Source organism: Ranitomeya variabilis, chromosome 4 (genome assembly GCF_051348905.1).
Source record: "Ranitomeya variabilis isolate aRanVar5 chromosome 4, aRanVar5.hap1, whole genome shotgun sequence".
NCBI lineage: Eukaryota > Metazoa > Chordata > Amphibia > Anura > Dendrobatidae > Ranitomeya > Ranitomeya variabilis.
The window spans coordinates 203,904,913-204,025,085 of record NC_135235.1 but is presented as its reverse complement, the minus strand read 5'-3'; the positions used below and the strand labels follow the sequence as shown (position 1 = coordinate 204,025,085).

The 120,173-nt window shown below is 43.9% G+C and overlaps 1 protein-coding gene across 1 annotated transcript; it reads left to right on the top strand.

Moving 5' to 3' along the window:
• The first annotated feature begins 37,601 nt into the window (after positions 1-37,601).
• LOC143770250 (potassium voltage-gated channel subfamily A member 7-like) lies at positions 37,602-76,042 on the top strand. Its single transcript, XM_077259703.1, has 2 exons — positions 37,602-38,655; positions 74,487-76,042. Exons 1-2 carry the CDS (start codon positions 38,068-38,070, stop codon positions 75,354-75,356), a joined length of 1,458 nt encoding a protein of 485 aa, XP_077115818.1. The 5' UTR covers positions 37,602-38,067; the 3' UTR covers positions 75,357-76,042.
• The last annotated feature ends 44,131 nt before the right edge of the window (positions 76,043-120,173 follow it).

The window sequence follows — 120,173 nt, the reverse complement described above, 5'->3', positions numbered from 1 at the left end:
AAACGTAATTCTGGCGTTTCGAATTTTTTTCTCGTTACGCCATTTAGCGATCAGGTTTAATGCTTTTTTTTATTGATAGATCGGGCGATTCTGAACGCGGCGATACCAAATATGTATAGGTTTGATTATTTTTTTTATTGATTTATTTTGAATGGGGCGAAAGGGGGGTGATTTAAACTTTTATATATTTTTTATTTTTTTCACATTTTTTTTTACTTTTTTTTTTTTACTTTTGCCATGCTTCAATAGCCTCCATGGGAGGCTAGAAGCTGGCACAACACGATCGGCTCTGCTACATAGCAGTGATCTGATGTTCGCTGCTATGTAGCAGAAATGCAGGAGTGCTGTGAGCGCCGAACACAGGGTGGCGCTCACAGCTGCCGGGGATCAGTAACCATAGAGGTCTCAAGGACCTCTATGTTTACTATTCAGAAGCATCGCCGACCTCCGATCATGTGACGGGGGTCGGCGATGTGATCATTTCCGTCCGGAAGCGCCGGTTAAATGCCGCTGTCTGCGTTTGACAGCAGCCTTTAACTAGTTCATAGCGGCGGGTAAATCGTGATTTCACCCGCCGCTATTGCCGGCACATGTCAGCTGTTCAAAACAGCTGACATGTCCCGGCTTTGATGCGGGCTCACCACGGAGCCCTGCATCAAAGCAGGGGATCTGACCTCGGACTTACTATCCCGTCCGAGGTCAGAAAGGGGTTAAAGATAATCTTCATGATTCTCCAAATGTTTAAATATAAAGTAAATGGTTGTTCCACTTTTTGTTCTGTTTAAAAATAGGTTATTACTTTGTACAGTAGTTGTAATATTAATCGTTGAAGTTTGTACTTACTTAAACTTCCATTTACCCATTTCTGACCTTGGATGGGATAGTACGTCCCAGGTTAGATCCCCTGCTTTGATGCGGGCTCCGATCGAGTTGTGCCAGCTTCTAGTCTCCCATGGAGGCTATTGAAGCATGACAAAAGTAAAAAAAGAAAATGTTTTAAAAAATATGAAAAAAAAAAATAGAAGTTTAATCACCCCCCCTTTCACCCCATTCAAAATAAAACAATAAAAAAAAAATCAAATATACACATGTTTGGTATCGCCGCGTTCAGAATCGCCTGATCTATCAATAAAAAAAAGGATTAACCTGATCGCTAAACGGCGTAGCGAGAAAAAAATTTGAAACGCCAGAATTATGTTTTTTTGGTTGCTGCGACATTGCATTAAAATGCAATAATGGGCAATCAAAAGATCATAGCTGCACCAAAATGGTATAATTAAAAACATCAGCAAAAAATAAGCCCTCACTTGACCCCAGATCATGAAAAATGGAGACGCTACGGGTATCGGAAAATGGCTGTTTTTTTGTTGTTTTTTTTAGCAAATTTTGGAATTTTTTTTCACCACTTAGATTAAAAAAAAACTATACATGTTTGGTATCTATGAACTCGTAATGACCTGGAGAATCAAAATAGCAGGTCGGTTTTAGCATTTAGTGAACCTAGATAAAAAGCCACACAAAAAAACAGTGTGGGATTGCACTTTTTTTTGCAATTTCACTGCACTTGGAATTTTTTTCCCCATTTTCTAGTGCATGACATGCTAAAACCAATGATGTTGTTCAAAGGTGCAGCTCATCCCGCAAAAAATAAGCCCTCATATGGCCATATTGACGGAAAAATAAAAAAGTTATGGCTCTGGGAAGGAGGGGAGCGAAAAACGAAAATACCCAGGGTCACGAAGGGGTTAAAATGTAAAATGAATGGTGTCATCCAAAACTACAACTCATTCTACAAAAAAAAACAAGCCCTCGTATGAATATGTCGACATGAGAATAAAAAAGTTGTGGCTCTAGGAAAACGAGGAGAAAAAATAAAAGCTCAAAAATGAAAAATTGCTTGGTACTGAAATGTTTTATTGAGCTAAAACGGGGAAAAAAATCTGCAAATTTGCAAATTTTTGTTGCGTTCACCAAGAGGCATAAATGGTAACTTTTATTCTGAAGGTTGATACTAGTAAAAAGGTGTATGTGGAGGGGTGAAAACCAGGGACCAGGTAAAAATCACTGTGAAGGGAAAGAAAAAAGAGGTGAAAGAAAAAGATAGCAAAAAAATGGGGAAGGAAAGCAGGAGTTGTGGATGTACAATATATATAGGAGATCACCTTATGACCCAGTAAGAAGATTGCAGTGATCCTCACTGCAATGCAAAATGGAAACCAGAAGTACCAGCTTTTAAGCAGAGCATGTTCCGTATAGAAGAAAATATATGCTCCGTGAGCAGAGTAATATTTTTGAGAGAGAAGGGTTCTGTTGTTTCCATAGAAGAGTGATGCAAGCATGTCCAGCCATAACTGTCAAAGAAGAGACTTCTTGTATATTCGCACTGGAATCATGCAATGATGGAAAAAAGGAAAAGAGCAACGTTCAAGGACATTGAGGCCAGTGACCCATCTAATAACAGACGCCACAAAGTCCCAAAATTGTGAGAGGATCCAAAGAGTGTGGACAAGGGTACCTTCTGCTTTGTCACAATGCCAGCACATATTTGGAATGGAGAGATGTAATATGGAAGGAACTTTATACCAGTAAGATAAATTTGTTTCTAGTCTCTTGGTAATGAAAACTAATTGAGGATTTGTGTGCTAGAAGGAGCACATGATGTCTCTGGTCAGGAGTGAGAGTTAAGTTAAGGTCAAACTCCAATTGAAGAAGTGGGGGGTTGATCTGGAGGGACAGTCAACATCTACGCCGGAGTGGGCAAGGATGGTCACCGGAGAGTCTAGACAAAGTTCTTCAAAATATAGTATTAGAGATATTGGATTTTGCAGATTCAGATTAAATCATATTGAAAAAGATCAGGTTTGGGGAGAGAAACACATGTAATGTTTCAGATGAAGCTAAAATGATTTGAAGTTGAAGAAGACGACACATTATGACGGTAGATTTGGAAGGATAGTCCCCTAAGTGGCAAGAATTTTGTGAGCCATAGTTTGAATCCTCTAACTTGTTGGGTTTCTTCATAATGTTCTTAGAAAAGCCTTCAATGGGGAAAAAAAGAAAGGTAGAAGTAGGCTATTGATCTACATGCAGGACAAAGTTTTACATCAAGGACGGTGATTCAAGACTAGAGCTGATGGCCTATCCCTAATTGATGAAGAGTCTAAGAAATGTTCGGTGATCCTGTTCATCATCCATCAAGAGTGACATCAGGGGGGTCAGATTTAGAAGATCTTGTGTTAATTCTGGAAGTGTCAATCTTATAGCTCGGCATTAACCCATCTTGAGTTGGATGTATAAGCTCTTGCAATAGTATGATATGTCGGGTAGCCACATTTGTAGTTGTGGAGTTGGCAAAGGATGTCACACTAGTAACAGAGCAACTTGGTCAATGCAATCCATTAAAATATCTGCTCCTAAAGGGGCAGTCTAAGACTATGTTGAACATTTTTAAAAATCACCGAGAGTGAATCATCTGGGATAACTGGAATGCCTATGAGTTCAATATTGTTGCGATAGCCTTTATTCTCCTGGTCATCCAAAAGCAAGGCAAAATATTGTATCTGTGTATGGAAGGGAGCAAGTGTAGCTTCCAAGGTCATAATTCTGTTTTAAAGGTACCGTCACACTAAACGATATCGCTAGCGATCCGTGACGTTGCAGCGTCCTGGCTAGCGATATCGTTTAGTTTGACACGCAGCAGCGATCAGGATCCTGCTGTGATGTCGCTGGTCGCTGAATAAAGTCCAGAACTTTATTTGGTCGTCCGATCGCTGTGTATCGTTGTGTTTGACACCAAAAGCAACGATACCAGCGATGTTTTACACTGGTAACCAGGGTAAACATCGGGTTACTAAGCGCAGGGCCGCGCTTAGTAACCCGATGTTTACCAGCGTAAAAGTAAAAAAAACAAACAGTACATGCTCACCTGCGCGTCCCCCAGCGTCTGCTTCCTGCTCTGACTGAGATCCGGCCCTAAAGTGAAAGTGAAAGCACAGCGGTGACGTCACCGCTGTGCTGTTAGGGCCGGAGCTCAGTCAGTGTCAGGAAGCAGACGCTGGGGGACGCGCAGGTGAGCATGTACTGTTTGTTTTTTTTACTTTTACGCTGGTAACCAGGGTAAACATCGGGTTACTAAGCGCGGCCCTGCGCTTAACAACCCGATGTTTACCCTGGTTACCCGGGGACCTCGTCATCGTTGGTCGCTGGAGAGCGGTCTGTATGACAGCTCTCCAGCGATCAAACAGCGACGCTGCAGCGATCGGCATCGTTGTCGCTATCGCTGCAGCGTCGCTTAATGTGACGGTACCTTAAGGGAGAAAAGGTATCATGAATGCAAATGACATGCATATCTAGGTGGTCTAAGTCACCCATTAGCTGGAATGTCTTTTACTTGTGGCCTTGTAGTCAGAACTGATAAAGAGAGCCAGGACTAGGTATCTAGGAGACTGGAGCTCTTTGTGGGCCCATAGTCACCACTACTTATTAGACTCTGACCTTTGCAAAGAAGCTTGAGAACAAAGGAGTTGTTGAATTTGCTTCTGTGGATGGTGGTGGAGATTTCATTTTACCTTGTCTGTTGCAAGATATCCTCGGTGTTCTTTAGTGGTAGCACTGGAGCAGCAGTGCAGTGGAGGAGGATGGCATGTGCCGCAGAAAAGCAGGTTGCTTAGTCTGTAGGCTGATGGGGAGTAGTATATGTGGTCTGGTTTAAGCATGATCCTCAACTTCTTAGGTTTCTGTTCATACCAAAGATCACTGGTGGAGAAGTAGGGGTTGTAACTGAATGGTGGAACCATAGTGCAAAGTTCTCGAGAGAAACATTCTCAACTGTAGCTAAGCCACTTTCTGTGCCGGCTACATAACAAGACATACTTATAGTTCAGGTCATTATGAATGCATCAAACAGTTTTGTGGTTGGAAGATTGGATTGTTTTCCTGTTTTTTCGATTTTTTGTTTTTAATCTTTTCCACTGCAACACTACTGTTTTCCAGTAAAACATAACTGAAAAAGGTAAAGCCGCTGCAACAAAGCAATTGTTACCGTTACTCTTTTTTTGTCCTGGGTCTGATGTTGTATGATATGTATCAGGGGACTCATAGGTTTATGTTCCTTGGTCTAGTTCCTGTCTCATTGTCTCTGTTTTTTGCTTTTACAGTCTAGTTATCCTTTTATTTGTTGCTAGTTATGACCCCGTTTCGTCTGCTCCTAAATACAGCCTTGTCTTGTACTTCAATAAATAGAATACTTACCTCACTCCCCTTCCATATCATATTCATTGGTGTAGTGACGGCCACAAGCTCCCTTTGGCTTGTTGGCTGCGCTGTCTGCAGCCTGGCATGGGCCAGCACAATGACATGATTAGGCTGCCCCACTTGGTAGGAAGGACTCTTCTCATAGACTACATCATAGATTTTATCCTGAAAAATAACGTCCAAGGGCAATTATTTCTGGAGCAGTAGTAAAGATCAGCACTATTCAGTTTGCACAGTATTTGTAGGTCTGGTTATTCACATAATACAGTCATTGGCACTTTTAAAAAATCCCATTAAATCTCCTTAACGGGAATGGAGAGAAAAGGTTGCTTTCCGTGTTTAGTATGTATAAACTGTCCTCTTATGCTAATAGGTGCATCTTTTAGCAGCCTCCCTTGTAGCCTAAAAACATACGAAATAACACAGTTTCTGACCTGACTATTATTATTATTATTATTATTTATTTATATAGCACCATTACTTCCATGGTGCTGTACATGAGAAGGGGTTACATACAAGTTACAGATATCATTTACAGTAAACAAACTAACAATGACAGACTGATACAGAGGGGCGAGGACCCTGCCCTTGCGGGCTTACATTCTACAGGATTATGGGGAAGGAGACAGTAGGTTGAGGGTTGCAGGAGCTCCGGTGTTGGTGAGGCGGTAGCTTCGGTAGTGATGAGGAGGCAACGGGGTCAGTGCAGACTGTAGGCTTTCCTGAAGAGATGGGTTTTCAGGTTCCATCTGAAGGATCCGAATGTGGTTGATAGTCGGACGTGTTGGGGCAAAGAATTCCAGAGGATGGGGGATATTCTGGAGAAGTCATGGAGGCGGTTGGGTGAGGAGCGAATAAGTGTGGAGGAGAGAAGGAGGTCTTGGGAGGACCGGAGATTACGTGAGGGAAGATATCGGGAGATTAGTTCAGAGATATATGGAGGAGACAGGTTATGGATGGCTTTGTAGGTCAGTATTAGTAATTTGAACTGGATACGCTGAGGGAATGGGAGCCAGTGAAGAGATTTGCAGAGGGGGGAAGCAGAAGAGTAGCGAGGAGAGAGATGAATTAGTCGGGAAGCAGAGTTAAGGATGGACTGGAGAGGTGCAAGGGTGTTAGCAGGAAGGCCGCAGAAAGGGATGTTGCAGTAGTCAAGGTGGGAGATGATGAGGGCATGCACAAGCATTTTAGTAGATTGACAGTTGAGAGAAGGACGGATTCTGGAGATATTTTTGAGCTGGAGGCGACAGGAGGTGGAGAGAGCTTGGATGTGCGGTTTGAAGGACAGGCAAAGTCGAAGGTTACTCTGAGGCAGCGGACTTCCGGTACAGGGGAAGCATGATGTCATTGATTGCGATAGATAGGTCAGGTAAGGAAGATCTATGGGATGGAGGAAAGACGATGAGTTCATATATGTCCACATTGAGTTTACGAAGCGAGAGGAGAAGAAGGAGGATATGGCTGATAGGCACTCTGGGATTCTGGACAGCAGAGCGGTGACGTCTGGGCCAGAGAAGTAGATCTGAGTGTCATCAGCATAGAGGTGGTACTGGAATCCATGGGACTTTATGAGTTGTCCCAAGCCAAGTGTATAGATTGAGAAGAGAACCTTGGGGGACTCCAACAGAGAGAGGGTGGGATGAGGAGGTAGTGTGGGAGTGGGAGACGCTGAATGTGCAGTTGGAAAGGTACAAGGAGATCCAGGATAGGGCGAGGTCTTTGATGCCAGAGGAGGAGAGGATCTGTAGTAGGAGGCAGTGGTCAACTGTGTCGAAAGCAGAGGACAGGTCTAGAAGGGGGAGTACAGAGTATTGTCCATTAGCTTTGGCGGTAAGTATGTCATTATCTTCTTCAATGCTCCTGTAATCTGTGGTATATCCGTGAGACGATGTGTGATTTTAAAACTCTGATAAATTACCACCGATATACCATCAGAAAAAAGAGATCGGACCTTCCGGTATCCAAACACTTCACTGAGTGTAAACACACGGAGAAACCGCTTCGGTTCAGAATAAAACATACATTTCCGCAGCAGAGGCGAGGAGGCGATAGCAATAAGATGCATGGATTATAAGAAGCACCACCATTTTATTAAAAACTTTTTTTTTTTACTGTTTTTCAGCTCAAATTTTGGTATGAGTCTTATAATCTGCAAAATACGGTATGTGAAAAAAGTGGAAACCTTGATATAATTATATAAAATACCTTGATGGTATTACAATAGATAGAGTGTATATTTGAGAATTGTGCATAGGCGCACTACAAAATCCTCAGTCTGTCACATTAAATATGGCAGCGCAGACGTGTCCTGATTGTGAAAATACGCATGCACATATTAAGAATATGCCACATGGACATTAGGGTAGGGTGGTTGTGTCTGATAGACCTATGATGCCCAAGGACATGCGCAGTAGGCTCTCCGTACTGTCAGCTTGTCTCATGAAACATAGTGCTGACGCGTCTGAATTGTGGAATCGTGCATGCGCGTACGGAAAACATGCCACACGGACGTTAGGATTGACTGGCTGTCTGTGACATGTATGACGCGCAGAAACATGCGCAGTAAGCTTCAAGGAAGGCTGAATATGGCGTTTTTGGCGTCCTCCATGTGTAATCTTGTAATCCACATTGGGTTAGTTAATCTAAAAGTATTTTGTACAGCTGTATCAATGAAATTAAGAGTGATTAATATGCATTAAACTGCACTGTTTACACTCACTTAGCACTTTGTAGCACTAGCACTTTTTAAGGATATATGAAGTCTATTGCTACTGCACTATGGTTTGAATTATGTAAACTGTGTCATTATGTAATTTTTGCACCTTTTATGAAAATTGTTATTAATTGATGATTGTAAACTATACATGTATACACCCACCTGTATGATGAATTCACTGCTTGAGAAAGGCTCCGTGTGAGCCGAAAGGTCAACGCGCCATGTAGGTCTGAATAAATCTGCTTTTTCACCTGAAGTATATGGAGTGCTGCCTTCCTTTTTTCTTCTTGGGCAAGTATTGGATGAACTGCTAAGAAGGCTTTTGCACCCGCCTATGTAGTGTTGTGCTGTTCCATTTTTTCAATACATAATCTAGGGCCTTTGAGATAAAGCCAACAGTGAGAGATGGCGCCATTTCGAATGTCTAGGGTACCAACCTCCGCTGCAAAGCAGGATGTCAGATATATAGGGACCAATTAGGGTTAGAATTCCTGCTATGTTGGAAAACCATCCATTTGTTACCCTATGCTCTTATAAGGGCTGTTGAAGGAAAGAGTGCAAATAGTGTTTTATCTGAGAAGGTTAAAAGGTTAATCCATAGGGTTGCACTCACCAGATGTAGCTGTGTTGAAGCATTGAAAGGATTCGCTGCAGCAGATCCACAAGTCCAGGAAGAACCAGCCGTTAGATACAGATTGGGATAATTGTGGTAAATTTCTGCGCTGCTGAATCACTAGAATTCCAGAATTATTAGTACAAGTGGCTTTATTATTCTACGCGTTTCAGAGTTCAAGACTCCTTCATCAGGAACAAAACAGGAACATGTTAGCACAGTTTACATCATTCTTTAAATAGACAAACAGTTCAAATAACAGCGTCAAAATGGTTCATTGACCAGACACATGATGAGCACGTGATGAATAAGTTACAATGAATAAACAATTAGAATTTATTAAAAAACATTATCATAGGTTAATATATCATTGCAAATAATTCAAATAGTTCATTCTTTAGTAATGATAGATTAACCTATGATAATGTGCCTGTTCTCTGCTTCCCTTCCTGTTCTCTGCTGGCCCTCGCCGGCTCTCTACTGCTACGTCTGCTCTCTGCTTACTCTACCTGCTCTCTGCAGCCCCCACCTGCTCTCTGCTTCCCTGCCTGATTTCTGCTGAACCGCCTTCTCTCTGCTGCCCCCTGCCTGATCTCTTCTTCTCCCACCTGTTCTCTGCTGCACTCGCCTGTTCTCTGCTTACTCTGCCTGCTCTCTGCAGCCCCCGCCTGCTCTATTCTTCCCTGCCTGATCTCTGCTTCTCCTGCCTGTTCTCTGCTTCCTCCGTTCTCTGCAACCACCACCTGCTCTCTGCTTCCCCCGCCTGATTTGTGCTGCCCGGCCTGCTCTCCGCTGCCCGTTTGTTCTCTGCAGCCCTCGCCTGATCTCTGCTACCCCTCCTGATTAATGTTAAGGCCCCGTCTCACATAGCGAGATCGCTAGCGAGATCGCTGCTGAGTCACAAGTTTTGTGACGCAACAGCGACCTCAGTAGCGATCTCGCTATGTGTGACACGTACCAGCGATCAGGCCCCTGCTGTGAGATCGCTGGTCGTGTCGGAATGGCCTGGACCTTTTTTTGGTCGTTGAGGTCCCGCTGACATCGCTGAATCGGTGTGTGTGACACCGATCCAGCGATGTCTTCACTGGTAACCAGGGTAAACATCGGGTTACTAAGCGCAGGGCCGCGCTTAGTAACCCGATGTTTACCCTGGTTACCAAAAAAAACAAACAGTACATACTCGCCTTTCGGTGTCCAGGTCCCTTGCCGTCTGCTTCCTGCTCTGACTGAGCCGTCGTACAGTGAGAGCGCAGCACAGCACCGCTGACGTCACCGCTGCGCTCTGCTCTCAGTGTACGGCGGCTCAGTCAGAGCAGGAAGCAGACGGCAAGGGACCTGGACACCGAAAGGCGAGTATGTAGTGTTTGTTTTTTTTGGTAACCAGGGTAAACATCGGGTTACTAAGCGCGGCCCTGCGCTTAGTAACCCGATGTTTACCCTGGTTACCGGGTGCTGCAGGGGGACTTCGGCATCGTTGAAGACAGTTTCAACGATGCCGAAGTCGTTCCCCTGATCGTTGGTCGCTGGGGAGAGCGGTCTGTGTGACAGCTCCCCAGCGACCACACAGCGACTTACCAACGATCACGGCCAGGTCGTATCGCTGGTCGTGATCGTTGGTAAATCGCTATGTGAGACGGGGCCTTTAGGTCATTCGCGAACAATCTGGTACAAAGAGCTGTCTCCCTGCTGTGACCGATGGGAGCCGCCACCCCAGTGAGAGTCACTAAATTCTCTTAATGGCTCTCATTGGGTGTATAATTCCAAAGTTTGGCAGATGTAACTTCGCCCACCTGAGATAAACCCCACCCATTCATCAATTTCATTGGCTGGCTGTACATGGCCGTGGTCTCGACCTCTGGTGGGCAGAGTTTAAGCCATATTGACGTCACCTTAAATATGGTAATGAGTCTTTTGCAACGCTTCGGAGGAATTTTGGCCACTCATATTTGCAGAATTCTTGTAATTCAGCCACATTGGAGTGTTTCTGAGCATAAAGCATCTTTTTAAGGTCATGCCATAGTATCTCAATCGAATTAAGGTCAGAACTTTGGCTAGGCCACTCCAAAGTCTTAATTTTGTTTTACTTAAAGTGAACCTGTCAGCAGGATTGTGCAAAGTAACCAACACACAGTGTCAGGTCGGCGCCGTTATACTGATTACAATGATACCTGGTGATGAATCCGTCTTGTGGTTATTGTTTAATCTTTATTTTCAGTTTTGAGTTAATGATATCCTCGTGCCCCAGGGCGGCCTGTGGGGGTCTTCATGTGATGCTCTGATTACTGTAGGTATTCATCAGTATGGGTTCAGTGACCTGCCCCCTTGTTTACATAATGAATATTATATATACCGTATTTATATAGCAAAGTTTATGTCAAAATTAAAAAATGTATGGTTGTTACATCTATGAATAACGGAAGGCCAAAGAAGCATATTCTTCTGGTCGTCTGAATAAAAGAGAAAAAACCCCCATAAAACTATATAGTTACATAGTTATTGAGGTTGAAGGAAGACTTTAAGTCCATCTAGTTCAACCCATAGCCTAACCTAACATGCCCTAACATGTTGATCCAGAGGAAGGCAAAAAAAACCCATGTGGCAAACAGTAAGCTCCACCATGGGGAAAAAAATTCCTTCCCGACTCCACATACGGCAATCAGACTAGTTCCCTGGATCAACGCCTTATCAAGGAATCTAGTGTATATACCCTGTAATATTATACTTTTCCAGAAAGGTATCTAGTCCCCTCTTAAATTTAATTAATGAATCACTCATTACAACATCATACGGCAGAGAGTTCCATAGTCTCACTGCTCTTACAGTAAAGAATCCGCGTCTGTTATTATGCTTAAACCTTCTTTCCTCCAGACGTAGAGGATGCCCCCTTGTCCCTGTCTCAGGTCTATGATTAAAAAGATCATCAGAAAGGTCTTTGTACTGTCCCCTCATATATTTATACATTAAAATAAGATCACCCCTTAGTCTTCGTTTTTCCAAACTAAATAGCCCCAAGTGTAATAACCTATCTTGGTATTGCAGACCCCCCAGTCCTCTAATAACCTTGGTCGCTCTTCTCTGCACCCGCTCTAGTTCAGCTATGTCTTTCTTATACACCGGAGACCAGAACTGTGCACAGTATTCTAAGTGTGGTCGAACTAGTGACTTGTATAGAGGTATGTCATGATTCTCAATGGCGAGAGAACATAGCCCAGCATATATGAGAACTAGCTCTTGGAAGATGGAAACTATACTGACCATGAACTAAACCTGCCGCACAACTAGAAGTGGCCGGGTAGCATGCCTACGTTTTTTATCCCTAGATGCCCAGCGCCAGCCGGAGAACTACCTAATCCTAGCAGAGGAAAAGACAGTCCTGGCTCACCTCTAGAGAAATTTTCCCAAAAGGCAGACAGAGGCCCCCACATATATTGGCGGTGATTTTAGATGAAATGACAAACGTAGTATGAAAATAGGTTTAGCAAAATCGAGGTCCGCTTACTAGATAGCATGAAGACAGAAAGGGCACTTTCATGGTCAGCAGAAAACCCTATCAAAACACCATCCAGAAATTACTTTAAGACTCTAGCATTAACTCATAACACCAGAGTGGCAATTTCCGCTCACAAGAGCTTTCCAGACACAGTAACGAAACAGCAGCTGTGAACAGGAACAAAATGCAAAAACACACAAGGACAAAAGTCCAACTAGCTAGGAGTTGTCTAGTAGCAGGAACATGCACAGAAGGCTTCTGATTACATTGTTGACCGGCATGAAACTGACAGAGGAGCAAGGTAAACAGAGGGGATGATGCACACAAGTACAATTCCACAAGTGGCCACCGGGGGAGCCCAGAATCCAATTTCACAACAGAGGTAAAATTATGTTCTCCTCATGAGCATCTATGCCTCTTTTAATACATCCCATTATTTTATTTGCCTTTGTAGCAGCTGCCTGACACTGGCCACTGAATATGAGTCTGTCATCCACCCATACACCCAGGTCTTTTTCATTGATGGTTTTGCCCAGAGTTTTAGAATTAAGCACATAGTTATACATCTTATTACTTCTACCCAAGTGCATGACCTTACATTTATCCCCATTAAAGCTCATTTGCCATTTATCAGCCCAAGCTTCTAGTTTACATAAATCATCCTGTAATATAAAATTGTCCTCCCCTGTATTGATTACCCTACAGAGTTTAGTGTCATCTGCAAATATTGAAATTCTACTCTGAATGCCCCCTACAAGGTCATTAATAAATATGTTAAAAAGAAGAGGGCCCAATACTGACCCCTGTGGTACCCCACTGCTAACCGCGACCCAGTCCGAGTGTGCTCCATTAATAACCACCCTTTGTTTCCTATCCCTGAGCCAGCTCTCAACCCACTTACACATATTTTCCCCTATCCCCATTATTCTCATTTTATGTATCAACCTTTTGTGTGGCACCGTATCAAAAGCTTTGGAAAAGTCCATATACACTACGTCCACTGGGTTCCCTTGGTCCAGTCCGGAACTTACCTCTTCATAGAAGCTGATCAAATTAGTCTGACATGAGCGGTCCCTAGTAAACCCGTGCTGATACTGGGTCATGAGGTTATTCCTCTTCAGATACTCCAGTATAGCATCCCTTAGAATGCCCTCCAGGATTTTACCCACAGTAGAGGTTAAACTTACTGGCCTATAATTACCGAGTTCAGTTTTTGCCCCTTTTTTGAATATTGGCACCACATTTGCTATACGCCAGTCCTGTGGTACAGACCCTGTTATTATGGACTCTTTAAAGATTAAAAATAATGGTCTATCAATGACTGTACTTAGTTCCTGCAGTACTCGGGGGTGTATCCCATCCGGGCCCGGAGATTTGTCAATTTTAGTGATTTTTAGACGCCGCTGTACTTCCTGCTGGGTTAAGCAGGTGACATTTAATGGGGAATTTTTATCACTAGTCATATTGGCTGCCATGGGATTTTCTTTTGTAAATACTGATGAAAAAAAGTCATTTAGCAGATTGGCTTTTTCCTCATCCTCATCCACCATTTCACCCAGACTATTTTTAAGGGGGCCAACACTGTCATTTTTTAGTTTCTTACTATTTATATAGTTAAAGAATATTTTGGGATTATTTTTACTCTCTCTGGCAATGAGTCTCTCTGTCTCAATCTTTGCTGCCTTGATTTGCTTTTTACAGAATTTATTTAATTTTCTGTATTTATTTAATGCCTCATCACTACCTTCTTCCTTTAATTCTCTAAATGCTTTCTTTTTGTTCCTTATTGCGCCCCTAACAGCTCTATTTAGCCATATTGGTTTCCTCCTATTTCTAGTATGTTTATTCCCATATGGTATATACTGTGCACAGGTCCTATCCAGGATGCTAATAAACGTCTCCCATTTTCTTTGTGTATTTTTGTGTCTCAGGATATCGTCCCAGTTAATTGCACCAAGATCCTCTCTCATCCGTTGGAAATTTGCCCTCCTGAAGTTTAGTGTCCTTGTCACCCCCCTACTACCCATCTTATTAAAGGTTACATGAAAACTTATTATTTTATGATCACTATTCCCCAAGTGACCCCCAACCCTTATATTTGATATGCGGTCTGGCCTGTTGGTTAATATTAGGTCTAGCAGTGCCCCCCTCCTTGTTGGGTCCTGAACCAGCTGTGAAAGGTAATTGTCTCTCATAGTTGTCAAAAACCGATTACCTTTGCTGGAACTGCAGGTTTCTGTTCCCCAATCTATTTCAGGGTAGTTGAAGTCCCCCATAATAATGACTTCTCCTTGAGTCGCAGCTTCATCTATTTGCTTTACGAGGATATTCTCCATTGCTTCCATTATTTTTGGAGATTTATAACAAACCCCTATCAGTAATTTATTATTTTTTCCCCCTCCCCTTATCTCCACCCACAGGGACTCCACATTTTCATTAAATTCACCTATATTATCACGCAGGATGGGTTTTAAGGAAGATTTTACATATAGACACACCCCTCCCCCTCGCTTATCTGTACGGTCATTTCTGAACAGGCTATAGCCCTGCAAGTTAACAGCCCAGTCATGGCTCTCATCCAGCCACGTCTCAGATATCCCCACCATGTCATAATTATGCTCCAACAACATTAGTTCTAATTCGTCCATTTTGTTGGCGAGGCTTCTGGCATTAGTATACATGCACTTGATGTTACTCTCTGTACCTCTATTCTTTCTTAAATTATTAACTGTTCTAACCCCACCCCCATGCCACCGCCACCCCCAACTTCCTTATTTGTGCCCAGCTCTCTATCTGCACTATCTTCCCCTCCTATAAAATGAATACCCTCCCCCCCAATCCCTAGTTTAAACACTCCTCCAACCTTCTAACCATTTTCTCCCCCAGCACAGCTGCCCCTTCCCCATTGAGGTGCAGCCCGTCCCTAGCGTAGAGCCTGTAGCCCACTGAGAAGTCGGCCCAGTTCTGCAGGAACCCAAACCCCTCCTTCCTACACCAATTCTTGAGCCACTTATTAACCTCCCTAATCTCCCGTTGCCTCTCTGGCGTGGCACGTGGTACAGGCAGTATTTCGGAAAATACCACGTTGGAGGTCCTTGCTTTCAGCTTGCAGCCTAATTCCCTGAAATCATCTTTAAGGACCTTCCACCTACCTCTAACTTTGTCATTTGTGCCAATGTGCACCATGACCGCTGGGTCCTCACCAGCCCCTCCCAGTAATCTGTCCACCCGATCAGCGATGTGTCGGACTCGAGCGCCAGGTAGGCAGCACACCCTCCGACGATCCCTGTCTTTGTGACAGATTGCCCTATCTGTTCCCCTAATAATTGAGTCCCCCACTATCAGCACCTGTCTGGCCTGCCCTGCTCTCCTATTTCCCTCCTTACTGGAGCAGTCACTCCTCCGGCTTTCAGAGGACATGCCTGGCTGCAGCAGTGCTACCCCTGCACTGGCACCCCCCTCATCTGCCAACTTAGCAAACTTATTGGGGTGTGCCAGATCAGGACTAGCCTCCCTGGCACTCTTCCCTCTACCCCGCCTTCTATCTGTCACCCAGCTAACTGCCTCACTGTCCTGCAGCTCCATCCTACCATCCCCCCCTCATCTATCCCATTGAGCGTCTGCTCTGTGAGCAGAAGACTCCTCTCCATATTGTCTATGGATCTCAGTGTTGCCAGCTGCACATTTAGATCCAAAATCTGGGCTTCCAAATGCACAATGTGCTCACATCTCGCACAGCAGTATGCACCCTCGACCAGCTGGTCAAGGACTGCATACATGTGGCAAGATGTGCACTGGATGGCATTAACAATTGTGGAGCACATTTCCTAATGGGGATTGCACCACACAGAAACTTTAATTAAAAATAAATACAAAGTATTAATTAAAAAAAAAAAAAAAAAAAACAGAAGCAATTCCTCCCTTGGAAACTCCCTGATTCCAAAGTCACTGAATCACAAGTCACACACTTACCGCCGTTCACACTTACGCTCAGGTCACACTCAGCTCGCTCACACTCGCTGTGCTGAAGATTTATAGATTTTTTTTTTTCTCTCTATCTCCCCTCAACAGCAATCCACCTTGCTGTTCAGATGCTATGATACTATGATACTATAAACTATGATACTTTATTAGATTTTAAAAAACAAAACCAATGAGTAACGCCCTATCTGATAAGTCAGCTAGAGTAAAGGGGGGTGAAATCCCCAAGTATCCCCTTACACATGTATAGATAAATACTAGATGGTATACACAATTTGAAAGTGATTAAACCTATGTGATACACAATCACTAACTCAAAGGGTGTCCAGATATATGTGAAGTATTCCTCTAGTCTGGAAAATTACCCTAGAGATCAACCTACCTAGATGCGGAGGTTGGCACCCTAATAAAGATCGAGAATGGCGCCCCCGCTCGTACGATGACTCTCCCTAGTCTCCTAACTACTCCCTATAAGGGATAGAGTGAGAAACAGAACGCCAGATGGCTGATCATAACTTGTATAAATATGTGATACCCCTTACACAGCGTCTCAGGCGCCCTCCCCTCAAATGTGCTGTAAGACCAAAGGATAGAAATAAATATCTTAAATATAATATATCCAACGGGGGGCAGTGATCATGGGAGAAGATTGTAGAGCAAAGGACACCAAACTAAAAACCACCTAGCCAAGCTGACCGATAATCTTACTCTAAGAAATGCATATACCACATAGACAACCAAACAACACCACATGTATCTGGAACAGATAATTACAGGTACTGGTAAGACATAATAGAATGGATACATTAATTCAAGATGGTATTGTACTCATCTGTTGTAGTATGTAGACTGTAACTAGTCCAGATATCGTGGCTCACAAGGATAGCTTAGAGGCAAGGAACACCTCACCACCACTCTCGACGCGTTTCCCCCACATAGCTGGGTTCATCAGGAGAGATTCGATAGAAATATGGCAGTTTAGATAGGTCAGAAAAGATAGGGCTGCGGTTATTACCTGTGGGTCCCTCCTTAATATACACGCTCACATTGAATTCATTTCCTGTTTAGCAATATACTATACCTATGCCTCCATTACCCATCCACAGGAACAAAGGACGCAATGCATAGCCGAGGTAGCCGCCATGTTGGTAGAGTCCAGTTGTGCCCCCATACAAAGATAAGGACACTCACATGCTCTAGCGGCTGCCAAGAGCGGAAATGTGAAAAAACAGCCGCCAGGTACGGCGCATGCGCTAAGCAGTGAAAGGCTGTTAAAGCCAAGAATGACCAAAGCGCAGGCGCAGCAGACTAGCCTATAGGAGAAACAGATGTAATATGACGCACCACGCTGAAGCGGTGCCGCTTTAATACACAGCGTGTGCGCCGAGACCAATGACATCACAGACACGATGTATAAATGTACGGCGCACATACAGAAGCTGGAAATAAAGAAATAATGCGCACGTATTACAAAATCATAATAGAAGTATACACATAGACATAGATGGCTGTATCAAACCCAATATTGCCATCCAAAGTAACAAAGGCTTGGCAATAGAGGCAAAGAGATAAGAGGTATAGTGAGGTAAGTATATCTATAGATGGAAACATAATATACCTGTAGGATGCCAATAAAACCTGTTGAATAGGAGCATTATCTCATATTACCAATACCCTACCCATGAGCAAGAAATGGAGACCCTATAAAAGGCACCGCAAAAACCTTAACCCAGCCAAACGCATCATACCTAGTTGTGGGTACGAAATTCAGGCCCTTAAAGGGAACCTGTCACCTCGTTTTTTCGGTATGAGATAAAAATACTGTTAAATAGGGCCTGAGCTGTGCATTACAATAGTGTAGTTTGTGGACCCCGATTCCCCACCTATGCTGCCGAAATACGTTACCAAAGTAGTCGTTTTCGCCTGTCAATCAGGCTGGTCAGGTCGGATGGGCGTGGTGTCTTCCCCCAGATCTTGCGTAGTTTTCCGTTGGTGGCGTAGTGGTGTGCGCATGTCCAAGGTCCCAAATCCTGCACAGGGGTGTGAAAATAGCAGCGATGTCCGTTATTCCATTGGTGGTCGGTGGGCGCGGCCATCTTGCTTTGGCCGCGCGTGCGCAGAAGCGGCGCTCTGCTGGCCGCGGCTTCAGGAAAATGGCCGCGGGCATCCGCGTGTGTGCAGATGGCTATCGCCGCGGCCATTTTCCTGAAGCCGCGGCCAGCAGAGCGCCGCTTCTGCGCACGCGCGGCCAAAGGAAGATGGCCGCGCCCACCGATCACCAATGAAATAACGAACAGCGCGCTCTTTTAAATCCCCTGGCAGAGGATTCGGGACCTTGGGCATGCGCACACCACTACGCCACCAACGGAAAACTACGCAAAATCTGGGGGAAGACAACACGCCCTTTTGACCAGACCAGCCTGATTGACAGGTGAAAACGGAGACTTTGCAAAGGTATTTCGGCAACTTAGGTGGGTAATAAACGCATAACAAACACACTAATGTAACGCCCACCTCTGCCCCTATTTAACGCTATTTTTATCCCATCTTCCAAAAACGTGGTGACAGGTTCCCTTTAAGTAATACACTGTATTCATCGTATGACAATTTATAGTTACTACTAGATGGCAGCCCGATTCTAAAGAATCGGGAGTCTAGAATCCATATATACTTTATTTATTCAAATGTAAGAATAATTTGGTGGGCGGGGACCCTCGGCCTCCGATTTGGTTGGCGGGGCCCCACGGCCTCCGATTTGGTGGGCGGGGTCCCTCTGCCTCCGCTTTGGTGGGCGGGGCCGCTCGGCCTTCGATTTGGTGGGCGGGGCTCCTCGGCCTCCGATTTGGTTGGTGGGGCCCCTCGGCCTCCGATTTGGTGGGCGGGGCCCCTTATCCTCCGATTTGGTGGGCGGGGACCCTCGGCCTCCGATTTGGTGGGCGGGGCCCCTCGGCCTCCGATTTGGTTGGCGGGGCCCCTTGGCCTCCGATTTGGTGGGCAGGGACCCTCGGCCTCCGATATGGTGGGCGGGGCCCCTCGGCCTCCGATTTGGTTGGTGGGGCCCCTCGGCCTCCGATTTGGTGGGCGGGGACCCTCGGCCTCCGATTTGGTGGGCGGGGACCCTCGGCCTCCAATTTGGTGGGCGGGGACCCTCGGCCTCCGATTTGGTGGGCGGGGACCCTCGGCCTCCGATTTGGTGGGTGGGGACCCTCGGCCTCTGATTTGGTGGGCGGGGCCCCTCGGCCTCCGATGTGGTGGGCGGGGCCCCTCGGCCTCCGCTTTGGTGGGCGGGGCCGGGCCCCTCGGCCTCCGCTTTGGTGGGCGGGGCCGCTCGGCCTTCCATTTGGTGGGCGGGGCTCCTCGGCCTCCGATTTGGTTGGCGGGGCCCCTCGGCCTCCGATTTGGTTGGCGGGGCCCCTCGGCCTCCGATTTGGTGGGCGGGGACCCTCGGCCTCCGATTTGGTGGGCGGGGACCCTCGGCCTCCGATTTGGTGGGCGGGGACCCTCGGCCTCCGATTTGGTGGTCGGGGACCCTCGGCCTCCGCTTTGGTGGGTGGGGCCCCTCGGCCTCCGATTTGGTGGGCGGGGTCCCTCTGCCTCCAATTTGGTGTGCGGGGACCCTCGGCCTCCGCTTTGGTGGGCGGGGCCCCTCGGCCTTCGATTTGGTGGGCGGGGCCCCTCGGCCTCCGATTTGGTTGGTGTGGACCCTCGGCCTCCGATTTGGTGGGCGGGGACCCTCGGCCTCCGATTTGGTGGGCGGGGACCCTCGGCCTCCGATTTGGTGGGCGGGGACCCTCGGCCTCCGATTTGGTGGGCGGGGACCCCCAGCCTCCGATTTGGTGGGCGGGGACCATCGGCCTCCGATGTGGTGGGCAGGGCCCCTCGGCCTCCGATTTGGTGGGCGGGGACCCCCGGCCTCCGATTTGGTGGGCGGGGCCCCTCGGCCTCCGATTTGGTGGGCGGGGACCCTCGGCCTCCGATTTGGTAGGCGGGGCCCCTCGGCCTCCGATTTGGTGGGCGGGGACCCTCGGCCTCCAATTTGGTGGGCGGGGACCCTCGGCCTCCGATTTGGTGGGCGGGGACCCTCGGCCTCCGATTTGGTGGGCGGGGACCCTCGGCCTCCGATTTGGTGGGCGGGGCCCCTCGGCCTCCGATGTGGTGGTCGGGGCCCCTCGGCCTCCGCTTTGGTGGGCGGGGCCGGGCCCCTCGGCCTCCGCTTTGGTGGGCGGGGCCGCTCGGCCTTCGATTTGTTGGGCGGGGCTCCTCGGCCTCCGATTTGGTTTGCGGGGCCCCTCGGCCTCCGATTTGGTTGGCGGGGCCCCTTATCCTCCGATTTGGTGGGCGGGGACTCTCGGCCTCCGATTTGGTGGGTGGGGACCCTCGGCCTCCGATTTGGTGGGCGGGGCCCCTCGGCCTCCGATTTGGTTGGCGGGGCCCCTCGGCCTCCGATTTGGTGGGCGGGGACCCTCGGCCTCCGATTTGGTGGGTGGGGCCCCTCGGCCTCCGATTTGGTTGGTGGGGCCCCTCGGCCTCCGATTTGGTGGGCGGGGACCCTCGGCCTCCGATTTGGTGGGCGGGGACCCTCGGCCTCCAATTTGGTGGGCGGGGACCCTCGGCCTCCGATTTGGTGGGCGGGGACCCTCGGCCTCCGATTTGGTGGGCGGGGCCCCTTTGGCCTCCGATGTGGTGGGCGGGGCCCCTCGGCCTCCGCTTTGGTGGGCGGGGCCAGGCCCCTCGGCCTCCGATTTGGTTGGCGAAGCCCCTCGGCCTCCGATTTGGTTGGCGGGGCCCCTCGGCCTCCGATTTGGTGGGCGGGGACTCTCGGCCTCCGATTTGGTGGGCGGGGACCCTCGGCCTCCGATTTGGTGGACGGGGACCCTCGGCCTCCGATTTGGTGGGCAGGGACCCTCGGCCTCCGATTTGGTGGTCGGGGACCCTCGGCCTCCGCTTTGGTGGGCGGGGCCCCTCGGCCTCCGATTTGGTGGGCGGGGGTCCCTCTGCCTCCGATTTGGTGTGCGGGGACCCTCGGCCTCCGCTTTCGTGGGCGGGGCCCCTCGACCTTCGATTTGGTGGGCGGGGCTCCTCGGCCTCCGATTTGGTTGGTGGGGCCCCTCGGCCTCCAATTTGGTGGGCGGGGACCCTGGGCCTCCGATTTGGTGGGCGGGGACCCTCGGCCTCCGATTTGGTGGGCGGGGACCCTCGGCCTCCGCTTTGGTGGCCGGGCTCCTCGGCCTCCGATTTGGTTGGCGAAGCCCCTCGGCCTCCGATTTGGTTGGCGGGGCCCCTCAGCCTCCGATTTGGTGGGCGGAGGTCTCGGCCTCCGATTTGGTGGGCGGGGACCCTCGGCCTCCGATTTGGTGGACGGGGACCCTCGGCCTCCGATTTGGTGGGCAGGGACCCTCGGCCTCCGATTTGGTGGTCGGGGACCCTCGGCCTCCGCTTTGGTGGGCGGGGCCCCTCGGCCTCCGATTTGGTGGGCGGGGTCCCTCTGCCTCCGATTTGGTGTGCGGGGACCCTCGGCCTCCGCTTTCGTGGGCGGGGCCCCTCGACCTTCGATTTGGTGGGCGGGGCTCCTCGGCCTCCGATTTGGTTGGTGGGGCCCCTCGGCCTCCAATTTGGTGGGCGGGGACCCTGGGCCTCCGATTTGGTGGGCGGGGACCCTCGGCCTCCGATTTGGTGGGCGGGGACCCTCGGCCTCCGTTTTGGTGGGTGGGGCCCGTCGGCCTCCGATTTGGTGGGCGGGGCCCCTCGGCCTCCGATTTGGATGGTGTGGACCCTCGGCCTCCGCTTTGGTGGGCGGGGCCGGGCCCCTCGGCCTCCGCTTTGGTGGGCGGGGCCGCTCGGCCTTCGATTTGTTGGGCGGGGCTCCTCGGCCTCCGATTTGGTTGGCGGGGCCCCTCGGCCTCCGATTTGGTTGGCGGGGCCCCTCGGCCTCCGATTTGGTGTGTGCTCTGCCTGGGGCCACTGTGCTCTGCCTGGAGCCCCATATGCTGCCTGGGGCCCCTGTGCTCTGCCTGGGGCCCCATATGCTGCCTGGGGCCCCTGTGCTCTGCCTGGGGCCCCTGTGCTCTGCCTGGGGCCCCATGTTCTGCCTGGGGCCCCTGTGCTCTGCCTGGGGCCACTGTGCTCTGCCTGGGGCCCCATGTTCTGCCTGGGGCCACTGTGCTCTGCCTGGGGCCCCATAAGCTGCCTGGGGCCCCTGTGCTCTGCCTGGTACCACTGTGCTCTGCCTGGGCCCCCATATGCTGCCTGGGGCCCCTGTGCTCTGCCTGGGGCCACTGTGCTCTGCCTGGGGCTCCATATGCTGCCTGGGGCCACTGTGCTCTGCCTGGGGCCCTATATGCTGCCTGGGGCCCCTGTGCTCTGCCTGGGGCCCCATATGCTGCCTGGGGCCTCTGTGCTCTGCCTGGGGCCCCTGTGCTCTGCCTGGGGCCCCATGCTCTGCCTGGGGCCCTTGTGCTCTGCCTGGGGCCACTGTGCTCTGCCTGGGGCCCCATATGCTGCCTGGGGCCCCTGTGCTCTGCCTGGGGCCCCATATGCTGCCTGGGGCCCCTGTGCTCTGCCTGGGGCCACTGTGCTCTGCCTGGGGCCCCATAGGCTGCCTGAGGCCCCTGTGCTCTGCCTGGGTCCACTGTGCTCTGCCTGGGGCCCCATATGCTGCCTGGGGCCCCTGTGCTCTGCCTGGGTGTAGGACACTGGTGACGTCACTTATCTCCGGACATTAGCTCCGGACATTAGCTCCGGACAAAGCCACGGAAGTTGGCACAAATTGCAGGAAGTAGTATTCTAGGCAATTATATATTAGAAGATTGATCATTTGTCCGGACCCCACAGGATTTAGGTCATTCTGTTTCTCAGTGGATATCCGAGTGGGGCCCTCTGCTCCAAAAAAGATGAGGAGGGTGAGGGGGGTGAGGGTATAAATCCTGGTGTCCCCAGTGATGGTTCGCCCGTTGTGATGGCAGAATTGTTTGTATGAGACCCTGTCTGTAGCCGCATATCCAATGTTGGTCCCATAGGGGCATTCGTATGAGCATTGTGATTCTGCCATCTGCGTCTTTGTCCTCTACCTCGTGTTCTCCCCCTCTGTCTCCACCTACCTCTTGAGTTGGATCTATCCCTGTCAGAATTGTCTGTTTCTGATGATGAAATGTCAGTACGATTCTCTCGTTGGGGATTCAGAAAATTGTATGCCCTATTTTCTTTGAACTCAGTGTAATCTCTCGTAAATTGGAAATGTTTTCTATCTTTGATGTTCGCCTGGAATTTCTCCACAGAGGTTTGTAACAAAGACTCCCTCCTCGTGAATTCAGGATCAGATTTAAACACCAGGGCTTTTTCTATGAGTTCCCCTAGTGCTTTCCTCGTGCGTTCAAAATTTATTTTCTCCTCTTCAATCAAGATTTTCATAAATCTACACGAAGACGCTATTGACTCTTTTTGCCAGACTTGCATAAGCTGAGGGTTGACCAGTCTTGGCGATGGGGAGAGATTAATTCTTAGACCACTAGGAACAATGTTATTCTTTAGATAGTTTTCAAGGGCCTTAATTTCCCAAAATGACTTAATGTTATTTTTATATCCCACAAACAATTCATTAAACAAATTCTTAATGGACAACGAGCTGCTAGTCCCTGACGGACCATGGTCTGTAGAAAAGGCTAAATTAGCATCCTCAACCCATTGGTCAGTGTTAATAGGTCCAGATAAAAAGCCAGCCATATGGAATGAGCAAATAAACAGCTAACAGCAAAATATATATATAAAGGGAAAATAAACAGTCTAACAGAAGAGAAAACCCCCCCATAAAACTATGATACTTTATTAGATTTTAGGAACAATGTTATTCTTTAGATAGTTTTCAAGGGCCTTAATTTCCCAAAATGACTTAATGTTATTTTTATATCCCACAAAATGTCAATGGATTTTCAGGCTGCGAACTCTTGTACCGGATGGTCTTAATGAACAGCAAAATTATTGCTGTTTTCTGTGAGTCAGTAATCCATTATCACTAGCCAGCCCTTTGAACTAGGGTGTATTGCCCGTTGTTTTTCATTATGTATTTTGTGCTTTGCATTATCTTTTATATTTATATATCCAATATAAGTTTTTTTGCGGTGCCTTTTATAGTGTCTCCATTTCTTGCTCATGGGTAGGGTATTGGTAATATGAGATAATGCTCCTATTCAACAGGTTTTATTGGCATCCTACAGGTATATTATGTTTCCATCTATAGATATACTTACCTCACTATACCTCTTATCTCTTTGCCTCTATTGCCAAGCCTTTGTTACTTTGGATGGCAATATTGGGTTTGATACAGCCATCTATGTCTATGTGTATACTTCTATTATGATTTTGTAATACGTGCGCATTATTTCTTTATTTCCAGCTTCTGTATGTGCGCCGTACATTTATACATCGTGTCTGTGATGTCATTGGTCTCGGCGCACACGCTGTGTATTAAAGCGGCACCGCTTCAGCGTGGTGCGTCATATTACATCTGTTTCTCCTATAGGCTAGTCTGCTGCGCCTGCGCTTTGGTCATTCTTGGCTTTAACAGCCTTTCACTGCTTAGCGCATGCGCCGTACCTGGCGGCTGTTTTTTCACATTTCCGCTCTTGGCAGCCGCTAGAGCATGTGAGTGTCCTTATCTTTGTATGGGGGCACAACTGGACTCTACCAACATGGCGGCTACCTCGGCTATGCATTGCGTCCTTTGTTCCTGTGGATGGGTAATGGAGGCATAGGTATAGTATATTGCTAAACAGGAAATGAATTCAATGTGAGCGTGTATATTAAGGAGGGACCCACAGGTAATAACCGCAGCCCTATCTTTTCTGACCTATCTAAACTGCCATATTTCTATCGAATCTCTCCTTATGAACCCAGCTATGTGGGGGAAACGCGTCGAGAGTGGTGGTGAGGTGTTCCTCGCCTCTAAGCTATCCTTGTGAGCCACGATATCTGGACTAGTTACAGTCTACATACTACAACAGATGAGTACAATACATCTTGAATTAATGTATCCATTCTATTATGTCTTACCAGTACCTGTAATTATCTGTTCCAGATACATGTGGTGTTGTTTGGTTGTCTATGTGGTATATGCATTTCTTAGAGTAAGATTATCGGTCAGCTTGGCTAGGTGGTTTTTAGTTTGGTGTCCTTTGCTCTACAATCTTCTCCCATGATCACTGCCCCCCGTTGGATATATTATATTTAAGATATTTATTTCTATCCTTTGGTCTTACAGCACATTTGAGGGGAGGGCGCCTGAGACGCTGTGTAAGGGGTATCACATATTTATACAAGTTATGATCAGCCATCTGGCGTTCTGTTTCTCACTCTATCCCTTATAGGGAGTAGTTAGGAGACTAGGGAGAGTCATCGTACGAGCGGGGGCGCCATTCTCGATCTCTATTAGGGTGCCAACCTCCGCATCTAGGTAGGTTGATCTCTAGGGTAATTTTCCAGACTAGAGGAATACTTCACATATATCTGGACACCCTTTGAGTTAGTGATTGTGTATCACATAGGTTTAATCACTTTCAAATTGTGTATACCATCTAGTATTTATCTATACATGTGTAAGGGGATACTTGGGGATTTCACCCCCCTTTACTCTAGCTGACTTATCAGATAGGGCGTTACTCATTGGTTTTGTTTTTTAAAATCTAATAAAGTATCATAGTTTTATGGGGGGTTTTTCTCTTCTGTTAGACTGTTTATTTTCCCTTTATATATATATTTTGCTGTTAGTCGTCTGAATAAAAACAAAATTTCCGTTAGTGAAGACTTTAGTAGTAGAGGAGGATGATAACACGTTGAACGGCTTCACTGCGGTAATTGAGAAGCCTTTTGTCTTCCAGAATGGTCCTTTATTGTTCCAACACTGTTCGGCGCCTTTCTCAAGGTTTAAAAAACCACAGATATTTGTTTTTTTTACATTGAAAATGGTCCGGCACCAAAACGCGTTGGAACAAGAAAGGGCCATTTTGTAACAGAGAAAGCTTCTCATTACCGCAGCCCGTTCAACGTGATATTGTTCTCCTCTGCTATTATTCATCTGGAAGACGTTTTTTCTTCTTTTACCACGGGGCAGCAGCAGCAGTTACACGCGTCTACTACATGTGTTGTGCCTTCACACAACATCTCCAAGTGAGCGCATACTAACGCCTTTCACTATAATGCATGTGCTCTTGTTCCCCCCAACAGTTCTTCAAAGCACCACTCCAGCATGTTTTATTGCACCACTGGAGTGGTGCTTTAAATGTAATTCCCCTGCCCCCTGTGTCATACTCACCTGACAACGCCTTCATCCTTTTCCAGTGTTGGAAAAGTGTTCCAGTGTTCCAGACCACTTCGGCCTCTGACAAAAAGTGACCTGCCCACATCTCCAGTCTTTCATAGAGTTTGCCAGAGGTCACATTTCAATACAAGTCTATGAGAGCCTCTCATGGAGCTACATTGAACTCCTGTGACCTAATTTCTAACTTCCGGCCACCCAGAAGTCCTGGGAATAAGATGGTGCCGTGGAACCAGAATGGCGTCGATAAACAGTGAAGGCTCCGGAAGGTGAATAACGAACGGGGGCTTACATTTAAAGCGCCACTCCAGTGCTGAAAAAAACAAAAATGCTGGAGTGGTGCTTTAGCCCTTTCCCAACATACGCAACATATGTATGGCGCCATATATATACTGCGCAATGCTGATGCTGAGCGCCACTTGACCAAATGTGGGTGTAAGCTGTATATGAGAGGTGACAACCTGCAGCAACATCCATAATCGATGGTGCTAGCACTGATCGCAAGCGTTTAACCCCTCTGATGCCGCTGTCAATGTTTACAGCGACATTGCAGGGCATCGCAGAGGGTTGGAGCTCAGTCTGTGCTCCCATCGGCACAACGCAACCTCGAGTCTCCATGCTGACCCCATGCCGAAAGATGGTAGCGAGGTCACCCAGGGACAGTGGCCTGTAAGCTCCTGCTCAAAGCATGAGCTGATACGCCTGCTCCCTACATGTAAGACACTGATCTAATGCTCTGCAATGCAGAACCATTGCAGAGCATTAGATCAGCGATCAGTCAGTGGAAAGTTGATGTCCCATCCTGGGACAATGTAAAAAAAATAGCTAAAAATATATTTTTTTAAAAAATCGCAAAAAAAAGAAAATATTGATCCAATAGATACATTTCTTTATGTAAAGGTAAAAATAAAGAAAAAAAGTACACATATTTGGTATTGCCGCGTCCAGACGACCTGCCCTATAAACTGTCCCACTAGTTAACCCCTTCAGTGGACACAAAAATAAAAAACTAGGCAAAAAACAATGCTTTATCATCATACCACTGAACGAAAAGTGGAATAAAACATGATCAAGAAGACAAATGTAAATAAAAATGGTATCTCTGAAAATGTCATCTTTTCCCACAAAAAAGCAAGCCATCAAACAGCTCTATCAGTGGAAAAATAAAAAAGTTATATTTCTCGGAATAAAGCGATGCAAAAATAATTATTTTTTCTATAAAATAGTTTTTATTGCGCAAAAGTGCCAAAACCTAAAAAAAATCTAAATGGAATATTGCTGTAATCATACTGACCCAAAGAATAAAGCTGTCGTATAATTTTTACCATATGTGGCATGATATAAAAAACGCCCAGAAAAATACAATTCCTGAATTTCTGGTTTTTGTTCATTCTGCCTCACAAAAATCGGAATAGAAAGCGATCAAAAATGTTATGTGCCCAAAAATAGTACCAATAAAAATAGCTCGTCCCGCAAAAAACAAGACATCACATGACTCTGTCAGCCGAAATATGGAAAAATTATAGCTACCTAAATAATAGGATGCAAAAACGCATCTTTTACTGTGTGATAGCAGCCAAACATAAAAACCTATTATATATCTGGTATAGTTGTAATCGCACCAACCTGAAGAATAAAGTTGTCTAATCACTTATACCAAATGAGGAATGGCATAAAAAATAAAACCAATTCTTCATATGATGTTGATTTTTTAAATTCTGTCTACCAAAGATCACAGTAAGGCTCAGCTCCCATTTATCCTGCGCTCTGCCCTGAGTGCTTACATTGGGGTTTCCGTGTAAATCTCTGAAATACTTGATTCAGACAGAACCCCTGGTGGAAAATTCCCTATAATGAGGCAGATGGAGGCACTGTAGATGCCGTTTGGCCTATGATCTGGCAGTGTCCGTCTTTTTAGGCGTGTTTAAAAGTTCTGTCGACCACAGTTTTGTGCACTTCTAAAAAGAAGGATGACGCTGAGCAGAGACCAGACGGAGTCCAGAGTAACTCTGCTGCCTCATTATAGCAAATGGATCCTTCATGGGATTCATCTGAATCACGTCACTTGGAGATTTAGGTGGAAATCCCGATATAAGTGCTCAGCGTAGAGCCCAGGATAAAGGTGATCCCAAATGTTATGTAAAATGTTCTTAACTAAAGCTTCAACTCAATCCACAAAAAAGCAAGTCTACTCAGGTCCATCATCTGTCAATGGAAATATAGGGGTCTTCCACATTACTGGTAGCATAAAGGCTCTGGAAAAGCGCTATTGCTCCTCTCCCCTCAAAAGAAATTCAGCAAATTCTGCACTACCAAATCCAAATGCCCTTTCACTTCTGAGCCCCAGTGTGTCTAAACCACATTTAGCGTCCACATGTTTAGCATTTCTGTAGCGATGAGAGCCCGCCTAACTTTTTTGTGCATGTCTCTAGAAGCATGAGCTGGACACAATGTACTGGGCACTGCAACGTACTGGGCACGGCAATGACAGTTAGCAATTTTCACTCAGCACCATTCACTGCTTATTTCTGGAAAACACCCATAAAGTAAAAATCATCACTATACCTGTAGATAAACTCCCAAAGGGGTATAATTTTCAAAATGGGGTCACTTGAGGGGGAGTTCTGTGCTTCTAACACATAGGGGCTCCGTATATGTAGTCCGCAAACTAGTCTAGGAAAATCTGTGTTCCAGAAGGCAAATAGCGCTCGGTGCCTCCCGAGTCTGCGCCGTGTGGCTTAGCAGTACTGTACAGCCACATATCGGGTATTTCCACATTCAGCAGAAATTGTGGGACAAATTTTGGTGCTATTTTTACCCATTTCCTAGTGTGAAAATATCTGGGGCTAAAACAAAATGGTGGAAAAATGTAATTATTTTTTCTTTACTGCCCAATGGTATCAAATTCTGTGATACACCCATGGTCAATATGATCACTGCACACTTATATGAATTCATTGAGAAGTATAGTTTGAAAAATGGGGTCACATATGGGGGGTTCTGCTATTACGGCACCTCAGGGGCTCTACTAATGTGACATGTCACCCTCACACCAGTCCAGCAATATCTGAACTCCAATATGGCGTTTCTTCACTTCTGAGCTTTGCACTGTGTCTTAAATGTAGTTTTCGGCCACATATGGGGCATTGGTGTACTTAGGAGAAATTGCACAACACTTTTTGGGGTCCATTTTCTTTTGTTACCCTTGTGAAAATAAAAAATTGGGGCTAAAAGAACATTTTTGTGGAAAAATTTAATTTTTTTTTTTCATTTTTTATTTTCATGGCTCAATGTTATAAACTTCAGTTAAGCACCTGGGTGTTCACGCTGCTCATCACACATCTATATAAATTCCTTTAGGGGTATAGTTTCCAAAATGGTTTCACTTGTGAGTGATTTCCACTGTTTAGGCACATCAGGGCCTCTCCAAATGCGACATGGTGTCCACTAATTATTCCAGGAAATTTTACATTCAAAAAGTGAAATGGCACTCCTTCCCTTCCGAAATCTGTTGTGTGCCCAAACAGTGGTTTTCCCACACATATAGGGTATCGGTATGCTTGGGAGAAATTGCACAATAAATTTCCTGAAACCCTTGCGAAAATAAAAAAAATTGGGGTCTAAAGTAATATTTTTGTGAAAAAAGTTAAATGTTATTTTTTTCCTTCCACATTCCATTAATTCCCGTGAAGCACCTGAAGGGTTAATAAACTTCTTGAATGTAGTTTTGAACACCTTGAGGGGTGCAGTTTTTAGATTGGTGTCACTTTGGGGTATTTTCTGTCACATAGATCCCTCAAAGTCACTTCAAATGTGAGGTGGTCCCTAAAAAATGGTTTTGTAAATTTTGTTGGAAAAATGAGAAATCGATGGTCAACTTTTAACCCTTTCTAGCTTGCTACCCCCAAAACATGATGTTTAAAAAGTTGTGCTGATGTAAAGTAGACATGTGGGAAATGTTATTTATGAACTATATTGAGTGACATACAGTATCTTTCTGATTTAAGGGCATAAAAATTAAGTTTGAAAGTTTACAAAATTTTTAAAATTTTAACCAAATTTCTGATATTTTCACAAATAAATGCAAGTCATATCGAAGAAATGTTACCACTACCATGAAGTACAATATGTCACAAGAAAACAATCTCGGAATCAGTGGGATCTGTTGAAGAGTTCCAGAGTTATTACCACAGAAAGTGACAGTGGTCAAAATTGTAAAATTTGGCCTCGTCAGGAGGGTGAAAAGAAGATACGGGGTGAAGGGGTGAAATTACAAACTTTGCAGCATAGATCTTTTTAGGGATTGTTCACACATGTTGAACTTTTTGACCACTTTTTTTCCTTGTATTATAGGAAAATATAACACGAGAATTAGGTGTGTATAATATGTACGTATTTACTATGTATGTGTGATTTTTTGAGCATTTTTTTTCAGGCATTACAGGAAAATATGACACAAGAGTAATGTGTGCATAATATGTAAGTATTTACTATGTATGTGTGACTTTTTGAGCATTTTTTTCCTGGCATTACAGGAAAATATGACATAAGAGTAATGTGTGCATAATATGTACGTGTTTACAATGTATGTGTGATTTTTTGAGCATTTTTTTTCAGGCATTACAGGAAAATATGACACGAGAGTAATGTGTGCATAATATGTATGTGTTTACTATGTATGTGTGACTTTTTGAGCATTTTTTTCCTGGCATTACAGGAAAATATGACATAAGAGTAATGTGTGCATAATATGTACGTGTTTACAATGTATGTGTGATTTTTTGAGCATTTTTTTTCAGGCATTACAGGAAAATATGACACGAGAGTAATGTGTGCATAATATGTATGTGTTTACTATGTATGTGTGACTTTTTGAGCATTTTTTTCCTGGCATTACAGGAAAATATGACACAAGAGTAATGTGTGCATAATATGTACGTGTTTACTATGTATGTGTGTAATAAGTATGTGTGTAACTTATACATTCTTGTGTGCATGTGTGTTCTCCAAATATGTGTGTACAATGTGGGTATGCTTATATAGTGTGTATATTTTATGCATATGTGTGTGTATTGGGGAGGTTATTGTGCATGTGTACATGATGGTGGGGCATTATGGAGGGGGACCCAGACACATGTCCTGCACAGGAGTCCTTAGCTGTCAGTGTCCGCCCCGGGTGCGGGCATCGAAGTAACTGACACAGCACCACGTCACTTTTCTTTGACTGTCCCAATGCTCGTATCGCCCTCCGACGTTCCTGCAGTCTGTTTGTTTCAGCTGAGATATGTCGGAAGCGTCATCTTTTGTTCTGCCAGACGGGATTATGTACATTCAGATCTGGTGGATTTATACATTGAAAAAGAAAATGAGTTTACTAGACGCGTAGATTGATCAGCTCCATTATAACGTATCTGTGAAGGAATTCTCTGTTAATACCTTGTATTGTTCGGTCTAATCGCTTCACAATTACTCAAGTGAGCTTCATTAGACCGGGGCTTGCAGAGGGTACATGATGTAAGGCTACGTTCACATTAGCGTTAAGCTAATGTGCGTCGGGTTTGCGTCGGCGACGCAGCGGCGACGCATGCGTCATGCGCCCCCTATACTTAACATGGGGGACGCATGCGTTTTTTTTTGTTGCGTTGTGCCACACATGCGTCTTTTTTGCCGCAAGCGTCGGACCAAGAAAACGCAACAAGTTGCATTTTTCTTGCGTCCGATTTTCGGCAAAAACCGACGCATGCGTCGCAAAACGCAGCGTTTTTGCGTGCGTTTTGCCGCGTTTTTGCGTGCGTTGTGCGTTGCGTCGCCGACGCAGCGGCGCACAACGCTAGTGTGAACTTAGCCTAACAGCTCTAAAATAAAGTTCTTACTGGGCATTGTACTCAACGGCAAGCAATACAGGCATTCTACATAGGTATATCTGCAGCATTAGGAGCCAACATATGACCCAGCACATTCTCCGCCGTGACAAAAGAAGCAGGAATGTAAAGCAAAAAAAAATCATAAAGTAACTTCTAATAAAAAATACACATAAATCAAAAAATAATAGCATAAATATCACACAAGATAAAAAAATAATCACTCATGACGGGATGGAGGCTATCACTTCATTTTAAATCAATAGAACATGTGAAAATAAGAAATTTTGTAATATATTTTATCAGAGAAATCTGCTTTTTTAACTTCCTGGACTGATCTTTCCTTTCCCCAAATTCTCAATTCATGGGTAAAATCGGTCAGATTTTCCCATTGCTGAGATAGGAGATGACAGTTGGTGCTCATAAAGTTCTATGGAGAAGGAGAAACCAGAGACAGACAAAAAAAAATATTCTACTGCAAGTTCTCCTGAAATGACAGTTACTATTTTAAAAACAAGTTTATTAAAGTGTAACTGTCATTTCAGGAGAACTTGCAGCAGAATGTCGGTCTTGTCCTCTAGCTCCTCCCTCCTCCATAGAATTTTAAAAGCACTAACTGTCATATGTTATCTAAATAATGAGAAAATCTGTTTTCACTGAACACGTTTTACCCATGAATTGAGAATGAATGATCAGTCTAGGAAGAGAAAGAAGCAGATTTCCCTGATAAGTTATACTAGCTGTTTCCGGCCAGCTAACGCTCGGCATGCTCATTGCTATCTAATTAATGCTGCTAGTGATTAAACTAAAGTAAATAATGACAACATTCAATAGCGCTTACGCAAGTGGTAAATTAACTTAAAATAAAGTTAATAGCAATAATAATAATTAAAAATCAGAATAATACTAATACATTTTATTCACAGTGTAAAATCAAAAGCAAACTGGATTCGTTTGGTAATGTGTGGGGACAGAGCCTCGTGTGGTAATGTGGAGGGACGGAGCCTTGTATGGTAATGTGTGGGGACAGAGCCTTGTGTGGTAATGTGTGGGGATGGAGCCTTGTTGTCAGGACTCTGAAAATTTTTTACCTTTTGTGCATTACTGCCCTTTTCCAAGATGGCGTCTTTGGTCTCATGTGCACTGTGTCTCCTGCTATAAAACTCCACCCCAGCCTTCAGTCTGTGCTAGAGTATTCTGCCTTGCATCCAGCTCCTGACCTCTGATTACTCCCCTGCTATATACCTGCTCCTGTGAACCTGTGTGGTGATCCTGCCACTCTGCTCTGAGTTCCTGCTGCATTCACCAGTTCCAGTAATCCTCCTTCATCTGCTGTTCGTGTTTACTTCCATCTGCATTTGCTGGTCATGTAAGCTGTTGCTGCTTTGCAATAACCTGAGACTATTAACCAGGCCTCCCTGGTTGAGCTAAGATATGATTTGAACTGCCTAATAAGCATATCTATCTGTGCCTGGACTAAGACAAGGATTTATTTGTGTCAAGTATCCTCAAGAATAACTGTGCTTCATAGACTTTCTGCTTGATTGCATTTTCCTCTGAAGCTTCCTATAGACTGCTAAGCTGCTTTTATTATTTGCACCAAGTGTTGTGGACTTGAGTTTCTCTCTGCACCTGTTTGAATCACCGTGTGATAATATAGACTTTACCACTTATAAAACTGTGTCCTGTAGTTGTCTTGTTCCACGCAAAGAGTCTCCTGAGTTATCCCCTATAATTATTACACGTGTGTGGTAATGTGTAAGGACGGAGCCTCGTATGGTAAGGTGGGGACAGAGCCTCGTGTGGTAATGTGTGAGGACGGAGCCTCGTGTGGTAATGTGGGGGGACCGAGCCTCATGTGGTAATGTGTGGTGACGGAGCCTTGTGTGGTAATGTGTGGGGACGGAGCCTCGTGTGGTAATGTGGGGGGGCGGGATTATGTGTGGTAATATGGTGGGGGGGCGGGATTATGTGTGGTAATGTGGTGGGGGCGGGATTATGTGTGGTAATGGGGTGGGGGGGCGGGATTATGTGTTAATGGGGTGGGGGGCGGGATTATGTGTGGTAATGTGGTGGGGGGGCGGGATTATGTGTGGTAATGTGGTTGGGGGGCGGGATTATGTGTGGTAATGTGGTGGGGGGCGGGATTATATGTGGTGGGGGGGCAGGATTATGCGTGGTAATGTGGTGGCGGGATTATGTGTGGTAATGTGGGGGGCGGGATTATGTGTGGTAATGTGGTGGGGGGAAGGATTATGTGTGGTAACGTGATGGGGGTGGGATTATGTGTGGTAATGTGGTGGGGGGCGGGATTATGTGTGGTAATGTGGTGGGGGGGCGGGATTATGTGTGGTAATGTGGTGGGGGGTGGGATTATGTGTGGTAATGTGGGGGGCGGGATTGTGTGTGGTAATGTGATGGGGTGCGGGATTGTGTGGTAATGTGGTGGGAGGCGGGATTATGTGTGGTAATGTGGTGGGGGGGCGAGATTATGTGTTGTAATGTGGTGGGGGGCGGGATTGTGTGTGGTAATGTGGTGGGGGCAGGATTGTGTGTGGTAATGTGGTGGGGGGGCGGGATTGTGTGTGGTAATGTGGTGGGGGTGGGATTGTGTGTGGTAATGTGGTGGGGGGAGGGATTGTGTGTGGTAATGTGGGGGTCGGGATTGTGTGTGGTAATGTGGTGGGGGATGGGATTGTGTGTGGTAATGTGCTGGGGGGCAGGATTGTGTGTGGTAATGTGCTGGGGGGCAGGATTGTGTGTGGTAATGTGGTGGGGGAGAGATTGTGTGTGGTAATGTGGGGGCGGGATTGTGTGTAATAATGTGGTGGGGGCGGGATTGTGTGTGGTGATGTGGTGGGGGGAGGGATTGTGTGTGGTAATGTGGTGGGGGGGCGGTATTGTGTGTGGTAATGTGGGGGGGCGGGATTGTGTGTGGTAATGTGGTGGGGGGCGGGATTATGTGTGGTAATGTGGTGGGGGGCAGGATTGTGTGTGGTAATGTGGTGGGGGGCGGGATTGTGTGTGGTAATTTGGTGGGGGCGGGATTGTGTGTGGTAATGTGGGGGGAGGGATTGTGTGTGGTAATGTGGGGGGCAGGATTGTGTGTGGTAATGTAGTGGGGGGCAGGATTGTGTGTGGTAATGTGGTGGGGGGGCGGGATTGTGTGTGGTGATGTGGGGAGAGGGATTGTGTGTGGTAATGTGGGGGGAGGGATTGTGTGTGGTAATGTGGGGGGCGGGATTGTGTGTGGTAATGTGGTGGGGGGCGGGATTGTGTGTGGTAATGTGGTGGGGGTGGGATTGTGTGTGGTAATGTGGTGGGGGGCGGGATTGTGTGTGGTAATGTGGTGGGGGTGGGATTGTGTGTGGTAATGTGGTGGTGGGGCGGGATTGTGTGTGGTGATGTGGTGGGGGAGGGATTGTGTGTGGTAATGTGGGGGGGCGGGATTATGTGTGGTAATGTGGTGGGGGTGGGATTGTGTGTGGTAATGTGGTGGGGGGGCGGTATTGTGTGTGGTAATGTGGTGGGGGTGGGATTGTGTGTGGTGATGTGGTGGGGGGAGGGATTGTGTGTGGTAATGTGGTGTCAGGCGGGATTGTTTGTGGTATTGTGGTGGGGGGCGGGATTGTGTGTGGTAATGTGGTGGGGGGCAGGATTGTGTGTGGTAATGTGGTGGGGGTGGGATTGTGTGTGGTAATGTGGTGGGGGGGCGGGATTGTGTGTGGTGATGTGGTGGGGGAAGGGATTGTGTGTGGTAATGTGGTGGGGGGGCGGGATTGTGTGTGGTAATGTGGTGGGGGCGGGATTGTGTGGTAATGTGGTGGGGGGCGGGATTGTGTGTGGTAATGTAGTGGGGGGCGGGATTGTGTATGGTAATGTGGTGGGGGCGGGATTGTGTGTGGTAATTTTTGTGTGTGGCAATGTGGTGGGGGGCGGAATTGTGTGTGGTAATGTGGTGGGGGTGGGATTGTGTGTTGTAATGTGGTGGGGGCGGGATTGTGCGTAATAATGTGGTGGGGGGCAGGATTATGTGTGGTGATGTGTGGGGGCGGAGCTACTGTGCAGGGGGCGGGATTAGCGAGTAATCACGATGCCTCTTATATATATAGATTACAAAGATTTTTCTTTCCACACGTACTATTTATTTAAGGAAAAAATTAAGTTTAAACAGAAGGTTATTATTTAGGAGGGCTATTCAGATGCTACAAATCAGATAAATAGGAATAAAGTTAAGTGGATTGGGATAAGAATTATTTAAATTTCCTGTTGGCGCAGATTTTTCTGAGAAATCCCATTCACAGAATGGTCAATCTCCACAGACTTAATATCCCTTGTTATGCTCTGGGGACTCTTTAGACCACAGAGCATAATAAATGTAATATAAAAAAATAAATCTCTATACTCACCTTACCACTTGCCTCTCCGGCCCCTCCGCTCCTCACTGTCACTTCTCCGATCCCTCTGCTCCTCACTGTCACCTCTCCAGTCCCTCCGCTCTTCACTGTTAACTCTCTGGTCCCTCCGCTCCTCATTCTCACCTCTCCGGTCCCTCCGCTTCTCACTGTCACCTCTCAGGTGCCTCCACTCCTGTCACCTGTCCTTTTTGCATCTTCTGATCACCTTCACTTGCACTGAAATCCCTAGGCATTTCACACTGAATCTGAAGTTCCTACTTTTATGAAGCCTGGGAGTGTTCTGCGCAAGCGCACAAAGCTTGTGTTCTTTGCCGTGAACTTGCACGCACGTGCAGAAACCATCTCTGGGATTTCAGCACTTGCGGCAGGGATAAGAAAATGCAAATCAGAACCATGGAATAAATGGCGCTATAACAATAAATAATAATAATAATAATGATTAGGTGACAAGGACGAGCAGAGGGGCTGGAATGGTGAGCAACAAGGTGATCATAAGCTTTTTCTTTTTACTTTTTGACTGTTCAGAAAAATAATGCACAGCGGTCACCACTTTGCTGAATCTGTATTTTTGTTTATCAAATATTTTTTATATTAGCGAAGATGGAGATTTAACATCAATGACTGTAAAAAAAAAGGTACATTTTTTGAAGACCGTTCACAGGTGGTTGCAATAGGTACATTTTACATTTCGATCTTTGCTTGCAGATAATTTTAGATTCCAAAATCTGTTGTAAGTTAAGTTTGTTAAAAACTTTTGTCTATTAAAAAATATTGATACAATTTAATTGGCTGTTCTAAGGAGATTAGTTCACAAGGTCTTATTTTTACGGTATGGTAGTGGACTTAAGGCTGGGCTGACCTACAGCCTTCAGTGGGTTCCCGGACATTAGCAGGAGAAGGGGAGTTTGGAGGGAGGAGCTGCAGATGTGTATTTTTATTTTGCATGGAACTCTTATGTAGTCGAGAGAACCCGATACCTAGAGCTCTGTGAATCTGTTTACAGCACAGAGCAAAGTGCAGCTATTGGTATGAAGGTCTGGAAAGAAGTATACAGGCAGCAAGAGCAAATGTGACATAATGTTAATCCCCTGAGCCAGGCAGGCAGGATCACAAAACAGAGAGACCAGGGTTGTGAGAGAAGACTGGTGCATCTCCTCACTTAATGGAAGAAAACTCCACTGGAAGTGAAGTTTATGAAAGACCTTTGGGATTTCTGGAACGTTACATGAACATTGAGTCAAACGGACATACTACGTAAACTTATCCCTCAAAACTCAGAAGTTTTTGAAACTAACTACCATGTAAAGAAAGGAATAGAAAATGTGAACTCTATAAAGAAAAGAAGAACAAGTAAATAAAAAGTGAAAACAGGCTATGGATATGACAATTCTACTGGGATTACCTTGAGGACACTTATAGGCTCTCAGTCATGGAGAACGGGGACGAAGTGATTGGGAATTCGAACCTCGTGGTGGTCTCCGATGAGAAGAAGTATGAAGTTTGCCGCCAGAAAGACTGTTGTGAACGAGTGGTTATTAATGTGTCTGGGTTGAGGTTTGAAACTCAGGTGAGGACACTGAGTCGGTTTCCCGACACCTTGTTGGGAGATCCAAGGAGACGAATGCGATTCTTTGATCCATTGAGGAACGAGTATTTTTTTGATCGGAACCGGCCATGTTTTGACTCGATACTATACTTTTATCAGTCTGGGGGTCGTCTACGACGACCTACTAATGTGCCCCTAGATGTCTTCATGGAGGAGTTGATGTTTTACCAGCTTGGGGATGAAGTGATCGGGAAATTTAGGCAAGATGAAGGATTTGCTAAAGAGGAGGAGAGACTTCTTCCTGAATGTGAATTTATGAAACAAGTTTGGCTATTGTTTGAACATCCAGACAGTTCATCCGCTGCTCGTATCATTGCCATTATCTCAGTCATGGTCATCCTGATTTCCATAGTCATCTTCTGCTTAGAAACGCTACCTGAATTCCGAGATGAGAGGGATCTGTCCTTACCGGTAAGAGTTGTATCTAAACTAATTCACAGTGATTGAGTTGTTTTTGTACTAGTGCATCTAAGTGAAAAATGACATTAAACTTGTGTTCATTTCCTTGGGAATGTACTCCGAATATTTCCAAAAGTGCCCTGGCTTAAAGCTGACTACACAGGATATATTGAGCTTTTTGCAGTTCTCCATAATCTCATAGCGTTTCAGAAAGTAGGTTATGAGTTTATAAAAAGTTCTAAATGTGCTGTTTCACATTATCTATCCTTGGCGTAAGTCTAATAGAATTGGGTTGACAGTATTAATATAATACAAAAACTAACTACAATATATAAGACAGTCATTGAGTTTTGACATTTGTTTACATCGTTGATCCGGGGCAAATTTTATGGTCATCTCAAGAAGAAAAGATAACTACAGCTTGTGGTTTGTCACTTTGTTAACCACAAACCAAAATATCAAGGGTTCAAATGAAAGGAGAGCTCTAAAACATCGGTGTCAAGGGATAAAAGAAAAAAGTCACTGTCCAGTTATAAAGTTTTCTTGGCTGGGCGCACCTCCCTCATTCCGAATTTATTTACTGGCAATCGCATTTTTATTAAGAGCCCTGTGGCAAAATATGTGCTGCAGCAGGGCTTTATTACGATGGTCTCTACTCCTCCTTGGCCCCTGTCTGACCGGAGAATTATTCACAAAGAAATGCTAGCTGTGATTAAAAAATATTGCCAATAATGCTTTAGCCTGAATCCACAAATGCAGTTTTCGAGTCAGTTTTAGTGCATTTTTTAGCCAAATCCCAAAGTGTATAGAGGGAATAAAAAGGTTAAATAGTTATTTTGTGTATGCATTTTCTTTTTCTTTAGGTATTAAAAAATGCACTAAAAATGCACAAAAAAAGCATTTTTTTTTTGTAAATAAGAAGCTGCTTTTTACAGAACCAGCATAATCAGATTTCAGAAATCTCATGCACATCCTTTTTTTTTCCAGTCTGAATTGGAAAACTAATTTTTTTAAATCTGCAGCATGTCAATTCTTTCAGATTGAAAGGAATGAGAAAGTGCAAAAATGCTGCAAAAAAATCAGCAAACAGGTTTTCTGCACTTTTGGTGAATAATGTTTATTAAACATGTACTGTGGACAAAACACATGTTAATATCCACACCAAAAAAGCAGCACCAAAACGCTGCAAAAATGCAGCAAAAACCTGCATTTGAATGCAGCATTTTTACTGCCAAGAAAGCAGGCTCTTGGCTACAGAAAAAAATGCTTTGTGTGAACATTGCTTAAGACTGTGTAACAAATTGGCAACCCTGTCTTAAGTTTTTGCTGATGCAACTGATAATGAAAAGTTCACACCAATAATCCGTGTGACTAATTTTAGTGGAAATTTCCATGTGGCCTTCTCATTTTCTTTGGCTTAAAGAGATGGTGAGATACGAGGCATGTAAAGCTGGTTATAGATGAAAAAAAATTATTATTTTTCCATTTTCTGATTAATGTTTGCTTTATTTTATGTCGAGGAAGATAAGTTGACAGACACCCATTGTCCATCTACAAGGTCCATTATGGAAGACTCTGCAAACCTCCTTATTCTTTAGCTTTTGTTATCAGTTATTCAAGCAGTAGACACTTCGGGAATTGCTTGTCTCTGGGGTTTTCTCAGTTCTTTGTAACCCTCAGCGTTTTATTTTTAGGGTTTGGTTATTTCCTGCACAGATTTTTTAGACATCTTTTATTTATGTTCTCCAGACTTTTTAAAATCCATTTCTGTGGCGAAAACGCATAGAAAATGCTTCTTTTTAACCTTCCCGTTGACTTCTGCTGTATAGTATGGTCCGTCTTCCTAGAAAAAGCGCCGAAAGAATGTTCCGCTCACTTCTAATAAACGCTCGAAAACCTGGAGCAGTTAAAAGACGCTCAAAAGCCTGAGCGTATGAACAGAAAGTTGTTTTTCCATTGAAGAAATGACATGATTCTTTTGAGCTTTTTCCAAGCTTTGTTTTTTCTGAAAAACCACCGGAAAAAGATTCAGCATGAACATACCCCTAGTGTATTACATATAAAAAGACGTCACCAATGATGGAAATTATTCTCGGGGGTCTCTCCAGAACATAATAAATACTCGTTTCTGGTCCAATGCATGTCCTCTTCAGCTTTTCCATTATCTTCTCTCAGAGCCAGGGCTTCCAACACCAAATAGCCCTCAGAAGTCATGACACACGTAAGATATGAGGTGAATTGTCCAAAGTCTAGTAGGCTTCTCGGACGATGCACAACACCATTGTTTGACATCTGAGGTCTACTTAATGCTGGAAGCCCTAGTGCTGAGGAAGATGATGGAAGAGCTGAAGAGGATGCGTGCAGGGCCAGATGAACAAAGGAACAGACAAGGGGTCTGCAGTGGTAAGATAGGTGTGCATTGGGGTATTTTTTTTTTGGTTTATGGCACTCTACAATCCAATCTGCTATTTTTCTCAATTTTCACAAACCCTCTGTTCCTCCTGCTTCTAAGATGGCCATCGCAGTGGCATTGGAAGTGCAGTGGTAAGTCTAAACCATGTCTCACCTGACTTTCCGATCAAGCAAGAGCGACGCCGTTTAGACATACCACTACACTCCCCGTGCCATTACAGCAGCCATCTTAAAAGCTTAAATAACAGAACAACACTTTTAGGAGGCAACAGGAGCCAAACAGAGGGCACCAGTTAGGAGGACTATACATGACTAAAAGTATCATCACTTTTCAGTTCCAGAATATAGGGGGACTAAAAATTCAACTATTAAAATAAATTAAAAAATGCAGGCACTAAAGCACATTTAATTAAACACACACACCAAAAATGTCTTTAGCAATGTTACAGTTTTACATTTTTTATTTTTTTTTGCCAAAAATGGGGTTGGCCCACAACCAATATTCATAGTTAATAGAATCAGTGATAACTGTATGAGAGGACAGTGACCTCATACTCTTCCACTAGTCCATGAGCCGGGCCAGATATCGGTACCACCCGGAGTGACTAATTTTCTTTGGTATTTTTAGGTAGATGCATGTCTGTAGTTTATTTTTTGATATGATAGCCCTTACATATACGTAGCTTATTAACCCCTTCAGCCCTAGGCCTATTTGTACCCAAGTGCCTAAGCCAATCTGACCTGTGCCACTTCATGGGCTAATAACTTTGGAACGCTTTCACCTATCCAAGCCATTCTGAGATTGTTTTCTCGTGACATATTGTACTTCACGTCAGTGCTAAATGGGAGTCAATATATTTTACCTTTCTATATAAAAAAATGCTAAATATTCGGAAATTTTGGAAAAATCGGCAATTTTTTAACTTTGAAATTCTCTGCTTTTTACAAAAATACTGATACCCCCCATAATAGTTATTAATTTACACTCCCCACATGTTTACTTCATATTGGCATCATTTTGAAAATGAAACCTTATTGTTTTACGACGTAATAGGGCTTATAGTTTTATGCGCAATTTTTCACATTTACAGCAAAACCCACTTTTCAAAGGACCAAGTCACTTCTGAAGTCACTTTAAGGGGCTTACATAACAGAAACCACCCATAAATTACCCCATTTTGCAAACTACACCCCTCAAGCTGTTCAAAACTCATTTTTAAAAACTGTTAACCCTTTAGGTGTTCCACAGGAATTTTAGCAGAATGAAGGCGAAATTTCAAAATTTCATTTTTTTTCCAGATATTACATTGTAATCCAATTTTACCTGCAACCTAGCAAGGGTTAACGGCAAACCCAAACTTGGTTACCCTAATTCTGCAGTTTATAGAAACACCCCACATGTACTCGTAAACTAAAGTATGGGCACACAGCACAGCTCAACACGGAAGGAGCGCTATGTGGTTTTTGGGTGGCGGATTCACTGGAAGAAATCTAGGGGGCCATGTCACATTTGAAGGCTGCCTGAGGTACCCCCACAGTGGAAACACCAAAAAGTGACCCTATTTTGGAAACTACACCCCCAAGGAATCTTTTAGGGGGTATAGTGACCACTTTGACCCAACCAGTGTTTCACAGTAGTTGGAAACACTTGGTTGAGAAAATGGAAAAAGTGCATTTTTTACATGAAGGTGTCATTTTAGGCTCATTTTTTTATTTTTAAGAGGTGTACCAGCAAAAAATGCACCCCACTATTTGTTCACCAATCTCTCCCGAACACAACAACACCCGATATGTTGTCGTACACTGCAGTATTGGGGAACGGCAGGCCTCGGAAGGGAAGGAGCGCCAAATGACTTTTGGAGTGCAAATTTTACTGGAAGAAATCTAGGGGGCTATGTCACATTTGAAGACACCCTGAGGTGCCCCAACACACGCACACACACTGACACATACACGTACACACTGACACATACATGGTCGAGACCATGCTGGCCCTGGTTCGAGCTTCAAGAGAAGGCAACTGGATGCTTCACCTAGGAGCAATCCGACAGATGATACCATGGTGTTTTGCCTATGACAAGGTCAACTATGCCCGATACCTAACCTATTACTATGCCACAATGTCTCGGCTGCCCATAGAACACCCAGAGGTCCATGAATACTTCATGCAAGGTGGCTTTTCGGTCCAGATCGGTAGCAAGAATCCTTTTGGACGAATTCCTGTGGACCAGACCATTGAAGAGACAATCAACAAAGACACCCAGACACCAGGGGGCACAAAAGGCTTCAGCCTCAAAGTTGGAGCTGTTTCCAGGTTCTACCTGACATCAGAGTACCGCAGTATGTACTTGAGGCAGCTGAGGGCCCTGGTAGGCCAACAATATACTGACTTCAGCCATTCAGACCTACAGGTGTCTAGGATTAGAAGAGATGAAGCCGATGTCCAATCTTTCGTTCAACTGCTGGAGACAGGTTGGGTGAACCCCTTCAACAAAGAGCATAATGGTGAACTTATCAGTTTGTCAACAGCGACTGTAGCACCACCAGATGTAGCCAAAGACCTTCAAGGGGCATACAGTATAGGAGAGGATGCATATCAAACATTCAAGGATGAGCGTTTGGGTACCGATAAGCCAACTACATTGTTTCATGACAAGATGACGAAGAACAAACTTAAAACGTTCTCTAACATCCAAATGAAGACACGCAGACAAGGTCTTGGCAAGGAGGTAATTTTGAAGGCTGACAGAAACCTATTTGGCCAGATGATACTTGTAGCTGAGAACAGAAAGCTACAAATGAGTGATGTCTTGACTCATCCCCTGGGTCCATTGCCATGGGCACTTGCCAATGGTGATGGGTCTATCCGCAAGACCAACAAGGCTGCCCTCGCAAGGGAGTTGGAGAGGAATGCTCGTCCTGCAGAAGTGATCCCCGAGCCCTCTGCAACCATCATTGATGGGATGAGCCTGGTTCAGAAACTGAAGGGAAACAATGCAACATTTGGCCAGCTAGCAGGCACAGCAATGAGTCGCGCTATCCATGAGGGTGCTAAGAGCAAGCGCATTGATATTGTCTTTGACGTCTACAAGGAGACATCCATCAAAGATACAGAAAGAGTCAACAGATATGAAGGCACAGGGATCCATTTCAAGAACATTCAACATGGGCACAACATCCAGCAGTGGAAAAAGCTTCTAAGTAGTTCCTCCAACAAGGCAAGTCTCATAAAGTTTCTGGTAGAAGAATGGAAGGCGAAACACCACAGGGAGAAGCTTGAGGAGAAGGAGCTGTATGTCACATGTGAGCAGCTCTGCTTTAAGATCACCAAAGAACAGTGGGAAGAGGCTGCTGACCTTAAGTCAAATCAAGAAGAAGCAGACACACGCCTCCTTCTCCATGCTCTTCATGCAGCAGAATCTGGTTACAAGTCGGTCATCATCACTTCGGAGGATACTGATGTCATGGTCCTGTGTCTGGGCATGTGCCACAAAATCCCATCCCACCTGTTCCAGAAATGCGGTACACAGAACCGGACAAGATTCCTGGATATCACCACTCTGAGCCGAACATTGGGAGGCAGCGTATGTGATTCATTGATTGGTATGCATGCATTTACAGGCTGTGACACCGTCAGTGCATTCGCTGGCCGTGGGAAGATGACGACACTCAAGCAGTTGAAGATGAACAAGACATACCAGGATGCCTTTCAGGAAGTTGGTCGTTCATGGGAAGTGTCTACCGAACTTTTTGAGAAGTTACAGGAAATCACCTGCCACATGTACCTGCCAACTACCCAAACAACTGAGGTAAACAGGCTCCGTTATCAGCTGTTCTGTGCCAGACGTGGAGTGGTAGAGTCAAGTCAACTCCCTCCTTGCCAGGACTGCCTTTTCATGCATGCACTGCGTGCAAACTACCAGGCTGCGATCTGGAGGAGAAGTCTGCAGAGCCAGCCATGGGTTGCAAACCCAACAGACTGCGGTTGGATGATAGATAACGACGGAAAGCTTGTTGTCAAGTGGATGCAAGGGGCACCAGCACCAGAAGCTATTATACAGCTACTGTCCTGCAAGTGTGTGCGGTCATGTGAACTTCCTCAGTGTACTTGCCTCAGCAATGGCCTGAAGTGCACAGACATGTGCAGATTACAGACATGCCAGAACAAGGGTACTGAAGACGAGCCAGTAGAACAACAGTCAGATTCAGAGTCCGATGTTGAAGATATTATGGAGTAACATATATATATATATATATATATATATATATATATATATATATATATATGCACATGACATGTTCAGTGTGTATTTACATAACTTGGATTAAATTTTGTTACAAATACTACATCTAGTCACTCCGGGTGGTACCGATATCGTCATATTTGGTTCTTGGCTCATGCTAAAATTCCTGTGGAACACCTAAAGGGTTAACAGTTTTTAAAAATGAGTTTTGAACAGCTTGAGGGGTGTAGTTTGCAAAATGGGGTAATTTATGGGTGGTTTCTGTTATGTAAGCCCCTTAAAGTGACTTCAGAAGTGACTTGGTCCTTTGAAAAGTGGGTTTTGCTGTAAATGTGAAAAATTGCGCATAAAACTATAAGCCCTATTACGTCGTAAAACAATAAGGTTTCATTTTCAAAATGATGCCAATATGAAGTAAACATGTGGGGAGTGTAAATTAATAACTATTATGGGGGGTATCAGTATTTTTGTAAAAAGCAGAGAATTTCAAAGTTAAAAAATTGCCGATTTTTCCAAAATTTCCGAATATTTAGCATTTTTTTATATAGAAAGGTAAAATATATTGACTCCCATTTAGCACTGACGTGAAGTACAATATGTCACGAGAAAACAATCTCAGAATGGCTTGGATAGGTGAAAGCGTTCCAAAGTTATTAGCCCATGAAGTGGCACAGGTCAGATTGGCTTAGGCACTTGGGTACAAATAGGCCTAGGGCTGAAGGGGTTAATAAGCTACGTATATGTAAGGGCTATCATATCAAAAAATAAACTACAGACATGCATCTACCTAAAAATACCAAAGAGAATTAGTCACTCCGCTTGGTACCGATATCGTCAAATTTGGTTCTTGGCTCATGGACTACACTGGGACTTCCTCTAGTGACCACTGGCACCACCAGTAACGTCCATCTCATACTTTTCCACTGAGAGTTTCTCCAGTGACCACTAGGGCCTCCTCCAGTGACCTTCTGCTGTTACTCTTCCACTGAAACTTCCTGCAGTGACCACTCCTCCAGTGACAACCTTCTCATACTGTTCCACTGAAATTTCCTCCAGTGACAACTAGGAACTTCTCCAGTGACCTCCTCATACACTTACACTGGGACTTCCTCTAGTGACCACTAAGACCACCTTCAGTGACCTCCTTCTCATACTCTTCCACTGAGACTTCCTCCAGTAGCCACTATGACCTCCTCCAGTGGCCCCCTTCTCATATTCTTTCACTGAGACTTCCTCCAGTGACCACTAGGACTGCCCCCAGTGACATCTTCATACTCTTCCACTGGAACCTCCTCCAGTGACCTATTCTTATACTCTTCCACTCAGACTTCCTCCAGTGACCACTAGGACCTCCTCTAGTGACCTACTTTTCACACTCTCCCACTGAGACTTCTTCTAGTGACCACTAGGACCTCCTCTAGTGACCACCTTATACTCTTCCACTGGGATTTCTTCCAGTGATCTCTTTCTCATACTCTTTCACTGAGACTTCCTCGAGTGACCACTGGGAACTCATCCAGTGACCTGCTTCTCATTCTCTTCCACTGAGACTTCCTCCGATGACTACTAGGACTTCCCCGGTGACCACTGGGACCGCTTCCAGTGACTTCCTCTTCATTTGGCACCTCCTTTAGTGACCTCCTTCTCGTCCTCTTCTACTGGGACCTCCTCGAGTGACCATTGGGACCTCCTTTTATCATGCAGGGGTCCTGTTCCTAGTTTCATAGGAGCATTCTACTGCTTCCTGCAATGTCTGCAATATAGATAGCTGAGAGTTGTACATCTTTATCGCCATCAGTCCCACAGGCTTTGAATGGAAACTTTGTGCGAATGTGTGCGCAAGGCTTCATTCCAACAGGGAAAATGGGACCTTCATTCCTGTGATAGGTATACCCCCACCCCAGGAGATAGATGATTAATGTCCATGTGCCAACCCCTAAACTATTCAATACATTCCAGATTTGGTTGTTATTTTGCCAAGACACTTTGAAGCTAATGTCAGAAATTGAAAAATGCGGAACAAAGTGTAAGTCTTTTTCTTAAATTTGCCCTGTAGTGTAAGTTTTTTCATTATATTTGCCCCGTGCACAAGATTCAACAGTGGTTTTGGCTCCCAAATACCACTGCAAAATACTGACCTGTTCTGCAATGTGTGAATAAGGCTTAACGATTAGGAACATTTCCAAGTATGATTGGCCAGGAAGATCACAATTCGTGTCCTCCATCTCCCGCACATCTGTTGCTACACATACAGTAGATGCTTATTGATGTGTTCCGTTGTCTGTAGTCAGTGCAGCTTCAATGACAGAAGATCAGTGATCATTTTAGCAGACAGCTTGCTAAATACATACTGATAATTTCATGAATGCCTGGCAATGAGGCCTATGCTGCAAAAGTTCCCGTCTGTCCTTTCATAACGTCTGCGAGAAAGACTTACTTAGACTGGCGTTTTATAAGCCAAGTCTAAATCCGGTATGAATCAATATGCCTTCAATTTATTAGAACACAAGGGCCCTAGAGGTAAAGGGGAACCCACTATCACCTCCAAACCAGGTGAAATTGTGCATTATTATGAGCCATTAGACTGCAAAGTGCCCATATATTGTTCTCGCACAGAGGCCCTCTCCTGATTGTGTTCTCTCCTCATGTATGCATTTTCTGAACAGTATATTGATTTTAATATCCACCATGTAAAGCCTCATTTCCACTGCGGAGGCGCTGCAGGAGAATTAAACACTTGCTATTAAGTTCCTCTTCTGATTGCCAGGACATCTTGTGGTGAGCCTATCCTTTGGGGAATCTTCCAACACTAGGAAATTATCCAAACCTTTACACCCCTTTACTTTACAATCCTTTTCTGGACATTTTTGTCACTTGTGAAAAAAAATTAAACTTCATTTTTTCACCTCCTCTTGCTGTTCTCAAATTTATTCTTTTGTATTCCAAAACTAACTGGATGTGGTGCAACTTGCTAATATACCTTTATCTAGGTCCCCAGGGGTGGACTAGGAGTTTTTGGACCCTCCAAATTATTACTCTGATGGTCCACTTCACATTTATACAGAGCATGTTCATGTCCACTTAAAGGGTAATTAAACTTTTATACTTTTTTTTTATATAATTTTGTCCAGCATGGAATGTTCTGAAAATTTGCAAATCACTTTCCATGCTGGACAAAATTCTATAAAAAAATGAAATTTTAGTAATTCTTTAATATTCTAATGTTAAATTAGTAATCCAGGACTATATTATTTTATTTTTTTTACTATGGGCCCAAGAACTAACAGATCTCGGCTTGCACAGAGTGGTCACAAATCACTACTGCCGGTGACATCCAAATAGAGCTATCTTCTCTTAAACCTTTGACACCCATTATTGCCCTGCTCACCAAACTTACTGGCACTGTGATTGGCCAAACCATCCTTGAAATTAATATTTATTTTACAATGCACTCACTTTCACACCCATGGATTCTTAGGAGAGTAAGTTCATTTGTGGAAGATTTAGGGTACTTTCACATTTGCGTTTCCCTGATCTGCGGACGGCTGCGGACTTCCTCCGTGAAGCCCCGCCCTCGGCCGCACCTCCGCCGCTAGCTCCGCCTACTTCTGCATGCCGCCCGCATGCGGCCTGCGTACCTATCTTTAACATTAGGTACGCAGGTCGTACGGCTGTATGCGGAGGCTGCCACATGCGTCGTTTTGACGCTGCGGCGACCAGCGTAGGACGCAGCCTGTAGCATTTTTTTTTTATCCGCAGCGTCAAAACGACGCATGCGGCAGCCTCCGTATACAGCCGCACGACCTGCGTACCTAATGTTAAAGATAGGTACGCAGGCCGCATGCGAGCGGCATGCAGAAGTAGGCGGAGCTAGCGGCGGAGGTGCGGCCGAGGGCGGGGCTTCACGGAGGAAGTCCACAGCCGTCCGCAGATCAGGGAAACGCAAATGTGAAAGTACCCTTAGGTACCCGAGGTCAGTTTCACAGAAGGGTAATATTGGCATATTTCTGCCACTGTATGACGTTGCAAGTCCTGGCCTGATCCCACGTCTATAGAACTGAATTGACAACATCAAAGCTGTCCAGGACATGGAATGGATTTTCAGGTGCAGAAATTTTTAGAATCTACTCCATGTGAGCACATCATTGTGGCTCCAATCCTCTTTTACCTGATTTGTAGTGGTAACACATTGCTTATTGGCCAGGCAATGTGTGTGCTGGTATTTATAGTCCAAATGCCAACATAGGAAATAATCAGTTACCCCAGTCTGGTGTAACTGATGATTGGTTTCCTTGGTTAGAGCCAGAACATACTATACTTACACACACTTAAAAAGTAACTATTTTTTTTTTATTAAATCATCCTCCAAGCACTGCAAACTTCTGAATGTTTATAACATAGTTTATTACCTTATTTTGCTTGCCCAAACACAATGCCGCAGCACTTTTTCAGTGCCTAGTTCATGCTCCTTTAGAAGCTGCCTTCAACTGCTGCTCAGCAAAGAGCTAAGATCAGCGAAGAAATAGTCTGTGTAGGGAATTCTCCAGTTTGAGTACCGGGGTTGTGAACAACGAGGCTAAGACAGGTTAAGTCCTGTCTATAGACTGCTTGGATATAGTGTAATGATCGTTGCTGAGCAGCAGTTGAAAGCAGCTTCTAAAGAAGCATCAAATGGATATTGAAACAGTACTGCAGCACATTGTTTGAAAGAGAAGGAATCAAAATAAGGCACTGAAGTATATTCCAAAATTTACAATTTTACAATGTCAGGAGAATAATTAAGAAATGTTTAATTACTCTTTAATGGTATTTTAAGTAAGATAAAGTATGTTACAGTAAGGCAAGTATGAATTACTCTTACACTAAGCATTTCAAAAAGATCGGCCCAATATGTATTATACATATATTTCCAGGTACTTGGAGGTAAGCATTAGGGCATTAGATATTATCGCATCCTGTGGTTGTGGTGCTAAACAGAACAAGGATCAAAGGGTTAGATGACACCGTAATTACCACATCAGGAATTATACTGGATACATGTAACCTGATAATAAGGGGGTTCTCCGGGAATATATAAATATAGCTCCAGTAACAGAGCACTAGATGTACTCACACTTCTTATTTATACTCTGCTAAAATCCAGTACTCGCAACAACGAAGAAAAACACCCAGTGATAAAATAAAAAATTTTATTTTAAGAAATACCAAAATAATAAAATAAGGGGGGATTGGTGGGAACAATACCAGAACTTAGAGGGGCACACCAAAGGGACTGACAAACTGCAGAATATTGAGTAGCATAAAATAAATACATAGATACAGTCATATGAAAAAGTTTGGGCACCCCTATTAATCTTAAGCTTAATGTTTTATAAAAAAAAATTTTTTTGCAACAGCTATTTCAGTTTCATATATCTAATAACTGTTGGACACAGTAATGTTTCTGCCTTGAAATGAGGTTTATTGTGCTAACAGAAAATGTGCAATCTGCATTCAAACAAAATTTGACAGGTGCATAAGTATGGGCACCCTTATCATTTTCTTGTTTAAAATACTCCTACCTACTTTTTACTGACTTACTAAAGCACTTTTTTTGGTTTTGTATCCTCATTGAGCTTTGAACTTCATAGCCAGGTGTATGCAATCATGAGAAAAGCTACTTAAAGTGGCCACTTGCAAGTTGTTCTCCTGTTTGAATCTCCTCTGACGAGTGGCATCATGGGCTCCTCAAAACAACTGTCAAATGATCTGAAAACAAAGATTATTCAACATAGTTGTTCAGGGGAAGGATACAAAAAGCTGTCTCAGAGATTTAACCTGTCAATTTCCACTGTGAGGAACATAGTAAGGAAATGGAAGAACACAGGTACAGTTCTTGTTAAGGCCAGAAGTGGCAGACCAAGAAAAACATCAGAAAGGCAGAGAAGAAGAATGGTGAGATCAGTCAAGGACAATCCTCAGACCACCTCCAGAGAGCTGCAGCATCAACTTGCTGCAGATGGTGTCACTGTGCATCGGTCAACTATACAACGCACTTTGCACAAGGAGAAGCTGTATGGGAGAGTGATGCGAAAGAAGCCGTTTCTGCAAGCACGCCACAAACAGAGTCGGCTGAGGTATGCAAAAGCACATTTGGAGAAGCCAATTTCTTTTTGGAAGAAGGTCCTGTGGACTGATGAAACCAAGATTGAGTTGTTTGGTCATACAAAAAGGTGTTATGCATGGCGGCAAAAAAACACAGTGCGTTGTATAGTTGACAGATGCACAGTGACACCATCTGCAGCAAGTTGATGCTGCAGATCTCTGGAGGTCGTCTGAGGATGGTCCTTGACTGATCTCACCATTCTTCTTCTCTGCCTTTCTGATGTTTTTCTTGGCCTGCCACTTCTGGCCTTAACAAGAACTGTACCTGTGTTCTTCCATTTCCTTACTATGTTCCTCACAGTGGAAATTGACAGGTTAAATCTCTGAGACAGCTTTTTGTATCCTTCCCCTGAACAACTATGTTGAATAATCTTTGTTTTCAGATCATTTGACAGTTGTTTTGAGGAGCCCATGATGCCACTCGTCAGAGGAGATTCAAACAGGAGAACAACTTGCAAGTGGCCACTTTAAGTAGCTTTTCTCATGATTGCATACACCTGGCTATGAGGTTCAAAGCTCAATGAGGTTACAAAAGCAAAAAAAGTGCTTTAGTAAGTCAGTAAAAAGTAGGTAGGAGTATTTTAAACAAGAAAATGATAAGGGTGCCCATAGTTATGCACCTGTCAAATTTTGTTTGAATGCAGATTGCACATTTTCTGTTAGTACAATAAACCTAATTTCAAGGCAGAAACATTACTGTGCCCAACAGTTATTAGATATATGAAACTGAAATAGCTGTTGCAAAAAAAACAATTTTTATAAAACATTAAGCTTAAGATTAATAGGGGTGCTCAAACTTTTTCATATGACTGTACATAAAGTAGGGAACGGCAGTGAACATATGCAACAATTAATTAACAAAAAGGGTTAATAAATATGCTGCCATTCCAAAAAAGTGAAAAAAGTGCATACAAAAAGTGGCATAGATAAGGTATGCAACAATAATACCATTAAAGTGCACATGCAAAGTGTAAAGAGGGATGGAGAAAGACCAGCACAATCGCTGGATAATACAATACCAAGTGATAGTATATGTATAGATATATACTGCCCAAATACAGTCTCCAATAAGACCCTCCAAAATAATTACCATAAAGTATACTGCAGAGTCCCCAGGATGCGCCCGACCCCGATGCGCGTTTCGGCATCTGCCTTCGTCAGTACTCGTCTTGGGGAGGTTACAGCAACAAGGAGGGAAATTCTTTTTTAATCGTCCGATCTGTGTAGACACCTATGAATAAGGCATAAGTAAATAAATAATTACGCCCCTTCCTGCATCCAAGATCAATGGTCGGGGGCAAATTGTTTGGAGAAACATTCATTAATTCAGAACACAACCAATAACAACGGGCTATAAACAGGGACAGATTGGCCCGACAGAATTCAGACATCCGATTTTCGTGTACGAGTCCTATCGAAGTTTTCCAAAGATAGAACACGTACCTGTGATAGTCCATGGAGCCATTCATGTGATTTTTCACAGACTGAGATGTCCATGGAATATCTCTGAGACCTGTCTATTTTTGATCCCTTTGGTCGGATCAAAATCGGCAATGCAAGTCAATGGGTCCGTGCAGTGTTAGACTGGGTTGCCAAGGGCCCGCCAGTAACCAACTCCAGGGCCCCACTTTCAACTATATGTGAATGTGACGTTATACTCAATCACAAATTTATGTAACAATGATCTGGGTAGATTGTTTAATTAATAATATGCTGCCTTTGTCTGTACATGTGATTCAAGTATATATTTCCAAGTACTGCTCATATAAGAGGGTGGTGGCCCACCGGAGGATTCCCCTGTTGGCCACTCCAAGCCTGGGTCCATGTGTGGGATATCCGAGTGTGCTCCAATTTCCATGGACTGTCAGAATGGAAAAGATGGGGAAACTTTTCATTTAAAAAAAAAAAAAAACTCCACGTATGAAAAAAAACGAGTGAAGTTCGGACCACACTGATCAAACTCTGATCAGCATAATCAGTCCGTTTTTTTTGTACATGGAAAAATCAGATGTGTGAATGTTAGAGGCTAATTCAGTGATCCCCGGAAGAAGGTGGTGGTGAAACGCGCGTCGGGGTGAGGGGACACTTGAGCTGACCTCCTACAGGTAAAAACTAATCATATGTTTGCAGAATAACTTGATACTTAGCTGAGTATGTAGCATTATTAATACAAGCACTTACCTCTTTATCCAGCCTTATGTTGTTCAAGTTAGGAAACGATATATCATGACAAACATCTTTTACTCCATGATTAGTATTGCCTGTACACATGCTGCTTTAATATATGTCTTTTTTTAGTGGATTTAGTTTATACATTGTGGACTTATTATTTATTGATCATTTCTTTACCTTTATCCCTTATTATTATTTTTCGATTTTTCCCTCATTTTTTGCTTGGCGTCCCCTATATGGCATTCTTGTTTTCTGTCTTCACTTTATGGCTTCTAAGTGGATCAAATCAAATTATTATTTTAATTAATTTGTTGGATCTCTTCTTGTATCCTCATATTTATTAATATGTGGGATTTGTTGTTCTACATTGGTTGAAGTGCCACCATTATTTAGGACATTGCTTTGAATTTCCAATGTGTATGTATGTTTTTATATATGGTATATTATTTTTACAACTTCGCAAAAATTATTAGCCTTATTGTGGGAGATAGGGGTACAAACCACCAAATTCCTAACTGTATGAACATATTAGAGCTCTTTGGACCTTTTTTTCTTATTAACCCACACAATTTAGGAGACAGCATGGATTTGACATCATCCATAAAACTTGGTAGAAGGTTCACGCAACCCGGTGTGTTGTGCCAGCTGACTAGTGAGTGGTACTAGTGAGTGATAAATACTCTTGAGAGTCCATAATTATCCCAATTTGTCCCCCATGATTAGAGTGTTATAGACATAACTATAAAGCAAGCTTATTTATTTCCATATACCGTATCTCACTTAGTAAGATCACGGGTGGCCACACATTGCAACTCTGGTTCACGTGTACACAGTGGATTTTACATAGGAGTACTAGCACAGCAAAATATCTAAATGCAGCACTGATCATATGTCATACAACCCTCGAGCTGGCTCTCAAGACAAAATCAGATACCTCATGCCACAAAGGAACTGGATCCGAGCTGCCCAAGTGACGAGGACTCTTCCACGACTCTACTGGTGATGAGAATGAAGCCTAGGTATAAACTACAAATACAGAGATGGGCAGTGGTGTAAATAGAGTCCTATGGGCCCATTGGCAACATTTGAACCAGGGCTTCCACAAGCACGTTGGTGAGAACTATGGGCCCCTGTAATAATGTCCTTTGTCCTGGCCCCATTCTGTAATAATGTCCTTTGTCCTGACCCCTAGTCTGTAATAATGTCCCCTATTCAGTAGTAATGTTCCTCATCCTGGCCTCATTCTTTAATAATTGCCCCTTCCTGTAATAATGTCCCCATCATGTAATAATGCTTCCCATCATGTAGTAATATCCCTGTAATAATGTCCTACACCCTGGACCTCATCCTGTAACAATTGCCTCTGTCCTTGCACCTATCTTGTAATAATGGTTACCATCCTAGCCTCATCCTGTAATAATTGTCCTCGTCCTGGACCCTTCCTGTAAAAATGTACCACGTTCTGTAATAATGTCCCCCTTCCTGTAATAATGTCCCCATGCTGTGATAATGTCTCCCATCCTTCCTCTTTATTTAATAATGTCCTCCATTCTGGGCCCCTTCCTGTAGTAATGTCCCAGTCCTCTTTTAATGTTCTACATCCTGGGCTCCTTCCTATAATAATGTCCCTCGTCCTGTATTAATGTCCCCCATGCTGTAATCCTGAGTCCTATATTATTGACGTCCCTTTCCTCAAACACATTTAAACATTTAAAAAATAAATGATTTTTCTTACCTTTCCTCGCTTCCAATGTGAGCAGTGTATTCTTCCTTCTTAGCCGACCTAGGATCCCTCCGGGATGGGTCCGGTTGCGGTCGCATTCTCTGCAACCACGATCGTTACGTCCCTGGAGATAGGCATAGAAGACATAGGTAGACAGTGCCAATAACCTGCCAGACCACTCAGCCCCATCAAAAAAAAAAAATGTCACTGATCTCTGAAAATGGCAACACAAAGCAAAATAAAATATTTTTGCAATATTCAGAATTTGTTTTTCATCACTTAAGTAGAGAAAAAAAATTGGTTGCATGTCTGTTATCGCTGTAATTGGACTCACGTGGACAACCATATTTCCAGGTCATTTTTGTGACACAATAAACTATATAAAAACAAACTGGACCGAAAAAACAAGGTCGAAATTGCATTTTGTTTCATCATGATTGGAATCTTTTTTTCCCTGTGTTTCTGTACACTACATGGTAAAACTAATCGTGCCATTCAAAACTACAACTCTTCCCGGGAAAAAAAAACCAAGGACTCTAAGGAACAATAATTAAAAAAAAAAAAGGTTATGTCTCTAGAAAGAAGGAGAGGGAAAAAAAGAACCAAAAAAAAATTCCCTGGTCTTTAAAGGGTTATTATTATTATTATTATTATAATTCTCGTGGTTGATGAATGCAGAGTAGATGGTATGAGAAATGTTGTGGTGGCGGTGGCCCGGGGTGCAGTCATTCATTGTCACTCTTCTTTGATGTACTGTGGAAAAACATGACATGTGCGTCCTGCCTGTGAGTCATATGTCTTGATGGGAGAAGCAGTGTAGGGAAGTAATGGAAAACAGTGTCTGAAAATTCTATCTCTTGACCTTTCTGACAGATGGAAATGCAATCTTCCATTTTAAACCCTAGTAAAACTGTTGGTTATGGGGGAAAAAAATCTTAAAGGGTTATCTGGTTCAGAAAACCAATTAACCCTTTCGGCGGCAGGATCAATGGGGGTTTCCATTAGAAGAATCCCCTTCAAAAAGGAATTGTCCGAAGTAGATACTCACAGGGAAACCCTCCAAACCCATGCATATGCTGTCCTTGGACCACATCAAAGCCAAACTGCTCACCAGTGCTTTAAGGGAATAGCTTATCAGGTTTGTGCTATTTAATCTAAGAACAGCATAGTATAGAGCAAGAGAGCCTGATTCCAGGGATATGTCACTTATTAGACTGAGTGTTGTAGTTTCAATACAATCAGTGTTTTATCAGAAGGAGATTATCACTACTGGACTAGTCATGTGCTTCCTAGTCCTACTACTGTGTAATCACGCCCCCACCACTGATTGGAAGTTTACTTACAGTGTACACAGGAAGTGGCCAATCAGTGACATGGGGGAGGTTATACACCGCTAAGCATTCCCTGATCTGCAGCAGATAAAAAAGGGATTCTATCAAAACTGCACCAAGCAACCCAGTAACTGACACATCACTGGATTCAGAGTCTCTGCCTCTACATCATACTGCTCTCAGATTCCATAGCAAAATCTGCTGACAGATCTCCTTTTAGTATTGCAATATATATTATGAGTTATCAAGTGATTTCAGTCTCTTAAGGGGACTAAGAAATAAAGTTAAAACAACAAATTTTACAAAGTTTAAATCACCCTTTTTTTCCCATTTTAAAAAAAGAAAAAAATTAGAAAAATATCTTTGGTATTGCCGCATCTGAAAAAGTCCAATCTATCAAAATCCAAAATAATTTTAATCTTACGTTAAATGACAAAAATTACCAAAAAGAGTCGAAACGCAAGAACAACTTTTTTTTTACTGTCACAGTACCCCCACAAAAAATGCAATTAATAATGATCAAAACATTACACGTACGCCAAAATGGAGTCAATAACAAGTAATCTAGGGGCACAAAAAAACAAAATCTCACGAAACTTTATTTACATAAATATTAAAAACTTGTACGTTTCATAAAATGCTGACACAGTCAAATTTCTTTTTTACAAAGTTTAGATTTTTTTTTTTATTTCTAAAATATATTTAAAAAAAAATTATAATTTGGTATTGCACTACTTATACTGACCTGCAGAATCATACTGCCTGGTCACTTTTTATGAATGTTGTAAAAACAAAACCCAAAAAACAACAGCGGAATTTTGTTTCTTTAGTTTTTAATTTTACCTTACTTGGAAGTCTTTTTACCATTTTTCTGAACATTACATGATAAAATGAATGGAGTGATTCAAAACGACAACTCATTCTGTAACAATAAAGCCCTCATAAGTTGATGGAAAAATGAAACAAAAAGTTATAGGTCTTGGAAGGGAGTGAAAAATCGAAAACACAAAAGTGAAACATTTTCCAAATATGGCACATCAAACCCATTCTTAGAACAAAGCAATTGGCGTGTCTATAGTAGTAGTTTGGAACATTCTTGGGGACTCTTTGTTAGTGGCTCTCCGAGAGTCCGGAGCAAAAATTGATCTTGTATGATGTTGATATGCCATAGTAGGGTTTATCAAAAAAAAAATTGTCCACTTTGAGCTAAGCCCACTTAGGGTATGTTCACACGTGGAATTTTTCCTGGTGCGTAAAATATGCAGTGTTTTACAGTACCAGCATAAGCAATAAGATTTCTGAAATCTCTAGCGCGCGTCGCGGGGTTTTTACCTTGCTGTTTTGTTACCAAGACGTCAATTATTTCAGCATCTTTGTAGCGCTTTTCACTCCTTTAAATGAATGGGTTAAGAACACATATTGGTGCGAAATAAAGCCACGTGTGAACATACCCTAAACCCAAAACTAATCCCTTTATTCTCAAAACTCAAATTTTGAGGTCCTCAGACGTTTGGATGTATTGGGAATTTTGACCGTTGGAAAGCTTAGCAGTATTACATTTTTTCCTTAAAAATTTTTTTTTAGGATCTTTATGCTTGGACTGGCCGACAGGAGAACCGGAGAATCCTCCGGTGGGCCACCACCCTCTTATATGAGCAGTACATGGCACTATATACGTGAATCAATATGTACAGACAAAGGTGGAATCTTATTCATCTAACAATCTACCCAGATCATTGTTATATATCAATTTGTGATTGAGGATAATGTCACGTTTGCATGTAGCTGAAGTGGGGTCTTGGAGTTGGTTACTGGTGGACCCTTGATATTGCAGAAACAGATGCCCGAAAGATGTAGCCGCGCTCTCAAAATAGATGCAGGTCCCACATCTGTTAGCCATTTATTGTTTTTCCTGTTTATTCAAGGTGAGAATAATAATAATTTTATTATAGCACTTGAATTCATAGAAGAAATTGAATAGAGAAGATGAACAATATCTCTGTGTGATTGGTCAATAATAAATTACAAGAGAAACAATAAAAGAGACAAGAAAATAACCAGGGACAAATCTTTAAAACCTGGGATTATCTCTGCAGATTAGGGACAGTTGGTGACTATGTAATACATGAACTTTGTAGAAAATTTACTTTTACATTATGGTTAACGAAAAACTAGGTCATGATTTTTAATATCTCACTAAAACGGTCTTTTTGCGACTATTTAGTGCACGTTTATGGCAAGATGTCACAAAAATTGTTGATTTGCATAGAATCATTCCTGGGGTAGGATTGGAGAACATTTGCGACAAATTTTGCTACCTTTTGAAAAGTCGCTAATTAGGAAACAGGTGAAAACATCTGGAAACTCCAAACTCTGACCACAATAGCAAATGTAAGAAAAACACACGTATAAAACTTTAAAAAAAAGGATTCAAAACGCAAAAAAATCAACAAAAAACTGGTGCAAATGCAATAATAAATTGGGCCCCAAATCTTCAATATTTAGTCTTGTTATATTCATTCAGGGGTTTTGTTTTTCTTTTACTGTAAGTGGATTTTGGAGCAGATTCTTTTTCAAAATCCACATGAAAAAAAGATCTGAAATACTCATTAAATAAGATTCCTATTAATTTTAGTGGGAAAACACGCTTAGGTGATGCTCCACACATCGCGCATAGTGCACGCTGTGAAAATTCTCCAGTGCAGGGGGCAGGAGCGGGCGGTTATGTAACTGTAAGTATGTGATTTTCATCCTTCTGGCCACATGCCATCTAGACGTGTCTGGCCTTCGATTGAACGAGAACGCGCACGTCTAGTCGGCATGTGACCACATGTATCTATATCGCAAACTTAAAGGGGTTGGCCGACCATGGGGTTCAAATCTGCAGTCACTCTATGTGACTGCAGATTTGTATTCCATGGTCGGCCAACCCCTTTAAGTCAATGCAATTGAAACCCTGGAACTAGCTTATTCCTTTTTTGCTTCCTAATACTCCTCCCAGCTACCAGGCTTGTCTAACTGTTAATGCCCCTCTGCTTTTTTCTTGTAACGTTACTTGAACTTCTCCCCAATTTGATACCTTTGCAAAGCATAGCAATGCAATAAATGGTTGCATGAACATCACATATTAAATCTACTCTACTGGGACAAGTGGTGTGTCCATATATTTAAGTTTGTGTTATACTACTGTAATATGGTGCAGGGTGGTAGCTGTGAGCGAGGCACTCGTCTCTTATGCCACGGCACGTTACCTGAAAGTGGGGGGGTCCTGGCTGGTGTGTGGACTTGTGCTGTGAGGTCACTACGCCCTTGCAGGTCGCATGTGATCGATGTTGCTGGTTTACAAGTACCAGATGTTTCACAGTTCAGTGAGGGAGACCACCATTCAAAAATAACCTTTATACTTTAACGGGAACTTGGTAAGGAATATATACAAAAGATAGAGGGTACACACATTCTTATGATAATTTCCTTTATATCTTAAAGCATTTTTCACACAGTTTCCGTCTTTCTTTTCCTTTTTGTTCTCTATCGTCTCCTTTCCTCTTTACTGTCTCTACTTGTCCTCTGTTTCCACTCTTTCTCGTTGCTTCAGCATAACCCAGCCTGACACTACAGTCCTGCTTAGCAAGAGTCATGTACTCGTCCCGCGATTCTCATCTTCTTTTTTTCCCTAAGGGTGCCAGTATGGCTGATACTTATCTCCTTTAATGTTGACGTTCTGGAACTCACGCCCAGGGCATTTACTCGTCTCACGCACTCAGTCCTGTTTAGACCCGTTACCTTCAAAAGTTTTAAACTCTGGACCTTGTGGCTAGTCATCCTCTGCCAGGACTCATCTCCAGTAAACCACTTTGTCTCTTAATCACTTCTGCTCTGGATCTCACTATCTCTATCCTTCGGTCTCCTCTCACCTCAGGGACACCCCAGAATGCAGCATTGCTCATGTTGGACCTTATGTCCTATTTCTATGCACGTTAGGCCCTATCTAACTCTCTGCCAGGAAATTGTCACTTTCCCTTCAATTTATCACCTCCCACTCTGGGCTAGTCCCATACATCAACTATCACTATCCCTACTGTCAAACTACATACATTATCAGTATTATCAACAACTTTAATGTACATCACAATTTGCAATATACATCACAGTTCACATTACATCACATAACATAATACTTGTTTCTTCATGGGTGAACTTTGGCAACATGTCCATCTCCATACTCTAATACACAATTAATTACTGAGAAGTTATTAACCCCTTAGTGACAGAGCCAATTTGGTACTTAATGACCAGGCCAATTTTTACAATTCTGACCACTGTCACTTTATGAGGTTATAACTCTGGAACGCTTCAACGGATCCTGCTGATTCTGAGATTGTTTTTTCGTGACATATTGTACTTCATGTTAATGGTAACATTTCTTCAATATTACTTGCGATTATTTATGAAAAAAACAGAAATATGGCAAAAAAAATTAAAATTTTGCAATTTTCAAACTTTGTATTTTTATGCCCTTAAATCAGAGAGATATACCACATGTCTACTTTACATCAGCACAATTTTGGAAACAAATTTTTTTTTTTGTTAGGGAGTTATAAATGTTAAAAGTTGACCAGCAATTTCTCATTTTTACAACACCATTTTTTTTTAGGGACCACATCACATTTGAAGTCATTTTGAGGGGTCTATATGATAGAAAATAACCAAGTGTGACACCATTCTAAAAACTGCACCCCTCAAGGTGCTCTAAACCACATTCAAGAAGTTTATTAACCCTTTACGTGCTTCACATGAACTGAAACAATGAGGAAGGCAAAAATGAACATTTAACTTTTTTTTGCAAACATTTTACTTCAGAACCATTTTTTTTTATTTTCACAAGTGTAAAAACAGAAATTTAACCATAAATGTTGTTGTGCAATTTCTCCTGAATACACCGATACCCCATATGTGGGAGTAAACCACTGTTTGGGCGCACCGCAGAGCTTGGAAGAGAAGGAGCGCCGTTTGACTTTTTCAATGCAGAATTGGCTGGAATTGAGATCGGATGCCATGTCACGTTTAGAGAGCCCCTGATGTGCCTAAACAGTGGAAACCCCCCACAAGTAACCCCATTTTGGAAACTAGACCCCTTAAGGAACTTAACTAGATGTGTGGTGAGCACTTTAGACCCCCAGGTGCTTCTCAGAAGTTTATAATGTAGAGCCGTGAAAATAAAAAATCTAATTTTTTCTACAAAAATGATCTTTTTGCCCCCAAATTTTTATTTTTACAAGGGTAACAGGAGAAATTAGACCACAAACGTTGTTGTGCAATTTCTCCTGAGTACGTCGATACCCCATATGTGGGGGTAAACCACTGTTTAGGCGCACCGCAGAGCTTGGAAGAGAAGGACTGCCGTTTTACTTTCTCGATGTAGAATTGGCTGGAATTGAGATCGGATGCCATGTCGCGTTTGGAGAGCCCCTGATGTGCCTAAACAGTGGAATCCCCCACAACTGACACCATTTTGGAAACTAGACCCCTTAGAAAACTTATCTAGATGTGTGGTGAGCACTTTAAACCCCCAAGTGCTTCACAGAAATTTATAAAGTAGAACCGCGAAAATAAAAAAATCCTTTTTTTTCATCAAAAATGATTTTTTAGCCTGCAATTTTTTATTTTCTCAAGGGTAACAGGAGACATTGGACCCCAAATTCTGTTGACCAGTTTGTCCTGAGTATGCTGATACCCCGTATGTGGGTGGGTCACTGTTCCATCGGGGCTCGGAAGGGAAGGAGCGCCGCTTGGAATGCATTCTTTGATGGGATGGTCTGCGGGCATGTTGCATTTGCAGAGCTCCTGATGTACCTAAACAGTAGAACCCCCCCACAAGTGACCCCATCTTGGAAACTAGAGCCCCCAAAGAGCTTATCTAGATGTGTGATGAGCACTATGAACCCCAAACTGCTTCACAGAAGTTTATAATGTAGAGCCATGAAAATAAAAAAAATCATATTTTTTCCTCAAAAATGATTTTTCACCCCCAAATTTTTGCTTTCACAATGGTAACAGGAGAAATTGGACCCCAAAATGTATTGTGCAATGTATGCTGAGTAGGCTGATACCCCATATGTTGGGGTAAACCACTGTTTGGGTGCATGGCAGAGCTCGGAAGGGAAGGAGCGCCGTTTTGAAATGCAGACTTTGATAGAATGGTCTGAGGGCATTATGTTGCGTTTGCAGAGCCCCCGATGTACCTAAACAATAGAAACCCCCCACAAGTGACCCCATTTTGGAAACTAGACACCCCAAGGAACTTATCTAGATGTGTGGTGAGAACTTTGGATGCCCAAGTGCTTCACAGAAGTTTATAATGCAGAGTCGTGAAAATAAAAATAAAAATTTTTTTCCACAAAAAAATATTTTTAAGCCCCCAAATTTTTATTTTGACAAGGGTAACAAGAGAAATTGGACCCCAAAAGTTGTTGTCCAATTTGTCCTGAGTACACTGATACCCCATGTGTGGGGGGGACCACTGTTTGAGCGCATGGCAGAGCTCGGAAGGGAAGGAACACCATTTTGGAATGCAGACTTTGATAGAATGGTCTGCGGGCATTATGTTGCGTTTGCAGAGACCCTGATGTACCTAAACAGTAGAAACCCCCCACAAGTGACCCCATTTTGGAAACTAGAGCCCCCAAGGAACTTATCTAGATGTGTGGTGAGAACTTTGAATGCCCAAGTGCTTAACAGAAGTTTTTAATGCAGAGTTGTGAAAATAAAAAATATTTTTTTTCCCACAAAAAAGATTTTTTAGCCCCCAAGTTTTTATTTTCACAAGGGTAACAGGAGAAATTGGACCCCAAAAGTTGTTGTCCAATTTATCCCGAGTACGCTGATGCCCCATATGTTGGGGTAAACAACTGTTTGGGTGCATGGCAGAGCTCGGAAGGGAGGGAACACCATTTGACTTTTTGAGCGCAAAATTGGCTGTGGCGTTTAGAGACCCCCTGATGTACCTAAACAGTGGAAACCCCCCAAATCTAACTCCAACCCTAACCCCAACACACCCCTAACCCTAATGCCAACCCGATCCATAATCCTAATCACAACCCTAAGGATAATCGCAACCCTAACCCCAAAACAGCCATAACCCTAATCAGAACCCTAAATCCAACACACCCCTAATCCTAATCTCAACCCTAACCTCAAACCTAACCCTAATCCCATTACACCCCTAATCCCAACCCTAACCTTAACCCTAATCCCAAACCTAACCCTAATCCCAAACGTAACCCTAATGCCAACCCTAATCCAAACCCTAATTCCAACTCTAACCCTAACTTTAGCCGCAACCCTAGTCCTAACTTTAGCCCCAACCCTAGTCCTAACTTTAGCCCCAACCCTAACCCTAACTTTAGCCCCAACTCTAACCCTAAATTTAGCCCCAAATCTAACTCTAGCCCTAACTTTAGCCCCAACCCTAACCCTAACCCTAAATTTAGCCCCAGCCCTAACCCTAAATTTAGCCCCAACCCTAACCCTATATTTAGCCCCAACCCTAACCCTAGCCCTAACCCTAGCCCTAACCCTAAACCTAGCCCTAACCCTAACCCTAACCCTAGCCCTAACCCTAACCCTAAATTTAGCCCCAACTCCTCTAGCTGCCGGCAGGCAGATCATGGCGGGCGCACTGCGCATGCGCCCGCCATTTTCTTACAGAAGGAAGAAGCCGGCGGCCAGAAGAGGACACAGGAGGACCCAGGGACACCGGTAAGTATGATAGGGTCCCCAAATCCCCCTATTTCTCTGTCCTCTGATGTGCGATCACATCAGAGGACAGAGAATTACACATTGCTTTTTTTTTTTTTTTTGCGGTCGCCGGTAAACAGTTAATTACCGGCGATCGCAAAACAGGGGTCGGTAAAAACCGACCCCGATCATGTTCTTTGGGGTCTCGGCTACCCCCGGCAGCCGAGACCCCAAAGATCTCCCGGGTGCCGGCCGGCGGGCGCACTGCGCATGCGCCCGCCATTTTTTTGCTGGAAGAAGATGGCGGCGCCCATCGGGAGCCACGAGGAGCACCGGGGGAGACAGGTGAGTATCGGGGGGCTATCGGGGGCGATCGGGGACCCCATTTCTCTGTCCTCTGATGTGCGATCACATCGGAGGACAAAGAAATTAAATGGGAAATCGTGTTAGGTTTTTTTGCGACCGCCGGTAAACGGTTGATTACCGGCGATCGCAACTCGAGGGCCGGTAAAAAAACCCCGAATCATGTTCTCTGGGGTCTCGGCTACCCCCGGTAACCTAGACCCCAGAGAAAATCCGACTCTGGGGGGCGCTATTCACTTTTTCCACAGCGCCGTTAATTAACGGCGCTGTGGTTTAAGTACCCTTAGCGGCCGCCGTTAAAAGGCGTATCGGCGGTCGTTAAGGGGTTAATGATGAAGTTTTGTGTTTATATTCTTGATCTGTTCCTCTTAAACACAGCCGTGTTTTTGGAACTCACATCATATCCAAGGCTTGGGAGGTCCGCCTGGCTCTGGGCATATGACACTTTACAAAATACCAGCTAGGAGTTATCGAGTTTTGTTGGATGACAAACTATTTTTATCTGTGTCTTGATCGAGCACTGATTTCGTCTTATACCTCTCACTTCTTTTTTTCTGCATTCCATGAGAGTCAACATGCCCAACTTGACACCGCCTATGTTTTAAGGGGCTAAGATGCAAAATGAGACACAAACCTTAAAGGGTTTAACCCAACTTCATGTAGGCTTCCCTTGATCTAGTCCTACTCATACAAACTGGAATAAGATTAGTATTAAATATTAGTTAAAAAAAAACAAAAAAAACAACCACAATTAGTAAATATTCAATTACACATGAAACATTTTGGAGCTTTTGAAGATTCTGCCCTGACCTCATTTGCCAAAATGGTATCACTGTCTTGTCATGATGTGTGTGGGGATCGGGTGACAGGTCATCATAGTTGCACATCTATTCTTGACAGGATTAACAACATTCTGAGGTGTACCGACATCTTGGTGTCACTTAATCCAGGACACGATAGGACAGTGTGTTGTTGAACTTGTGCTTGGTTACAGAGACGGAGAGAGAGAAAGAATTTTTAGAATTTTTGAAACCTTAGATTATCTCGTAAAAGTCATAAAATAGATGTTTTCTGTTGTACATCTGTCGGGACGGCTTTTGTATTCTGATATCTTGATATTGGCAAATTATAGTTTTCTATTTTGACGCTGTAGAAAAAAACAAGAAAAATGAAAAAAAAAACAAGATGGAAATAAAAAATGCTGGGGAATTAGGCAATTACAAAGTAGCAACCATACCAAGGTGACCATAGCTCTCAAGTACAGATTGCAAAATCTAAGATTATGTGATGCACAGTTCTCTGCGGACAAGCCACAGAATTTCTGGATTATTCAGTAATAGAGAATTGAGAAGAAATTGTAAAACATCTCATAAAAATATATTTTTTAAAAACCTACAGATACGATTCTTAGCCATTTAAAGTGTATCTGTTGTTTTTAATTTTTAATTCATAAATCAATAGTACGAGTGAAAATTAGCAACTTTCTAATATATCTTATGAAAGAAATGTGCTTCTTACTCCTCCAGGACTGATCTTTCACTGTTATTTCAGGGGTAAAATCTGATAAAAATCTGTGTTCAGTCAATACAGACTTTCCCATCACTGAGATAGGAGATGACAGTGGGTGCTTTTCTTTTAAAATTCTATGGAGGAGGGAGGAGCTGGAGGCCGACAAAGACATTAACTTCTTGAAATGACAATTACATTGTTAAAAAAAAAGTTTAAAGTGTAACTATTGATTAAGATGACAGTTGGTGTTTATAAGATTCTATGGAGAGAAAAGTGGTAGGAGGAGAGAGGGGCTACAGACAGACACTTACATTTTACTGCAAGTTTTCCTGAAATGACAGTTACACAGTTCTAAAAAAGTTTAAAATGTGTCTGTCGTTTCGGGAGACAGTTAGTGCTTACAACATTTTATGGAGAGGGTAGTGATAGGAGGAGCTGGAAGCTGATCCAGACATTCTACTGCAAGTAATCCTGAAATGACAGTTAAACGAAAGTTTAAAAATGTAACTATCCTTTCAGGAGAACTTGCAGCAGAATGTGCCTGCTCTAGCTCCTCCCTCCTCCTACCACTTCCCCTCTCCATAGAATCTTATAAGCACCAACTGTCATCTCCTATCTTGGTAGTGACAAAATCTGCTTTCCCTAAATACAGATTTTACCTCTGACTACAGTATTTACAGAGCGAAAGATCAGTCCTTAAGGAGAAAGAAGCAGATATCTCTGATAAGATATATTACAAACTACTTGTGTACCATTAATTTAGAGGGCCAAAAAATAAAAAGGAAGGAAAAGAATACCTGGCAAGCAGTGACCAGTGACATTAAGTTAGCAAATTAGTGAGTCCACATCATCACAGGTAGGTTTTGTTGTGTGATGATTATCACGTATGACCAAAAAAAAGAAAAATTGACAGCTTTACTTCTTAATTATTAGAAATCCATTCAAAAGGGTGTAAGAAATGTAATCACTATTGGCTACAGACTTTCACCTTAGAGTGATTTTGGAAAACTCCTAAATTAATTTATTATTGGGGATTAATCATTCCTTATTATATGCACCCATCAAAAACTCCCATGAAATGGACAAGAAGACGTAAAAGAGTAAATTATTTGCGGTCTCTGTTGTTTGTCTGCAGCTCTGATGTCACAGCACTGCAGACAATCAGTGAACTCAGTGGGTCTAAAAGAGAGGGAGAGTATTATCCAGGTTTTTTTTTCTAGCTTCCACAGCCTATTACAGAAGGTTTTCTGAAAGGGGATACCTCTTTATGGGGTGCTTATCTTATAAGTATTTAGCAGCATACACCTGTTGCTGCAGAACATCTTTTAATCGGTGGAGAAGTTTTATGTCAAATGCTGTTTGAATTACATAAAGCTCCTCAGGGGCGGTCCTCTCTATATACAAGGAGGTGGCATAAGAGAAAGGAGAGCCAAGATTGAGAAAACAGCCATGAAGAAGGGGAAACAACTAGGAATAGTGAGAGAAATCCAGAAAGTGCAGCTACATGGTGATATGTCCTTTTTCTTCAGTATCTGCAGGGCCATGCACCAGCTGCTGCAGAAAATCATTAAAGAGGGGAGATTTATGTAAAATACTGTTTGAATTACATAAAGCTCCTTGGGGGCGGTCCCCTTTATAAACAAGGATGTGGCAGAAGGGAAAGGAGAACCAAGAATGAGAAACATCCATGAAGAAAGGGAAAAAACTGGGAATAGTGAGAGCAATCCAGACAGTGCAGCTACATTGTGATATGTCCTTTTACTTCAGTATCTGCGGGGCCATGCACCAACTGCTGCAGAACATCTTTAAAAAGGGGAGGAGATTTATGTCAAATGCTGTTTGAATTACATAAAGTTCCTCGGCGGCGGTCCCCTCTATATACAAGAAGGTGGTAGAAGGGAAAGGAGAACCAAGAATGAGAAACATACAGGAAGAGTGGGATAAATGACATAAAGCTCCTTGGGGAGGCCCTCTCTACATCCAAGGAGGGGTCATAAAGGAAAGGAGAACCAAGATTGAGAAAACAGCCATGAAGAAGTGGTTCACAGCTAGGAAAAGTGAGAGCAATCCAGACAGTGCAGTTACATTGCGATATGTCCTTCTTCAGTATCTGAAGTGCCATGCACCTGCTGCTGCTGCAGATCATCTTTTAAAGGATTGAATTACATAAAGCTCCTCGGGGGCAGTCCTCGCTATATACAAATATGTGGCAGAAGGGAAAGGAGAACCAATAACGAGAAACATCCAGCAAGAAGGGAGAAACAACTAGGAATAGTGGGTGGAATCCAGAGAGTACAGTCATATGGTGATTTGTCCTGCATCTGCAGGATCTGAGGCCCAATTGCAAAATTTGGTTACAGTACCCCAACTTTAGTCTCCTTAAAGATTGGACATCCTCAGACTCCAAGACCCAGATGCAACCAGGGCATGTGCGCCCCATACAGTTGTGCCAGTGACTTTCCCATCGTAGGTTTGACATATATGTGAATAAATAGTGTTGGATGATATGTCACCAATATTTCACAGCAGAGGCTTTGCCTTAATACATGGGTCGTCTGACTACAATTTTTGACTTTAGTCCCTGCACCTTGAGTAATACTGTGACACCTACAGACAATTCACTTAAAAATGACCCCCCTGAGTTACAGATACAAGTGATGCCAAAAAATCTTACGCCAAGGTTTCAACAGCGTGAAATAGCAAATTACAGGACAAGCTGCCCTTATCTAAAATAGCTGTCACTAGTCTTGTAAGTCTGTCTCCACCCTGAAATGTCAGGAGGGTTTATCAAGGTAGTCATTGACAGAAGGATTTAGCACCAATAAACATTCCTGTTTTCGATAATTTCTTTGTAAATTCTTGTAAGGCAATTACCAATAACGCCTAATGACTCGTGACACAATCACAATACTTTTTATACAGTAGCTAAACTTTCATTTTTTTCAGAATTTTGTCCAGCATGGAAATTCATAAAACTCAGCCACTGCCACTACAGGGTAAAATTGACCATTACATGGTGCTCATTGAAATAAATGGGCAGTCTGTTCAATCAACTGTTGCGATGAGTCCTCCAGACAGAATGTTACAGCCTAATGGTGTATTTAACAATTAATTTTTTTTCAACCCCCGAAAGAAGCATTTTTTTTTTCCTGGAAAATCACTGAGCTGCAAAGTCCAAAACATACTATTGTAAATAGCCATTTTCCATTCTGTCCCTCTGTTAAAATTTTAAAGCAAAGAAAATACACATTTTGTGTACATTCTATAATTAATTAATTAAATTAATTAATTAAATTCATTAAAAAATATAATTAGATATTTCTATTTTACAGTTACTGGTATATAACTGTATCTGTAAATACATGAATTAATAAGTCTTATTATAGGTTCCTAATTTGTGGGCAACCTCTATAACATTATTTTGCCTTTGTAACAAGAAGGGATTGATATGGTCAGAGCCACCTTTTCCTTGGTTTAACTTTGAACTCAATGGGTCGGATTCCTTCATTGTTTTTATTTTTAAGTCACTCTACTTTTTTTGTTTCCCTGTGGTATTCATTGACATTTTTTGTGAATTTTGTGAAAAATAGAAAAAAATATTTCTAAGGAGTTCATCCTGGCAGAAATCAAAGTAGAAGGAACTTGGAAAGTGACAGGACTTTTGGATTTCAAGAAAAATAAATTCCTGGAAAAACGTCTTTTTCAGGCGGGTCCATTCCAAAAACCACTAACGAAACATTCAAAAGAATGAATATGTGCATTTCTATGTAAAAAAAACCCCACTCATTTGTTTGTTCAGTCTTTGGAGCATATCTTCAGGTTTCCAAAGACGCCAAGTTAAAAGAAGTGACCCAACCATTCTTTAGGTGTCTTTCACTCTGACGACGCTCTGTACTTCATAATAGAAGTCAAAGGGAAGGCTTAAAAGATGCACAGATGTGTTTTTTGCGTGTTTTTCCAACGTTTTTGCTTGAACGCTTTCTTCATTGATGAATGGAGTTAAAAAAAATTAGAAAAAAGAAATATAAGCCAGCTCACCCGTGATGCATAAACCAAACCTCGGGAGCACGGACCCGCTGTGTCCAGGCATACAAAGTCCAAAAAAGAAGAGAATGTCCAGCTTCACCGAATCCGTAAAAAAGAGTTTTCTTTATTCACAAACTTTAAACATAGAGGATACAGATTTCAGCACGAACCATATGGGTAAGAATCTCAACGCGTTTCTGGAGACTAAGCTCCCTTAATCATGTCATGATTCGGTGAAGATGGACATTCTCTTCTTTTTTTAAAAAATGACCAGAAACTGCACTAACATAAACTTCCACAAAATTGCTGGATTACTGCCTAAAAAAGTAAAAAAAAAAACCTTTAAAAAAATGCTCAGAAAATGACCAAAAAGATGCTAAAAAAATGCTGCAGGAAAAAAATCAATACTGTTTCCTGAAGCTTGTTTAAAAAAATTAGGCAAGTTCACCCGCCTTAAAAAAGAAATAGGAGCTGATCAACCGAAACTGGCGTACCGCACAATCTTGCTGAATTAGAAGGTGTCAAATTCATTAAGAGGTGCACCCCACTTGAATTTGGTTCCTTTTCTAAGTAGTGTGCACCTCCATGTGAAGCGCTAGAAATGCTACTTTAGTCATTGTCTGGAATAGCACTTCTGGAGTATGAAGAGCTGGCATTTTTAAAAAATATATGATGTTCAGAAGGTCCTGTCCCGCCCCATTTCATGAATCGAGAGCATCTAACTCCTTCAAAGATCCTCTAGAAAATCACTGGCATTGATAAATTTGGGGCCAAATCGGGGCAATATCCTTAGGTAGCTGGACGATGGAACATCAGAAGTCTCCAAATTGTAGGACACCAGATAGACATAGTTACAGTAAAGAATTCTGGACGTCAGAATTGACCAGTTAATATTACACATTTATTTCGTTAAGGATATCCAATTAAGATTTTTCAACAGTTAAATTATTTTTTGCCCACATCATAAATCAAAAACATTACTATGTATACAGGTTTAGTGACTCATTTGTTTGGAAGGAATACCCCATCTCTAAAGTTGTAAAGGTTATGTCCTTATGTGACCCATGTTAGTAACACGAGTGGTCAGAGCATTTGAGGTCAATGGTAGAACTGAATTATGAAGCCCTCTTAAGCTCGAAGATTTTTTTTAAGCCATAAAACTTCTCACTTCCAAATGTTCATGACCCCTAAAACACCAAATTGCGTGTGTGTTTGCCCAGCAGTATGAAGCTCGTGGCACCTTGCCTTCAAGAGTTACCAACTTGTGTTTCATTTCACGCTAGTCCTCATCACTCACATGGGGTTCGTTTTCATGTCTGAAGATAGTTCGGTAGGTTCTGAACTCCAAGTTCTAAGATACTTAACCTTTAATTAACAGTTGGTGCAGAACTTTTATCGTAATGGAATATTGTGCTAACTTGATCGATACAGTTTCGTTGCTATTCTTCTCGTTGATCTTTGTACATAGCCTAAACTCACCCTTTATTTTGTTTATCACATTATCTTGATTTCCCATTGTCTTAAGGTGTCGATAAGCGATAGATAGAAATAGGTTGATGGTTGAAAATCCATTGTATGAACGGTCGTCTGCTAAACCTACATGGAGCCACATACATTTAATACTAGATACATACTTAAGTGTGTAGGGGACCACGGTGAACTAACTGGCCATGTGTGTCTAGTCTCAAATTTAACAGCCTCATATGAGGCTATTAAGTATAGGTTGGGAGATCCTCATGACCTATTTGTGAATCATGGCTCATTCAGACATCAGTTTTTCATGTGGGAGTTCTATCTGTGTTTTTTTGCCAATAAAACTCGTACCTATCACATTCTATACAGCTGGTCACATATCCATGTATTTTTGCAGACTGAGAGGATCACTTAAAAGCATGAAGAGTTGTCCAATTGTGATCCGAGTGTTGGATCAAACTCACCAATGCAATTCTATGGGTCGGTGAAAAAATTGGACAGCATTCAGTTGCCATCTATGTTCTGTCCTTTTTTACTGACTGTTGATAGAAGTTTGAGAAACCTCCATCTTTTTTTTCATACAGGAAAAAGTGATGAAACACAGTGACCAAACTCTGATGGAAATCAGATAAAAAATGTTGATAACTTTTTTTGGTCAACCAAAATCACTGAGGTCTGAATGACTCCTTAGCTGTCACGGTTCTTCAACTTGGACGTACATGTTCAATAACCGGACAAAGGATGAACAATTCTACTGGGAATATTCTTTTAAAGAATGATCAAATGTCCGACTAGTGGACTAAAAAATTAAAACTCGTCCAACTTTGTTTGAGACAATAGTCGAATGTGACTAGTGACTAGTCAACTTTTTGTACACCCGACGAATGGACGAACACTCATAATGGTTTGAATCATCCATTTTGGCCACTTTTTTAATCTTTTTATAAAATGATATGCTGGTTTTCTAACATTTATTTGAAGGTACAATATACCATGAGTGCCTACACCTTCCAGGTCATGATGAATCTTGATTGTTCCTCTTTCACCACTTGGAGCTGATAGCCCTATTGGTGTTCAGTTTTGATGGGGAGAGCATGTTAGTTTTTCAGGTCCATCTTATAAGATTAGTTCTGCTATCATTTAGTTGTTTGTTTCTTTAGATCTTTTTTTTACATCAGTTTTAGTAAATTCTGGCATTACTCATGAAATAACAATTCTTCCTTAGAATTCTTAGAATTTCTTAGAACTTTTCCTCGCGAAGTTCATCTGTTCTTTCTTTTGGAACACATGTTTTAATGAAATGATAACTGGAAATTACCATTATCCTTGTCATTAGGATGCATCATTGTCATCATTTGTTGGACCGTGCATTGTAGGGGCATGGCCAATTATAAGGGAAAAGGTGCTCCCAGTTGTCCATTCATTAAAAGTGGTTTTACCATTTAGAACGTTGATAGAATATGCAATAAATGTGCAATAACTGCCACAGAGACCTACATTTATCCTGGACCCTGTCAAAAAATAAGAATTGACTGTGCACAAATTGGCTTAATTTTTCTGGATAATGTAGTGCAGAAAGAATCTAATACCACCATTAAACATAACCTTTATTGGTATACAGTAATAAAAACATATATAAAAAATGACATATAATCCCCACAATGTAAAGGAGAAAAAGGGTTGAGGTAGTAGGGCAAATCAGAAAACAGAGTTAGGAATGACTTACATTAATGTATAAGGCATTTATATGGTATAAAAAAAAACGGAAAAAAATATGGAATTGCATGTTTTTTAGGTATTTTGCCACATTTTAAATTGTTTTCCCACTTTCCATTACTTCACATAATAAAATAAATGATGTCATTCAAAAGTACAACTCGTCCCGCAAAAAATAAAAAAGTTATGGCTCTTGGAATAAAGGGCAGAAGAAACGAAAGCTCAAAAATGAAAAATTTCCCAGTCCTTGAGGGATTTATGGTCCATGTTGGCAGCCATATTAATGAAAACTAGTGATGAGCGAGTATACTCATTGCTCAGGTTTTCCAGAGCACACTGGGGTGGTCTCTGAGTATTTGTGACTGCTCAGAGATTTAGTTTTTGTTGATGCAACAGCATGATTTACAGCTACTAGCCTGTCTGAGTACATGTGGGGGTTGCCTGGTTGCTAAGGAATCCCCACATGTAATCAAGCTGTCTAGCAGCCGCAAATCATGCAGCTGAGTCAGCAAAAAACAAATCTCCAAGCTCTCACAAATACTCGGAGACCACCCGAGCGTGCTCAGAAAAACCTGAGCAACGAGTATACTCGCTCATCACTAATGAAAACACATATGTAGTGAAACCATAACCGTATATAGCACACTCAGATATAATAATACCAACCAGACGTTAGGGGGAAGTCAAGATGCCCAGAAAGCCCGACACGCGTTTCGCGCATCATACTTCATCAGGGGTGAAAGTTTTTCTCCTTTACATGTGGAATATAAATGTCATGTTTTTATATTTTGTTCTATGCTTTTTTTTTTACTGTGTACCACTACATTTCATTATGTTTTATGGTGATATTTGGTTATAGTAATGCTTTATTTAAGGGGTTATTTAGTTTTTATTTAAGACCTAAATGTCCCAGATGTGATAACCCCTTTACAATTTTTGACCTATATATTGTAAATGTCCTAAAAATGTTTTTTTTGTTTCCTTATGTTGCAGGTACAGCCGGCTCATAGGGGAAATTTCACACACAGCTTTAAAGAGAAAAGTCCATTTGAGGATCCCTTCTTTATTGTGGAAACCATATGCATCTGTTGGTTCTCCTTTGAGCTCTCTGTACGTTTCATAGCTTCTCCCAGCAAGGCGGCCTTCTTCAAGGATATCATGAATATTATTGACTTTGTGGCTATAATACCATACTTTGTTGCACTAGGCACAGAACTAGCTCGCAACAAAGGTGTGGGCCAACCAGCCATGTCATTGGCCATTCTCAGAGTAATCCGTTTGGTGAGAGTCTTCCGTATCTTTAAGCTGTCTCGGCACTCCAAGGGATTACAGATTTTGGGACAGACACTGAAAGCAAGTATGCGAGAACTTGGGCTTCTTATATTCTTTCTGTTTATCGGAGTTATTCTCTTCTCCAGTTCTGTATACTTTGCAGAAGCAGATCACGAAGACACCAAGTTTACCAGCATCCCGGAAGCCTTCTGGTGGGCTGTGGTCACAATGACAACTGTAGGCTACGGAGATATGTCTCCTGAGACTGTTGGTGGTAAACTGGTGGGCTCACTCTGTGCCATTGCCGGTGTGTTGACCATCTCTCTTCCTGTGCCAGTCATTGTATCCAACTTCAGTTATTTCTACCATCGCGAGACAGAGTGCTCAGATATGGGCCAGTATAATCACGTTGGTTCATGTCCTAATGGTCCACCCCATACTCCAAAGACGGTGGGGAAGGATAAGAGTCCTATATTGGATAAAATCAAGAATTTATATAGCAATTCTAAGCCAGAATACCTGGATGGACTGGGCCCCCTGGATGATAACAAAAGAAATTCTGGACAGTCACATACAATAACTGAAGTGTGATTTCTGCTATGGTGGCTTTTTCCCAACTAGCATCATATCATCTTCATCATTACCCTCATCATCATTTCATTTTGGAGTCTTAAATGAAGAGTATTGGTTTCCAATCAGTTTGAGAAATATGAATAGTACCATGCTGAATTTTTTTTAAAATACTTGGCTTATTTTAAATTAGGAAGAATTTTGAAAGTTTACTAATGGCTTTTTGGCGATCTGAAGGTAGACAAAGTTTCCACTGATTATGCTGATGAAGTGTCGCCACTATAAGACACACAGAATTGGGGTTGACATGCGATGAAATTTGTGAATGTTTGAGAAAAAACAAACACGTAACACAAGCATTCTTGTGAAGATTAATGAATTGCCAAATTTACCGCATACTCTTGGCCAATGGAAGGTCCTTCACCAAAGTCGAAGAGCGAAGAAGATGACAATTATGACTTACTGCACTATTATGAGCTCAGGGAAACAGATTGTGAGATCAGGCTTTAAAAAATGGCAAACGAATCAATTCACAAAAATGACAACAAAGGTCAAAGGTGAAAAATGTGCAACAAGATACTGAATATCACCTGCTATAACAACGTGACTCCCTAAAGACTGTAAAATGTGGGGCCCACCTAGAAGAGAACCGGAGAACGTATGTTTGTGAAATAATATATTTAATTCAGTTGAAGAGCCTTTGGGTTTACAAATATTCTTGTTATATATATATATATATATATATATATATATATATATATATATATATATATATATACTCTGTTTTTGAAGAACATTGGAGTAGACGAGGGTGATGTCTGGAGGAAGGTTCCCAAGGAGTAATTGGTTATACTCAGTTCACTGTCATTTCCTTGGTTGCTGACTAGATGGGGCAACTTTTGTGGGAAGCTTTTGAAAATACACAATGTACTTCTGCCATACAAACTTTAGTCAAAACTTTTGTCTTAATTTTTAACGTAATTATGAGGTTTAAATTTCCATCTCCCCAAATATTTAAGCTTTTCCTCATTGCTTCACTTCTTATGACCTCTTAGTTTCAATATGTAGCCTCTAAGTTTCCCTGAAGCCCAAAAAATTGAAAACGCAGTTGTCCATAATATTACATTGATCCCATGTTACTCACACAGAGTTTTAGATAGTTGACGAATATGGATTTGTTTCGGGCAGTCTTTGGAGGCGTAACTTAAAGCTCCTGGGATGACACAAGTGTCCCCAAAAGTGCTATTTATAATACAAAGGTGCCTTTGATCCCCTCTTCAGGTTTGGTGGCTTGCACAGTATTCCTCCTTGATCTGTCCCTGTCCTTTCCGGCAACATTGGGGAAATCTGTTCACATTCGCACTCCTGTGGCTCACATTGCACAAACAAATGGTTGACAGTCTGAAGGACCATTTCCACTCACCACCTTTGTATACACATAAGGATAAAAATTTCTCTAAAATGGAACAGTTCTGTTGGAATGATTGTCCACTAATACATGTAGTCTCCTAGCACAGGTTAACGAAAATCCAAATTTTGGTCTTGATACCCCTAGGGATATATAACGCATAACACCCTAGTGCAACAGACCTCAAGCTTGGATACTCAATAGGTTATTTATTATTAAATACTAACAGTGATAAAAAATGTGCGTTATATACTGTAAAAGTATAAAGTCCTAATGGAAAGCCAGATTTTTCCTGACACTGGGTTTCGCTTTCACAGCTTCTTCTGGGGCTTGTCCTAGTTATTTGGACTGTGCGCATTTGTTTGTGTGATGTGAGCTACAGGAGTACGAATGTGATCTGATTACACATTTAAGGAATTGTTGACTTTTTTCTCTTCTGGTTGCACTAGCCATTTTTTTTCTATGTTCAATAAACACAAAACTTTCAGCTCCTGCGCCCTATTGTAAAAAATGCTGAGGTCTGGTTGGGACAGAAATGCACAGTAGGGCAATACTACAAATGGAATAAGAGAGGGTGAGAGTGATAGTAATGCTCCCATTGGAAGGAAGGTTGTGTAAGGGCACAACATCTACAAGAACCTAAGTATCAGCAGCTGCAGCCCCATTGCTGGAGAAGAAATTCTTCTGGATAGAAATGAACTTTAATGGAGATATCAAAGTACCTGGGCTGCACGTGTGGGAATGAAGATACCTCAATGGTATACAATTAAGGTTTGTATTCACACTAACGCATTTTGGCGCCGGACTAACATTTGTTTTTTTAACCCAAAGAAGGTGCCAATGCGGCACTGACTTTTTTTTTTACCATGAAAAAGGCACTATTCCGGCACCGAAATGCGTTTGTGTGAATTGAAACCTTAATTGTATACCATTGAGGCTTCTTCTCCTTTCCTGCAAGCGCAGCCCAGGTACCATGATAACACCACTAAAGTATAATGCAAAAAATAAAGGACAATAGATATTTTGGGGACTGTTCTTTCAAGGAAAGATCATTCGTAGGTAAAAGATCTTTAGAAGAAAAAAAACATCTTTAGCCCCATTTTTTGAATATTTCAGGCAATAATGGAGCATTATTGGTTACTTTAAAACACTCATTCATTGTTTAATTTCCAAAATCCTTATTAATTTCTTGGAAAAATAACAACATGGGACTCTAGCGTACATCCCAGAAAAGGTCTAACCGGTAAAGTGACAAAAACAATCTTCACCCAACATATTAGCCACCAATCTGGCTTGTCTTCTTCTCGTAGACCAGACGTAACCCAGACCAGAGTATTCTGGACAAATATTGAACCTCCTCACTTCTGAGTTGTGATATAAGAGATGAACCAGAGGGGATGTTTCATTATTTCCATCACTACCTCTTTGAAAAGTTTCCGATGGCAGTCAGGTCATGGTCATTACAAACTCACGAGAGGACTATAATTGGTTCAATCATCCGACCTACCTAAAGACATGACAGTAGAAACAGCATACTTGTGTTTTAATGAGCCTTTCACTCCAACAAGACAGTAAATGAGGCTGAAGATTTCTTCTTGGTGGGGTGGAGGGTTGTGTGATGTGAAGCCTTGATGACACATAGGAAAATACAACATCTGTGCATTCAGAGCATTCAAAGAAGGTGGACAATGACTTCTGCTTAAGAGTGTGAACTATTAAAGCTGGCATTGCTTTTGAATTTCTTGTATCTCTTACAAACCGCATTAATTCTTTGTAAAGGAGCCAAGATGATGTTTTGAGTGCTTTTTTTGCATATATAAAATTTGTTATAATTCAATTAACAAAGATATGATACTATGCAATTTGTTTACACAGGACTACTTTATGAAAGTGCCAAAGATACACTGGCCAGTGCCACGGGCCACTTCTTAATACAGTACATGTAAGCACAATGTCATCTTGGAAAATGTATATTTATCTAATAATAAACCATTTATTTATTGCAAAGAGTTTTATTCCTTATTTGTGCATTTTGTCCTTACTTTTTTTATAATTAAAGGTTATTCTCATCACAATGAAAGGTTAAAATTGTAAAGCAACGTTGCCATTTACTTGTTATTAAAAATTCTCTCTGCTCCCCAGAACAAAGAGATTTTTACTTTTATTGTTTACAGCTAATTGTCGAAATTACTGACCTCCTCTGCAAGTCTATCAGTGGTAACCGGTTTCCTAGGCAAGGATTGCAGTGCTTACAAGCTCTTTTTTATAGAACTGGTAAGATCTGCACTGATGCCTTCTGAATTGCTTGATCCAGACTGCTTTGGTGTCACTGTGCTCTTCCGATGCTGCAGAGGCAAAGCTGTCTCTGCTTGTAGCATTGGAAAATGCATAGTTCAGAACTGCAGAACAAAGCTGCCACTGCTTGCAGCACTAGAGACTGCACAGTTTGGTGCTGCAGAACAAAGCTGCCTGTGTTTGCAGCATAGGAAAGCATACAGTTTGGTGCTACAAAGGTAAAGCTGCCTCTGCTTGCAGCAATGGAGAGTGCACAGTTCAGTACTCCAGAAAAAAGCTGCCTCTGCTTACAGCAATGGAGAGTGCACAGTTCAGTGCTCCAGAAGTAAAGCTGCCTCTGCTTGCAGCAATGGAGAGTGCACAGTTCAGTGCTCCTGAAGTAAAGCTGCCTCTGCTTGCAGCAATGGAAAGTTCGCAGTTCAGTGCCCCAGAAGTAAATCTGCCTCTGCTTGCAGCAAAGGAAAGTGTGCAGTTCAGTGCCCCAGAAGTGAAGTTGCCTCTGCTTGCAGCAATGGAGAATGCACAGTTCAGTGCTCCTGAAGTAAAGCTGCCTCTGCTTGCAGCAATGGAGAGTTCGCAGTTCAGTGCCCCAGAAGTAAATCTGCCTCTGCTTGCAGCAAAGGAAAGTGTGCAGTTCAGTGCCCCAGAAGTGAAGTTGCCTCTGCTTGCAGCAATGGAGAATGCACAGTTCAGTGCTCTAGAAGTAAAGCTGCCTCTGCTTGCAGCAATGGAGAGTGCACAGTTCAGTGCTCCTGAAGGAAAGCTGCCTCTGCTTGCAGCAATGGAAAGTGCACAGTTCAGTGCCCCAGAAGTAAATCTGCCTCTGCTTGCAGCAAAGGAAAGTGCGCAGTTCAGTGCCCCAGAAGTAAAGCTGCCTCTGCTTGCAGCAATGGAGAGTGCACACTACGTGGTCTTCAATATCTGGTTCTTTAATTGAGAATCAATAAACTAAAGAGATGGGCTTACCGTTTATTTGCAGAACCCCATCATTATAAGTCAAGGATTTCCAACACAGCCAGAGTAAGTACACAACAATCAGAGAAATTAAAGGGTAAGTATCATATGAAATAGATAAACATCTAAGCTGCGACATTACACTTACGGGTATCTGCCTGGAATTCTTCGAGAGGACATTTCTTTTTCTGGCAACATATAATCCCCATAGGATGCAGAAATCTAAGTGTGATGAATTGCCTCCTCATGTGTTTCCCAGGAATAATGATATAGGCTGAGCTCAGAGCTATTTTAGTTAGCAGTCCTGCTTAATTAGCCATGTTTGATTTTACATTCTTATCCCCCAATTTTTAACATACAGCTCAGTAACTATTTGTATCTGTATTTATGTTACATGTTACTTTACTATATACAGGTGCTTCTCACAAAATTAGAATATCATCAAAAAGTGAATTTATTTCAGATCTTCAATACAAAACTGATATATTACATAGAGTCATTACAAACAGAGTGATCTATTTCACGTGTTTATTTCTGTTAATGTTGATGATTATGGCTTACAGCTAATGAAAACCCAAAAAGTCATTATTTCAGCAAATTAGAACAATTAACAAAAATTCTCCAAAATCACGGGGAAGACTGCTGACTTAACAGATCTCCAGAAGGCAGTCATTGACACATTCCACAAGGAGGATAAGCCACAAAAGGTCATAGCTATAGAAGCTGGCTGTTCCCAGAGTGCTGTATCCAAGCATATTAATGGAAAGTGGAGTGGAAGGAAAAAGTGTGGTAGAAAAAGGTGCACAAGCAACCGGGATAACCGCAGCCTTGAAAGGATTGTTAAGAAAAGGCCATTCAAAAATTTGGGGGAGATTCACAAGGAGTGGACTGCTGCTGGAGTCATTGCTTCAAGAGCCACCACACACAGACGTATCCAGGACATGGGCTACAAGTGTCACATTCCTTGTGTCAGGCCGCTCATGACCAATAGACAACGCCAGAAGCATCTTACCTGGGCCAAGGAGAAAAAGAACTGGACTGTTGTCAGTGGTCAAAGGTGTTGTGTTCAGATGAAAGCAAATTTTGCATTTCATTTGGAAATCAAGGTCCCAGAGTCTGGAGGGAGAGTGGAAAGGCCACAATCCAAGCTGCTGGAGGTCTACTGTGAAGTTTCCACAATCAGTGATGGTTTGGGGAGCCATGTCAGCGCAGCCGTCTACCAGGAAATTTTAGAGCACTTCATGCTTCACTCTGCTGACAAGCTTTTTTGAGATGGAATTGTCATTCTCCAGCAGGACTTGGCACCTGCCCACACTGTCAAAAGTACCAATACAACAATATCACTGTGCTTGATTGGCAGCAAACTCGCCTGACCTTAACTCCATAGAGAATCTATGAAGTATTGTCAAGAGGAAGATTAGAGACACCAGACCCAACAATGCAGACGAGCTGAAGGCTGCTATCAAAGCAACCTGGACTTCCATTAGACCTCAGCAGTGCCACAGGCTGATCACCTCCATTTCACTCCACATTGATGCGGTAATTGATGCAAAAAGAGCCCCGACCAAATATTAAGTGCATTTTCTGAACATACCATATGTACTCGTGTATAAGCCAAGATTTTCAGCACTTTTTTTGTGCTTAAAACGCCCCCCCCTTGGCTTATACATGAGTCATTGTCCAGAAAGCCAGCGGGGGAGGGGGCGGCAGAGCAGCATCAGGAGCCGGAGGCTGTGACATCATACTCACCCTCCTCACGTGGTCGATGCATGTCCCTGCATCTCTTGTCCCAGAGACAGCAGCTCTCCTCCTGTGCTTAGCGGTCACGTGGTACCGCTCATTAAAGTTATGAATATGTACGCGTCTCCATTCCCATAGGCATGGAGCGCATATTTATTACCTTAATAAGCAGTACCATGTGAGCGCTCAACACAGGAAGAGCTGCCGCGCCGGACAACGGAGATGCAGAGACATGCAGCGACCACGCGAGGAGGGTGAGTATGATGGTGGAGGATGCGGAGCCATGCATAGAAGTGGGAGGACAGGGGAGGATGCGGAGCAATGCATAGAAGGAGGAGGATGGGGAGGATGCGGAACCATGCATAGAAGGGGGAGGATGGGGAAGGAGGCCGAGCCATGCATACAAGGGGGAGGACCGGGGAGGAAGCCGAGCCATGCATACAAGGGGGAGGACGCCGAGCCATGCATACAAGTGGGAGACCGGGGGAGGACGCTGAGCCATGCATACAAGTGGGAGACTGGGGGAGGACGCCGAGCCATGCATACAAGGGGGAGGACGGGGGAGGACGCTGAGCCATGAATACAAGGGGAGGACGCCGAGCCATGCATACAAGGGGGAGACTGGGGCAGGACGCCAAGCCATGCACACAAGGGGGAGGACGCCGAGCCATCCATACAACTAGGAGACCAGGGGAGCCACACATAGCAGGACAGGGATGAGGGGACAATGCATACCCGGCTTATACTCGAGTCAATAAGCTTATCCAGTTTTCCTTGGCAAGACTAGATGCCTTGGCTTATACTCGGGTCGGCTTATACTCAAGTATATACGATACATTTCAGTAGACCAACATTTCAGATTTTAAAATCATTTTTCCACCTGGTGTTATAAAGTATTCTAATTTACTGAGATAATGACTTTTGGGTTTTCATTGGCTGTAAGCCATATTCATTAACATTAACAGAAATAAACACTTTGAATAGATCACTCTGTTTGTAATGAGTTTCACTTTTTGTATTGAAGAACTGAAATAAATTAACTTTTTGATGATATTCTAATTTTGTGGGAAGTACCTGTATATGTCTTTTATCCAAGGCAATATTTTTCCTGCAAATACCCGTGGTCCAAGCTTACGACAACAGATTTACCTCCATGAAATCTTGGTGGTTGAGCTAAAACATCGATGGACTAAAAAACTATGAAACAAAACAAACACATTCAATAGCTCGTCAGTGCTTCAAGGATTTCTTATTGGAAAGGGTTCTAGACTCGAAAGCTTTCTAGAGGAAACTCTTTCACCTTGTGTTTGGCAGGAGACGTGGAGAAACACAGCCTAATCCTCTACATGTTTTCCATTGGATCCAACATTTTATCTACTTAATATCCCACCATTTCAACTAGAATTTAGAGTCCTAATTTACTTGTGACAGTACGAAGACTTTCCTCTGACACGTTGGTGGAAAAGTTCCTTCTCTAACAATGCCCAGTGGATCCCTCTATATAGTTACTGTCATATTGACAAATTTACATACTTTATTAGTACAAGAAAATAGCTGTAATATTTCTATGTCATATACCAAAGAAATAAGCTTCTTTCTCCACTGATGAGCCACTTTCTTTCTTCCCCTCATTCACTCGAAAAATAAGCTAAAAAAGCTAGATGGACTGCAAGTTCACTGAGGGAGAGCAGAGTGAGAGAAAAATGTTGAGATAGCAAGTGTCTTAGAGAGGTTATTCTCTTTCGTAAAAAGAATGTCTCCACCTGTTCTCATCTTCCCCAGGTCCAACGGTAAGTCTCCTATCTTCAAAGCTGCTGAGATCACTGATTAGCTGGATTCACATCTACTCTGCTCATTACGGGTCCAAACGAAAAAAGAAAAGAGTTTATTACTTTATTGGTAATACATATATAACGAATGGTAAATAATAAAATACATGTGAGACAACTACAAGCAGAGTGTTTAGCAACTAAACAGTAGACATGATGTAATGATATTAGGTATAAAGAATGGGTACATTAATATGAATGCACAAGATAAACAAATCCTCAGTTCAAGACACAGTAGTAAAAATATTAGAAGCACAAACATATAAGTACCTATACATGGATTCACTTTGTCAGGTATATGGAAAAGACCCATAGTAAATATGGATGGTTGTTGCTACCAAAATGCTTTACATGCATGTTACCCCAACGTACGTTTCGCGTACATAAATATCGCTTCCTCAGGGTAGCCCCTGTGATTATCACCTGGATAGTTACTCCTGTTTTTACCAGTTTGGGGATCTCCTGGGCAGGAAAAGAAAAGTGAGGTGGGAAGAAAAGAGGGGAGCGCTATCTAAGCACAGTAAATGTATTGTGGTATTGGGAGAAGAAAAAGGTTTTATATTGTGCTCACCTGAACCGGTTGTGCTGTACAGGCACAGCACTGGACATGATTTTCTAAAGGACCGGGATCCCTCCTGCAGCATGCTGCTTATCTGATAGCATGGTAGTGTGCTTACCAGCCCTGAAGACACTCCATGTGGATACAAAGGTAGGTAAGTCTCTGACGGCTCTTCTGTCTAATGAAGGATTCAAATGCGATTGGGTATAATTCAATGTACATTTATTAACTGCAATTACAACATGTTAAAAAAAAAATTCTTTAAATTTTTTTTTTAAAACTAGATAAAAAAAACTAAAAAACAAATTAACACAACGCGTTTCAAGTCATATGAGTCTTCAGTCTTGTATAGAGCTGTCTAAACCATGAAAGACTGAGATGAGAATAATCCTTTAATTCACAGGCTTTTTTTTGGGACCTAGTGATCTCATTTGCGATTTTTTTCTTAGCCGAAATCGGACTGAGAAAAACATTGCAGCATGCTGCGATTTGCTGTGTATCTCGGATGAGATTCGCCAATGTAAGTCAGTGGGTGCGAGAAAAAAATCGCACAGCACTCACACCATGTAGGCAGTGTAGGGTGGGAACTCCCGTTTGGCATAGCATCTGACTCCGGCCTTTCTAAGTCGCATGTGTCGTTAGAACAGCTGAGTGTCAGTGCGAGCACAACCACCAGCCTCAGAAAATGGAGTGAAAAGGCAAATTTTTTTTATTACTAATTTCTGTATTTTTTTCGCCACTTAAATAAAAAAAAAAACTATCCATGTTTGATATCTGCTTACTCGTACTGACCTGGAAAATCATATTGCCAGCTCAGTTTTACCATATAGTAAACATGGGAAATAAAGAATCAAAAAAACAATTGTGAAATTGCACTTTTTTTTTGCAATTTCAACTCACATGGAATTTTTTTTTCATGTTTTCCAGTAGACTTTGTGGTAGAATGGAATTCAAAAGTACAACTCGTCCCACAAAAAACAAGCTCTCATACAACTATATTGACAGAAAAAATAAACAAGTAATGTCTCTTGGAAAAAGCGAAGGGGTTAAGGGGAGGTAACTAACAATCAAAAAATGTATTTATTTTCATTTTTTTACAGCACCATTCACGTGTACCTAAAAATAAGTAGATTTTTTATTATTCTTACATATTCTATTATTTTATAATTAATTGTAACAATAAAAAACTTAATAAGGAAAAAAGACAATTTAACATTTTTTTCGATATATATTTTTCTTAAACATTCGACAGAATGTAAAGGCTGTTGCCGATCAGCACTGGCTGCAGCGGTCATGTGATGCCCCTCTCCAGAAACTGATGCCAGCAGATATACAGGGGGACACAATAGCGAGTGTACAGAATTGGCGCTGGACCGGGAGGCGAAGGATAGGCTTTTTTTTTTTAAAACCACCTTCGAGTATGATTTTGGGCGGGTTTATAGCAGATTATTACATCCGGCTGACATCTTATTTTTATGTAAACGGATCTGTAAAACTGTGATTATTTCTAAGACTTACAGTATTTACTCATAGACTGAAGACAGAACGGATTGGAAACTATGTATAGTTTTCACTGTCCCATAAAGGATTTTTTTTTAAACTTTATGACAACTCAAAGAATTTTCTCATAAAAATTCTCTTTGGGAATCACTTGTCAGGATTGTTGCCAAAAACAGCAGTAACTTTGCAAAATAAATAAATTGAAATGTTTCCATTGAGAATAATTACTGAATCAGTTACTAGCTTTGCTTGGAGAACTGATAGATGCCACAAGTTACTATATATTTATAGATATCGCCACATTATATAGAACATTTCTTCATACTGACAATAAATGTCAATGCTCCGGCTCCAGGCTTGTTTCTTTGAATAGCTGCCCATGAAAAGGCACCGGTGCCAACTCGCGTCAGCCATAAAGATGGCCACCTCCTATTTTAAGTGCAGATTAATAAAAAGCATATGTTTTGGAAATCACGATTGGAAATGTTAATGCCTTCACTTAATAAACTCTTTTCAATCAGCATCAATAAAAAATGAACAACATTGACATTCATCTACAATACATGCTATCTACAACATAACAAGTGACCATCTTGCTGAAGACCTTTAGGCCTCACTCACATCTGCGTAAAAAATTTGGTATAGATAGATGATAGATAGATAATACGTAGATGGATAGATAAAAGATAGATAATAGCTATATAGATAAAAGATAGATAATAGATATATAGATAATAGATAGATAGATAATAGATAGATAATATATAGATAGATAGATAATAGATAGATAATAGCTAGATAATAGATAGATAATAGATAATAGATAGATAGATGATAGATAGATAGATAGATAGACAGATAGATAATAGAAATATATAGATAACAAGATGGTGGCCCGATTCTAACGTATCGGGTATTCTAGAATATGCATGTGCAGCGCCCCAGAGTCCTGGTCGTTGCAGTACTGTGGCTCCGCCACTATGGGGAGCTATGGTGCGTCTGATGGCACTGAAGGAGTTCATCTGATCAGGTATCACAGACACCAATACATTTCACAGTCGGGCCTCCGGGGGGAGCTAAGGGTTCTATTCACTAGGCCACTCCCCACCATAGTGGGTAAACTGGGGGTCAGGCAGGAAGTTAGATCAGAAAGCTGACTGGGTTGGAACCAGGCAACACCTTGTGGCAGAGGGTGTTGTAGGGGAAGATACAGTAGGGTCTCTGTCAGGGGTGGGATCCTGACAGAGGCTTGGCAACTTGAACGAACGTAACGGGACCGTGCCTGCTCCGGGTAGCGGCGGTGCCCAAGGAAGGATTAGAAGCGAGATAGATTGTGCTGAGTGAGAAACGAGATCACGCAAAAGGAGAAATACCAGTAGGAGTCGTGCTGTAAGACCGAAGCAACATCCTACTGAGGCGCACTACCGGTGGCCGGAACGCCGAGGGAGTATCATAACATTCAGCTTCAAGCAATACTCCAAACAGCGGCAGGACAGTCAGTTTAAGGCGGGCTGTCTAACCTTAAATCACCTATGCAGTCTTGGGGGGCAACCTGTGGAGAGGGGCGACTCTAGGGTCCCAGAAGAGCTCCGAGCCTACCCGTCAAACGGGTGTCGTTCCAACCAGAACATCAGGGAGGGACGGAGGATTAGCAGAACATCATCTAATCGAGTTGTGAGGGAACTTAAGAAACAGACACAACAGTTGTGGGGGACTTTCTGTAAGCACAGCAGGGAAGGACCACAACACATAGCGCTAGAAGGAAGGCACCGATTTCCACCTGTGAAGAGAACTCTGGAGGTGCCATTGGACCGGCCGGACTTGCGAAGCCTGGTGAACCGTGTTCCGGACTGAGGACCCAGAGATCTTCAGTAAAGAGGTAAAGAGACTGCAACCTGGTGTCCTCGTTATTTACTGCACCGCACCACCACAGTGTTGTGAATTAGACTTTTTGGCTCCCTCTTGTGGTCACTAGTGATATGACTCTGGGATTTTCTTTCTTCAGTTTGGCACTCACCTGGGTCATTAGTCCAGGGGTGTCGCTATATAAGCTTCCTGGATCCTTAGTTCAGTGCCTGGCATTGTTGTAATCAGATCCTTCTGTTGCTCCTGTCTGCTGGTCCTGGCTCTTGCAAAATTAAGCTAAGTCCTGCTTCTTTGTTTTTTGAGTTATTTGCTTTGCTCCTATTTTTGTCCAGCTTGTACTAAATGTGATTTCTTACCTTGCTGGAAGCTCTAGGGGGCTGGTGTTCTCCCCCCGGCCATTAGTCGGTTCGGGGGTTCTTGAATATCCAGCGTGGATATTTAATAGGGTTTTTGCTGACCATATAAGTCATCTTACTATATTCTGCTATTAGCTAGTGGGCCTCTCTTTGCTAAATACCTAGCTCATTCTTATGTTTGTCTTTTCCTCTTACCTCACCGTTATTATTTGTTGGGGGCTTGTATCCAACTTTTGGGGTCTTTTCTCTGGAGGCAAGAAAGGTCTTTCTTTTCCCTTCTAGGGTTAGTTAGTTCTCCGGCTGGCGCGAGACGTCTAGAACCAACGTAGGCACGTTCCCCGGCTACTTCTATTTGTGGTGCTAGGATTAGATATATGGTCAGCCCAGTTACCACTGCCCTATGAGCTGGTTTTTTGTGTTTGCAGACTTGGTCTTTATTCCTGAGACCCTCTGCCATTGGGGTCATAACAGTATGCCAGGCCTACATTGAATGTTTAATGCATTGCAGAAGTGGGATAATAAGAAAGGAAATTCTGAGTTTTTTTTTTTTTTTTTTCTTTCCTCTCTTCCTCCCCTTTACCTCTGAGTGGCTTGAGCTTGCTGCAGACATGAATGTCCAGACCTTGATTACAAGTGTGGACCAGCTTGCTGCTCGTGTGCAAGGCATACAAAATTTTGTTACCAGTAGTCCTATGTCTGAACCTAAAATACCTATTCCTGAACTGTTTTCTGGAGACCGATTTAAGTTTAGGAATTTCAGGAATAATTGTAAATTGTTTCTATCTCTGAGACCCCGTTCATCTGGAGACTCAGCTCAGCAAGTTAAAATTGTTATCTCTTTTTTACGGGGCGACCCTCAGGATTGGGCTTTCTCGCTAGCGCCAGGAGATCCGGCATTGGCGAATATTGATGCGTTTTTTCTGGTGCTCGGATTGCTTTACGAGGAACCCAATGTTGAGGTTCAGGCAGAAAAAGCCTTGCTGGCTATTTCTCAGGGCCAGGATGAAGCTGAAGTGTATTGCCAAAAATTTCGGAAATGGTCCGTGCTGACTCAGTGGAATGAGTGTGCTCTGGCCGCAAATTTCAGAAATGGCCTTTCTGAAGCCATTAAGAATGTGATGGTGGGTTTCTCCATTCCCACAAGTCTGAATGATTCCATGGCGCTGGCTATTCAAATTGACCGGCGTTTGCGGGAGCGCAAAACCGCTAATCCTCTGGTGGTGTTGTCTAAACAAGCACCTGATTTGATGCAATGTGACAGAATTCAGACCAGAAATGAGCGGAAAAATCATAGACGTCAGAATGGGTTGTGTTTTTACTGTGGTGATTCTACACATGTTATATCAGCATGCTCTAAACGCCTAACAAGGGTTGTTAGTCCTGTCGCCATTGGTAATTTGCAACCTAAATTTATTTTGTCTGTGACTTTAATTTGCTCATTGTCCTCTTACCCTGTTATGGCGTTTGTGGATTCAGGAGCTGCCCTGAGTCTTATGGATCTGTCATTTGCCAAGCGCTGTGGTTTTGTCCTTGAGCCGTTGGTTAATCCTATTCCTCTGAGGGGTATTGATGCCACGCCATTGGCGGAAAATAAACCGCAGTTTTGGACACAGGTAACCATGTGCATGACTCCTGAACATCGGGAGGTGATTCGTTTTCTTGTTCTGCATAAAATGCATGATTTGGTTGTTTTGGGTTTGCCATGGTTACAGACTCATAATCCAGTCTTGGATTGGAAGGCAATGTCTGTGTCAAGTTGGGGCTGTCAGGGTATTCATGGTGATTCCCCGCCGGTGTCTATTGCTTCCTCTACTCCTTCGGAAGTTCCGGAGTATTTGTCTGATTATCAGGACGTGTTCAGCGAGTCCAGGTCCAGTGCTCTTCCTCCTCATAGGGACTGTGACTGTGCCATAGATTTGATTCCAGGTAGCAAATTTCCTACGGGAAGACTATTTAATCTGTCTGTGCCTGAGCATGCCGCAATGCGTTCGTATATCAGGGAATCTCTGGAGAAGGGGCATATTCGTCCATCATCTTCCCCTCTTGGTGCGGGATTCTTTTTTGTGGCCAAGAAGGACGGATCTTTGAGACCTTGTATTGACTATCGGCTTTTGAATAAAATCACTGTTAAATTTCAGTATCCTTTGCCTCTGTTGTCGGACTTGTTTGCCCGAATTAAAGGTGCCAAGTGGTTCACCAAGATAGATCTTCGTGGTGCGTACAACCTTGTGCGCATTAAGCGAGGAGATGAATGGAAAACCGCGTTTAATACGCCCGAAGGTCATTTTGAGTATTTGGTGATGCCTTTTGGGCTCTCTAATGCTCCTTCGGTGTTTCAGTCCTTTATGCATGATATTTTCCGGAAGTATCTGGATAAATTTATGATCGTTTATCTGGATGATATTCTGTTTTTTTCTGATGACTGGGACTCGCATGTAGAGCAGGTCAGGATGGTGTTTCAGGTTTTGCGTGAGAATGCTTTGTTTGTTAAGGGCTCAAAGTGTCTCTTTGGAGTACAGAAGGTTCCCTTTTTGGGGTTTATTTTTTCCCCTTCTGCGGTGGAGATGGACCCAGTCAAGGTCCGAGCTATTCATGATTGGACTCAACCCACGTCAGTTAAGAGTCTTCAGAAGTTCTTGGGTTTTGCTAACTTCTACCGTCGTTTTATTGCTAATTTTTCTAGCATTGTTAAACCTTTGACGGATATGACCAAGAAAGGTTCTGATGTTGCTAACTGGGCTCCTGCAGCCGTGGAGGCTTTCCAGGAGTTGAAGCGCCGGTTTACTTCGGCGCCTGTTTTGTGCTAGCCTGATGTCTCACTTCCCTTTCAGGTTGAAGTGGATGCTTCTGAGATTGGGGCAGGGGCCGTTTTGTCGCAGAGAGGTCCTGGTTGCTCTGTGATGAGACCTTGTGCCTTTTTCTCTAGGAAGTTTTCGCCTGCTGAGCGGAATTATGATGTTGGCAATCGGGAGTTGTTGGCCATGAAGTGGGCATTTGAGGAGTGGCGTCATTGGCTCGAGGGTGCTAAGCATCGTGTGGTGGTCTTGACTGATCACAAAAATTTGATGTATCTCGAGTCTGCTAAACGCATGAATCCTAGACAGGCCCGCTGGTCATTATTTTTCTCCTGTTTTGACTTTGTGGTCTCGTATTTACCAGGTTCAAAGAATGTGAAGGCTGATGCTCTTTCAAGGAGCTTTGTGCCTGACTCTCCGGGAGTCGCAGAACCAGTTGGTATTCTTAAAGAGGGAGTTATCTTGTCAGCCATTTCTCCGGATTTGCGACGTGTGTTGCAGAGATTTCAGGCTGGTAGACCTGACTCTTGTCCACCTGACAGACTGTTTGTTCCTGATAAGTGGACCAGCAGAGTCATTTCCGAGGTTCATTCCTCGGTGTCGGCAGGGCATCCGGGAATTTTTGGCACCAGAGATCTGGTGGCTAGGTCCTTTTGGTGGCCTTCCTTGTCACGGGATGTGCGGTCGTTTGTGCAGTCCTGTGGGACTTGTGCTCGAGCTAAGCCTTGCTGTTCTCGTGCCAGCGGGTTGCTCTTGCCCTTGCCTGTCCCGAAGAGGCCTTGGACGCACATTTCCATGGATTTCATTTCAGAACTCCCGGTGTCTCAGGGCATGTCTGTCATCTGGGTGGTATGTGATCGCTTTTCTAAGATGGTCCATTTGGTACCCTTGCCTAAGCTGCCTTCCTCTTCCGATCTGGTTCCTGTGTTCTTTCAGAATGTGGTTCGTTTACACGGCATTCCTGAGAATATTGTGTCTGACAGAGGATCCCAGTTTGTTTCCAGGTTCTGGCGATCTTTTTGTGCTAGGATGGGCATTGATTTGTCGTTTTCGTCTGCCTTTCATCCTCAGACTAATGGACAAACGGAGCGAACTAATCAGACTCTGGAGGCTTATTTGAGGTGTTTTGTTTCTGCGGATCAGGATGATTGGGTGACCTTCTTGCCGTTGGCTGAGTTTTCCCTTAATAATCGGGCTAGTTCCGCTACATTGGTTTCGCCATTTTTCTGCAACTCTGGTTTCCATCCTCGTTTTTCCTCGGGACATGTGGAGCCTTCTGACTGTCCTGGGGTAGATTCTGTGGTGGATAGGTTGCGGCAGATCTGGAATCATGTGGTGGACAACTTAAAGTTGTCACAGGAGAAGGCTCAGCGTTTTGCCAACCGCCGCCGCGGTGTGGGTCCCCGACTTCGTGTTGGGGATTTGGTGTGGCTGTCTTCCCGATTTGTTCCTATGAAGGTCTCTTCTCCTAAATTTAAGCCTCGCTTCATCGGTCCTTACAAGATATTGGAAATCCTTAATCCTGTGTCCTTTCGCTTGGATCTTCCGGTGTCGTTTGCCATTCACAACGTGTTCCATAGGTCTTTGTTGCGGCGGTACGTTGTACCTGTGGTTCCTTCTGTTGAGCCTCCTGCTCCGGTGTTGGTTGAGGGCGAGTTGGAGTACGTGGTGGAGAAGATCTTGGATTCTCGTCTCTCCAGGCGGAGGCTTCAGTATCTGGTCAAGTGGAAGGGCTATGGTCAGGAGGATAATTCCTGGGTGGTTGCCTCTGATGTGCATGCGGCCGATTTAGTTCGTGCCTTTCACGCTGCTCATCCTGATCGCCCTGGTGGTCTTGGTGAGGGTTCGGTGACCCCTCCTTAAGGGGGGGGTACTGTTGTGAATTAGACTTTTTGGCTCCCTCTTGTGGTCACTAGTGATATGACTCTGGGATTTTCTTTCTTCAGTTTGGCACTCACCTGGGTCATTAGTCCAGGGGTGTCGCTATATAAGCTTCCTGGATCCTTAGTCCAGTGCCTGGCATCGTTGTAATCAGATCCTTCTATTGCTCCTGTCTGCTGGTCCTGGCTCTTGCAAAATTAAGCTAAGTCCTGCTTCTTTGTTTTTTGAGTTATTTGCTTTGCTCCTATTTTTGTCCAGCTTGTACTAAATGTGATTTCTTACCTTGCTGGAAGCTCTAGGGGGCTGGTGTTCTCCCCCCGGCCGTTAGTCGGTTCGGGGGTTCTTGAATATCCAGCGTGGATATTTAATAGGGTTTTTGCTGACCATATAAGTCATCTTACTATATTCTGCTATTAGCTAGTGGGCCTCTCTTTGCTAAATACCTAGCTCATTCTTATGTTTGTCTTTTCCTCTTACCTCACCGTTATTATTTGTTGGGGGCTTGTATCCAACTTTTGGGGTCTTTTCTCTGGAGGCAAGAAAGGTCTTTCTTTTCCCTTCTAGGGTTAGTTAGTTCTCCGGCTGGCGCGAGACGTCTAGAACCAACGTAGGCACGTTCCCCGGCTACTTCTATTTGTGGTGCTAGGATTAGATATATGGTCAGCCCAGTTACCACTGCCCTATAAGCTGGTTTTTTGTGTTTGCAGACTTGGTATTTATTCCTGAGACCCTCTGCCATTGGGGTCATAACACACAGCCTCACTACTACAGCAACACCACCATCATCCATATCTATTATTTACTGTACGACCCACGGCAGGGTCACGGACCGGGGCCTAGCCACCGTGACAACCCCAGAGCAGAGGCTCATAGGCCCGGTACCGGGTACCCCTCGGCCCTGCGGCGGTGGGGGCGTTACAACTTGGCGTCACGAACAGGATCTACTTAAGCCTGAAGAATCAGGTCATGTGTGCCTTGGAACTGTGATTTGTTGTGCTTAGACTGTACTTTATTACAAAGACTGTGCTGCGCCATTTACCGCCAAAATCCGCCGCCATTATAGCGCTAAGGAGAGCGCAGGAGAAGGAGAGGGGCGTGGAATGGGCGTAGGCAAGCTGGAGAGCGCGAACAACAATGGCCGCCCAGTCTAAATATTTCTGTGTCCTGAGGACGTGTCCGTCAACAGCTGAGGTCCGCCTCCTGATCCTGTTTGGAGGGTGGAGACCATGGAGACGGGGCCGCCCACGAAAGAGACCGCGGGAAGAAGACATTGGAGAGGAGATAAAGATGGTGACGCCGAGAGCCCCGCGTGGGGATAACCTGACTCAGCATGGAGCCGCATCACCAGACACAGCCTCGGAGACGCCATCGTTGCGGGAACTGGCCCTTACGGAACCACCGATGGGTCGACCCAACTGGCAGATGTCCGAGGAGTGTGTGGCCGCGGCCGAGGCCCGACAAATAGCACGCCGCTTAGAGGCTGATGCCCGCGTGCTCGCTCGGCTGGGCCAGCCCACGGAGATCCGTCTGTCTCCAGTGTCCCCGACTCCTCCCAACCCGGCCACGGCTGAAGATACGCTGCAAACACAGGGCATGAGGATCCTGCCGGAGGCCGAACACCTGCGGCACCTGATGACGGCGTGGCGGAGCCGGCCCCAGCCTGCAGCTCAGATTGATCTGACCAGCGTTGCGGAGATCCCCTCGTCCCACTGGGGTGTAGTGGTCTCCTTTAACCCCCGATATGGGAGAGGGGTTATCCAGGAGATCGGGGAGCCGCTACAAGTCCGCGTGGACCGAGAGGAGGTGGAACCTTGCAGTGGAAGGTTCGATCGCGACCTGGAGCCAGGTGATGCCGTAACTTACACCAGGTGGAGGAGAGCAACCGGCGAAGCTGGCTGGATGGCGCGGGGCGTCCAGCGGTGCGTCGCGCTCCAGGCTGCCGCTGCAACCCCTGAAGATGAACCTCCCGCCGAAAAGACAACGGAACCTGACCCTGCGGAGCAGCGGGAGACCCGGACCCACCATGTACCTTGGGGGCGCGCCGGAGCCTCGGTGAAAAGAACATCCCGGCGAGGGATCCTGTCGTTGTTGGGGCGGGACCCGATCCTTGAACCAGCAGGACGACCCGTTGGTCTGGTGAGGCCCGGGAGGAAACCACCTTCTTCCCCGAAGAACGAGTAAGCATGCCTGCTTTAAATATGTACATAGTTCTTAACTGTTGGTTTGCTGATTCCTGATCTTTGCTAAAACCCGTCCAGGGTTAACTCTTAAGGGGATCCTTCTGTTGACCTGGGATCCCTATGGTTTGTTTTTGTTTGTTTTTCCAAAGTTTTGCACAAGTTTCTGGTTGAAAAGAACTGCTGAAATCATGAACAGTGCATGATCCGAACTTCTTGTACATAGTTTGCACCTTATTAAAGGCGCTCCCTACTGGTTTTACTTAAAGAAGGACTCTTTGTGAAGATACCACACTGGAACCTTTGCTGAGTATGGACTGGTAGCTTGAGAAGACACGCTACCTCATAGAAGACTTGGTCCTCTCTTAAAGGGGATGTTCATTTGTTGCACGTAAATGATGATATTGCTTTAAGACAGATAGCAATAATGTTTGACGAAAGAAAATGATGATAATGTTTACCTGAGTAAGTTATATGTGTTCAACTAGTTAATTGTGAAGAAATACTGATGATGTTCTCTAAAAAGGAAAAGTGAAAGATAGTAGAAGGATGCAGTGGGCCCGTAGGGGTAGACGTGGTGTCCAGCATGCATGATAGTGAGAAAGATAATGAGAAGGCTTAATGTTCAATAGAAAATGTTTTGATAATGATGATAGATAGTTAGGATAGAAGGTAAACCCTGAGTCCTCATAGGAGTCATGTAGAGATGGCTCAGCGCTCTTAAACTGAAAGTAATGTTATGTTCTATACCGTGTATAGTAGTGGAAAAGGCAGTAGGCCCGGGCTGAACGGGGCGGTCCTGCATAGAAAGGAGAGGCAGTAGGTCTGGTGCCGTTAGGACATGCGGTCCTGCAGATTTAAAGAAGGAGAATGAAAAAGTTAAATTACCTTATAATGTGATTATAGGAAGGTCTTTAGTGGATTCAGAGTGTATGTCCTTAGAGGCAATGTTAAATTATTGTTAAACAATTTTGCACTTAGTAGAATACCCGGTTGGGTAAAAGAAAGTTAATTGTGGCATGTTGCTATGATATTTAACTATGTTTGTAACGTTCAAGTGTCCTCACCTCCCATAAAGGGAAGCCTGTTCAAGTATACTTATTGTTATTGCACTCAACAAAACTGTATGTCTTTTTGCTAACTTGTATTGTTGTTTTCTTCCCAGTCCCGGAGTACTGTGTTTAACCAGGGGGGAGTGCAGCGCCCCAGAGTCCTGGTCGTTGCAGTACTGTGGCTCCGCCACTATGGGGAGCTATGGTGCGTCTGATGGCACTGAAGGAGTTCATCTGATCAGGTATCACAGACACCAATACATTTCACAGTCGGGCCTCCGGGGGGAGCTAAGGGTTCTATTCACTAGGCCACTCCCCACCATAGTGGGTAAACTGGGGGTCAGGCAGGAAGTTAGATCAGAAAGCTGACTGGGTTGGAACCAGACAACACCTTGTGGCAGAGGGTGTTGTAGGGGAAGATACAATAGGGTCTCTGTCAGGGGTGGGATCCTGACAGAGGCTTGGCAACTTGAACGAACGTAACGGGACCGTGCCTGCTCCGGGTAGCGGCGGTGCCCAAGGAAGGATTAGAAGCGAGATAGATTGTGCTGAGTGAGAAACGAGATCACTCAAAAGGAGAAATACCAGTAGGAGTCGTGCTGTAAGACCGAAGCAACATCCTACTGAGGCGCACTACCGGTGGCCGGAACGCCGAGGGAGTATCATAACATTCAGCTTCAAGCAATACTCCAAACAGCGGCACGACAGTCAGTTTAAGGCGGGCTGTCTAACCTTAAATCACCTATGCAGTCTTGGGGGGCAACCTGTGGAGAGGGGCGACTCTAGGGTCCCGGAAGAGCTCCGAGCCTACCCGTCAAACGGGTGCCGTTCCAACCAGAACATCAGGGAGGGACGGAGGATTAGCAGAACATCATCTAATCGAGTTGTGAGGGAACTTAAGAAACAGACACAACAGTTGTGGGGGACTTTCCGTAAGCACAGCAGGGAAGGACCACAACACATAGCGCTAGAAGGAAGGCACCGATTTCCACCTGTGAAGAGAACTCTGGAGGTGCCATTGGACCGGCCGGACTTGCGAAGCCTGGTGAACCGTGTTCCAGACTGAGGACCCAGAGATCTTCAGTAAAGAGGTAAAGAGACTGCAACCTGGTGTCCTCGTTATTTACTGCACCGCACCACCACAGCCTCACTACTACAGCAACACCACCATCATCCATATCTATTATTTAGTGTACGCCCCACGGCAGGGTCACGGACCGGGGCCTAGCCACCGTGACAACCCCAGAGCAGAGGCTCATAGGCCCGGTACCGGGTACCCCTCGGCTCTGCGGCGGTGGGGGCGTTACACATGTCCACGTAGTATATTGCACAGTCCACGTAGTATATTGCCCAGCCCACGTAGTATATTGCCCAGCCACGTAGTATATTGCCCAGCCACGTAGTATATTGCCCAGTTACGTAGTATATTGCCCAGTCACGTAGTATATTGCCCAGTTACGTAGTATATTGCCCAGTGACGTAGTATATTGCCCAGTGATGTAGTATATTGCCCAGTTACGTAGTATATTGCCCAGTGACGTAGTATATTGCCCAGCCACGTAGTATATTGCCCAGTTACGTAGTATATTGCCCAGTCACGTAGTATATTGCCCAGCCACGTAGTATATTGCCCAGTTACGTAGTATATTGCCCAGTGATGTAGTATATTGCCCAGCCATATAGTATATTGCACAGCGACGTAGTATACAGCACAGAGCCACGTAGTATATTGCCCAGCTACGTAGTATATTGCCCAGCCACTTATGTCACAGGTTAAAAAATAAAAAATAAACATATAATCACCTTCCGAGGGTACCCTTGTAGTTCTGTCATCTCCTCGCGCAGGCGCGCAGGACCTGTGATGATGTCGCGGTCACATGACCGTGTCGCGGTCACATGACCGTGATGTCATGGCAGGTCCTTCTCGCGCAGGCGCACAGGACCTGTGATGACGTCGCGGTCACATGACCGTGACGTCATGGCAGGTCCTTCTCGCAGACCATCCTTGCCACCGGAACCTGCCTGGAGCGTCGCGAGGAGCGGGAAAGGCGGCGGAAGGTGAGTATATAATGATTTTTTATTTTTTTTAATTATTTTTACCATTAGATGTTTTTACAATTGACGCTGCATAGGCAGCATCAATAGTAAAAACTTGGTCACACAGGGTTAATAGCGGCGGTAACGGAGTGAGTTACCCGCAGCATAACGCGGTCCGTTACCGCCGGCATTAACCCTGTGTGAGTGGTGACTGCGGGGAGTATGGAGCGGGCGCCGGGCACTGACTGCAGGGGACTAGGGAGGGACTAATCGGACTGTGGCCGTCGCTGATTGGTCGCGGCAGCCATGACAGGCAGCTGGCGAGACCAATCAGCGACTTGTACTCCATGATAGACAGAGGCCGCGACCAATGAATATCTGTGACAGAAAGACAGAAGGACAGACAGACGGAAGTGACCTTTAGACAATCATATAGTAGATAGATAGATAGATAATAGATAGATGAAAGATAGATGATAGATAGATAATAGATAGAGAGATAGATAGATACATAATAGATAGATAACAGATAGATAGATAGATAATAGATAGATGAAAGATACATGATAGATAGATAATAGATAGATAGATAATAGATAGAAAATAGATAAATAATAGATAATACATAGATAGATAGATAGATAGATAGATAGATAGATAATAGATAGATAATAGATAGAAAATAGATAGATAGATAGAGAATAGAAATATATAGATAATAGATAGATAATAGATACATAATACATAGATAGATAATAGATAGATAGATAATAGATAGATAAATGATAGATATATAGATGATAGATAGATAGATAGATAGATAGATAGATAGATAGATAGATAGATAGATAGATAGATAGATAGATAGATCAGAAAAAAACAGGCAGCATTCCAAAAATCAAATTGAAAAACCGTGGCTTTACTGATCCATTAGCAGCAACGTTTCGACAGATTTCTCCGCCTTTCTGAAGCACTGGACGGACATCAAGTGAACATGTAAATAGTGTTTCCACAGTATACCATCCATCAATTATGTAAAACAGTGTTAATACATCAGGTGCTCATACCAGCACATTCAGTGATACATGTGAACAGGTCACCCAGTTGATATACATTTGTTTCTAAAATACAGCAGTGTAATAAAGTGCCAATGAGCGCATATAAAGAAGGATAACATAATCATATGGGGGGACTGAAAACAGTCACATTATAGAAAAAAATCTTACTGTACATCTATGTTAAAGGCACCTCCATCACCCACGCTGCATTCAGCTTATTCACTGCCACACTGAGCATGTCTGTGATGTCTCCTCAGAACCAACCAATCGGAACAGTGTGCGTGAGCATGCACAGTGTTCATCTTCCATGGCCACCATTTTGTTGAAGGGCAGGTTTGCCCACAACAATACATGCATACTGAGGCTTAAATATAAATCAATTAGACAACGTAGGTCATATTAATAGTGCAACTAGCCCTTGCAGTGCAAGGATAGGACATTAAGGATGGATTATATCCACACTCCCTCCTCCGCATCTCCCAGCAGCCTTATGCACAGTATAATCATATGAGCAGAAGCCTCCAAAGCAAGTATACGTCACTCCATAGCCTTCCATACATCATGGCCCTTTAGAGAACAAAACTGCAACTGCATTAGGCAGCCCGGGAGTGTCCAAAAAATACTTTGTAGATAAAAAAAATACTTCATAGAGAATTTTTTTGCCCAATATCATTACATTATATACATAATAATAATACCCGCCATACTTCCATGGATATTTTCTTTTTCACATATCTGAAAAAATAACAAAATAAAAGCATGTGAATATATATCATAAAATACATCATAAAACATTTTACGTAAAATATTCCACAGCCTCATATACAGAGAATCAAAGCATCAAGTCCCAGAGTCTCCTATGTGATGTATATACAGCTGTCTCAGCGTCCTCTATGTGATATAGATACAGCAGTCTCAGCGTCTTCTATGTGATGTATATACAGCAGTCACAGTGTCTCGTATGTGGTGTATAAAGAGCAGTTCCATTGTCTCCTATGTGGTGTATATACAGCAGTCTCAGCGTCTCCTATGTGATATACACTATGTTCCAAATTATTATGCAAATTACATTTTTATAAGCACAACGCACCAGCCCATTTCCTCTATACACTGGATGGGCAATACTCCAATATAAATGACAACATACTGACTTCAGAGTTTTTTAAAACTCCTTTTAGTCAAGAAGCATTATTTAAATTTTGTAACAAGATTACTTTATTGACACATAAAACAAACACATTTAAAACCAATGCCTCACAATCAAAAAATAATAAACTAAGACAGAAATCAGCGAAATATAAATACAGTGTGCCCAGATAAACCATGCTCCAAAAAATATATGCACATATAATTTCACTTTCTGGGAAATTGATGCGGTGAGGAAGGGAAAAACATTTGATGTCAAGAAATACACTATATAACCCTGTTATCCTCCAATAAACGCATTGAGGAGTGAATTACTCCATAAAGCGATGGGACAAATCCCCACTTGAAGATTAGCAAGTAAAGTGCTTCAGGTCGCCCGCTGGCATAAAGATCATATAGCAAATATGCCCATGATGAGCTAGCCCGGGCCCCCAGGAAGAAGCGAGTGCGAAACGCGCGTCGGGGTGACGGAGATTCAGCGTGCCACGAGGCTGAGATTCTGTGCTTGCAGCGTTTGGCTCAGGTAATATGTTTTTGAACCGGGATTATACCTATGTTCTCCACGTTCAGCACAAACCATGAATCCTCAATATGGGAGGTGCAGTTTCAGATTAGTTGGGAACCTTGTTGTGTGGTTGTTCGCTGTGTGTGACGGGCTGTCAAACTGCCCGGGCTAGCTCATCATGGGCATATTTGCTATATGATCTTTATGCCAGCGGGCGACCTGAAGCACTTTACTTGCTAATCTTCAAGTGGGGATTTGTCCCATCGCTTTATGGAGTAATTCACTCCTCAATGCGTTTATTGGAGGATAACAGGGTTATATAGTGTATTTCTTGACATCAAATGTTTTTCCCTTCCTCACCGCATCAATTTCCCAGAAAGTGAAATTATATGTGCATATATTTTTTGGAGCATGGTTTATCTGGGCACACTGTATTTATATTTCGCTGATTTCTGTCTTAGTTTATTATTTTTTGATTGTGAGGCATTGGTTTTAAATGTGTTTGTTTTATGTGTCAATAAAGTAATCTTGTTACAAAATTTAAATAATGCTTCTTGACTAAAAGGAGTTTTAAAAAACTCTGAAGTCAGTATGTTGTAAATTACATTTTTATCAGATTTTCCTAAATGGTCGGTGCAAATGACAGTCAGTCTAATAAAAGTCATCACCCGTTAGATTATACATCGAATTTTATTGAAGAAACCTCCCAATGATAACAGTATAATCTCCAAAATGAATAAAAACTCAAAATGCACTGTTCCAAATTATTATGCACAGTAGAATTTCTAAACATTTGATATGTTTTAAAGAACTGAAAATGCTCATTTGTGGAATTTGCAGCATTAGGAGGTCACATTCACTGAACAAAAAAGCTATTTAACGCCAAAACATCCCAACAGGCCAAGTTACACGTTAACATAGGACCCTTCTTTGATGTCACCTTCACAATTCTTGCATCCATTGAACTTGTGAGTTTTTGGAGAGTTTCTGCTTGTATTTCTTTGCATGAAGTCAGAATAGCCTCCCAGAGCTGGTGTTTTGATGTGAACGGCCTCCCACCCTCATAGATCTTTTGCTTGATGATCCTCTAAAGGTTCTCTATAGGGTTGAGGTCAGGGGAAGATGGTGGCCACACCATGAGTTTATCTCCTTTTATGCCCATAGCAGCCAATGACTCAGAGGTATTCTTTGCAGCATGAGATGGGGCATTGTAAGCATGAAAATGATTTTGCTCCTGAAGGCACGTTTCTGCTTTTTAGACCATAGAAGAAAGTTGACAGTCAGAAACTCTATATACTTTGCAGAGGTCATTTTCACACCTTCAGGAAACTTAAAGGGCCTTACCAGCTGTTTCCCATGATTCTGGCCCAAAACATGACTCCTCCACCTCCTCGCTGATGTTGCAGCCTTGTTGGGACATGGTGGCCATCCACCAACCATCCACTACTCCATCCATCTGGACCATCCAGGGTTGCTCAACACTTATCAGTAAACAAGACTGTTTGGAAATTAGTCTTCATGTATGTGTGGGCCCAATACAACCATTTCTGCTTGTGAACACTGTTTAAAGGTGGCCGAATAGTAGGTTTATGCACCACAGCATGCCTTTGAAGGAGCCTACACCTTGAGGTTCGAGGGACTCCAGAGGCACCAGCAGCTTCAAATATCTGTTTGCTGCTTTGTAATGGCTTTTTAGCAGCTGCTCTCTTAATCCGATGAACTTGCCTGGCAGAAATCTTCCTCATTATGCCTTTATCAGCACAAGCACATTTGTGCTCAGATACAGCCACAAATCTCTTAACAGTACGATGATCACGCTTATGTTTTTGGAAAATTTCTAATGTTTTCATCCCTTCACCAAGGCATTGCACTATTTCATGCTTTTCAGCAGCAGAGAGATCCTTTTTCTTTCCCATGTTACTTGAAAACTGTGACCTGCTTAATAATGTGGAACATCATTTTTAAGAAGTTTTCCTTTAATTAGAATCTCCTGGAAAACCAATTATCACATGTGTTTAAGATTGATTTCAGTGATCCATTGAGCCCTGAGACACACTACCATCCACGAGTTTATTTGAAAAACAAAACAATTACATCTTTATGACACTTAAAACCAATTTGCATAATAATTTGGAACACAGTGTATATATACAGCAGTCACAGTGTCTCCTATGTGGTGTATAAAGAGCAGTTCCATTGTCTCCTATGTGGTGTATATACAGTAGTCCCAGCATCTCCTATGTGATATATATGATTTACAAAACTTATGATAAAAAGTTGATTGCTCTCCTGGCCAGCATAAACCTGGAAAAGCAGCTGTGAGAAGCAACATGATCAGTATCACCTAACATAACAGCTGCACCAAAGAGAAGCAGCTCCAGCCGTCACATTAAGGGTGAGTTACCGTAATTTATTGTTTGACTAAATATACCGGGGTAATTTTCAAGGTGATCATTTTTGTGTGGCCCCCGAATGTTGGTAGAAATCTCCAAATGACCCCCGGCCGGAAAAAAGGTTCCCCACCCCTGAGCTAATACATTACATTGTCCTCTCTTGATCTTATTAATATGAATTCGTTATAACTGGTGGATCTTGGTCTAATTCTTTAATTATTATTATTATTATTTATTGTTATAGCGCCATTTATTCCATGGCGCTTTACATGTGAGGAGGGGTATACATAATAAAAACAAGTACAATAATCTTAAACAATACAAGTCATAACTGGTACAGGAGGAGTGAGGACCCTGCCCGCGAAGGCTCACAATCTACAAGGGATGGGTGAGAATACAGTAGGTGAGGATAGAGCTGGTCATGCAGCGGTTTGGTCAATCGGTGGTTACTGCAGGTTGTAAGCTTGTCGGAAGAGGTGGGTCTTCAGGTTCTTTTTGAAGATTTCGATGGTAGGCGAGAGTCTGATGTGTTGTGGTAGAGGGTTCCAGAGTAGGGGTGATACGCGAGAGAAATCTTGTATACGATTGTGGGAAGAGGAGATAAGAGGGGAGTAGAGAAGGAGATCTTGTGAGGATCGGAGGTTGCGTGTAGGTAAGTACCGGGAGACGAGGTCACAGATGTATGGACAAGACAGGTTGTGGATGGCTTTGTATGTCATGGTTAGGGTTTTGTACTGGAGTCTCTGGGCAATGGGGAGCCAGTGAAGGGATTGACAGAGGGGAGAGGCAGGGGAATAGCGGGGGGACAGGTGGATTAGTCGGGCAGCAAAGTTTAGAATAGATTGGAGGGGTGCGAGAGTGTTCGAGGGGAGGCCACAGAGCAGGAGGTTGCAGTAGTCAAGGCGGGAGATGATGAGGGCATGGACTAGGGTTTTTGCAGATTCTTGGTTGAGGAATGAACGGATTCGTGAAATATTTTTGAGTTGAAGTCGGCAGGAAGTGGAAAGGGCTTGGATATGTGGTTTGAAGGAGAGATCAGCGTCAAGGATTACCCCGAGGCAGCGAGCTTGTGGGACTGGGGAGAGAGGGCAGCCATTTACTGTAATGGTTAGGTTCGTTGGGGGGGTCGTGTGAGATGGGGGAAAGATGATGAATTCTGTTTTGTCCATGTTAAGTTTCAGAAATCTAGCGGAGAAGAAGGATGAAATAGTGGACAGACATTGAGGGATTCTGGTTAGTAGGGAGGTGATATCTGGTCCAGAGATGTAGATCTGTGTGTCATCAGCATAGAGGTGATACTGAAAGCCATGAGATTCTATGAGCTGTCCCAGGCCAAAGGTGTAAATAGAGCAGAGCAGGGGCCCAAGGACTGAACCTTGTGGGACTCCGACAGATAGGGGGCGAGGTGAGGAGGTGGTGTGTGAGTGGGAGACGCTGAATGTCCGGTCTGTTAGGTATGATGAGATCCAGGATAGGGCCAAGTCTGTGATGCCAAGGGATGAGAGGGTCTGTAGTAATATGGAATGGTCCACTGTGTCAAAGGCAGCCGACAGGTCGAGGAGGAAGAGAACAGAGTAGTGTCGCTTGCTCTTGGCGGTTAAGAGGTCGTTGGTGACCTTAGTTAGGGCAGTTTCAGTGGAATGGTGTGACCGGCAGCCAGATTGTAAGCGGTCAAAGAGGGAGCAAGAAGAGAGATGGGAGGACAGTTCAAGGTAGACGTGTTGTTCCAGTAGTTTGGAGGCATAAGGGAGAAGTGATATAGAGCGATAGCTAGATACAGAGGATGGGTCAAGAGAGGGCTTTTTGAGGATAGGTGTGATGGAGGCATGTTTAAAGCTTGAGGGGAAAACACCAGTTGTTAGTGATAGGTTGAAGAGATGGGTTAGGGTTGGGATGAAGACTGTGGTGAGGTTTGGGATGAGGTGGGATGGGAGCGGGTCAAGTGCACAGGTGGTGAGATGCGATCTTGAGAGTAGAGTGGAGAGTTGATCTTCTGTAATGGTGGAGAAGTTGGTTTTGGAGGTGGAGGGCTGGGAAGTCGGGAGGAATTTAATTGTGTAGAAACAAAATCTGGCACTCTTGTATTCAGAAATGAAGAATATTCGGTAAAGCAATCCCAATAAAGTAACTTTTCGGTCATTAACATGAATGTCTTGGCATGGAGAAATTCCCTCTGGTGTAATACTGTTCAATCAAAGCTAACATATTCAAAACTCTAGAAAAGTTATCTAGGCAATGACATAATGTCTAGTAAAGGGATTCAACAATTAGGAGTGGAAAACACCTAATTGATACATGGAACCTACATAGAAAGTGAAGTGTCTTAACTCCAAGTAAACTACACAAAGAAGTGTGTAAAAACATAACAATTTTTATTACATATCCAATATACGCTGAAAGTGCACAAAAATTCTAAGTAGTAGTACATACTGTATATATCAGTTTTCCATGCTCAAAACTTTGATGTCAGAAGGGTCTCGGCATGTCTATCCAACATGTGGTACTGTGCCGGAATTGGGTCTGTGGACTCCATGTTATGTTACATACTCAGGAATATGGTGGATATGGTTCAAGAAGTGGTGCTTGACACATGGCTTAGGGTATGTGCACACATTGAGAATTTGTCAAATTTTTGCTTCTAAAAAATAGTTGTTTTTTTAATTTATTTATTTTGTGAATAGAAAGCTGTACAATAACCTACACAGGCAAGGCACTAAAAGGTGCAATTTTTTTAGTGTGCCGTGGGGTTGTTCAATTATATGTGTGCCGGATATATATATAATTGAGTAACCCCATGGCCAGATATATATATCCAGCACATATATAATTGCACAAACCCACGACATATTATAAAATTAAATACATATTTAAATATCTACAGCACATATATTATTATATCTGTGTGCACGTACATATATATTTATATATATATTGCAGCAATGCCAGGTAGGCTAGGGTTAAATCCTAGCTGTGCAGGTTTATATAAGTACACCTTGGCTAGATATGCATATAAACAAGCTAGGTGTTCATCTAAGTCAGTCTGCTGGTGAGGCTGACCAGAGTGGATGTGTCTTGAAGTTGAAGAGAGAAACAAGCCAAAATCTCTTTGAGAAGAGTCTGCACAGGTCGTGAGCAGAGAACAGCTAGTAACATTGGTTGATATGGCCGATAGCCATTTTATTTGACCGAGCTGGGGCTAGTTCAGCTGTGTATTTAGCGAAAGTGCTCCTGAGTGTTGTGTCACATTTGTTTGTTTTTGCCCCTCTTTTGTATAGGGTAAATCCATTTTCACATGTGCGCTGGTCTATTCCCCCTGCAATGCTACCACCCTTAGTCCAGTAATAAGGCTAGACCTATTCGGAATTTCAGGGAAAACATAGTTTGAAGATCCGGCCGGGGACCATAGGAAGAGGCATGATTAGTCTGGCGCTGCCCCTGGTTAGCTTCTCCCAATGGTTTGAGGAGAAGTGGTGGCACCAGACTAGTCTCATCTCTGTGAACTATGGCCACATCTTCAAACTGCAGCATTTCAGAGAAAAACATACCTGGTTGTAGTCGTGAATTCATTGTCTGATTCCTGGGCAGCATTAATCGATCGACAGGTTCCCTTTAAAAATGATTCTAAAAAAATTGCGATGCATGGTTCAATTTGTTATTTTTGCAATCTAATGCATGTTATTTTAGCATACATTTGTACTCTTGATTATTTTGCAGATTGCAATTAAAAAACATCAGCATATGTAACATTCATGGACAGTGCTCAGGGCCCAGTGGTAAAGGGTCACTCTTCTTAATCTCATCTAATCTTGTGAGCATGTTTGTCTACATGAGGTGTCTATTCTGTCTGCTGAGACAGCGAGGTTAAAATTAGACTGTCAGGATAGTCTAGATTCCAGTTCTGAAGAAGTTGTAACTGGACCACGCAGCACGATGAATGTAATGTGACAGCGGCTCTTACTTTATTTGTTGGGGTTAATGGCTGCCATTGGCGCTCGTCTCATTTAGGTTTTCTGGACTCTCCTTTGCTTTTCCTATAATGGACTATGTGATAATGAGTGTGTTATATCCATGCTCTCTTTTGCTTTATTATGTATGTATCATTCACTCTTTATCGAATACAGAATAAGGCCTACAGTGAAAAGAACATCTAACCTACAGTCAAATATGGTGAAGATTCAAAGATGTTTTGGGGTTGTTTTGCTGCCTCTAGTATTGGGTGCCTTGACTGTATGAAGGCATCATGAAATATGATGATTACCAGCAGATTTTGGGTCACAATTTAGTGGCCAGTGTCAGAAAGCGGGTTTGCGTCCTAGGTCATGGGTCTTCCAGCAGGATAATGACCTTTCCCTCAACAGGGCAGACAAAGTACTCCTGCGCAGGAGCCGTGGCAAGAAGCAAATAAGAAGACGTCATCGTATGAAGATGGGAGGCCCTGGACCCGGACCACGACGCCCATCGGACCGGACCACACCGGGACTGCCCCTGGGTGAGTATAATCTAACTTGTTTTTCTTGTCTTTCAGGATACATCGGGGTCTTATCTACAGCATTCCTGAATGCTGTAGATAAGCCCCTGATGCCGGTGGCCTTAGCTTATACGTGAATTTTGGGGTGACAGATTCCCTTTAAGTTGAGGGTGCCAACAATTTTGTCCAGACCATTTTTGGGGTTTTGTGTGAAATTATGTTATATTTGTATTTTTTTCTCAGTTTTTTTTGTGTTACTCCAATGCACACAAAGGAAATAAACGTGTGTATAACAAAACCACGTTTTGCAATAATTGCAATAATTTTCTGCTGGAAATACTTGATTTTCTGGAACAATTTCAAGGTTATGACTATGTATACCGTAGATAATGGGGGAGAAATAATTGCATAGATGCTTGCCCATATATTTTCAGAATGTTCCATTGTCCATGCTTGAACTGTTCTTGGTCACTCCATGGATCTCCTGTGCCTTAAATCGGTTGTCTCAAGTTCTCAAATTCTTAAACGATTAACATTGGAACTTGCTTGTAAAAAATGTTTGCAATTCACCTCTTTTGAAAATTCTTCTTGATTCTCAAGAATGGATAATTTTTTCATTTTACTGTGCATAGCTCATTATCAAGATACAGATTCAAAAAGCATAAATAACTAATCTCAGCCAGAAGCATTGCTATAACTACTTCTCTATCAATATTCAACAAATTCAAAAAAGATAGTGGACAATTATGCCATATTACCAAAAAATGAGTAACTAGTACTCACAGACCACTACAACACTGACAATATAAAATCAATAAAGTTTATTGAAAATTTATTTAAAGAATATATCATATCATATGAGGATCTCAAAAAGACACAATCAAAGTTCCATATTAAGCAGCGGTAATATGTCAACACCTATCACTTAGCATTGTAAATTTATGTATATCAATGCCTGTCCCAAATGAAGCTCCCAGAAACACCCTTTAAGGTTGCCATTCAGTGTATAATTACCCGGATGATGAGAACTCAACATAAGGAACAACTTGAAAAATATAAAGGTGATTCAATGCTTACCCATTCTAAAAGAGAGTGTCGCTGCAAGGAATGCCCCAACGCACGTTTCGCCCACGTGCTTTCTCAAGGGGAGTGGTCTGTGAGTACTAGTTACTCATTTTTTGGTAATATGTGCATAGCTCATTGTCTGGATTAGTGGCCATCACCTGCAGTCCTCAAAGTGACCAGCTACCTAAGCAAGGACCATGCAGCACTTGCAGGGTCTATGATTTAGAACCTGTAAATGCTACTATGAAGCTGGCAGAATCACTGGATCCTACCAGCATCAATGTCCATGCGCTCCTCCCACGCTGCAGAGGCAAACCTGTCTCTGCTAGCAGCCTGGGAGAGCGCTCAGTTCAGATTAGTGGTTCAGCCATGCCATTAATCCAACCTGTCAGTCTTCACCATTCTTCCTGCAAGCAGGAAACTGTGATACAGAGGAGTGGTGTGCTTCTAAAGAAAAGATGATGAGAAAAACTTGTTTATAGAGAAGATGTACTCTGCAATAGGAGGGTTAACAGTTTGAACAAGTTCAGATAACAGTTCGTTATGCTTGCAGCAGATAAAGGGTTAATCAGAAGGTCCGAGCCAGAAAGAAGATGCAAGTTGTAGAAATCACATGAGTTTGCAGAGGAGTATTAATCTGAGAAAACTGGATGTTGGCAAACTCCTAAGCACAGAGTAACCAAACTCACTGCCAAGTCAAGGAAAGATAAAATCACCCTTAAAAGGCCTTGGGTGATGATGTCACTTGAGTACACCAAGCAGCTCATGAAACCTGACATGGAGCACAGAAAAGGTCAATGGCAATAGGAGAAGGGAGCAGAACCCATTTCTGAAGCTGAGACAGGTGAATAACAACAACGAAGTGAAGACCATGTTAAATGACAGAGTTGTTCTCCTGAGTCAATGAATGCAAAGTCCAAACCTCCTCTGGCATTATCAACCACGTAGATGGAGTAGTGTTAGACACATTGCCACAATACTCAAGAGCAGAGGAAACGTGTTTTGTTCAGTAGTGAATCGCCCTTCCTTATCTGGCATCTGATGTCCATTGTGACTGCAGTAAGGTTTGGTGTATGATGGAAAATGCAATTGGGTTGTATTGTAGGGGCTACCATAGTCCCCTTAGTTACAGTATAGGGAAATCACAAGGATATGGGATAACTTGTTGATCACTGGAGGTCCTAGCAGTTGGATTCTCAGTCATCCTAAGAACAGGGGTTTCCAAGCCTGTTTTGAACTGAGCAGAGGTGTGCCTGCACAGCCCCCACGCCATCCATTGTCTGTGAGTATGACAGAGAAAGCTGAGTGCTTAGTTGGCCATTTCTGGCAGTTCTATTGAGAATGAATGGAGCAGAGATTGAGCATGCACATGTCCGCTCCATCTCCACCTTGCTTATTGGCCTGACCTCAACTCCATTGAACACTTTGGTACGTACTAGACTGGAGATTCTGGCATGGTTCTCTCCTCCAACATCAGGGTCTGACCTCACAAAGGTTTCTTTTGTAGGAATGGGCAAAAATTCCAATTCAAAACCTTGTAGAAAACGTTAAAAAAAGCAAAAGCTGCAAAAGGTGGCACCAACTGGGATTTCATAGATGAAAAGTGTAGGTAATACTTTTGTTCATAGATATGGTGGATTAAATATGACCTGGCAGATTGTTAACCCTATCACTCAAGGATTTTATTAATTTTAATATAATAAGAAAATTTAAGTAGAAGAGACCAGTAGAATAAAAGAAGACAAATAAATGAAAGAAAATTGTACAAAAGGGTATGTGAGAGAATTATTGAAAAGATTGTATCAGAGATTTGCTATTTGGACGGAAAGGGACAATGATCCTTTTGACTCAAGAGCTGATTTTAACTACCTCATTTTGGTGGAGGTCTAGATGACCTAATGCTTGGTCATTACTGAAGATTGAATTAAACCTTCACTGTTTTCTCATCATATTTGATCTTCCCCTATGTATCACTTGACTTTTGGAGCCTCTTAAACTTGTCAGTACAAACCTTTCAGATCTGAAGAGTTTGAATATATCATCATAATATGATTCTGAAGACAAAAGTCAAGTTATGATCCAAACAAGACATCTCAGAAGGGTCATTGGTCAGGAAGGTTTCTTCACACTATGCAAATTTTAAGTGGTTCTTCTTTAATAACAGGATTTAATTCACAGTGACTGTGCTATAAAGTTTCTGTCACCTCTCGTAGATCTCGGTGAGCAGTTCCGCTCTCTAATATTTCCGCTACATAAAAAAGAAAATTAAAAAATTAAAATTTCTCAGCTTAATTATTTGTACTTTCCACTACTCATTTCCACTGCTAACGATGGAATGTTTGTCTCCCACACTATACCGGGACTTTCAAGTGTCATATCGCTTGGTAGGATTCTGCGCAGGCGTGAGAGAAGTCATCGACGTCACAACGTACGCCGTGACCTCCAGAGCGCCATAACAGAACTCTCCCAGGATCTATGACACCCAAAAGTCCCGGCAAAGTACAGGAGATACGAAGATTCTATAATGAACAGCGGGGATTCTGAAGATGCGGCGAGGACCGGACAGGTGGTGGTGAGTATCAAAGGGGCAGTAGCGAAAAGTGGTGAGATGAGCATAACGATTATTTCACTTTGTTAACCTTTAGATGGCACATTATGGTTCAGTAAATTGGCGGCCAGCGGTCATCCTTTCGTTGATTTCGCTATGAAGCAAATAACAAAAAATCCACATTTGGCCCAAAATTTTTTATAGAATTCAATTCCACTAGAATTTATCCGCTCATCTCTATTTGTTTACTTTTATCGGCCTACCTACATTTAACCACCACTCTAGCATCTTGTTTTTTTCAGTGCTGGAGTGGCTCTTGAAATGTAAGGAACCTGCCCCCATTCTTATACTCACCGTCCAGCGGCTTCACCTTTTACAAACTCCATTCCGGTCCCGCGGCGCCATCTTGTGCCCATATCTTCTGACTGGCTGGAAGTGAGAAGTTACGTCACAAGAGCTCAATGCAAGTCTCTGAGAACCAGAACGAGGCTCTCAGAGATGTATTGAAAAGTGACCTCTGAAGCTCTCAATGAAACACTGACACTAATGGCAGTCCACTTTTCGCCTGAGACCGATGGGAGCAATGCTGGAAAAGGATGAAAGGCAGGTGAGTATGAGACAGGGGGCAGGGGAATTACATTTAAAGTCCTACTCCAGCGGTGCAATAAAAACACGTTGGAGTGGTGCTTAAACTCAGGATACTCTAATAGGGCATATGAAAATGGGTTTTCTAAACTGGACAGTATCAGAGGAGAAATGTTTTGGCAGGCCATAAGTCCTGTTAAAATGCCAGGTTTTTGTCATGTTTTAAAATCATACCAAGAAGAATATTTTCAGAACTTTCTCCACGTTTAATATCATCCATAATTTATACAATTCAATTGACATCTAGAATTGGCAAGATTTCCCCACCTTTCCTTGCATTAGCTCCACATCTGTCTGATTACGAGGACATCTCCTGTGTACAGTGCCCTCTTCTGGTCAACCACAGATTTTCAATTGAATTCCCATGTGCGCTCTGGCTGGGCCATTCCAAAACTTTGATCTTCTTCTGATGAAGCCATTCTTTTGTTGATTTGGAGGTCACTTAGGGTTCTTGTCATGCTGAAAGGTGAAATTCCTCTTTAGCTTCAGCTTTTTAGCACAGACCTGAAGGTTTTGTTACAAAATTGACTGATATTTAGAACTGTTCACAATTCCCTCCACCCTAACTAAAGACCCAGTTCCAGCTGGTTAAAGACAGCCCCAAAACACAATGCTGCCTCCACCATGCTTCACTATGTGTATGGTGCTCTTAGTGATGTGCTGTGTTGGTTTTGTGCCAAATATACCTTTTGGAATTATGGTCAAAAAGTTCCAGTTCCAGTTTCATTTTTTGTGTCTTAAGACATTTTGTGTATTATTTATGTTTTTGTAATGCTGCTGCCGGTGCCCCTACATGGTGTCTCCTTCCCCCCACGGCGTGGTCTCAGGCGTTTTCCTGCTTCCCTGTCACTTCTTTGTCGGTATGTGGGTGCCACAGTCTGGCGGCATGCCTAGTACCTGCATGCCCATGCTTCGCCGTTCTTTAAGGGGCAGCACATGAATTATGCTAAAAGCTCTTTGCCTGTAGATGAGAGGCATTTAGCATAAGTAGTACACCTGCAAGATGGCTACCAGCCAATAGGGAGGAACCTTGTACAAAAGACTCCCTCTCCCCTAGGGAGTCGCTAAGCAACGTATTGAGTCATTAGTTAGTAAGGTGTACTGCTAGTGAGTTGTGAGGTCCCTTGGTCCTGGTGTGGCCACAGCCTAAATCTTATCCCCTGGTGCCGGTGTGGCCAGTCCTGTGTCCTTAGTCCTCTGATCCCGGTGTTGGCCAGTCCTGTATCTGTAGTTCCCTGGTCCAGGTGTGACCAGTCCTGTATCTTGTCCCCTTGTCAGGGAGTGGCCAGCGCCTTACCCTTGTCCCCTGTTCTTGGAGAGGCCAGTGCCTGAACCTGATCCCATGGTCCTATATCGGCCAGAGCCTAAACCTCATCCGCAGTCGCGGAGCGGCCAGACTCTGAACCTTGACCCCTGGTCCTGGAGTGTTCATGCCTGAATCTCATCCCCTGGTCCCGGAGCTGCCAGTGTCTGAACTGGGTCCCCTGGTCCCGGAATGGTCAGTGCCTGAACCCTGTCCACTGGTCCCAGAGCAGCCAGTCCTGTTCCCAAAGTCCACTGGCCCTAATCCATAAGTGACCTAACCCTGATACTCAACCCTAGACCAGTGTGTCTGAACTAAGCCCTAAATTAGTGTTAGTGCAGCGCCCCAGAGTCCTGGTCGTTGCAGTACTGTGGCTCCGCCACTAAGGGGAGCTATGGTACGTCTGATTGCACTAAAGGAGTTTCTCTGACCAGGTAACACCTCACTACACTTCACACTCCGGCCACCAGGGGGGGTGGTCCTATCTAGTAGGCCACTCCTCACACTCTGGTAAAACTGGGGGTTGGACAGGAAGACAGAGAGAAGTAGCTGGGAAGAGCTAGTGAGAGGACCTGTCAGGGATGGGATCCTGGCAGACCCCTCAGAGCAGAACTAACCAGTGCACAACGGGAATACAGTAAAGAGGAATTAGGACCAGAAGGAGTCGTGCTGTTAGACCGAGGCAACATCCTTCTGAGGCGCAAACAGTCGGTGGCCGGAACGCCGAGCAAGTAAGAGAATTTAAGTACTACTGCAAACCACGGCAGGACAGCCAGTTAAAGGTTGGCTGTCTCACTTAACACCTAAGCAGACAACGGAGGCAGCTGTGGGAGAGGGGCGACTCTAGGGTCCCGGAAGAACTCCAGGCCTACCCCGTCATACGGGTGCGTCCTACCATATCATCTGGGGGACGGAGAGAACGAACATCAGAGATAGACAGAAGCAGTTGTGAGGACTATCCCGGGAGCTCAGCAGGGAAGGACTACAACACACAGCGCTAAAAGGTAGACACTGATTCCCACCTGTAAAGAGAACTCCTGATGTGCCTTTGGACCGGCCGGTCTCAGGCAGCCCTGTTGACAGCGCTCTGGACTGAGGACTCTAAAACCTTCAGTAAAGAGGTAAAGAGACTGCAACCTGGTGTCCTCATTATTTACCACTACAGCACCACCACCACCATCATCCATCATATCTATCACTGTACGCCCCTCAGCAGGGTCACGGACTGGGTCTAACCACCGTGACAACCCCAGAGCAGAGACTCCGAGGCCCGGTACCGGGTACCCCTCGGCCCTGCGGCAGTGGGGGCGCTACAATTTGGCGTCACGAACAGGATCTACTTAAGCCTGAAGAATCAGGTCATGTGTGCTTTGGAACTGTGATTTATTGTGCTTGGACTGTGTATTGCCGTTTACCGCCAAAATTCGCCATTGCCGCGCACGGAGGGAGGAGCCTCAGCTTCGTGGGCGGAACCGGCCAAAAGAAGCGCGGAACGGAAAGCGCGGTAAGGCGCCAATCCCAGAAGAGGAACTCCGACCTCCAGCAGGTTAGTGGGAGGAAGGGATAGCCATGTCCGAGTCGGGAGGAGAGGAGGTGGCGGCCGCAGCCGCGGACGCAGGGGCAGCTCCGGTCCCCGCAGCGGGCGAAGCCGCGGCCCTAATACCACCACCGGTTGCCGCAGAACCCGCTGTTCCCCTCAGCCAGTCGGACGCTGCCGCTAACACAAAAGCCATAATGCCCTTCTCTATGCCGTACCTGCCCGGAGCGGCCTGGCTCCCACGATACTCTGGGGAGTCGCATACATTCACTGACTTTAAGGAAGGGCTCTGCAGCCTGCTCGAGTTCTATCCCCTGACAGAGCCGCAGAAGGTTCATATGATAATCGGCCAACTCTTTGGGGCGGCTCTGAGAGAATTGAAGTCCTGGCCCGCCGAGGATAAGGGAACTGCACAGCAGATTTTTGCAAAGCTTAAAGCCACCTTCGATAGTCGCACTGCTACAGAAATTAAACTGACTTTCTATGGATGCAAACAGAGACCGCAGGATAGCTTACGGGACTATGCCCTTAATCTCCAGGAGGCGATGCGGGCCATTAAGCAGAGTGACCCCGGCAGCATGCAGGATGAGGATACACTCCTGAAGGAGCGGTTCATTGAGGGGCTCCTGTGCAGTCACCAACGGGGCCAATTGCACTTCCTGGCCATGCAAAATCCAGACTTGACTTTTGCGCAATTCAAAGATAAAGCTATCCAGGCATTGCAGGAGCGACAGCCCAGCCGCGCAATACCACCCAGGCGCCCCGCTCTCACATACCACCAGGAGGTGGCATCGGATACCCCAGTTGCCGCGGAGGCCGACGCCCAGAGCTTCGAGGACGACTCCCCTGCAGGACTCCGTCTTCAGATGCAGGAGCTGACCAAGAGCGTTGCTGCCCTAGCCCGGACGGTGCAGTCCCTACAGGAGGCCCCCAAGGAAAAGATCCGGCTAGCCTCCAGACCAGAAGATGTCCCCTGGACGCGACAGAAGAGGACCCCACCGACCAGAGGCCGGGACAGCGATCGCTTCCATCAGGACGGACGACCCATCTGCCGCCGCTGTCACCAGGTGGGCCACCTTGCAAGGTACTGTCCTTTAAACGAGCAACCCCTGGGGCAAAGGGCCAACCCCCAGGAGTAGGATGGTCAGGCCCGCAGCATTGGAGAACCAAGTATATTGGAGGACGACCAGTTCTCCCTGTAGTGGTTGATGGAATCCCCTTGAACGCTTTGCTGGACACCGGTTCTCAGGTGACGACTATACTTTACGTGCTTTATAAACGGTATTGGGAGGACACTGATATTACTCGTGGCCCTGACGATGATTTCACCATAATAGCCAGTAATGGTCAGCCGTTGCCACAAGTGGGGTATAAGGAGGTCACCATCAAGGTGGGGCGGGTGGAGTTGAAAGCCCAAGGGATTGTGATTGTTGATATTGATCGTCGAGAATGTAATCCCATGATGACTCTTGGTACTAATGTTATAGAAAATTGTCTTGCAGAAGTTATTGTTTTGTTGCAACAGGTGGCAGAAACTGCTGGCCACAGTGAGCAACGTGCCCTGCAGAAGGAAATCAGAGCTCTGATGCAGAGACAGCAGGTAGAGCTGACTGGTGGTGAGATTGGTCGTGTCACTGTGAGTGATTCAAACCCCATCGCGATACCCCCCAGGAGTGAAATGTTAATATGGTGTCGGGCAGCCATAGGCCTCAGGGGTAAGGACTACCAGGCCTTGGTAGAACCCGTATATTCAGACAATAGGCCTACTGTTCTGACAGCCCGGGGGGTGGTCGACGTCCACCAGGGGAGAGTGCCCGTACGCGTCCTCAATTGTGGGGAGGAAGAGGTTCACCTCACCAAATATACCACGCTCGCCAAACTGTTCACTGTCAATAATAGTGTGATACAGACACCTGAACCCTTGGTCCCGTCAAACGTGGCGGAGAACAAAGGTTCTGCAGAGCACTCGAAAGACTGGTGTCGGGAATTGCATGTGGGCACTGACTCTACCCCATCCCATCAAAAACAGGGGGCCTACAGGGTGGTACACGAGTACGAGCAGGTATTCAGCAAACACTCCTTAGATTTTGGGCAGGTGAAAGGGATCCAACATCATATCCCCACGGGAGATCACCGACCCATAAAAGAGAGATATCGCCCTGTACCCCCAGCTCATTATCAGTGTGCCAAGGACATGTTGCGGGAAATGAAGGAGGATGGGGTGGTGAGAGACAGCTGTAGCCCCTGGGCAGCTCCGTTAGTCCTTGTTAAAAAGAAAGATGGTACAATGAGGATGTGTGTTGATTATAGGCAGTTGAATCGCATTACACATAAAGACGCATACCCACTGCCCAGGATAGAGGAGTATCTGGCTGCCTTAAAATCTGCTAACTACTTCTCTACCTTAGATCTCACCAGTGGGTACTGGCAGGGTCCTGTGGCAGAGGCGGACAAAGAGAAGACAGCCTTCACGACCCCAATGGGTCTCTGCGAATTCAACTACATGCCCTTCGGATTGTGCAATGCTCCCGGGACGTTCCAGAGGATGATGGAGTGCTGCCTGGGACACATGAACTTTGAAACCGTGCTGCTGTATTTGGATGATGTCATTATCTTCTCTAAGACCTACGAAGACCATTTGAAGCACCTGGCTGAGGTGTTTGAAGCCCTGTCCAACTTCGGCTTAAAGGTGAAACCGTCCAAGTGTCATCTGCTGAAACCTAAAGTGCAGTACCTGGGCCATGTGGTGAGCGCTGAAGGAGTGGCCCCAGACCCCGACAAGGTCACAGTGATCAAGGACTGGCCAAAGCCTGGTGACCTCCACGAAGTCCGGCAGTTTCTCGGGTTGGTAGGCTACTACCGGAGGTTCATTAAGGACTTCACCAAGAAGGCCGCACCCTTGCAAAACCTGTTGGTGGGCCAACCAAAGAAGACCAAGGGGAGGAACACCCCCTTTGATTGGAACGAGGAGCTGGAGGAATCCTTCACCTGTTTGAAGTCGGCACTGACGGGAGAAGAGGTACTGGCTTACCCCGAATACGATCAACCGTTTGTGCTGTACACAGATGCCAGCAATGTGGGATTAGGAGCCGTGCTGTCCCAGGTCCAGAAAGGCAAAGAAAGGGTGATCGCTTACGCCAGCAGGAAACTCCGTCCCACGGAAAGGAACCCTGACAACTACAGTTCCTTTAAGCTGGAATTCCTTGCCATCGTCTGGGCAGTGACAGAGAGGTTCAAACACTACCTGGCCTCCGCGAAATTCACCGTCTTTATGGATAACAATCCACTAACGCATCTGGATACTGCCAAACTCGGGGCCTTGGAACAGCGATGGATGGCCCGGCTGTCCAACTACGGTTTCACCATCAAGTACCGGGCAGGACACAAGAATGCCAATGCCGATGCCTTGTCCCGAATGCCCAATTTGCCAGAAATGGGAGAAGACCCAGAGGCACTTGAAGAGGTGGAGCTGCCTGCATTCCATCGCCCCAAAGCCACTCAGAACTCTCATCATGTGAAGAACAGGCACAGGAACCAACCAGATGCCACGCTGAATCCCCTGCCTCATCACGGGTGGGCAGAAACCCAGGATGGTGACCCCGCGGTCCGTCGGGTGAAAGAGCTCTTGACGCAGGCAGGGTTGCATCCCGGCCCAGATGATCCACAAGATACCCAACAGCTGTGGAAGGGGAGAAGCAAACTGTTTATCCATAATGGCAAGCTGTGCAGGAGGAGCATCGACCCACGTACTCATGAATTGGTGTGGCAGATAGTGGTGCCAAGGCGAGATGCGCCCATGGTTCTGGGAGCCTACCATGATGGAGCCGGACACTTCGGATGGAGGAAGCTAGAAAGGCTACTCCGAGGGAGGTTCTATTGGATTGGCATGAAGAGAACCATTGAGAAGTGGTGTCGGGAGTGTGGTCCATGTAGTCTGCGCAGGAAGGACCGTGACAGTCAACGGGCTCCCCTGCGGCCTATCATCACCAAACGGCCGCTCGAACTGGTCGCGCTGGATCATTTGAAGCTGACACCTAGCCGGTCGGGCTATATCTACGCCCTTACCATCGTGGACCACTACTCCAGGTTTTTGGTGGTTGTACCTGTCAAGGATCTAACGGCCAGGACTGCTGCCAGGGCCTTCCAGCAGCACTTTTGTAGGCCCCATGGCTACCCAGAGAAGGTACTGACCGACCAGGGACCTGCATTCGAAGCAGAAGTGTTCCAAGAATTCTGCCAACTGTACGGGTGTAAGAAGATCAGAACCACACCGTACCATCCTCAAACCAACGGGATGTGCGAGAAGATGAACCAAGTGGTAATCGATTTATTGAAGACCTTGCCTGTGGAGGAACGGAACCTGTGGCCGATAAAGTTGCCTGACTTGGTGGATATGTACAATCACATCCCAGTAAATTCCACCAACTGTACTCCAGCGTACCTGATGCGAGGAAGATCTAGTCGGTTACCCGTTGATCTGGACATGGGGGTCCTAGTACCCGAAGATATCTCGCCGGATGCAGATTTTAATGCAGAAAGGCAGCGAAGGTACCGCGAAGTACAGGAGTGTGTAGAAAGAAGTCTCGCCCAGGCTAGGCAGAAACAAGAAAGGGACTACAACCAACACGCTCCTGCGATTCCCCTGTCACCTGGTGAGCAAGTACTTAAACAAAAGAGGAGATTACACAAGCTCGATGACCAATGGGAAGCGGAACCGTATACCATCCTGCCATCCGACTTCGACAACACGAAGGTCTGTCTCATCAGCAAGGACAGAGGGGAGACCTCGACAGCGGTATCCAGGGATCACCTTAAGGTCTGCCCCGATAAGTTGAGAGAGAGGGACACGGCCCCAAGAATCTCCCCGCCGGTGGAAAAGGAGAAGGTGATCCATACCGTCCTTGGTGACTTTCCCCAGTCCTGGACTCAGATAAATCAGGCCATCGTGGTACCTGTTCTAACGTTTGAACAGCCGGACCCACCAGAAGCGATGGTGGTACCAGATCATCCGGTCCCGCAACCTCAACAAGCCCTACCTGAAGATGCCATGCCAACCGTTGAACCGGCAAATCCTCCCTCTGCTATCGGTGAATCTGCTGTACCCACTGTTGATAGCAGCAGCTCAGAGAGCCCCAACCTGCCAGGGCTACCCAGACTCACTAGAAGTGTAGCTAGAAGACAGTGCACTACACCAGCGGTAGCAAGCATAGCGGGCCCTGTTAGGCCAATAGCAACCCCTGCGCTGCGAAGGTCCACACGCAGCACTCAGAACCAAACTCCCCTCCGCTACAAAACTTGGAGGTATTGATAAGGGCTGCTATCTAGTTGAGAATGTTTGTGTGTATATCTTTTGTTACAGGTTTTAAAATGGACAATAGAGTAATGGACGGTGAATTGCTCAAAAACTTTCAAAAAGGGGGGGACCCCTTTGTTTACCCGGGGTCCCCGCTGTTTCAACCACTGGACTGAGAGTCATAAACTGTGCATGACCTAACTTTCGCAACGTTCAAGAGTTCTCACCTCCCATAAAGGGAAGCACTGTTATGTTTAATTGTTATGCTATTTCAAAAATTTTGTGTGTTTCCTGTTAACATGAATTGTTGTTCTTGTTTTCCCAGTCCGGGAGTACTGGATTTAACCGGGGGGGAGTGCAGCGCCCCAGAGTCCTGGTCGTTGCAGTACTGTGGCTCCGCCACTAAGGGGAGCTATGGTACGTCTGAT

Bases quoted from the DNA above. Each gene is read 5' to 3' on its own strand.
- LOC143770250 (XM_077259703.1), top strand. From the start codon at position 38,068: ATGGAGAACGGGGACGAAGTGATTGGGAATTCGAACCTCGTGGTGGTC. The intron at 38,656-74,486 runs GTAAGAGTTGTA...CTTATGTTGCAG, and splicing joins AGAGGGATCTGTCCTTACCG to GTACAGCCGGCTCATAGGGG.